Source organism: Cavia porcellus, unplaced genomic scaffold, assembly GCF_034190915.1.
Source record: "Cavia porcellus strain 051 isolate PalLab524CR breed Dunkin Hartley unplaced genomic scaffold, mCavPor4.1 scaffold_26, whole genome shotgun sequence".
NCBI classification, from domain to species: Eukaryota; Metazoa; Chordata; class Mammalia; order Rodentia; family Caviidae; genus Cavia; species Cavia porcellus.
The window spans coordinates 44,166,341-44,308,864 of record NW_026947509.1 but is presented as its reverse complement, the minus strand read 5'-3'; the positions used below and the strand labels follow the sequence as shown (position 1 = coordinate 44,308,864).

The 142,524-nt window shown below is 49.0% G+C and overlaps 1 protein-coding gene and 1 long non-coding RNA gene across 9 annotated transcripts; one reads left to right on the top strand and one right to left on the bottom strand.

The window, feature by feature from the left end:
- Nucleotides 1-26,436: 26,436 nt before the first annotated feature.
- Nucleotides 26,437-134,323, bottom strand: Nrp2 (neuropilin 2). 8 transcript variants are annotated; one of them, XM_013157537.3, is made up of 17 exons: nucleotides 133,470-134,322; nucleotides 119,295-119,472; nucleotides 102,076-102,257; nucleotides 96,243-96,473; nucleotides 95,136-95,291; nucleotides 93,435-93,604; nucleotides 91,504-91,659; nucleotides 80,144-80,288; nucleotides 77,714-78,063; nucleotides 75,932-76,076; nucleotides 71,643-71,771; nucleotides 68,593-68,733; nucleotides 58,138-58,400; nucleotides 56,644-56,740; nucleotides 55,640-55,675; nucleotides 31,804-31,854; nucleotides 26,437-29,665 (listed from the first exon to the last, which is right to left on the bottom strand). In XM_013157537.3, exons 1-17 carry the CDS (start codon nucleotides 133,540-133,542, stop codon nucleotides 29,361-29,363), a joined length of 2,808 nt encoding a protein of 935 aa, XP_013012991.1. In that variant the 5' UTR covers nucleotides 133,543-134,322; the 3' UTR covers nucleotides 26,437-29,360. The 8 variants fall into 8 exon arrangements, with proteins under 8 accessions (XP_013012991.1, XP_005005814.1, XP_005005815.1 ...); XM_005005757.4 differs by having other exon boundaries at nucleotides 55,655-55,675; nucleotides 133,470-134,320; XM_005005758.4 differs by having other exon boundaries at nucleotides 71,655-71,771; nucleotides 133,470-134,320.
- Nucleotides 31,842-38,778, top strand: LOC134473300 (uncharacterized). Its single transcript, XR_010043497.1, has 3 exons — nucleotides 31,842-33,836; nucleotides 35,013-35,158; nucleotides 35,764-38,778. It is a non-coding gene; the product is annotated as an uncharacterized LOC134473300 (long non-coding RNA).
- Nucleotides 134,324-142,524: the final 8,201 nt, after the last annotated feature.

The window sequence follows — 142,524 nt, the reverse complement described above, 5'->3', positions numbered from 1 at the left end:
CTCTGCTCCCTCTTTCACCTGATCATTACTCAGTCTCGATGGCTAATTCCTGTCCCCAAGCCTTTCTCGGATGCAGAGTGAGCCTGAGCCGGCCCGAGTCACAGCTGAGGCTTGGCTTGGGGCACTGTTGGAGCCCTGCATGCATGAAGCAGGTGCCCTGGGGACCATTTACCTGAGGTTAAGAAGTTAGGAGCATTTTCTCCAGAAGTGGACTTCAGTCACCAATCTCTCCCCAGCGCGTTTATTCTGTGATCTGTTTAGAGAACTACACGGGGAGAAAACAAATGCTTTCTCCCTGCTTTTTCATCTGCCTCTTTTTGAATCATCACAGTGTAATCAGCTGCTTTTCTTTTCTGTTCCAGCACTGGTGTTTAGAACAGCACTACTGATTTGTGGTGGGAGAGCCTTGAGGTGAACTATTTATTTTCCCTGTGTAAAGAATTAGCTATTTTTGCTTTTAATAGATTTTTGTTGCAGTGTGTTTATGTATTCTTAGATGGATTGAGAAGTCTTCTGACCTCTAATATCCTATTACACAAGGCTATTTGCGAATCATATTAAATGTCTGAATTGAAATGCAAGATAGCAAAGAACTGAGAAGTTATAATATTGAGTCTGTGACCCAAGAGATTTTTCTTAATTTGTACACTCTCATGCCCCGGAAGGAATGCACATATGCGAGCCCAGCACTGTGGACCGAATGACTGCAGTAAGCTCAGCCAGGCGGGGGCAGCCCTGCGGGCTCAGCCTTCCCAGCAGCCCCAGCAGCAGCAGTAGCAGCAGCATTTTCCTGTGGGGACCGGAAGGGGCCGAGGGGACCAGAAGGAAGGATGTGGTGCTGCAGGCTTGAGTTCAACCTCAGAGCACTGGCAGGTGAGTCCACTCCTCGGGGAGAAGAAGACCAGGTTTTCTTCTTCTTTCCTTGAAACAAAGATGAGTATCTAAATCTGTTTGTCTATCATCTGTCTGTCTGTTGTCTATCATCTATCTATATGTCATCTATCAATCTATGATCTGTTATCTATCTATATATTTGTCTATCCATCTATCATCTGTCATCTGTTATTTATTACCTATCAGTCTATCCAGCTGTCATCTATCTTTTTTTTATCATTTGACCTACCTATTTACCGCTCTTTCCTTTTCTTCCTCTCATCTATTTTGAATAGGTAATTAAGAGTTTTATAGTAAACATTTTCTCTCCAATCCTTCCTGTCTCATCCATCAGTTCTATTCTCTATTCTCTGCCATGGCAATCACTGTTCTTAGGCCCCATTATATTTTTCCAGAGTTTCTTAATGTAAAACACATGAAGGGCTGCCTGCCCCTTAGTATCTTGGAGGGAGGGTAGTTCTAGGGCCTCTGCGATACCAAAACCTATGCTCAAGTATTGCAATGGCAAGCATAAACACCAAAACAACTCCCAGGATTTGGAGGCAGGTTTATTTACATGGATGAACACTGATCAAGATCATTCCCAGAATATCAGACCCTGGTCTCTGGTGGTCTAGGGCTTATATAAGATAAGCAGGAAGGAAGTACACAGGCAGAATGACTTGTCAGTTGGGGATTGATTCTTACAATATGTACCATGGTGACCAATTATGTATCACAGTGACCAGCTGTTTCTAGGATACCAGAACTGCAATAGCAACTGTTACCTGGGCAACTACAAAAACCAAAGTACGCTGACTGGGGAGGCCATTTTCTGTTACATTTCTTCCCTCTTTTAGTTTCCCTGGCAAATCTTTGCTGGGCATATTACATGTGATCTTCTGAGACAAGGCTCAGCTAGAAGCAATAACACTAGGGTTGTCAGTGATCTAGGATGGGCCCCCACCAAGCTCCCCAGGGTTATCTTATTGCAGCTTTTCTCTAAGTTGCTTTTTAGAAAGAAACATACCTTAGGTCTGTCTGTTCTGTAAACTTCTCTGGCAAAGTAAAGAGGGAATTAATCTGATCTAGGAGAATGTCCAGAGTGCTGTGGATGCCCATCAAATCTTGGTCAATCATTTGGTTGATTGTTCTATTCTCTTGGGACAGTCATCAGTAGCGTTTAAGGCAAACAAAACAAAACAAAACAAACACACAGAAGACACAGCTATCAGGGAGCAGGGAAGCATGGCCTGGGAGAAGCAGCCTGAAAAGACACAAAGATCAAGGGGAGTAGTTGTGGGGCGGTCCTGTGAACAATGTCCTCAAAGTTCAGTCTTGCGTGGACTAGTCAGCATCCAGAGTGACCATAACAGGTCTTTGAATGCATTGTCTCTTCAGAGTGAGCCTCAGAGGAGCTGTCCAGGTAAATTTTCCAGTGGATTTAAGGCTGGATTTCTGAAACTTGCAGAGGTAGTAATGTGCACCTGGGTTATATGTGTGTGCAGGAATATCTATGGAGTTAACTGGTCTTTTCACTGGTTACAAGCTGTTTTTGTAGGGCTTTGTTTTTATTTCTGTGTAATCAGTCGGTGTATTTTAAATAGGGAAAGGTCATTATAATGCATGAGGTCATGGCCAGTGAGACAGATGCTTGAGCTTCAGGGGTAGTGGTGCCAGCACTGCAGCTTGAGCTTGCACAACAAATGGTGGGGCCAGGTCTAGCTCTGATCTTCTGGGAGTATCAGGAGAAGTTTTCTAGATGGGGCTGATATTTCAGTCAGTTTCATCTCCAGAGGGGGCTTAGGCCTCTGGACTCGATTATTTTGTATCACTGGGGTTTCCAAATAGCAGTTTGCCATTTGGCCATCCCAACAGAAGTGTTTTGGCCGAAATGACCAAGGTGACCACAGCATGTCTAGCCTGTGGGACTTAATTCCTAACAGAGCTTACCTCCATCTGTAAACACAGTATACACAGAGTTTGTCAGGGGGTCCAATTTTTAGAAGGGTTTAACCCAGTACAATATGTAGCACCTGAATAGTTAAGTCTCAGCTTAAGGTAAGCTTGTCAGCTTTCTTGGTCAGAAGGACAATGGCTGTTACAGTGTGATGGCAAAGTGGAGAGACAGCTCTTAGTGACCAGTTCCAAGTATCTGCACAGATGGGCCCTGGGCACTCCCAGGAGCTGAGAGTCTGTATAAGCATCATTGTTCTTGTGAACTCAAGGACCCAGAATTTAGAGAAGTCAGCAGCTCTAAGAAATTTGTGGAATTCATTTCTTTTAACTAGTTTCTGCTAGAAATTTTAGCAGAGCTTTTGTGTCTTTCCAGCTGGCAGTTTGAGTATCATTAATCAGAAGTGCTTTCAAAAAGAGGAAACAAGGTTTTGAACCTTTGGGAGATTGAGTCCAGGTAAGTTGGCTTTTGAGTTCAGAACTGGGGTTTTTCCATTTAAAGGTAAAGAGGGCCTGGCTTACAGGAGCAAACTGAAAGCAGAAGGAGGTAGTTTTTAGTTCTAGACAGGTGCACCAGCAGGCTGTGGGTGGCGGATGACTGAGGCAATGTATACAGAGGGCATGAGGTGTCATTGGCAGCTCAGAGAACTTGAATTGGCTTTACAGGAGAGGTTTTTTTTTTTTTATATTTCAGCAGCTTGACAATCTATAAACATTTTTGCTGTTTTGAAATCTCTGAATGTGTGGTTGAATTTCTAGCCAAGTCTCTTGTGGCATGGGATGCTGTTTGATGTAGTTGGGTGTTGCCCCAGGATGGAGTTGACAGTGACAGAATTGTGGAGCTGGAAGGGACAGAGAGACAGGCTGTCTCAGAGCAGCCAAATCTGTGTCAGAGCACCCTGCAAGTAGTTTAGAGAGTTCCCAAAACCTTGTGGCAATTGAGTAACAGTTCAAAAAAGGTGCATGTGTTAGGAACCACAGGATGTAAGGTGGTGGCTGTGTTGTTGATGGCACCAAGATCTTGCCCAGATTAACAGTGTGTCAAGCTGATGTGTGGCTAGATGCCTGTTTGTGTTTTTTGTGACATTTGACAGGAACAGGGGTCATGGTGAGAAAGCATGGTTGGTGGCCAGGTCCATGGGTGAGTCATTAGTCTATATCTCTGAGTGGGAAGTTTTCAGAACTTCAGGATTATGGTTATCTGTCTAGGATGCTGTCAGTATCATCTTTTTCTTGGGTAACAGTCAAAGTTAAAAGTGCAGGGTTAAATGAGAGGGAGGCTGACTTGCTTGGTCTGAAGAATATAGTTGCTTTTAACTTGAAGAGGAAGTCTCTTCCCTGAAGTGGTATGAGAACTGGCTTACTAAGGAATTTATGCCTGATGAGATATCCTCCTAGGCCAAGAGGTGTGCCTTGCAGAATGGGTGAGAGGCAAGAATCCCAGTTGTCCTTGTGATGGTAACTTTTTTTTTTTGTCTTTCTGAGATAAGATCTCACTATGCAGTTCAAGCTGAGCTTGAGCTCACTTTGTAAACCACACTGGCCTCAAACTCCCAATGATCCTTCTGCCTTAGCCTTCCAAGTGCTGGGCTTACAGGCATGCACCACCACACCTAGGTGATGTCAACTTTTTGACAGAGGGAACTTTTGAAGGCTGAGAGTTCTGTTCCACTGTCTAACAGGAAGTTCACAGGTCTGCCCCTGACTTTTGCAATGACTGCAAGATCTCAAGGACCTAATTTGATAGACATCAGTCTGTTCTATCTATTCAGGACTGACAAGGTGTAACTCATTTGTCAATGCTGACAGTCCAATGTTTCCTCAGTCAAAATGTGGAACTCAGAAGGAATTGTTGACAGTCCACTTGGGTGGGCATTGGAGAGCCCATCTGACCAAGACAGGCCTGTAAGCAGAAGGCTCTGGGAGGAGGACCTCTCTTGCCAGATGCAGGCAATGGCAAGCTGGAACCTGTTCAGTTGGCTGGAAATAGATGAATTGGGAGTGAAGCTGTAGGTGTTAGCATCAACTGCAGCTGCCAATGAGGGTGCCAGGGCAGAATTCTTAGGAAGAATAGGCCTGTTTATCCTTTTTTAAAAATTTGAGTTGTAGGAAGTGATTTGTTTTCATTTTTAATTCCATAAGAGCCCCTTTCCTCCAGCCACTGGCTGTGGCTTTTAATTAGTTAGTTTCCATTTTATCTCCTTATAATGTACATTGTGTACCATTGAAAGATGGCATAAAGACAGAGTAGGTGTCCCTCAGAGTGAGCCCATTCAGATGCCCACCTGGCTGTGCCCTTCTTGGGAACTTCAGTGCAACTTAGCTAAGGAAGGCAGGAGGCTACTATTATGCCATATGTTAATCACTATGGAACCATATCTGAGAGTCCAGTCAACCACCATAACTAGCGCATCCCAGTTTTGGTGCTCAGATGGGGCAGCATGGAGCTTATGTTGTCTGTTCCACTCACTCAACATTCATTCAGCAGGTACTCAGAAGTTAAACTTTCCAACCTCCCTTCCCTTGAGGGTGGCCTTAACTAACAAGAGTTGATCAAGCTCTTCTACTTGAACTGAGCAGGATTGACAGTATGACTAAGTGGGGTGCCCTCAGGGTTCTTATCAGACTCAGAATCAGGCAGGCAGGTTGACAGACAGACAGACAGATAGAATGCATCCTCCTCCCTTTGAGGTCTGATGTAAGTCACTTGATTGGGGACCCAGGAACAATCTTCCAGAATTTTGAGGGGACTGGAGAAATCTTGATCCTTGCTCTGTCCATAAAGATCATGACCAGTAACCAAAGAGGTCAGCATGGTAGATCTTCCTGGCTAACGCACCAGATATAACAGCAAGCAGAAATACCAACACAACATTTAGGATTTGGAGGTAGATTTATTTATGTTGATGGGCACTGATTGGGATAATTCCTAAAATATCAGGCCCTGATCTCTGATGGCCTAGGATTATATGGGATAAGCAAGCAGGAAGTACAGAGGCAGAATGGCTTGTCAAGTGGGGATTGGTTCTTTCAATATGCATCATAGTGACCAGCTATGCATCACAATGGCCAGCTGTTTCTAGGAGATAGAAGCAACCAGAACTGTAACACTAACTGTTACCTTGGTAACTAAGAAGCTGAAGTGTACTGGTGGTGTACATTTTGTGTTACAGTTTGTTTCTTAGGTAGAACAGTGCAGAATCTTCATATAACCCAGATATATTCTTCATCTTGAAATTATCTCTAGATCACCTATCCTTAACACAATGTAAATACCAGGTAACTAAGTGCTGTACTATATTGCTAGGCAACAAGGTCAAGAAAGAAGCCTTTTTATCTACAATAAAGGTGAATTTATTTCAAATATTTTCCATCCTTGGTTGGTGGCATCCAAGCACATGGAGGGCTCTCTCTCTCTCTCTTTCTCTCTCTCTCTCTCTTTCTCTCTCTCTCTCTCTCTCTCTCTGTCATTTTTTGTGGGAGGATAATACTAGAGGTTGGACCTCAGCTCAAACTTCATACTGAGTTACTTCTCAGCCTGTCTTAGTTACTTTTCTCATTGCTGAAAGAAAATACCTGGCACCCAAAGTTAAAGGAAGAAAGGTTCATTTCAGCTCACAGTTTGTAGAGGGTTCAGCCCATAACTGGCTGGCTCTATGGCAGGGTGGCATGGGAGAGGGGCATCACAGAGGAGAAAGAATCCACGGCAAGCAGGCAGGTGAGGACACAGTAGTTCTCTTTCTCTCCCTTGTATTGTATGCAGGCTCTAGGGCAGGTGTAGCACTCACACCCTTAATCCTAGCCAGAACTAAGCCAAACCAATCAGTGGGCTGATTTAGTAATCACACACCTTGGATCCCAGCACCATACACTGTTTTAGCTGCCTCTGAAAAAGCTCCCTTCTGTGATTACCATGAGGCTTTGGGGGTACATCTAGGCACAAGTCAAAACAAACCCCTTCCTTATTTTTTAAAATTTGAATCAGGGTCTTGTTAAATCACTAAGTTGCCCAGGTGGGGCTGAAACTTGCAGTCTTCCTGCCTCAGCCTCCCAGAGTGCTGGAATCATAGGCATGTGCCATTACACCCAGTTTTTCTCCTCTATCTTACTTCTCCCCCTGACCTTTTGTGTGAAATTTAAGGTGCTTTATACACTGTCCTTCTGTGGCTTCTTTTTTAAACTTAGCAGTATATTTTGGAGGTTTCCTTCATTCAAAATTTGATTTATAGCTGTATAATAGTCCATTCTATGTTGTAGTAAGGTGTGTTTAGCAAGTGCTGTACTGATGGGCACTTTCTTTTCTTTCTTTCTTTTTTTTTTGTCTTTTTTTTCAAGACAGGGTTTCACTGTGCATTTCAGGTTGGCCTTGAATTTATTTTGTATCCCAGGCTGGCCTCAAACTCACAGCAATCCTCCTGCCTCAGCCTCCTGAGTGCTGAGATGACAGGTGTGTACCACCCTACCTGGCCTGCTTGCTTTGTTTCTGTCTTGTTATTTCAGACATGACTCTGATGAGTAACCTTCTACCTAGTACATGTTGTGTGTCTTGGTCACCCTCTTCATCGCTGGCATACAGTGCCTGACACCCAAGACTTAGCAGAGGAGAGTTTATTTTGGCTCACGCTTCAGAAGTGTTAGTCCTGGCGTGTCAGCAGGCTCTAAGGGAGGGCGGCAAGGCAGCAGGGCTGGTGGAGGACAGCGGCTCATTGCAGGGCACACAGGAAGCAGAGAGGGGGTGGAAGTCCAGGGAGAAGGAGAGAAATCCTTGTAGGCCGCTCCCCCAGTGACCTTCCTCTTCAGACTACACCCTGCCTCCTAACCACAGGTCAGCTACAAGTCTACTGGCCTTCTGGAGCCCTGCTGATACACACAGGAGGCTCCTGGCAGGCTCCAGATGCAAACCATAGCCTCATGTGAATGTGAGCTCATCTGCAGGGTAGACTGCCACGTGGCCCGCTGGTTGCAAACCGTATGTGTTGGTGACTTAGATATTTTTCAGTTGCCCCTGGAGGGGCTGTGCTGGCTCCCATCAGTGACACATGAGTGAGGCTGTGCTGTCTTGCTCTGTGTGTGAGCATGTGTGTGTGTGTGTGTGTGTGTGTGTGTGTGTGTGTGTACCATGCGTGAGGTATAGTTTATATTTCTTTGAAAGTTGTGATAGGATTTAAGTAAGAGGGATGGGGTGTGAGAGCAATGTGGGAGAGGCCTTCTGATTCTTGGAATGTAAACAAGAAGCCTCAATGACTACAGATAAGGAAAAGAGCGCCAATGGCTAATACTTACATGGCGCTGAGTACCTGGCTGGAGTCACTCATTAAGAGATTACACATGGTTCATTTTCATTGGATTTTCTTTGGATTCTTAAAAAGCACTGCTGGGTATTTACCATGTTCCAGACATTGCTGGGTGCTGGTTGGTATAAGTTTTATTGACAAAATTCTGCCAAATGTCAACATAAAAGGAATTTGGGGCAAGCTCTTACTCACCCTGACTGAGATTGTGTAGAAAGTAACTGTGGGTTTTTAACTGTGACTTTTGCCCCAGAAGCTGAGTCCTGAAGGGTGTTGGCCTTGGAGGAAGCGCTGTGAGGTGGGGTGCGAGCTGACTCACCGGTGTGTGCAGAAGCGAGAGCAGGTCCTATACATGCAAGTTCACGGGGTACTTTGTTCAATGTCTCTCAGTTTCATAATTATCAGTGGAGGATGGGGGACGTGGGATGAGGGGGGAGAACTTGATTGTCTGCGCGTGTTAATTTACTACTAAATGCTAAGCTAAGAAATAAATCCACTTGGACTCCATGTTGGATTTAGTCCTTATCTGGCAGTTGGACTTAGGGCTCGCAGGGTACCACTGTGGAAGGATATTGAGAGGCCTGGAAAAATCTGAACACATACAATGAAAACCATCTCTTAGACCTGCAGGCAAAAACACTGGTGCTGGGCAGCAAAATCATCAGGGGTCAGAAATGCTTACCATTGAGAGCTGGTTCCTCTCACTCTCCTGTTTTCTGTTTGTTTCTGGCCTCTGGCCTCGGTCATCTCTAAGATTTCTCTAGAGCCTTTTTGTTTACTCCTGTTTTTGGTTTTTAAAACCTATCCCTTTGCTTCATGTTGTCTACTCTCTTGGTCTACCAGGCCCCAACTGCCCTTTTTCAGCTGCCCACTCATTCTTTAGTCCACTGTGATCACACACTGGTGACCGCCTGGTCACCCGTGGGGCCAGGTGAGCAGTTAGAACCCATTTCCTCAGGGTGGACTCTAGTGACAGAGGGGACATCAGGGTGGACCCATGGTGGTTCCAGCATTAGATGTTGGAAATTAGGCCTGGGGACACTAGACATCAGGAGAAGTGCTCCAGGCAGAAGAGCAGTCTTTTCAGGATATCAGGACCATTTAGAAATAGAGGACTTCGATGGGGAAATAATTTAAGGGATTGAAGATTGTGACCCATTAGAAGCTGACAGAGTCTGACCCCAGACATGTGGAGTCAGTGGCCCTTCGGACAGGACATGTGCTCTCCTATGGGCTACATGGAGAGCTGAGTATCTGAGTAGTAGACTGGCTGAGTCTGTGATCTGGGCTGAAGGGGAGTCGGTAGTTTGAGAATTAACACATGCTTCTTGGGTCAGTGTTTCATCATGACATCTATTTATAGCTTTCAGTAGCCCTTAATGAGCGCTTCCTTCACCCTTTGACCTATCTTTCACTTTCCTTAAGAACAAGTCCCAGGTCCTCTCTGGATCTCAGGCCAGGCCCTTCCCCAAGAAATCCCATCAGCACCATGGCCCGAACCATGCAGGGACTCGGTCCCGTCTCCAGCCCGTCTTCTGGTCTGAATCCCAGACCCTGACCATGCAACCACTACAGAGCCCTTGAAAGCAACTTATGGAACCTGTCTGAGCCTAAGCCTCAGCTGAACCTGTAAACTTGGTCCTCTTCTGGGCCTCTCTAGAAGGTGGACACGAGTCTGTAGCCAGTGGCTCAAGTAAGAAACCTCAGTGTCATCTATGACCCTTTGACACCCCTCATTGCTGAGCCCTTTAATTTTATCTCCCATGTTCCGGGTTGATCCTTTCCATTGCATCTGTACCCCTAACTACCTAGTTAAAGATACCCCCACCCTCGCCCTCCCCATTACTAACATTGCCTCCTCCTGGGTCTGCTTGTACCTATTTGGACTTCCGTTTCCTTCTCCACCTGACTCTAGTGTGCTCTTTTCAAAGCACATCTCGTGTTAGCATGGTTCTCTTGGGGATGCTTTCTCTGCCCTTCACATCACTAAGTATGGTGGCAGTTTTACAGTTCTCAGTGTCATTGCTCAATTACTGTCTGATTTGGCTGATCAACTGCAGTGGCCATGTCAGATTTTGTTCATTTTTCTTACAGCTCAAGTTTGTTAGAAACTGGGAGTTCATAAAATCATTGAGAAGGCTGCAGAATGAAGCATGGCAGTGAAACTTCTAGAAACATGTGATTTTATAGCTGTGCTATCAGATGGGTCTAATGGGGAAACCATTGTTGTAACCACCAAGACTTGGACACCCTAATTCGCTCCACTGAGACCCCTGCACCAGTGATGAGAGTTGCCAGGCTGCCAGGCCAGGCACCTGATTGGTGTGTCACATGTCTGTGCTGCAGTCACAGGTGAGCCTGGGAAAGTGAGTTCTGCTCCAAGTGTAGGAAGCAGATCTCAAAGACAGCAGGCAGCCTTCAGCCTGACCCATGTCTCCTGTGAATGGCACCTGTAAGGTCTTCACACATTCCTAGCTCATAATTGTCACTCTGGACATTGGCATGGACACACTGAGTACAGTAATATAGTCAAAATGCCTGACCCTACGTCCTCTAAGTTCTTTTTGTACCTTTGGAGCTGATTTTGCATTTCGCCATTAGATCCTATAGTTTAACCATCTAGAAAGCTATTGTAATGTTAGTTGCCACATGCTGAGAATCAGAGGTAACAGTAATGTGTTTGGAAGTCCTTAGGTGAAAAGCAGTCCAAACAGTCACTGTATCATCATTTAAAGTTGATGATTTCCAATGAAAATGCTGAGTTTGAAGGGCTCAGTAGTTTCTCAGGATGCAAAATGGGCAATGCCTGCTAGATTAGCTTAATTAGCCAGTCCCAGAGATGTTTGCCCGGCTCCTCTGCCAACTCCTCTGTGGGCCTTAGAAGGCAGAAATATATAGGCACGGTAATGGGTGTAATCAGTCCCAACACGTGAGTTTATTATATTGGCTGCTTGCACAGTCGGAGCCTTGTGAAGCTAATCACAGCCTTTTTTACCAAGCTCACAAAGTTGGACTTTCTAAAGCATCCTCAGCCCAGGTAGGTTGAGAAGCAGGGAAACCGAAGCTGAGGGCCCTGAGAGCACCATGCCCCCCTGGCTCACTCAGTGGGACACCATCACACTTGAAAACACAAATCTCTTCTTTTAGTGTGGGATCTGCAGTCTTTGCCTACAGGTAGTACTGGCAAGCAGTAACCTCTTCTTTGAGCTTTCCTTTCTTTTTAGGGGAGGGTGATGGTGTAGGGATCAAATTCAGGGCCTCCTGTACCCCAAGCTAGCGCTCTGCTGCTGAGTCATGCTCCCAGTTTCCTTTAGTTATTTTCTTAAGTGCAATGGACTTAGCTGTCATGCGCCCTAATGCTGCCAGTCTCTAAGGGGACCTCCAAGGACTTGAAAGGTAGGTAGCGGTGCTGTGTCTACGTGTTTCTTCTTTTTCTGCTTTGCAAGTTGATGCAACTTCCTGTTTTGCCTTTATTCTCATCGGCTGGACTAGAGGCACTGCTTTCCCGGTGAGGCCTCGAAGTTCTGAAGGCAAAGAGTGGTTCTCACAGGATGATGCCCAGATGCTGCTTCACATGGAGCATAGCACGATCTCTGCCTGCCAGCAAAATGGGCACATGAAGGTGTCAAACGAGTCAGGTCCCTGCGTCACGTTACACTGGCTGAGCCACACATAGCCTGGAAATAAATTTAGACAGATTCTGCCAACCCCAGGACACTGTGCTTGTTAGGTGGCGAGCTTCACCGGAGGCGAAAAAGCATTGGAAGTTCCTTTGCCAAGCAGTCACTGGAAGCAGGTGCTCCAACAGGTCTTTTAGAGCTGAGCCTGGAGTCTGATCAGCCAGTGATTGACTATGACAAGAGAGAAAGACACAAAGGCTTCTGCATACAGCACCCCAATTACACTGCAGTGGCTTAGACTGAGCGGATGTTGGAGGGCGACTGAGTATTTATTAGAATATCTTTTGTCAGCCAGATTTATTTTCATCTTTCTTCACAAGATGTGATAGTTTTGCATCAGTGCATATCAATGAAATAATTTGCTAAAGGTCAAATGCAATTCCCTCCAGCCAGCTCTCATTTACCTTCTAATTAATAACTAAATGATTACACATACATCAGCCCAGGGCTCATGCATAAAATAATAACCACCATTTATTGAACACCTATTATGTCCCCGGCATTTTGCGTATACTAGCTCAAATTTTCCCAAGCCTGGAAGGTAGGAGTGCCCCTTTAACAGAGCAGGAAACCGATGTCTGGGGAAGCTGTGTGATTTGCACTTGGTCATGCAAATTACTGTCTCCAGCCCAGTGCTCCCTGCTTTTTTAATGTCATACTGCAAGGCAGCTGCTGCCTGCACGGGTGTGATGCTTTCTGCCATCTGCTGCTAGTGATGAGCGGAGAGATGAGAAGTGGGTGAGGAAGTCTGAGACTTCCCAGTCAAACACCAGGAAGCAGAGATGTCAGGGTCTGGCGGAATGTGGTCCGGGGCAGCTCCTTCTTCTGTCAGTTTGTTCCAAAGCCTCTTAAATGAGGAGGGGTTTGCAGTTGAGTTGTAAGCACATTCCAGGAACTAGGTAGGCAGATCTGGACCCGCCCTACCCTGCAGAGTAGGTGAAGGGGGCACAGCACAGGGTGACATCCTGATTAGGCATTGACACATTGGCAGGTTTATTATTGGATCTCATTCGAGAGGGATGCAGGAAGAATTGAAAAGCGGGTGACACGTTTTCAGCTTCCCGTGTGGGTCCCCTTTTTGTGTGCTCTAGACTGAAATTCTGTGCCACCATGCCAGTGCACTTTTTTTCTTTCAGATAACATTGAGTATTCATAAAAGTTATCCACATTTCTTTTAATTATCTTCATGTTTCAAGTGTGAACATGCCACTTTAGCTCTGAAGCATTTTGGGAGTGATTATTTGACATCCCGGTTTAAACACAATCACCATACTGAGTTCTCCCTCCTTTCCATTAAGCCGGTAATTTTGGTAAATTTCCAGTAGATGGAAGCTCTACCCAAACCACAAGGATACAAACTGGAAACTAAACTGTGAGCCACTCACATCAGACTGCCTAGGACCGAGGGCATTTTCCTTGTTAAAACATGTGTTCCCGAACCTCAGTCTACGTTGTCTATGCTCGGAAAACTTGCCTTCTGAGAAGATGTCTTGGTAATCGTGATAGAAGTGATATACTGAGAACCACACATTTTAAGAAAAAAGAAATGCAAATAAAAAGCTTCAATATAACTCTTAAAATAGTAAACACAATATAGAAATTGATATTCGACATAGAACAACATAAGATAAAATGAGGTACAAAAATCAGTGTGAGTTCTTTATTCCATCAGCCTTTGCTTATTATCAACTATTATTTAGTGGTAACTCTGCCTTTCCTTTAAGTAGAGATTCCAGCTTTTCGGTTATTGTGAAGAATATTGAAAAGTCCCTAGACTCTTGGTTTCTCAGTTCCCGGCAGCCTTTCTTATCCTATAGCTTTTCCTGGAAACTTTAATTCTTTGACCCCTTATGATTCCTTATCACTTGGCCAGAGTTCAGCCAGTCGTTTTCCTCGGTAAGCATGGCCTTATACATCTCGTAAAGGTCTCCAAACCATCTTCCTGCTGCCTGAGTTTCATCACTTTGGAAGAAGGGGAGGCAGCAGGTTGCATGGCAAAAATTATGACTTTATGACCACGTTCCTTTATAAACCGAGTCACATCTTGTCTTCTGCAACAGGTTCCTCTAGAAGGCAGAGAATTATTTTTTCTTAGATTAGCGGGTATTCTTCAACTAAATTAGCAGCTACCAAAATCCTAAACTGCATTTTCGTTTCCTTCAACAACACTTGAGCTATTGAATTTGTAAAACTCAGACAAGCGTCTTTTCTTTCTTTAATAGTTTTCATTTGAACAAGCCAAACAAGCTTTAAAGTATTTATGAGTTGTTGCTTGACAACACACAAAAACAGGAATTTCCAGAGCATTATATGGTCAGTCTACCAAGTATTCTTTTATTGCCTTCTAGTTATTTTGTTCTCACATTTCAGAGTTTGATGAGGAAAGGTGACACTGGTTCAGTTTAATCTTTAGATCTCCAGATGGAAGATTTGATAGGCTGGACAATAGAACATATTATTAGAATAGAAATCATTACATTTTTTATTGGTAGGTTTCAGGGAGAAGTGGAGTTGCCATATGAGTTATTACTTACCTATCATGGCCACAAGGATTATGACTGTCTATGCTCTAACAGATGACTCATTCATTCATTCTCTTTCACCATCTCAATAAACATATATTAAGGTCCCATCTTTTGTCTCGCAGTGCCTTAGTTTTTAAGACAGAAAGTTACCCAGTATCTGAAACTGACTTTCCCAGTTCAGCAGAAGATAAATTCAAAACAATGCAGGGCATGAACGTGTGTACAGTTCTCTTACATAGATGCGTATTTCCAGTGTCAGAAGGGGAAAAATCCCCGAGTATATGGGCCCTTGCTACCATCTTTAGATTATGGACCAAGTCCTGGAGTCCTCTCCGTGTTCCAACCATGTCAATGTCTGCCTGTGACCTTGACCTCCTATGACTCTGCATTACTTTTCTGTATGCTTGGAAGTAAGTGCAGTGCCCCTCACGCTCTGTTCCTGTCTCTAGAGAGTTGTCCCCAAGAACTGTCAAGGTGTCAGGAGTTTAGAAATGTTCCTCAGGGAAAGACGATTCAAGGCCACAGGAAACACTGACACGAGTGGCCGTCAGTGGAGAGCCCAGCTTTCACTGGATTTGATGGCAGGAGAGAACGCCGAGCTAGGTCCACCCACGTGAAAACAGCCCCTACTTTCAAATTAGCCCCACTGTGTTTGGAAACTAGAAGATTCCATGGAACAGAACTGCTAGGAAGACATGTCACATTAGTTTGCATCGCAATCGGTGCTTCCCTCCTGTCCTTGGGCTGGCAGGGAGGAGCAGGGGCCTTTGCTAGAGGTTTGTGTCCAGTCTGGCTTCGTCTTTGAACCACTAGGTAATGCTGACCAAGTTTCCTTTCACCGCTGGACTTGTTTTCTTCTCTGTAGAATGACGAAAGTAGCTGAGCTGCTTTGCAGGGAATGATGAGGGGTAAAGGCAGAATTTGGTAACACATCATAGCTGCTTACCACCTTGTCAGTTTGGGCGTTAAGGGCCAGGGACGTGGGGCATGTTCCACTGCCCTTTCGCTGGGTTGCAACATTCTGGAGACACATGAGGGGTCTTGTTAGTTGAAGTCGAACCATCTTATTATTTCTGAGACGCTCATCCAACATGTGCATTTAATGAGATTTGGAGTCACCCGTGTAGCACTTACTAACTTACAGTGCAGCTGTGAAAATAGACACTGGTCCCTAGGACCTGAGCCCGAGAAGTTCCAGAAGTTGAGCGGAATCTAACAGAAATCGCAGAGTGAGAGAACACTTTCTTTTTTATTCGGCTTCCTAGAAGTCTGCATCCATTGGCCAGTAAGTGGCCAGGTATGGGGGAGGCAGTTGTTGCTTTAGTTTTTTTAATGTGAGGCTTCTGTTCTCAACTTCTTCCCACCTGCAGGACCTCCACATGACAATGCGTAGTCATGGATACGCGTGATGGGGAGCCCACAGATTGCTTTGGGTCTATGCGGGGTTTGCTGGAGGCCTGAGGACTTTTTTTTATTGGTTTGATTTTTTGAGTAAATTCCTTCATGTGATTTAATATGAAACAAATATAAAAATAGATGTTTATAGAGGAAATTTGCCACCTTCCTGCCACTGGGGAACCTTACTGCTTAGTACTTGTCTAATGTTCCAGTTTGTGGCTAAGTTGCTAATAAGCAGGGTTGGTTCTGGGGAGCAGGGTGTGGTGTGGCTTGGCTCAATAGTCTGCTGTCCCCATCTTGAAATTCTTACAAACTTTGGAACCCCACATTTTCATTTTGCCCTGGTCCCTGTGAATAATATAGCCTATACTTGGCTTTCTTTTTTTTTTTTTTTGTTTAGTTTTATCTCTTAAAAGATCTTTTTCTATCTATTCAACAAGGACTTTCTTACGTTCTTTACAGATGTCCAGTAGCCTACCCTGGAGAATTCAAAAGGTTATCCATGACTATGTGAGAATTCCTTTAGGGATTCCTGCCCAGATTTCAGAGCTCTTTGATGCTTCCAAATGTGGGAGAAAAGAGGAGTGGAGGAGGGAGAGAGTGAGAGAGGGACAGGGAGAGGGAGAGAGAGAGAGGAACATTTCTTTATCAGCTCTCAGCTAACTGCCTGGTGGAGCCCCTGTACCCTGGGCTCCTTCCCTGCCATCAGACACTGCCTCACCTTTCCACGCTGGGTTCCAGAAAGAATCGTCTGGGCTCCATCAGTGACAGCCGGGTCTTCTGTCTCTGCCTCAATCTAGAGAAAAATACTTTGGGCTGAATGACACGGTGGCCACAGAGACCCATTTTTGAAACCCACTTCCCTTCCTCCTTCACTCCTACTAGTCAACATTTGTGGATTTGCCTGTCATTGCAGCTGGGCAACTGGGCTGCTCTAGAGAAGACAGTGAAGCCCCCTCCTAAGGAACCTCCTGGCTCTCGGAGGGTAGCAGAGTTGTGTTTAGGGGCCAACAGCTCTGGTTCTGTGACTAACCTATGTCCCTGAAGCCTCTCTGCAGTCAGAATGGGGCTTCACCACTCAAGGCACTGTCTCACGAATGGGGAGCTACTCAGAGCCATCATAGTCTCACTATGTTGCTTTGGAAAAGACAGGGCACAAGCCGGGCATAGTGGCTCACACCTGTAATCCCAGCACTTGGGAGGCTGAGGCCAGAGGATCATTTCAAGTTTGAGACCAGCCTGGACTATAAAGTGAGCTCAAAGCCAACCTGAACTGCGTAGTGAGACCCTGTCTCAAACACACACACACACACACACACACACACAAGCATGCACACAGAGCAAATGGACAGAAGATACACAGGATTGATGAGTTGTGTTCCTTACCAGGGGAGATAAACCACAAACCACCCGGTGGCTTACATTTCCTTGTTTCAATCAGGCTGTGCCCTTGGCACCTGAGAAGAAGATTAACTGGATGCTAAAAATGCACTTTTGGAGTCCAATTCCATTGCAGGGAAAGCTTCCAGGTACCCTGAGACTCCGCCGGGAGAAAACAGGCTACAATTCCAATTAAACACCATATTGAGTACTTTGGTCTCAGTATACTCTGTTTGTTTAGTTTATTTGACTGTTTGATAAAAGAAGTGCTGGGGTAGCAAAAAATTAATTAAAATAAGAAAAAACAATCGTACCAGAGGAGGAGGGAAAGGATGCTAAGAAGCCATGGGTAGTTTCTTGCCACACCTGCCAGCAATTAATTAATCACTAATCCGTTTATTATTTCCAACTTAAGAATCTCTGTCCCTTGGACAAAGACATAAGGGTATCATTTTAAAAAATGTCTAATTAACACTCACTGAAAGACAATCTCTAGAATGGGTTTGGCCTGTGCTCCTTACATCTGCATCGTGGTTGGGGATGGCTGAACACAGTCTTGGGGCTTCCTGGAACCGGGGGAATCTTTTCTCATCCAAACGCAGAACCTTTGAGCCCTGTGTGTCTCACAGTTTGCTGTGTGCTGCATCTCTCTCAGGTGTCTGAGGCAGTGCCAGACCTTCAACTCCGAGGGAGGGCGCCCAGCAAGCTGGCGGGGTGGAGCACACATGCATGTAGCAGCCATTCAGAGACAGAACCCCTACACTGTAGGGTTCACCCCAGATGATAGTTCAGCCTTGTGCAATGAGCCCAGGAAAACCCTGACCTCCCCGCGCTGAGAATGGACATCCAGAATTCCGCCAGCGCCTCTGCGGCCCTGCTGGGGCTGGGACCAGGTGTCTTGTCCTCCGTGCAGCTGGCTTCCCTCTTTTTCTATTACCTGCGTGCCCTTCGCCACTGCAGCAGCTGGGAATCTTTACCCAAAGTGATTTACAGCTGCGGTGTGTCGGGACAGGTCTGACACTGATTGAGTCCCTAATCTCCCTCTGTCCCCTCCCCGATGACAGCCATCCTCTCAGGTATCAATCAGTGCATCAGCTCCCTACTCCCGGGCGAACTGGCGCTGTCAGGGACACATTCTGTCATCTTCATCTGAGCTGCCACCTGCCCCCCATGCCTTGGAGGGGCTCCTCAAGGCCAGTAGGGAGAGGAGGTGCGTCTGAGACCCCCACCATGCCTGCTGAGGCTGATGACAAGTCCCCTTGCTTTAGACACTGGCTCGCACTGGCTGTGTGTGCAGCCTGCAGATAGACGGGGTTGGTGGGCCTGGCGTCAGCTCCACCTTGAAGCCCCCACCATGGTCCCGCAGCTAGTGTGATGTCCCTGAGGTGGGGCGGTAGCACAGAGAGCTCCCAGAGGTGAGTGGAGGAGGCACAGCCGAGGGGAGATGTAAAGACACCAGGTGAGCACAGGGGTGGTGGGGCCTGGAGGCTCCACAGGAGAGGAAATCACGGCAGGGGTGGAGGGGCTCACAGGGAAACAGAACTTCTGTCTAAGCCTGACTTTTGAATTGGCCCCCAATGCAGTGACATTTTCTTTTTTTGGCTGCTTTGAGAATAGAGGAGAGAAGAAAATATAGACGGTGACATTAAAGATAGATGGGGCCCAGACAAACTGAACAGCTTTGAAGGTTTCCCTGGTGCCAAGCGGCGGAAGGCAGGTCTCTGCGGCACTTCGGAGAGGCAGGAGCTCCCCTTCCCATGGGAGAAGGACGAGGCTGAGCAGTGAAGTGGCAGCTTCCAGCCTAGCCCCCTGCAGGGAGGCTTCCTGTTTAGCATGTAGTCAGCCAGGGCCAGTGCTAGAGTTGGCTCCTCCAGGTAAGGTGCCAACTGCATGGGGGCTTTGTGGGGCTCCGGGGGTGAAAAGCTGGGCCCAGGACGTGGCTAAGTCCCGAGCTCTCCGATCTCCTTCGGGAGGCCCGGAGAAGAGCATCCCTTCTAGGCGGAGGCCCTCCGTCCTGGGCCTGCTGAGCCCTTGACATTAGTTAGCACTGATGCCTCTGGCTGGCCCCGCCCATGTGAATGGTGCCCTGTGGGAGCAGAGATCTCATCAAGGAACAGCAGCAGACCCCTTCTGTTGGAATTTCCTCTTGACCACCTGCCATTTGTGCCCATGATTCTTTCATGAGGAAGGGGGTACTAAAAAAGAGAGCTTAGACAAAGGAACAAGACCAAAGCTGCATTTGACTCTCAATGGCCAGGCCTTGAAGGCCACTTGATCCTTCTGGCCACCTGGACATGGATGCTGTTACCCCAGGACTTGGTCCAGAGCTGATCAGAGACTAGTGTGTCTTGCTCATTATTGACATCCGGTGATTACCAGCTCAGGTTCCATGCTGGCCCCTGGAGGGTCTGCATCTGCTTCAGGAAAGGTTAAAACACCCAAGAGAACTGGGTGCCAGGAGGGGTGTAGCCAGGCTTGTCTGCAAGGACCCACAGAGAGGGGTTGAGTTATGTAAAGTACTAAAAAATGACCCCTGCCTGCTTGAGTGCTGTCCTAGGTGCCAGGCCACAGTGGTCCTAACTGGTGCCGATGGGCGGAAAGAATTCCCGTAGTGCACAGATGGGACCTGCTTCGATTGGCCTGGCAGTCACTGAGCCCCCTCCTCGATTAGTATAGCTGAGTTAACTTCTCCCACCTTTGGGCTGTGCTCCCATCCTATGACACAAATTGAATAAGGGGAGCACCAGCGACAGTGGGGGCCGTGTCGGGGAGGGGACCTCGGGGACCTTCTGTCTTGTTAATATAACACTTCCTGAGGTGACAGGAGCCGGGAGCAGCCTGTAATGAATTTCTCCTCTGGTAATCATTCACCAGTGCTTTGTGACCCTGGTGTTTTTGCTGTGCCACACATTTCCAGACTTCTGCAGTGACTTGTCAGCACCTAGTAAAGGATTTGGAAACGACCCATCTCTCTGCCACATGCCCTCCCAGCTGCCTCGAGTCTCAGTCAAGAGGAGAGTAGGTGGGACCACCTGGAACGGCAGCCAGGGGAGCCGGGCCTGGGGTGGTTTCAGGCCCATCTCACAGGTGGGTTAGTGCAGGCCGGCGATGCCCGAGGCATTCTCGTTGTGCTGAGCCATGGTCATCAGGCAAAAGGGCTCCAAAAGTGGCCTTGTGCACCTGTTGTTTCTTGCTGCATGATCAGCTGTGCAGGCAGTTTTCTCTGAGAAAACATGGGTGGCTGTGATGGTACAGTTGGGCATCTGGGAACCCCATGGGTTCTTAACAACTCTCGTGTCAAGACCCATTGATGGCGGGGACAAGGCTATCATCTGAGTCATATGCGTGAGCGTCACCATCTGCAACTGTAATTCTAGCCATGAGGTCAATGGTAAGAAGGGGTGCATAATAGGCTTTTACTGCACTTGTGGATTGCGATGATTAAACAACAGATGGAACCCCAACCAAGATCTCTAATCTCTGCCTCTTCACTGACGGCATAAGCGGGGCTGAAGAAGTCACCCTGGAGCCTCTCTCTGTGCTTGAATCTATAATTAGGGCAGGCGCTGTGCCCCTGACTTCCTGCCACTGTTTTTACATTCATTCTTACCAGACAATAAGCACCAAGTTTTGGTATGGAGACTGTGGGCCTTAATCCTGGGAAGAGCCTGGGAAGTCTGGGTGAGGAAAGAACTCCTTAAAGAGGGGTGCAGATAAAATATAGAAGGCCCAGTTAAATCTGAATTTCAGGTAAACAGTGAGCAGAGTTTTAGGTTAAATATGTCTCAAATACAGTATTGTGTGGAACATTTTTAAAGGTAAGATGATTTTAAAACAAATAGTAAAATCTACGTGCCATTAAATTTATCTAAGTATGTACTCACTGTGGTACATACATGGTGGTGAGTCCATTCAAAACGTGCAACCATCATCACCTGCCATTTCCAGAACTTTCTCATTGTCCCAAGCTGTATACTGTTTGAATAATAGCTCTCCATTCTTCTCTCCTCCTAGCTCCTGGTAACTCTTACTCTATTTACTGTCTTTATAAATTTGCTTAATCTATGTCATTTATACAGGTAGAGTCACACATTTGTCCTTTTGTGTCTGCCTTATTTCACTTAGCATAATGTTTGTAAAGTCCACTGATGGTGAAATATGTATTGAAATATTCCTTTTAATACTGAATAATAATCCATTGTGTATATGTATATACTTAGTTTGGTATTATTTCATCTATTCATGGGTATTTGTCTTGTTTTAACCTTTTGGCTCTTGTGAACGATGCTTTTGTGAACATGAATGCACAGATATCTGAGTCCCTGCTTTCAATTATTTTGGGTTTAAATACCTAGAAGTGGAATTGCTGAATCACTTGGCATTTTAGTTACTTTGCATTGCTGGGACAAAATACTCAACACCCAAAGTTGAAGGAAGAAAGGTTTATTTTAGCTCATAGTTTGTTTCAGTCAGCTGGTTTCAAGACAGAGCAACAGGGTGGAGTGGTTTGGTGGAGAAGAAACAGTCCGTGGCAGGGCAGGCAAGAAGGTAGAGAGGAGCAAGGGCCTTCCTTTCCATTTTGTACCATCCAAGATACCAGCCCATTGGATGGTGCCACTCACATTTAGGGTGGGCCTTCCCATTACCCATGCTCAGAACCCCGCTAAAGCAATCAGTGGACAAGTTAGTTATTACATACCTGTAATCTATATTCACACATCCTAGATCAGTGGTGGCAAATCTACAGCATGCCTGCTGAATTAGGCATGCATTTCTGCATCACTGAAAGCTCTAAAAGGTTCACCATCACTGCCTAGATCCAGCCACCTGCAAAAGGCCACACCAATGAGTGTGTGACACTTTGGGAGAACATCTAGGTACAAGGCTAACACATGGTAATTCTATATTTAATATTTTGAGGAAATGCTATACTGTGTTCCATAGTGGCTGAATATTTTTATTTGCTAAATGTGTGAGCCCTCCAACTGTTTCAACAGAATTTTAATCTGAATAATGTATTTGACTTATGTTATCATATTTAAACAGAAATTAATAGCAGCTATCTCTGTGTTGGAATTTGTGGACTTAGTTCCTCAGGTCAGAGTCTCAGAGTTATTTGCATATGTTCTATAGTAGAACACCAGCGGTACTAAGCAGGGGCTAAAATACTTAACATTTTAATCTGTATACACTAGGAAGCTTGATGACTTTCCAAAGGGAAATTTGTGCATTACCATTCCTTCAACAAGCATTTGTTTCAAAACCTTTACTGGGTGCACACAGTGGAGGCCGGGTAGGAGCTGGGCATGTCCTCTTCACTCTCCTCTTTGCCCCCAGCAGCTTCCCCTTAGCCACCGCATCTTTGCACAGCCCAGCTCTTCTGCCTGTCAGCTCCGCCACCTGTGTTTCCTACTCTTGCTATTCACCCTAGGAAGCCCTAGGGCGTCTCTGGGGATGGGACCTGTTCCCCAGCTGTTGCATACTCATTTAGCTCCTCGCACTTCAGTTCCTACCCTTCCTATGACTGCTACTGTAAGTTTGTGTGCTCCTTCAATTTGCTTGTTCAATTCATTTCTCTAGACTTGACACTCCCTGAAGACAGCGCCTTATCATCCAGCATCTCTTAGTCCCTGGTAGAGCGCATCATAGACTTTTAATGTAAAACATTGTTATAAAAGTGGATGTATCATGGACTCCTCCCCAGATACATTCATGGGAGATGAACAAACCCATTGATTTGTGTGTAGATAGATGCTAAGGGCACTGGGGAAAATACCAATTGTGCAGCTGGGAAGCTGGGGTTCAGGGCCAGCTCCAGGGTAGAACTGCACCCAAAGGTGCCATCCCGTGTCTCTGCAGATGGGTCCGAGAGACTGTAGAGAAACGAGCACCCTCAGAGCTTCTTCCTCACGGGGTTGTGTAACACAGACACCAACAGCCAAGCAGAACCACGCCTGGATGTCAGGGCTGCGATCCCAGAGTTCACTTTACTGATGCGAAAGCCAAGATGCCCCACGGCCACCCAGAGTCCCGCAGTCAGAGGCAGCAGTGAGCCTGGTCTCCAGTCTCCTGCAACAGCATTTCTCCACACCCGCACTGTAGCCAAGTATACGGGGGGGATTTGCAAGCCCTGTGGAGTTTTCTTTGAACTCCTAGAAGCATTAAAAATAGTTGGCTGGGAGAAAAAGAGGAATTAAGACATATTCTGTCCATGTACCAACTCTCCCACAAGGAATGTAAACATTATGTACTACAAATATGGACTAATAAAAATTTTTTAAAAGTTAAATCTGCAGACAACAGCAACAAAATAATAGTTGGCTGCAGAGAGAGTGATGAGAGCTCAAGGAGAGGTGAGATGAGGAGGCCAGGCTGGGTGCCACCCCGGTCAAGCCCGACTGGCTTGCTGTATAGACACGCCACCCACAGCAAAGGCCTTGCTTCAGTGCCTGGCTGCAGCAGTCAAGGGCTTTGGAATGAGATTTGTAAACCACGGCCCTAGCTCTGCAGCCAGTTCCCAGCCACGCTGGGGGCTGTGGGTGCCGTGGCCTGAGCCTCAGGGCAGAGCTGCACTATTTCTGGGCAAAGCTGTTTGAGTCTCAGGGCTGAGCAAGAGACCACACTGATCCCAGCTGCCCAGGCCTGTGGGTTTGGGGAAGAACCTAGGACAAGTACCCCACTCCCTCCCATCCCTAACGCCTCGCCTCACATGGGGGCTTTCTTCACATTGCTGGGAGCCTCTGGGGTGCACATGGGCCAGCAGGACTGGAGGCCAGGGCTTACACCTGTGCCACTTGGTATCAGAAGAGTATGAGAAGTGGGACTGCACTGCCTTGGCTAAAGGACCTCTGACTCCATTCAGGGCTTGCAAACCTGGGGTGACAGGAGCGGTACGCACGTGTGCTTTCATGCACACAAACACACCCACCTGTGGGATTTCCTGGCAGGGAAGGGAAAGGAAACAGGTGTGCAATTCTGGACCAGCTGCAGGAACAATGTGCTCAGGGCTGCTGAGGAGGCTCAGTCCTCCTCTGGGGAGAAGCTGGAAGGTGTGTCTTCCGCCACCAGGGGCCTGCCCTCAGCCGCACTGAAGAAACTCAGGAATGAGGAGGATCTGCCCTGGGTGGCTCAGGAATTCAAGGGGAAGGAGTGGGGCAGCCCTGCCTTAGCTCAGCCTTGGGTGGCCATAAGCTCTTAGGGCCTTGTAGGAGCCATTGGCTGATCTGTTGTCCAAGTTTCCAGATGCAGCTCTCAGGACCCACAGCAGGTGGAATTTCCTGCTCTGACCACCATGCCCCAACCTACCTCACACCTCATCCCTCAGAGGAAGACAGCTCAGCCTGGGAGGAGAGGCCAGAGCTGTGAGAACTGAAGAGTCACCTTACTGAAGAGTCCTCCACCCCATCCTCACCACCAAAGTCGTGGCAGGGCAGCGGTGGCCCAGGCAGCAAGATGAGTCCTGTTTTCCTCAAGGATAGGCCAGTTCCAGCTGCATCGCACTGGCCTGCCTGCCTCCCCTGAGGGTCATGTAAACATTTCCGGGAGGATGCAGATAAGAAAAAAGTCTTACGTAAACATTGGATGGCCAGGGACCAGGAGACAGTATTAGTTCCTTAGAGCTTTAAAAATATCCCAGAGCTCAAACAAAGGACAGAAGGACCGTGTTTTCATCATAATTTCTGTTCTTCCTGTGGGGGCCACTGCTCCGCTAGATACAGGCGCCTCCTGAGAGTTGGGGAGCTCACCAGGGAGCAAAGAGGGAGGTGACCTAGTGGCCTATGGCCCTCAGGGAAGGAGTAAGTTAGGACCGCTGAGGGGTGACACAGAGCACAAGCATCTCCTCTCCGTGACCTTGGCTGGGCTCTTGCTCTTCTCTGGGGTGACCTCGAACCCCATAGCTGCTTTGTGTTCCTAGGAACAAACCTCGCCATGGCAGGGTCTTCACGTTTCGTATCCTCAGCTGGTAGTGCGTTCCTGGGCGTTTTGTTCAGCTCAGTCTTTCTCATCCTTGTAGCTTTATTTCTGATCACCCAATCACAGGGTGTGATCCTGGTTTTTTTTTTTTTTTTTTTTTTCTTTCTTTTCTTTAGCTAGATGGCTTACTTTGTTACCCAGGATGGCTTTTAACTCTTGGGCTAAAGCAATTGTCCTGCCTCAGCTTCCCGAGAAGCTATGGGTGTGCCACCATCCCTGATTACTTTTCTGTTAGAGTCACCTGTTAATTGACCCCAAAACCAGTCCTCATTTTACCTGTCAGGCTGTTTCCTTTCCATCCCCTGCCTGGGCTATGAAATCAGGAAGTTCTCGAAGACATTTTTTGAATAAATTATGGATCCAAATCTCCTTCTGATGGGGGTGAACAGAGCCCCAGAATGGGGCAAATTCAGCTCTGGTTCATAGCTTCTGTGGAGCTATGAAGAGGGGGTTCATGATAAAGTTTCTCTTGCCTGGGAACTTAGCACTAGGGAATATGCCTGGCTTCCTTTGGTGCTCACTGGCCAGGGTCTGGTTGTTTTGCGTCTAACAACTAACCTGTAGAAGGTCCTGAGCATAGCGTCTGTGTTTGCCTGTGGCCATACAAAAACACAGCCCTTGGGCCTGGCCTGCTGAGTTTCTACTTGGGTACATTTGTCATGGGGCCCAAGAACATGCATCTTTGACAAGTTCACAAATGATGTTCATGTTTTTGGCCCAGGACCACACTTCCAGAAGCTGTGTCAGAGAAGCTGGAATCACTAGATGCTGATAATCGAGACTTTGGACAGAAAGGAAGCGACTGAGCTTTTAAAATCTCAGGATTTGGCAGTGTCCAGGGAGAATTGTTTGTAGGCATCACAGCTTCTGGTGTCTACTAGGCAAGACTCATGGTAGCCCACTGGCCAGATGGTCCATCACCATCTCCACAATATCTTTATTTTATAAAAAGCCAGCCCCCCCCATTCAGTCCAATGTTGAGAAAGTGTCCCAAGAGAATGGCCCATCACCTTAGTTTGCCTGGGTTGAAGGATGTTTTTTTCCTAGATTTGTGGGTTGAACCCCTGACTTTCATTTCAGTAGCAGTAGGAGGCTGAACCCTTGGGAGGCTGTTAGGACTAGATTAGGATGCAAGGCTAGCACTGACCCCCAGGAAGGGGCTGGTGCCCTAACAGAAATAACAGGACAAATAGATGGCTTACTCTCTCCACAGAGGGGCCAACCTGATTAAGACAAGCTGCTTCCCAGGACATGGGTGAGACTTTCGCAGCTAAGGTCCAGGAAAGCCTGCAGGACCCTGGGATGGTCTGTTCACCTGGTCCCAAGCCTCTTTGTCTCCAATAAAGGCAGCGCAGAATATTTCTGGTATAGTGTTTATTTAAATAGTAATCTTAAAAAGGCTTTATACAAATCATATAAACACAGTTTGACATTGTTATTTCTTTTTTACATTGAAGAATCACAGTAAAAGCTCTCAAGTTCCCGTGATCTGGCTCAGCCAGCAAATGGTCGAACTGCAAACCCTGGAAAAGCTAACTTTCTGGGTGAGTTTAACTTTTTCCCTTGTTTCCTTGTCTGTCATTCATGCTCATTCCTTGGACCCTCATCCCTGGCAACTCCCCAACCCCACCAAAGAGAGACAGCAACCCTGTGGCCCTGTTTGACTGGCTGGTCCCAGAGAGCGTGGAGGTAATGTGTCATCGAGTACAAGGCAAAAAGGAGATCAATACTGTGAGTTGAGTTTCGCAAAGGGAACAATTTAAGGAGATGGGTCAACTTGCCTACCTGCAGAAAAGATAATAAATGCACCACGGTGTCTCCTGGCCAAGTCAGAAATGGACCCAGCCTCCAGCCTCAGTGAGGTATCTACCGACAGTGAGTGCCCTGCCCATAGATCGGAAACAGGGCTCACTCAGGGCCTCAAATCAGCCAGTGGTGAATATGGATGTAGGACTTTTGAAAGGATGCAGGCTGGGCTGTAATAACTTAGGGGTGAATTTCAGGCCTGAGACAGCGATGGTCTTTGGGGAATTATAATAAAATTGTCCACTGGGCCTGAGAGGGTCAGGCCTCCCCCCATGGAGTTTGGAACTTTTGGAAATTTCTGGAGCTTCCCAGCTTTCTGAACACTGAGCTGCATGGGAGGGGAAAGAGGAGGGTGAGCTCATTAAAACTTGCTTCTACTGCGTGCCCCGCTCACAGGGCATCTAACACTAAGCCCTTGGGGCTTGACAGCCTTTACTTTTCACCTCTATCTACCACTGTGCCAATGAATGCTGAGAGCCGAAGCTGCACTCAGCCCCTAGGTCAAAGTCACAATATCACCACTGAATCCCATGTGACCATTCACAGACACAGCAGACACAGAGAACTCAAAGGCGCGCAAAGACACACACATGTGAATAAATAGCTGTCGGCATGAATTCTCCCTCTGCAGACGAAACACTGTGACGTTACCATTTGAACTAGCAGTGTCATAAGTTAACATGTAAAGGAGCTAGCTAGCCAGTGCCGTTCACCTTTCCCCTTCTCCTGGGTGTGAGACAAATGGAATTGCGGGTAACCGTAGCAGCAAAAATGGTCTGACAGTTTGCCATTGATACGCAGCAGGCTGGACATCTTGCTTGGGTTTTCAATGTATTTCCAGCATGCAGGCGGTTCTTAGGCATTAATACAACATCAAGAGTGGGGTCTTGACGTGGACAATCTTAGCCTTCACACAGTTCCGTTCTATTCCCGATGCCTCCCTCTCTAGAGTAGCCGAGAGTCATCTACCCATTGGGTAGCAGGGCGCATTCTGTTAACAGGATCAGTGGTGGCTTGAGGGAGCTGAGAATGGAGCCATTGAAGTGAGGGGAGGAAGGATGCCTTAACTTTTTAAGATATTCATGATTTCTACATAGAGGGAAAGTACATTTTTTTCAAGGCACTTAATAAAAACATAAATTGATGCATGTGTATGTGTGTGTGGTGGGGTTACATACATCCGTGAATAAGAATTTAAGCCTCCTTGGGGCTGAAGCAGTGTGGTAGGCTTCTTTGTCCACGGTATTTACAGAGTTCTAGTGAGAACCAGCTATTGCACATCTGAGTCTTGATTCTCCCCAAAGGCCAGAGCGGTGGGTGGCTGTCACCCAAAGGAGAAATCAACACGTCTCTGTGCATACTGCTTAGGCTTTGCAGCTACGATCATAAAGCCCGGGCATCTCTTGCATGCCCTCCCAGCTGTTCTTTTCACCAGCTAGCGCATCTCACCGATGGGGAAAGCATACCAAGAACTCCTCTTTTGTCATCTGCCTCTGACAATGTGAAACCTCTCTATTTCCTGGTACTTAGAGACCTAAAAATGTGTGTGCGTGAGAGTGTGTGAGCGTGTGCTGCACACCCACATAAGTATGTGTAGACTTTAGAAGAACAAGGACGAGGGAAAAGAAAAGGCAAAACCATCAGCAGAGGTCCTGCAAGGGAACCTCCCCCAGCCACAAGCTCTGGGTCTAGATTTCACAAATGGCTCCTATTCGCAAAGTACTTTAAGGCTTGTCCGCTTCTAACGTGGAGGTGCATTTGTGGGTTTGGAAGTGTGAAGCTCCCTTTCTTGTTTCTCTTAATTCCCTACATAAGAAAGAACTGCTCAAGCTGACCCTAAAATGGCAATTTTCCCCTGGATAAAAAAAGTTAAAGGCAACAACATCCTACTTATAGATGCTAGGATGGGAAATGGCAGCTTGTTGGAGTGGCCGGCAGGGTACACACCACAGCAAATCCCTTAAACCCTAAGACCATCAGAGGGAGGGATAAGCCGATGGCTTTCTTGAAGTTTTATTTCTAAAGATGGAAAGGCTGAAAAGATCCTTTGCTTTTCAAGTGTTGATTAGAAAGAGAAAGCAGAGTATCATTGATCACTGCTCCTCTGAAGTCATTCTTCTGCCTCTTTGAGTTGCTCACAAACCCAAGAAATGAAATATAATTAACAAGAATAACAAATTCACAAACAAAATAGAACTGTGACCATGAAGAGATGGGCTCCTGTTTTTGTCCCAGCAGAGAATCTGGCCCTGTTTTGCAAGGACTCAGCCACCGCGGTCCTAGGTGGGCTATGGTCCCCTCCACGGCTGCATCTCCCTCCCCCCCTGTGACTCGCCTGTCTGTCCTGTCCATCCTTTCGGTACTCTGGATTGGTTTGATCGAGGTTATGGCATTCAGTTTCCAAAGGGGAAAAAATGTAATATTCACCAGCCCCTCCTGCTGGAGTGAGACCTCAGGTGCAATCCAGGTGTGATCCGTCAGGCCTCCGAGCAGCACTTCTGGTGGTTCATCTTGACCTTGTGCTTCAGGCCATCGTAGAGCTCGAAGTTGTAGTTTTCCAGTGTGGTGCAGCTGCGGGAGCTGAGGCCGGAGTAGGAGCAGGTGCAGTAGAGCAGGAGCCCCGCACAGGTGGCTCCCAGGAGGACCCCCAGCGAGCTCATGGCAATGATGGTGATGAGAATGGGGTCCAGGGTGTACAGCCAGCTTTTCTCTTTGTCTGCTGAGGGGTCTCTGGCCTCTGAGGTTGGGGAGGAGGAGTTGCTCCAATCCACCTCGTAATCATCTATGGCAAAACAAAACAAAACAAAAAAAAATCAGAGTTTGCATGCATTGCTTATTTAGAGGGAAATGACGGAGGCGTAGGAACCCAGGGGCCAGCCTGTCAGGGTTCCACGTCCAGCTTGGCTACATCCTAGTGCTGTCATTTTGGGCAAGTTAAGTCTGCCTCTGTTCTCCCATCTTAAAAACAAGGGGAGGGGAACATAAAACTGCCCTTCCTGTGTTGTTCAGGGACTTATGTGGACTATTTCTCAAGTGCTCAGTGGATGGCAGATTGTAAGTGATATTTAGCAGTCAGGTAATGTGGCTTGCATTAGGGTAACCACGGATTGTATGGGTGGAGTTGAGGGTCAAACCCACCACCTGGTGCACACTGGGCAGGCTTGTTACCCATGAAGTCCATCTCATTGGCTAACGATGCTAGGGGGCTGGTAGATGGTAACAGAGCCTTTGGGTACCTGTGGGGCCCGTGTGACCATGGCCTGCATGCCAGCCGTGCTTCTACACTTGCCCCCACTCCTCACTCCCAGCTGCTGCAAGTTAAGTCAGGGTGGCGGCTGGGGCTGTTTTCACGCAGTAGGCTTCCCAAGTCAGCCACACAAAGAGCAGGCTTTTTGAAGCTAGGAGACGTCCTGTGACATACAAGCCTTATTCTTTCAGGTTAAACTGTCCCCTCCCATGCATGTCACCCCCAACACTGTCTCAGAGCATCACTTGACTGTGTGGCAGGGTCTTTACAGAGGAAATCATGTTAAAACAAGGCCATGGGGCAGGCGCTCATCCAGTAGAACTGGTGTCCTCATTAGAAGGTAAAATTTAGACACAGACACGCCTGGAACATGCACATAGCCGTGTGCAGCCCTAGAGAGGCTTCAGAAGGACCCTTTCCTCTTAGCCTTCCGAGGGGACCAATCCATCCACACCTCAAACTTGTATTTTGGCCTCCAGAGTCTTAAGAGTGGACCTCTTGACTTTGTGGGACTGTTATGAGATCCTAGTAATCCAATGTCCTTACATGTCCACAGTGTATGACCAAGTCATGACGGGGCCGAGGGCCCATGTCCTTGGGATCCCTGAGAAGCCCATGAAGAAGGCCAGGTGATGCTATCGTGTTTATAGTGGGTGAGGAAAGGGAGGTGTGAAGAAACGAGGTGCCTCAGTCCTGGCCCAGAGTGAGTAAGCAGTTAAGGTAGGGATGGGAGCAGGCTCTCTAGATGCTGACTCTGCCTCTCTGTCTCATCAAGTGCTGCTGCAGCTCGCTCTGCACAGCCTCCGGTGTAGGTCAGGTGTGCGCATGCCCACAGAAGGTGAGGTGGGCAGGGTTTGGCAGGGAGAGCCTGCAGCCCATTAACAAGGTGTCCCTTGGGTCCATTGCTCTGGTTTCTATGGCTACACTTGAAGGTTTTGATTACGGTCAGGTTAAACAGCGGCTGACCTGTGAACTGCTCCTCTTGGAGATATTGATGTTAGTTTGAAGTTGTGCCCTGAGTGGAAGCCTGCTAGTGAGGCTTGTGGACACCAGCATGGTGCTCAGGGGAGCCTAAAGAGACCTGCACTGGTCTGAGAGGGCAGGAGATTGTGTGTCTGCCCTCCAGTTAAGACAGCTGTGTCAGCCTCTTGAGGTTTGCACACTTAAAGTGCAGGAATAAAGCTTAGAATAAATATGAAAATAGATTGCAGTGTGAAAAAGATGACCATGCCTTTAATAAGCCAGATTTGTAGTGTGGATAGTGTGACCAAGGTGTCCTCCAGGCTGGGGAACCATGTACCACAGCTGGCCTGGGAGAAGGTCCATGTCCACACTCATTCGCTAAGGTCTGTTTTGGGAGGTGGCCACAGGATTCCACCAGGAGCTTGGCTTTCACTTCCAAGGGTTTTTCCACATTTGAAGTCAACTGATTAGCAAGTGACTAAAATAGGAGACCTGTTTCAGACTAGGCAGAGAGGACTCAACCAAATTGCTAAATGTCTACATTTGACCTTGTCAAAACAATGGATGATCTATTCATTCTTTTCTGGATTCTCCATTTCTGTCTCTGATAGAGAGTCCTAAGTTCTGGCCCTGCCAATACCCTGGGCATTCTTTTTGCTTATATCTTTATAACCAAACTTGAATTCCACGGTTAACATAAGAATACTCACCATCAATGTCATCTCCGTAGCCCGCTCTCCCATGTATTTCTGGGATGTTCACTGTACGGAAAACAACAAACCAAGTTGTAACAAGTTCTATCATTATAATGAAAAGGCAAAGTTACAGCCTTTTAAAGAGCGATTTCTCATTAAGATAGGCAGGGAGAGAATCATCTCCACTTCTGGGTCAACTAGTTACGCATTAGTGAATCATTTCTTCTGCACGCTGTCTTTACTTCCAAAACAACAGGAAAAACAAATAATAAGAAAGACTGAGTTTGGTGCACAGTGAACTCTATCACTGTACCTTTAAAATAACTGTCACTCATTACCAGAATAGGTTTGGGTTTACCTGCAGCACCCTCAGTGGCATCTTCTGTGTGTCATCAGTTGCTACTGTGATGACACCCAGTACATGTTATGTGCCCACATCTAAGTGGACATAAAGTACAGAAATCTTCCCTTTCTGGATTTTAAATAAATGCTTGCTAATTTAAGGAAGCCACGTTTCATCATTCTGAGTAGAACCAGACTAGCATCTCAGTGGCCGAGTACTGTCACACACCTGTGACATCTCTCAACTCCCACCCACCACCAGTCTGTTTTTCCTAGTGGCTTTTTCAAACATGGGCCTCCATTCTGATGAGCCCAGACATAATCAGAGCTCAGTTAATTCACTCTGAGTTTCCCCCCAGTCTAATCACTGCTTATCTTTTGCTTCTTCTATGATAATTTTTGAGGGGCGAGTAATACAGGTCTTTCTCTTTACAATATTGTCCATCTTACAGAAATCAGAGCCAATAAATTTGCTGTCAAAAATAGTAAAATGTTGCAAAAGAGAATCAGATTTGTGACGAAGAGCAGGGGTCTTATAATTTCTTCCTATTTCTTAAGATAAGTATGACCTTCTAAGCCGCCCACTCGAGGTAGTCCCAGAGAATATATAGGGCCCTAAAGGGTTCTCTTCCTCCCAAGTCTGATGTCCAGGCTTGAAGATAGCACTCAGCATCTCAACCATCAAAGAAACAGTGAGGGGAAGCAAAGAAGCCTAGATTACCCTGAGCATGTTGTTCCTTAGCACTGTGCTTCCGGAAAGTCCTACTTGGTTATGAACAGAACTAAGGCTCTATCCATCACTATCAGACTTCAAATTCAGTCTTTTTCTGACACTAGTGGTTTAAGTCACAGTACAGGACTTCTTTATTCCTGGTCAAAGTGCTAAAGCGCATTCCCATCAGCCCAGCCTCTGAGAAGGGACACACAGAACCACTTGCCATGGCTCACTTGAAAAGGTCAGTGCCAGGTGGCTCCAGCTGTCTGTAATCCAGCCCCTTCCTGGTGCATTAATAGCACAGAACTGGCACCCACAAAGCATGCCAGCTTTCCTGTCTCTGTGCTCATCTCCTGCACTATCTCTAGGCTCCTCCAAACAGACTGTTTGTTTGGAATGAAGACTTGAATGTTATTCAACAAGAGGCAGGGGGTGCCTGTCACAGGGATCAACTGTGCTTGTCAAAGTTCTTTAACTTAGGAAAGAACAGAACATGGAAGAGAACTGTCACATTTCTGACAATTAGCCACTTTGACGGGATGCTCATATGTCTTCTCGTCTAAACGGTTAAAAGACGGAGAACATTGGCTAAGAATATGTGACTCAGATTCGAACAAGAAGTGCAGGGCTCCTGCCAGTGACTTCTGGGCCAGATCCTGTTCTTCCTTTTAAGGATTTGGTCTCTGCCAAGGATGTGACAAATTGTCGCAGGCTAGAGTACCATTGCACACCCTCCAGGAAGCAGGTTTAGGATACTATTGATCCTGGGATGAGAGAGACAAAGGTGACATTGATCTCGAAGGGAAAAGGATAAATGGATGGTAATGACTTCGAGGACATTTTATCCCAGGAGATCACAGCTTCTTGTCTCTGGAAGCAGAAGATTGGATGAGATGACTTCCAAGAACTGGCCCATTTTTAAGTTTCTGTGGAATCAAGAGCTCAGATGCAGCTGAGGTCTCTGCACCTGGAGAATCAAAGGCCACTTGAGGTGAGGAAGAACACTTTAGCGGCTTGGCTTTTTTGTGTAATCATTGCTCCCAAGAGTTTGGGCGAGGGGCCGAGAATAGGATAAGTTAATCAACATTTTCAAAAGCGCATCTGTTCACCAAATCTTAAAGCAAGAATGGTGCACTGGGGAAAACCCACATAAAGGGAACATTTGTACGAAAAGCAATTTACTTTGATAGCAATTTTCTCCAGACCCCTTGCTCATATTCTTGATATCTGTGTTTGATTAAGAGCTTTCTCTCTCAAGAGCTCTTTGCCTGTTATGGGCCACTTTCCTTTTCTGCTGAGCCCAGTAGGTAAACTGCATGTGTCTTCAGGATGCTGGCAGAAGGACTCTGGATCCTCCACTGGTCCTAGAGTTCTGGCAAAGTGAGGCCAGGGCAGTGGCCGAGGGAATCCAGGCTGTGAAGGGGGAGGTACTGGTCTCTCATGCGACAGAAAGAAGGGTGAACACGGGGCTCAAGGCAGAGTACGAAGCAGCCCCTCCTGCAGCATGGAAAGGGCGGTAGACTCACCGGGCAGGGAGAACGAATATCAGGGTGTTACAGGAGAAAGAAGCAGGGACTTCAAATTTTGTTTAAATAGGGGAAAACACAGAAAGGCCTTCCAAAGCCCTGCTGCGATGGGTGAGTGTGTTTGCGAGGATGAGGTGGGCTAGGCAGAGTGGGGTGAGCCCCACCTTTTCAAGCACCCACATGGGCAGCAACTATGACCACCTAATGACTCCCCCTTAAATCTTTGTGCTCACATGGCCCCACTTTCTTCTGGATACTTCTGTGGGTTTGCTCTCAGGCCAGCCTGACTCTACAGCCTGAATGATGACTTGGACACTATATTAGGGCCAAGTCTGCATTCAGAGTTTAAGGTGGGCAGGACCCGATCACTGTCTGTTCCAGTAATACTCAGGGTCTGCCCCGACTCAGGCCCTAGCTGGCTAAATGTGTGTTCTCTAGGTGTTTGCTTCCATCACCTTGGTGAGAACTCCTGGGGTTTTTGAATGTGAAGATGTAATGATCTCAAATTTGGGGCTTCGGGGGCTGGGGATTTAGCTCAGCGGCATAAGCGCCTACCTTGCAAGCAGGCAGTTGTGAGTTCAATCCCTGGTACCGATCAAAAAGACAAAAAAAAATTGGGGGCTTCACATTTTCCATAATAGGCGTCACCTAGAAAAAGAAGGCTGAACTACAGTCTGTCAAAGAGCAGTCTCCACAACCAATCAGCAAAGAACCCACAGGCTGTGACTCCTGAAGAGAGTTTACTGGGTGCCCAGGGACCACACAAGACTGCAGGAGATGAAGACAGGTGAGGTCAGATGTTGGCCACCAGGGCCCTTCAGAGTGGCTGGGGAGCAAAGACTCAAGGATTTCATGCATCATAAAGAGGACTCTGTGCTGCTGGAATCCAGGGGAAGGACTGGGCAAAAGAGACTGGGCCGATGCTGGCAAGGAACATGTAGGGGGCTGGAGCAGGCCTCCTGCATGAAGGCTGCTGTGAGGTGGCTTGGGGATTCCAGCTCCTTCTCTGCCCGATGGATGGGATGCCTTCCAACATGGTACCCATTTCGGCAGTACAGGGGGTCTCCTGAGTTTTGGTTTATATTCGTTGCCATCAGATTCACCAAGGAATTTAGAGATTGCTTTGCTTGACCACACATCTTGTGTTCTGGTCTCACACACATGCAAGTGGGAGCTCTGCAGACCCCTTTCCTTTGCCAGCGACAGCAGGCCAGCACATTGAGAGGAAGAGATGAACTTGGGAAGATGAGAATGGAGCCGGCAGAATAGCTTTACTTAAAAAGAACCCAACTCAGCAAAACCTTAAACCTTCACACTGAAACATCTTCACACTGAAACAAATTTTGAGTGGAAGAGTTTCCTTGTTCTCCTAGGTATTCCTTCTCTTTGCAGGATAAAGAGATCGAGAGGTACATGGTGAAGAATGACCTAAGGTTCCTCCCATCTCCCATTGTCCTGAATTTTCAGAGGGTGAGACACAGTGGCCAGCTATTAAACATTCACAGACTATTCCAGAGACTTCCGCCCTCGAAGAGTCAAGTATTCTCCAGAGTCCTTTTCAGTAGCTTGCAATGCAGTGGCACACATGGTGAGCAGCCACGCCCCATCGAGGAACCTCTTCTCCAGAACAGCGTTCTTCCTGAGCAGCCTGGAGCCCTGCCTGCTGCTGGGAGGCCACACAGGTTGGGAACACCCATGACACTCCTACCTGAGCGGGGAAGTCCCCACGGAGCACCACTCAGGTTCCAGCAAGAACGTACCCTCAGTCTTTCCGGGAACCTCCCCCAGCACTATTTACCCTTCCTCTCACCCTTATTTTCTTCCTTTTTCTAAATTAGGATCCTTTGGGGTTAGCGTTCCTGCACTAGCTTGTTTTTCTGCAGTTTCTCATGGAAAATTCACAGCCGTCACTTTTCCTCCTGGTTACTGTGGTCTACTGTGAATACGTCGGCCTTGACAGTGCTGTATACTTTCTGCATTATAAAGGAACCTCACGGGACAGCAGGGGACTGAGCCATTGGCTCGAAAGCACTGGCTGCTTTCAGCCCAGTAACTTAAAACAGTCTGTCCCTGGCTCGCTTGCACACAGATCATTTCAGGACACAGACATGCCTTGGTTTTCTGTGAAGAGCCCTTCCATGCCAGCTGAGTAGCCCATTAGGAGGCCAGGTTTGCCATGCTAAACGTGTAGCACAGACTTGCGGGACAGCTCAGTGGGTCACTCTGTCCCTGAAGGGAAGTAGTGGAGGACACAGAGGAGCACTAGATAAGGAGAAGTGTCGACCTCTGGTCTCAGCTATGCCCCAGGATAAGGGCCTCCAAGATCATCGAGTCTCTGAGTCTCAGGGTGCTTCTGAGAAGCATCCAGTGATGTGTTCTATTATCTATGCAGAAGGTCTGGACTATGAGGGGGGCCTCCCTGAGGAAGGCTCAGTGGCTGAGGTGTACAGGGGGCTTCTAACCAGAAGAGCCGTCACCCCCACTGCCCACTCTCCGCCCCAGCTCTGTGCTCTCTTGGAAGTGACCACTCTCTGGTGCACATGGAAAGAGAAGGCTATGGAAGGTCAGCCGCAGGGCTCCTGGGTCTCAAAAGGATCAAAGGGCCTCTCCACAGAGGAAAACATTGCAATCATTCATTTTCACAGGTACTAGGAGTCATTGCTTCTACTTCAAAGGTGAAATTGAGGAAGGAGGCTTGAAAAACCATAAGTTGTTAAAAACATCAGCAGTGAATTTGAGAGTAAACCACAGATTTTCAACACCTTGTTGGGGGCCTGTGATTTATTTGGGATAAGCTTTTGGCTACTTAGAGCCTTTGTTGAATTTGATTCCAAGCTCCTGAGTCCCCTGCGCCAGCTAAATCACTGGACCACTTAGAGGGGAGGAGCCTTCGGAAAATTTAGCCTTTCTGTTTCAATAGCAGCAGGAAACACAACATGGAGATCTCAGTAAACCAGAAATAATGGAGGACTGAGGATATATTTCTTGGCATCTCCAAATGCTTAATTCAGTTTAACATTTAGTACTGGCTCAAGGTCTTCCCACCCTACCACACTTAATTTCCCTAATTCAGTTTGTTCATCCCCAGCTGCCACGAGCAGCCAAGGGTTCAGCTGTTGATCGAAACTTTGCCAAATCTCCTCCATCAGAAAGTTGGGCTACTTGAGAGCTGTTCATCCCTTGCTGAGTTTGGCTTGAGCTTAAAAACTCAGTGCTTCAGAAGAAACCAAAAGATCCCTTATCATGGATTTTTATCTCTTGGGCTACAGTCAAATATATGTAAGGTCATGGAAAAATATATTTTGGAGTTTTTCATAGAGTTGCAGGAGAGAAAAGTAAAGAGCACTTGGTACAAGATTATTGGACCAGTTTGATCTTATTGTTTTCTATTATTTTTAGCTGAATAACTGGGAGGAAGCACTAAAAAGGTTTGGAAATTCTGACTACAAACAAAAAGACTGTAAATGACCTAACAACACATTCAAGGGTGAGGGTGGGTGAGCAGCTGGGGCTCCAGGGTCTCCACAGAGCCCCAAGAATGATATGAAAATAAGAAAAATGTAGACAAAGACGTGGCTCACGGTAGAGAGAGGCTTCACAATGGTGTGGGCTGGAAAAACTCAACACTGCTAAGGGGAGGAATTCATGGAATTTTTTGAACCTCTATGTCTTTGAAAAAACCTGAGCTATTTTCCAAGCCTCTAGCAGATGATGTCAGCAAGAAATAGGTTCTTTGTGCTTCTGATGCTGGTTACTTTTTCTTAGGGTAGAAAAATAGGAAAAATTTTTCCACTGCAAACTTTAGGGAAAAAAGGTTGCCCCCTCTGTCTGCAATATTATTTTTTCCTGAGATATAAGGAGGAAAATTCTGTGTTTCTGTATCAGGGAGTTTTCCCCAGTAGACTGGATATTTTTTCTACAGCACCGCTATCCAAGAGGCCCACAAGCTAGAAACCCAATCCAGGTGGAATGGTGTGGTGCCCCTCCACAAGTGCGAGGGCAGAGGGGAAGATTTAAAGCAACAGCAATTTACATTGTGAAAAATTTCATCTTCTTAAAGCTGGCCCGCTTGTTTTGTAGGTCTTTGGAAAAAGCTCTGTTCACATGCAGATTATGAGGCGACCTGGCTAAACTGCACTTAAAAGCTGGGTTCGTCTACATGCACCAAGGAAGGAGTTTGGGGTCTGAGGCTTTCCTGAGCCTCAAATAGGTGTCTGTCTCTACCCAGTTGGGAGAGGACGGTCCTCTTAGCTTTCTGGTAGTTGAGGGCTGTAGTGAGGCTGAGTGGTACTGTTGGTGTTAGGTTAGTTTTCCTGTACGAACACCTGAACTTGGAGTAAATAACCAATTCAGCATTTACATGATGGAATCCGACCCATGGTTCTCTGGGAGCAGGGTCCGGCAGAATGGGAGTGGGGGGAGGGCAGGAACGGCAGGGTGGGGGGAGCCGACAGGGAGCACTGAGATGGGAGCAGGCTGCAAGAGCAGGGTGGAGGCTGATGACAGGCCATACCTAGTGGGAAGGCACAGGGGTAGAGATAGGGTTCCCTTTGGGGACAGGGGTGGGGACTGGCCTCTCCGGAACTGAGGAGGCAGAAAGTAATGGTGATCCTACGGGCTCAGGGCTTCCTATGCCGCTGTTTCGGGGATCACACTCTTATTAATCTGCAGGCGGTTTAGGAGAGAGCTCTGGGACTCCTCACTCACCAAGAGGCCCCAGTGAGTTTCAAATCCTGTCTTCTCCTCTAAACCAGCAGCTGAACAGCCTGAGAGAAGCGTCAGGGAGGTACACACCAGCCCCTCAAATATTTATGTCCCTTCTCTAAGGCCCTTGTGGGTAGTGAGGAAACCGAAAGGGACACAGAGGTTTTTGTACTAAAACAAAGCTTCAGTAACCAGGCGACCAGCCGAGAGCTGGACCTCGGTTAGGGCCACCTCTGCCTCACAGCTGCCACCGCTGTCCCTTCATTGCCTTCTAACAAGTCCCAGGGAGCGCTAGGCCAGGCCTCCTGCTAATGAGTCCTGGGGCCAGAGTGAGAAATTACTGTTGTTGAAAGCTGAGGTCTAATATAATATTGTTCCAGTTCTGGACCAGAACCTTTTCTTGGGGAATGGAAGTTAATGACATTAAAAGAGCTCAGTTGAGCACCATTATGCAGAGAACAGGAAACAAAGCGTGGTGTACCTGGGCTGACATCTCTAGGGCTCAGGCTCACATTCCTTTCTTCCTGAGTTTGACATGTGAGTCCCATCCAAGAGGCAGCAGCCCTAGATTTTTGGGCAGGCCAGAAAAAGTCTGCGAAGCACATTGATGGCTGTAGCTGCTACCAGAGTCCCAGCACATGATTAAGGTCCTTTGGTCTCCGCACTCAACAGCAATGGGACAGTGCTTACAATAGAAACGGTGTTTGGGGCTACAAGGCCTCTTTGCTGCTTTTCTCCTGCCACTCCTGGCTGGAGTCAGGTGGGGCCAGCGACTTTGCTGACACACATAAACCCCCTACTAGAAAACAACTTTATTGCCTGGCTGCTCAGTGCCTTTCTTTTGGTCCCAGTGGGCCTGAGCCTCCTCGGAAGGAAGCCAGATGCCTCTTTTAGCCCAGGTCTGCTCCTCTCAGGGCCAGCGTGGGCAGTGGGTCCCAAGACCCCAAGGAGTTAAGACTTTCTTCTGGCATCTGTGCCTGCTGCACAGTACTGCGCATTGACCTTAAAGGATGTTTTTGACATGAATTTTTAAAGAGAAAACATAAATAAATAACAGCCAGGCATAGCACAGTCACTGTTTGGAGAAACCAAGTGGAACTCATTAATCATGGAGAACAAGACGGTCCACGGAAGCCAGGGATGGAATTAACCCCTTTTCGGTGGCTTCCACTGACAGCCAGGCCCAGGTTCCCTGTAAGCCGGCAGCTCAAACTCTAAAGGGGAAGCACTTTCGGAGTTTAAAATCCCCTTCCGTGTAGACTGCCAGTCTTCCCTTCCAAGCGCTAGGCCCATTTTAGAGAAAATGATGGCCACAGAGATCCTGTGGCTTGTGTGAGGTGACCAGGGATCTTATAACCCAGCACGTCCAACCAGTCTCTGTTACTCTCCAAAATGGGGACAAGACCTCCATCCCTCATTTGCTGCACCTATTTAAATGAAAACAGGAATGGCGTTTGACCTAGAAATTCCATCTGAAACAGGTCCTAAAAAGACAACTTCAAGGATGCCCATTACAGAATTGTTTATAATGGTAAAACAAATGCACACACAAACGAAACTCAACACAAGCTAAACACTCTCTGGTGGGGGAGAGTTAGTGAACCGTGGCACATCCACAGAGTGCCATGCAATGGCTAAAAAGGACTGGGTAAGTCTCGGTGAGTCCTGAAGTATCTCAAGACATTGTTGTGAAAAGACACAAGCTGTCCAATCAAGTGAACAGACAACATCATACCCTTTAGGTGTAACAAGACAGAATCTCAGCTAAACCAAACTACGTAAGTGACAGGAACATGTATCTTTGTAAATGTATAAAACAAGGCCTGGCCTCAAATCCTATCGGGTATTACCGCTTGGATGAGTGGACTTGGTCAACAAGCAAATGGACTTCTGCTTTTCTTTATCATCCCGTCATTCTGAAGTCTGTATTATTTCTGCAAATGCAGCTATGTATAAGTTGTGAATTGCAAAGAAAGAGAAGTGCAGCTAGTTATTATTCTCAAAGGCCTCTCAACAGCTTTGTTCACAGCAGCAACCACTCCAGTGTGTCTCCAAGAAGAGATGTTTACCCACCCCACAGCCAGCCCTGCCGCCGTGCCTCTGTTGCTGACCCTGCCAGGGGTCCCTCTCACATCTTGGTCCAGTGCCCATGGAAATTTACTTGAGTTTCTTTGTCTACCAGAAGTAAATCTCAGAAAAGCCCAAGAACAATTACTCTACTTCACAGAGAGATGTTTGTTGGTCTCCCACCCACGGGTCTTTGGGCAGGAGTGGTTTCTGCTTGTCCCCCAAGGCTCCTAGGTTCTCCACTGCTCCATCTCATGCTAAAAGGGGTTTGTTTTTTGGTCATTTCTCTAATCTGGTATCTTTTACAGTTAGTTTTGGGGCCAAAGAGAACTCAAACCAGTCAGTACAAACACACTCTGTTTGAGGCTTGTGGTCTGATGACGCCTAAGGATGCGGGATTCTAACTGACCCCCACACACGCTCGGGGGCACCTGTTCTGTGTTAGGCTTAATTAACTCCTACAGTATTCCTGGCTTCCAGCTTATTTATATAAGCTATTCCTCCTCTGCTGATGCAAGATCATCAGCTGGTGTTTCCCTTGCCCCTTCTTTTCCTCTGGTTGGGTTTGTTTTGTGTTTTCTTTGGGCCATCAATGAAGTGGATGAAAGGCAAATTGCAGCTGTGACAGCCCCAGAGCTCTGCACAATTAAAGAGAAGAAACAAGCCCGCACCTACTGATCTGTAGTTTGGCTGAGATGTGCAGCCCACAATGCAGACAAATCACAACTTCAAACTGAAGCTCTTTTCAGCACAGATTACAGAAAGGCCGTAACGTGTGCAAAGCAACTGCCAACGTGGGGAAGAGAGGCTAGGAAAACAAACACACTGGTTTGGCGGGAGTTTGGGTATCTGGGCTAGAAGGGCAGTGGCTGAAGCAAGAGCTCACTTTTAAAGCATCATAAAGGACAAGGTAGGAACACAAACACACCATGCTGGGCCTTGACATCTGGTGTTTATGATCCATGGAAACATGATTTCTGTAATATTTATGCTTGGGCTAAGTTTGAAACACGCTAAGGAATGTTTACCATTAACAGTTCAATGTGTAAGGTTGGAGATATACAGTCTTTGCCCTTTGGGAGGAGAAAGAATATCCCTAAAATAAGTCCCGGGGCTAGAATCAAGATGGCATTGGTCCTAAAAGTGGCTCCAAAAACAGTACCGCTAATGGGTCGTGAATAATGGCTCATTTAATTCAGTCTGGCAACTTTGGTTCTAGTGCAGCTCAGGAAGATGTTGACTGAGCCTGGATCTTTGCTTGAAAGAAACACTTTTGAGATTCTCGCATTTCATCTTTTACTGATGGGAATGAATGGTTGTAAAGAAAGCCAAATGTTTAGACAAAAAGAATAACCGTGCTTGGCATCAAAGGAAGAAATAATGTTCTAAAGTTCTAGCTGTGGCTGTTTGATTCTGTTCTCCCATGGAGGACAGATAATGCCATCGATCCAGAATCACCTGTACTAATAGCTTCCCGCACAATCGGAAAGCTTATCTCCTCTTGGCAGCTCTTGAAAAGGCTTTACAGCTATAAAAAGTAATCCTTACTGGACTAAAGTTTGGATTAGACCTAGAAAAGCAGGACCCTGGCAGAACTAGGGTTTACTGGTCATATGTCTCCCCTTGAAACCTTTCAGGATGGTCCTGTGTCCTCCAAGGAAAGCTCTCGGGTCGATGGAAGATTCTGGATACATGTCATGAATGTGGGTTGTGGAAAACCCTTGAATCATTAGGAGATTGTATTTCCTGAATGTTTTTTTTTTCCAAAGCTCCCTGTGATTAAAATACTTTCTAAAACCATCCCACTGACTATTCCAAGAGGGGTCTAAAGAAAAACACTGATTAAGCAAGATCAGGCTTTTTGACTAAGTTGCCCCAGGCACAAGGTTCTTCTAGAATACTGTATTCCTGTTGTGAAATGTTCCACTCTGATAGGTTCACAAATAATCATACAATTATGTTCATTACCTGTTTAAAAATGAAGTCTAGACTATCTGAGCCCTGAATATCCTACAAGTTTGATTTTTCCCCCCAATGGAAAAATCACTCATAAATTGGAGATCGACATCCCCATGGCAGTAATAATTTGGAAGGGGAGGGTAAGGTGTGCTACTGCTTTGCCAAAGGAAGTGAACTGGCTCAATAGGGCCGAACACGTGATTCAGCAGAGCTGGTCCACTCCTCCTGGGGCCCTTCAAAAGTAGAGTCCAATCTCGGAGGATTTGCCATCAAGAGAAATTTTATGGAATCACATTTAGCAATTTAGCACCTAGCAACTTTCACAAAATCCCACACCAATCGCCAAAGTTGGCTCAGCTGCACAAATTGGATGAAACTCCTAACAAGCAGTAACAAAAATAAAAAGATAGAAGAGCTGGCATTCAGCCTTTGAGGAGAAAACCCATCTACCTCCCACAGAAATGCCCTGTAGCCCAGAAGGCAACGTGTAAACTCTGGAAACATCAATTTGTTCAAAGCTAACACTTTAACTTTGTTCTCACGGGCAAAGAGAAAAAAACCCCAGATGTTTGTATAAAAATATCATCATTTTATTACATTCCACACAATACATTTTCAAATAGTTTCCAACATCCACAAGTTATTTTGACACACAGGCAACAGAGCAATGCAAGGATGTCACAGTTACAGGGAGAGGGGGATAAGAATGGGAAGTGAAAATCTTTAGGTTTTCTTATTTTGCTGTTGTTCTTTGGTAACTTTTGATTTTTTAGGTGTTTGCTTGCCTGCTAGTTTTCACTTTAAGAATAAAGTTTTATTTTTAAAGATGGGTTATCAATCTCAGAAATATTACTGGATTTCCTATTCTGGTTTTGATCCCCAAAACTTGGGAGAAGGGAAAGGGCAATTTTAGCATCCTGTGTTGTCAGTGGCAATGCAATAATTTTTCCGTCTTCTTTTTCTGCCTTGGCCAGCAGGAAGGGCCTTTTCTTTTTAACCCCAAAGCTAAGGGCTCCCCTTCTGGAAGTTCTGTCATGAAACCTCTACTGAGGCATAAGCTTTACTGCTGAGCCAGGCCTTCACCTCATCCATTCACTCATTGGTATTTTAACAGCTGTGGTCACCTCCTTTCTTTGGAGAAGCAACTCTTGACACATGCATGCATGCATTCACCTGTCCAGTCCATTTTTTTTTTTAAAGAGAGTAAGTCTTCTCTCTCTCTCTCTCTGTGAAATATAGTTTTGTTTTGTAAAGCTGCAAGGCATGGCATTTTACAGAAGAGCTGCCCTCCTAGCACAGTACCCGGATAATGCTATGAAAGTTGCCGGCTTTAGGGGGACAGGGGAGTGGAGAGAGAAAGATACCCAGCTGAAGTATGCCACCAAAGACACCAAGATCTGGGCAGCTGCATGCTGTCCGCCTGCCATGGAGTGCACACAGTGGTGAGGAGATGCTGCTGCCCAGGGTAAAGACATGGCAAGATTCCCAAGTTGTTGCCCTCTTCTTTTAAAGATGGAGACTCCCCAAGGGAATACGGCAGCCCAGCCAGCTGCTGCCCTGGCTGGGTTTTCCAGATGTGGTTCCCTGATTCCCCACCAGCATCTGTCACTTGGAGTCAATGTCTGGCCCCAAAGGCTTAAATGGACATGACATGGGCACCTGCGATAAAGCCCTCAGTGGCCACAGTGCCAGCCACCGCAGGGCGTCCTGAGCTGCTACACCGCCCCCCTCTAGTATCAGTTGGGATGGGACACTTCTCGCAATCTCAAGGTGGCCAGGCCTTAGTCTTTCATCTTCCCTTCTCTTGGCAGGGCTGCTGTGGGTGAGGCTGAGTAGCTCTTTGAACAGAATAAGAGTAGCAGAGCACTGTTCTTTCAGGGGAATGAAATAACCGGATGGGGGTGCAGAGAGTGAGTGTGGTGTGCTTTCTCCCAAACAACCAAAAAAAAAATTTTTTTTTTTTTTTTTTAGCATTCTATTCTGGAAGGTACCTGGAGGCTTCCAACACAGGCAACCCATCTTTTGACAGAATTTTACACTTCCCCAGTGGATGCCTAGTGGGAAGGTTAAACAAGCAAATGCCCCCAAGGCTGAACTTGAGTATGCTACACTGAAAAATCTAAAATACACCTCTCCCTATCAGTGAAACTGACTTTACTGTGTAATCCACACTTTGCACAGTGTCGTTAGGCAAATGCCTTCTGACATCCTTTTCTGTGTTGCCTCAAGAAGACAAGCGGCCAGCAGCGACAGAAACCTCTTTATTCTACCTTCTCTCTGAGCAAGCAGCAGCTCCTGGATACACAGCCAGGCCGCCCTCTGAGGGTGAGTTCGCCGGCGCTATGAGTGCTTTGGAGGTAGCACACTTAAATACTCTATTCCTTCTATTTTCTCATAGTGTCTAAGTAGGTGGACTCTTACAGTTGAGTGGTATAGATTCAGGCACACATTAACACCATGGAAGGAAAACAAATGATTCCCCTTTCCCCCACATATTTTACAGATGCTATTACAATGATCAATAGAATACCAAAGAATATGGTTTTTCACCTTCTTACCCCCACCCCACATTGGGCCAAAGACCCCCGGAATGAGGAGACTTTTAAGTCATTTCAGCCCTTCCTTCTCTCCCCTTTTCTCCTCCTCCTGCTCTCAGTTTAAACAGACTAGCGCTTTTCCTACACCAGTCCCAGGTTTGCTATTCTTTATGACTTACTCCATGATTGGACTTAACCGATCAAAGCTAAACATTCATTATGAGCTGCTTTTTTTTTTTTTCTATAAGGCAACATGAGACAGATTTGCTTCAGGGCTGGAAATAGGGATGGTTCCACACACACCTGGTGGTGTTATCTGGGGACTTGAAAAACACCAGGAGATGTGACCAGGGGGTCACATGTGAAGGTGGGGAACCTTCCTCCTGGGTGGGGGACAGGAAGAGATGGGCCACACTGCGTTCCGCGTGGTCCGTTTTACTAGGTACCTGGAGATGACAATGACAGCCAACAGAAACCCAGCCAGAGCTAGATAAGGCAACAAAAAGCTTCAGTCTCTTCTCCAAGTAAACAGAACGTGGACAGGACATTGTTTTCGTGTAACAGGAGGAGTAACATTGGGTTGAAAGGGGCCCTCGTGACACACACTCGGAACCCCCCATGAAGCACTCCATCACACCCAGACATACACAGAGCTGTTCACACGCGAGTGTACACTATGTACAGACACACAGAGCCAGGCTCCCCTCAAGATGCCTGGCGGCCTGCCCACAGGCGCGGGGGTGGGTAAGGCAAGGGGGCCGAGCGGACCAGCTCTGGAGGAGCCCGGCAGCCGTGCGTGCGTGGAGGGCGCTTAGGGGCGTCTCTTCTCATCGTCCGAGATGCAGCATTAGACGTGGGGTGTGTGGGTTCAGAATTGCAGGAAAGAGAGGAGGCAGGAAGCGGGAAAAACAAAGAAGAAAGGAAAAACGAAAAAGAAAAAGTAAAAGAAAAGAAAGAAAAGCAAAGACAGTGACCCGGAGGAGGCGGTGAGCAGGGCACGGGGCGCGGAGGGGCGGGGACGGGCGCGCTCACACCAAGATTAGGTGAGGACCAAAAAGTGCAAAATCGAGGCCACGGATCTGCAGGCTTTCTCGCTCGGGGCGCGTCCTTGCTTCGCCTCAGCAGCGCGCGCCGTGGTCTTGCTCTAGCTTAATGGTTAGGGTGGGCTCCACCGCCAGAGGGGCCCCGTTGGTGTAGTGGGAGGTTTTGTAGGAGATGGAGTGATCGGTCTTCTTGGCCGCATAGCGGAACCGGTGATAGTGCAGCGCCAGGGCCAGAGCGACGGAGACCAGCACCAGCACCGCGCCCCCGGCGGCCACCGCGTAATACCAGTAGGCTGGGACAGGTGGCACGGGCACCGTGTCCACCGTGGGCTCGGTCCCCGGCGGGAGGGTGCCCCCTGGGGGAGAGACACAGAGAGCGTTGCTAGGCGAGAGCACGGGACTCACGGAACATTACTTTCAAAAGAAAAGGAGAGGGATGTAGAGACACACAGGGCGCATGCTCTGGGTTGCGCATCCTGGGGAGCGCTGAGCTCTCTGAACAGCTCGGTGCTGGTGCTTCCTGGGGCCTTGGTGGTGCAGGGACCACTTCCCACCCAATACTGGGCGAATGAGCTGATGGAGGCTCAGAGAGCTCTGATCAGATCAGCCGTGGTTATGCAGCTGGTGGATGCTAATGCGGGTTCCACCACCAGCCGTACAGTTGTGGAGCTGCCCTTTCTGCTTAACCATAATGACTCAGTAACATATAGAAGAATCTCTCTCTCTCTCTCTCTCTCTCTCTCTCACACACACACACACACACACACACACACACACACCTGGGATTAGATTAACAGACTCTCCAAATGGTGGAAATGCCATATTTGGGCTGGCGGGCCGGCATCCTCCAAGAATGGATTAATTAGGCTGGCGAGACTTGAAGGTAAATTCCACTCCGGCTTGCCAGGGCTTCTGTGCCCGCTCAAGTCAGCCTGGTCTTGTCTACACAGGTCAATCATCACTGTCAAGCAATGACTAACGCATTTTCATCTCCTCCTTCTATTTTAATTGGATGGAGGATTTTGAAAGCAGATTGGAAGGGAAGTTACAACAGAAAATGTGGGCCCAGAGCTGTGGAGGGTACAGGAGAGGAGGAATGAGTGAGGAGGAAGGGGAAGGGGAGCTTCCTTAATCATGGGAAAGACAGAGAGCGGAGGAGAAGCCAGCAGGAGATGTGGAAGGCAGACTCCTTCACTGGCCAGCCGCTGGTTGCCATGGCGATGCTGTAGTAGATTTAAGCCCAGGGTAACTGGGGGAAAGACTGGCTGGAGTCCCACTTGATACAAAACAGCGCTACAACTTGATTCTCCCAAAGATTTACATCAGAGGAGAGCCTGGCCCAGAAAGGGACTAAGCGCTTTGGAGCTTGCCAAAACCAGACGTGATCTTTACTTCTGAAAAATGATGTGCACTTAACCTATGAAAAATGTCTCCCTGACTGCCTGCATCAAGTGCTGGTAGCTTGAAAGCTGTGTCCTCTCTTCTCCTACATGCCCCAGGAGGGGAGCTGTGGGAGGTCGTGTGCTCCCTTCCGTCTGTCATCAGGGGTCCTAAACCTGGGTGACTTGGAGCACAGCACAGGGGTCAGTTATATTTTTTGTGCTCTCCCGTACTTGAGCAAGGAAATCACTCTGATCTTGGTTTCTACCAAGGTAGGTGAACTCAAGCAAAAGTCTCTGATTCAGAGGCAGTGTTCCTCAGTTCCTATAGCCTGAGCCCCAGTTTCATGGGGGAACAGCTGAAAGGTGCATCACATTTGCTAATATCTTCTCAAAAGTGTTGGAAAATGAGACCAGTTGTTTTTTTCTTGGAAGATCTTATTTTGAAAGATCACTGCTTCCTCCAGTTTTGGGGCTCTCTCCCACTAATGTCCAGGTTCCCTGGTACCTCGTGGGTCATCAGAAGCCCACATATCTTGAAAGCAACAGCCACCTGCCTGGTGTGCAGAGGACCCCAGAATCCCAGGTCCCCCCAAGGCACTTTCCTTTCCAGACCCATCTTCTCCCACATCACCGAATGTTTTCTTTCTTTCTTCCTTGATCTATCCTGGTGCTCATTCTTTCTCTTGTATTTAGAGTCATATTGGAAATTATGTATAGAAACAGAGAGAAAGGGAAAGCAGGTCTTCATTCTGGCCAGCTGGTGAGCTGCAATGAATGAGTGTCAACTCATGATTCAGGTCACCAAAAGTATCTGCTGCCTGGCAACTGTCCTGCCATTGGATCTTTATCTGAGCTTCCAGAAATATGCAGGCATGACCAAAGTGTGAGGGGACGGGCCTGATTTCCCCCGAGCCATCCCTCTCCCCCTCACAAAGCATCCTAGGCTGTGTCTCCAGTGAGGGCCAGCTTCTAAGGTGGCGGGGGCTCCCCCAGCAGAGGAAGGAAAGTGGCAAATACACAGTGAGGGAGTCCCCCTCCGAAGTGCCTGGCCGGACCACAAAGGCAGGCGCACAAGCAGAACAGCTGTAACTACCAGCTCTCCCTGCACTACCACACAGCTCAGTGCAAAAGCTTGCTTTCCTTTAGTCCAAGTGCTGGTTTCCAACATTAAATACACCACCCAGGCTCCAGGCCCTGGGGAAGGATGGATGACACCTCAGCTCTACTCTTAAAGCACTTCTGATGGTAGACACCTGGGGCCCCGTGGGGGAATTTGCCTTCCTGCCTGAGGAAAGTTAACTCACAATGTGTAGAGGACATATTCAGAACTGCAGAACAGACCCACTGCCTGGAATTGCATGCTGCTTTGGAAGATAGACTCCTCTTTAGTGTAAGGCCATCACCCTCCTGCCAGTGTCTCCTTCCCCAAGTTTATCAACATGGATGTAGAAGACGTTAGTGACAAAAGCCATTTGGGGACATTATACTACCTCCTTAAATGATTTCCTTGGTTAGATACTTGGAGAAATGAGGAGATACACTATGTAAATTTATGCTTTTAATGTTAAGGGGGTAAGAAGATAGGGGATACAACTGACAATGCTTTCCTCATTCCCCAGGGAGTCACCTCTGATTTCTGGGTGACTTGTATTTAGGTCCACAAGTTTCTCAGAACTTGTGGAGTTCTCACAACTTGTGGAGTTCTGAGAACTCCAGTTCTCAGAACTGGAGTTGAGTAGAGACTCAACTCCAAAAGTAGTTGGAAAGAAACCTGGTTTTGTCCCAGATTTGAAGGGCTGTTGGAACCTGGTTCTGACCCAGGCTTGAAGGGCTGTGTGCTGACAAGGCTGTGTTTGTAAGTGACAGAAAAGTGTGGTGGTAAGTCAGTTGGGATTAAGCCCTGTCCAAAGCACCTTTCCAGACAAGAGAGTCATTCAGTGAATGCCAGATGGATGAGTGAATAGATGGACAGATGGATAGATAGATAATTAGAGGAATGCATTTTGGAGGAATATTCAAACTCCTCAGTACTTCACAGAAAATGCTGGAGATTCTGCTCACTCATATAGTACCTGGATGAGATGGAAAAAGGTGTCGGCATCAGGTAGATGCCACCTGCACCAGGTGCCCGGGGTGATGAGTAGCTTGATTTCAGCCCCATTTGCTCTTTGGTGCTATAAGGTATCTGGGCCATTGCTTTACTTAGAAGATGCCTGGGCGGGTTGCTCTGAGCCTGGAGAGGAATGCTGGGCAGACCTTAGCCTTGCCTAGCACCAGTGATATGCTGACACCTCTCTCTGATTGCTCTAACATCTACCACGTACTCGCATACGTTTCTTTTTTCCAGATGGAAACTGTTTTCAATTCCTGAACTATTTTTCATTAATCTCCGCCCCCAATCATCCACAAATTTTTCTCATTGTTTGAGGTAGTGGAAAGCAGGTTATTTAAATCACCCATAACTTCACATGCGTTTGCAAGGTTGAACAGCCTTCCAGCTGTGAAACGTGCTGAGCCTCTGGAGAAAAGCAATGTGGATGCACGGAATTTCAGTTTTGAAAAACAAATTCTGAGAAGCCATGCAAAGGAAAAAAATTGCACGTTAGGTAGTGTTCCTTCCACTGCTATTTATAAATAGGGTCACTGATTAGTGAGCAATTAGGAGACATGGTGGTAACCATAGCTACAATGAGTGGACAATTTCTGGAGGTGAGCGGTTGGTCTATGGGCTGCATATGAATCGTTGTTGATTCTTCCTGACCCTCTGGTAGTAGATATGAGGACTTGAGAGAAAAAGTTATTTTCTCCTGGTTTCACTAGAGAAAAATCGAGGAGGATGGCAGAGAAGCACATCATGAAGCTCAAGAGAGGCCCATACGGTTGTAAGTGGTAGATCCAGGGCTGGAACCAGGTGAGCAAGTCTTAGCCTGTGTTTCACTGGTCAGAGAGCTAACTGCAACTCAGGGGGGCAAGCCCAGCCCACTGCCTGCTTTTATAAATAAAGTTTTATTAGAACATAGCCTTGTGTTTGCCTACTGCCGATGGCTACGTTTGTGCCACAGTGGCAGAGCTGAGTGCTTGCAACAGAGACTGTATGTCCTTCCTGTAACGCCTGAAGTATTTACGATCTGCCTTCTACAGAGAGTAGGGAGAGAACTGGGGGTGGTCCTTTGCCTTGTCACCTCCTAGTCTGAAACTGTCTGAGGACAGAGATGTTCTCACTGCATCCCTGAAATAAAAGGCATCTGCTATGCTATATCCCTGGGACCTGGAGGGGTCTCCCAGGTTCCCCAAAGAGGTATTTTGAAAGACATTGGTAGTGAAATTTCTCTCTTTGCACCTAAAATCCATGCAGGCCTGGCCTTCCCCAGCACTCCTTTCTGTACCTGTTGTAAATGAAGTGCTACTAATGGAATATTCAGGAGAAAGGTTTATTTAATTTGTGAGATTAAACAAACAACAGAAAAAGCTTGGCTCCTCTAGCAAAGTTTATAGAAGATAGTGGAAAAATGTGGTCACACCCTTTAATTTGTTTGGAAAAAGAAGGCTGAAGTCAAAGCATCCCTGAGAAATGACTTTTCCCTTGTTTTATGAGCAGTGGACGGCGGGAGGGTGATCGGAAGTTTTCAGTGAGCTTGCAGAAACCGTGTGGGCCTCCCCATGTGTCCCCACCCTGTGTCTACGGCTTCTAAATTTAAATTTAGATTCCGTGGCTGGCTGAGGTCTCAGACACTTCGCAACCTTCTTTAAACTAAAGCTTTTCCTTCACATTCTTAGAAGGAGAAGTTTCCTCCTGCCCTCACTCAAACTGACCTAGGCCACTGTGTGGATGACTTTAGATCTGCTAACAACTTGTGAGGAGGGGTCAGGAAGGCAGCGTGCACACATGAGAACGCCCCCTTGTTTGTGCCCCCAGCACAGAGGGCAGGCCCGCAGCTATGTGCCTCACACATGCACTCTTCCCCCTGCCTGGCTGCGCGACACTTTGCCTGAACCTGACAGCTGGAAACATGGGGCAGGAGGGGGAGAGAGGAGGATTCACACACTAGGGCAGCCTCTCTGGAGCCTGGGCAGGGTTTCAGGACACTTCTCTGCCTTTTATGGAGAATTACATGCATGAACACTAGTTAGCCCTCTCCTGGTCTCACAAGTGCTTCTAGTACAGGGAGCCCAGTGGAAAAGGAAATCCAACGAGAAAGAAAGGTAATCTGAGGCTGGGTCCCAGGACTGAGTCCTGGGATGCGGGATGTGGCAGCAGCTTCTGGAAAGCAGGCCTCCGGGGACAAAGGCAGGAGGGGAAGAGAAGTAGGAGCAGGAAACACCAGCAATCGGCCAGGAGCACAGAGTAAACAGAGCCTAAAGCTTGAGGCACAGATTGCCACCCAACTCTAGCATCACCCCAAAATGCCTTTGATCTCATTATCCAGATAAAAATTAAGAAGCACAGGGACGGAGAGGCACCTCATGAGACCCAAAAGATGGTGTGCTGTGCTGTCTGATATGGTCAGAGACACACACCCAGGTCCACAGCTGTCTACCCATGTGGCTGTGCCTTGGGCACTGCTGACATGAGCACAGCCTCGCCTGGGTTTCCGAGGCTTGTAGCAGGAGGGTTATCAGGTGCATCTCTGCTCCTGCAGCCTGCGGCCTCCAAGGCCAACAAAACTGGTCTGCACGGGGGCGGGGAGGGGTGCTGCTAAGAACCACCACCTGGTCAACGACCACAGAACTCTGATTACAGGCTTTCTGTATTTTTACTGGCTTCTTTCTTATGCTTTTTTCTTTTATTGAAAAAAGAAAGTATCAGGTAAGAGGAAATAATCCATCACCTTAATTACACACTTTTCAGTCTCCCCCCACCCTTTCCCTTTATTCACAGCTTTTCATTTGTTAAAGCTCAAATCCCACGAAAAGATACATGACGGCACTGTGTTCATAGCCACTGCTTATAAAAAAGAAAAGAAACACGCACTCCTAGGCTGTACCGTTTAAGATGTGACTCATAACAACAAAAGGTCTAAAAAATTGCGTGACAGCACAGTTGGGGCGCCCTCTTCTCCACCTCCCTCTGTGCACAGCCTTCCTCTCTGCAGCCTCGCCTTAGTCCTAACTCACTCCAGCACACAGTCTGTGTACATAGGCAGCATAACACACAGGCGTTTGGAATAAAAACACAACGTGATATGGCAAGAAATCAGCGAGCACCACAAAGTGAGACACTTTAAAATATAAAAGATCAAGAACACCTAATAAGCCAGATCCAAAGGCCGCTTTTATTGCATTTTCCTAAAGATTTACTGAGTACGCATTGATCTCTCCTAATGAGTGAGATTACTTCTGTCACAATGTTAATTTACAATGGGCAAGAAAACCCAGGTCAACTCAAAAAACACAGGACCATGTAAACGCCCATTGTTAATGGTGTTTCAGCATCAGTTTCCATATCTTGCCTCCTTCAATCTGATTTCCATTTCCCCCTTTTTTAGTGAAAAACCTAATTCTAAGCGCTGACCAAGGGAGGGGGTCCTGCTGTTTCGCCCCAGCATGGATTGAATATGTATCACTATGTTAGATGGAACACACACACATACACACATGGTCCTCTTTCCTCTCCCAAGATGAAAAGTTTGCTCACATGAATACACAGAGAAACACATTGAGGCCAAACACCTCTAGGTCTGAAAGATGCGACCCCTCAGTCCTGGGTTCATCCAGCCCCCAACGTGCTTGTCAGCTTTACAACTGCAGCCATGGCCCACCCTAAGCAGACTCCCCAGTACCCCTTGGAGTGTGAGGGAAATGCTAACCCTCAGCCACTAAGCCCTGTGTTTATTTTGGCCAAATGAGCACTGCCACTCGGATGAGACTTAGCTATTTTTCACACATGAACATGACTGGACACTGCAGCCCTGTGACACGCACGGCTCCCGGGAAAGCCTGGCTTGTTTATTCTTGCACGAAGGCAAAGCCCTCCACTATTGATTGCACTTGTCAGTCGTGCCTGACACGGTGCATGCACAGCAGGGTGTCGCTGGCACGGCTGCCAACACGCTGGGCACCCACATTGCTGGGAGGTTCAAGTCTGGACTGCCCAGAGAGTCAGAAGGAACAACTCGAGCAGGTTTCCCTTCTCCACCCTAAGCGTGACCCGGGGTCCTGAGGCTTGGAACTTGAATTCCTCTGTGAGCCAAGTTGCTCAGTTTCAGTGTCAGCTTTTCTGCTAATGCTTTGGATTTGTAGTCATGGAAATCTTAAACCCAGAGAGCACTGATACACGGAGAAGAATAATCTTGACATTTTAAAATGTATAATGGGGAATGGTGGGGTTTGGGGAGAACTGGGACAGTGAGAGAGACAGAAAACTCTGTGTGACTCTGTGCTTTTCCTCTGTGCTGTCACTTTTCCCCTTGCTATCATCTCGGGGTGATGGGTGGCAATCAGGTATGCTGATCTGGCGTCAGGGAGAACACGCAGGTGTCAAACCAGGAATTCACCACCCTCCAGCCAGGAGCAGGACGGGTGAATGAGGGTGAAGGTGGGTTGGGGCATGGGACACAGGAGAGGCTGCCCTGACCCAGAAATGCCATCCCTGGAGGGTGCTGCCCAGCTGCAACCAACGGACTATCCTAGCCCTCAGATCACTCCCACCAGACAGGTCTTGAAAACTCCCTGTCTTTGGGTGATGGTGTCTCCAAGTGTGTGTCGCACTCTGCCAACTGCAGGGAAGCATTTAGAGCAGCTCCTAATCGGTCGGCTTTAGCAGCCTGGATAGAAACTTTGGCGTCCACCAGCTGGATTGCAAGGAGGGCCAAGTGTTGAGTCCACTGCACACACACACACCTGTCACCCGCAGCTGGAGCCCTCCCCTCGCCAGTGGGGCACACGTCCCAGATTAGTCTTTCTTGTTCTGCTGTCTGTTTACACTTTGAGAGAAACTATCCTTTTCTGCATTTTAGGCCTGGATTTAAGCGCTCTTTGGTCATTGAATGTGCCCCCTTATTCCCTTTGGCAGACATCAGCTTCTGACTCGGCCGACTCTCCCTTGTGATTATTACTCTGGTGTCTGTTCCCAACATTCTTCCCTCACAAGACTGCCAGCCTTTTCACCCTCTGGGGTTAATTGAGACCGCCGTGGCCTTGGTTCCCTGAAGCTGCAGGAAAGCCATCTTCAGGCTAAGACAGATCCTCCCCACCTCATTTCACTTTTAATTTACTACTGATTTTTTTTTTTTTGTTCAATCTTCCCAGTCTCTCTTTTCTCGCCACTCCTGAATTTTCAGCCTCATTGCTCCCTGTTGGCCAATGCAAGGCTGCAAGGTTTATCTGTAACCTATTTGTCTCTATTATAGGTTTCTAAACTTTAATTAAACAAGAGACAGCCAGCATCTCAATTCCCGCATCTTCAGGTGTTGTTGGTGCCATCTAGTGGTGGGAAGGTGAGGCATCTATTTTCTTGTGAAGTCTGGTCAAATTTGGAAGTTTACGCCCTCCCCTCCACCACTACCAAATTCACATCACATGGGGAAGGAAAAGGCATGCAAAAAAACAAAAACAAAAACAAAAATTTTTTTTTTACCTTTAAAATTCTCACCTGCAAAAGCTGACATGGGTTCTGGAGAAAGAAAACAAGAAAATTTGAGTTAGATGAAGGAAAGAAATAACTGGATTAATACAGTGATGGTGATGACTTCCATTAGGTTATGCAATTGGAGATACTATTATAGAAAGTGCCCCATCTCTGCATTGTGTCCTTGACTGTGTCCAGCAGTCCTGATGCCCAGGTCCTGAAGGTTGCCCGAGGGGTGGGGCGATCTCAGTGGCATCTTGACATCATTAGGGGTACTGGGACCTGTGGGCCCTGAGGACCTGCCATAGTCCGGGAGCTGACTGAAAGCAGATTCCTGACCTTCTCAGGAGCTGCTCCTTACTCAGGAGTGTCTGCCCCTCTGAGGGACAATGGTCAGGCTTCCCTGGAGGGTGACCTCGCAGCAGTTCATGGCCCTGGATGAAATGAGTACCTCTGAGCAGGTGGCCTGCTGTTTGGTTGAGCATTTCTGACCGAGGTGGCCATGGCTGCATCCTTCCTATGCTGACCACCAGGTATGCAGGGTATGACAATGCCACTCCAGGGTCTGGGGCATTACAGTGAAATGTGCCTTGTTCTCTGAAATTTACTCATGTAAACGAACACCCTGGGTAACTGAGTTGTGACTCTTCTACAGAGTGCACACTCTCCTTGCTCCCCACTGAAGGCTTCTATTAAATCCATCAAACTTCCCGGCATATACTTCTGAGTGGCAGCTGCTCTCATTCTGTAGCATCTGCTTTGCTAAAAACTGGCCTTGGCACCTGGAATCTTCATCTACTTCTAACCAGGAATATGGGTCTCAGCCTTTGCCTTGGCTCCCAGGCTCTCCACCCCGCAGTCAGTCTAAGGTACTGACCCGTACCTCCCTGCCTGCACAGACCAGCCTGCCCACTGGAAGAGTGTGCTTGCCAGTGGCCAGTTTCCTCCTCCTGTATACCCCAGCCCTTGGTGTCTTATTTGAAAGAGCCACAGAGAGATAAGGAGTCACGTACCCATGCAGCTATCCAGCGGGACGTCAGTGCTTATCCGGATATCATCAATGGCGATCTCTCCCGAATGTCCTTTGCCTATCACTCCCTCGAACACAATCTAGAAGCGGGAAAAACAAGAGTCATGGTCAACTAAACTTCTTGGTCCAAATGCAAAGACTTCCAGCTTAACTGTAGCTTAATGTGCTTGAGTGTGTGCGCAGGCACGTGCTTGTTACTGCACCTGGTACACATCTGTTGACCACATGGCTACAGCTCTTGAGATCTTCATTTAAAGACTTGGTGCAAATCAAATGCATACTTGAGAGTATAAGCAAATGTACTAAGGTGGGGCACTGTTGTCCAGTAACTGGAATGTACTGGTTAAAAGGACCATGATCAGGGTGCAGTTGAGACTCCCCTAGCTGTTTCTGAGGATCCTTTCTCCGAAATCTTTCAAATGCCAGGCCTAAAAACTCAGAGGGTGTGAGCAGGTGAGGGTAATGTGAGAAACGTGCCTATGGGTTCAGCTTGCCTTGTGGATAGCATTCCTCAGGGCTCTGGTATTCCAGTGGGAGGGAAATGATTTTCCCTTTCCCAGAGGCTCAGAGCACCTACTGTGTGCTGGGCACAGGACAACCTCCATCCCCCTTTGCTTAGAGAAGCTCGCAGTCTGGTGGGTGTGATAAAAATGTACTTGTAAGACATGGATTGGGTTAGGAGTAGGATCCCCAGGCAGGGCTGGGAGGGGCTCAGGTTGTAACCCTAACAGGGTGGCTAAAAGCAGCTCACAGCAGCCCCGTGCTCTGCGCTCTCCAGCCCTTCCACATCCTCCAGCTCTCTGCACCGCGCACGTCCTCTGGCAAGCAGCTCAGGAGCAGTTGGCTGCCTCTCCAGCCATCTGTTGCTGCTCCTTGTCTGGGGAGGAGCAGGTTAATGCTTTGGCTGCTTTTCAGTCACCTCATCCACTGTGTGTCTGCTTCTCCCTGAGAGGCAGCTATAGCCACGCACGCCCCTCTGTGCCTCAGTCTCCTGCTCTGTGGGGCAGAAATGACAGAACTCAGTTCCTGCAGTGGTCAGGACTCTCTGGAGTCCACTGGCCGAGCAGTGTAAACCACATCTGTGCTCCTGCTCCCATCTCCTCCTGGACTCGGAGGGGTGCCACAGCCCTTCCCCTTGTGTGTGTAGAGGGTTTGTTTGTGTTTATTTCCCTGTGCTTTGTGTGTCTTTGTCAGCCTACCTGATAGCAATCTAAAATAAAATGGAGAGAAGAAACATTTGTTGGAGAAGATTTCAGCAATATAAAAGGCAACAGGAGGAACAAAGAACCAAGTCTGGGTGTAGAGATAGGCACATTCTGAATAACAAATAAGAGTGTCATTTAGTTGCCATGGCGACGGGAGAAGCACAATGAAAACAGCAGGGCTTCACGGCGTCCCTAATGATGAATGGGCATGGCCCTCTCAAATGCTGGATGGGGACCACACGATTACCCAGCCTCTCCCCTCCCCACTCCACCTGGTACTCCATGTCATAGCTGGGCAGGATGATACGTCCGTGCTTCCACTGGCCGCCCTGGTCCTCGCGGATGACCCACAGGAGCTTGCTCTCCTGGCTGGCTTCCCGAACCACCTGCAGCTCCACCCCACGGCCGCCGGTGGCTTGGAACTGGAACTCCAGGCACACAGGGCTCCGCGGCAGGTGCACCGGAGGGCTGATGATCCGCCCGTACTGGCCGGCTTGCCTGCTGTCACTCTGCATCCGCAAGAAATTCCTGTCATCTGGGGAAACAGACCCGAACAGGGATTCCTGGTAAATGCCAGGGAAAGACACTTGTTTGCAGCTGTGGCTCCCACCAGGGAAAGTTGGGATGGCCGCTTGGGTGTTTTTATTTATTCATGTTCTTGTTCTCTAAGTCCTGTCTCTTTCCAGGGCTTCTTGGAGCCCTGATTCCAATGCTGTTCCCTCCCAAATCCCTTTCTAAGTCCCTCTGAGTCACACGGGTCCTTCCTGTTTCTGTGCCAGTCTTGGGTCTTGACTGGTTGAGTATGGGCTTGCCTTCTCTCCTGGGTTCTGGGAGATAGGACTCACGGCTTAGTCATCGTGGGCGTACTACGGGGCCACTGCGGTCTAGAACTGAGTACAAGGAACGGTTTACAGGGCTGCAGTGGCTGTTAGATAGGGGGTGACTCTGGCCAGGTGGTTGGTGATCCAGGCCTTTGTCATCTTGGCTGGTCACTGTCCAAATGGAGGACATTTAAAACCTCCTGTCTCTGCCAGTGCTGCTAGCTGAGCCCTGGACCGCAGTGACTGCAGCTCAGAAGCCAAGGTCAACTTCAAACACAACAGGGAGTGGCTGAGCAGGGTGATTTGGGGGCCTAACATCCCTCCCCATTCCTTGCACACCCCTCAGGGCCCAAACTTGGCCCTTCTCAAGCTGCTGGGCACGCACACAGGTCCAGCAATGAAGATTAGATTACTAGCATTCACAAAGGCTGTGTGTTTGGCACAGAATATACATATTCTATGAAATTATGGCTTCACCAGCCCAAATGTTTGGAGAATGGCCCTTCTGGTGGATTGGTGTCAAATAATCAGACTCTCATGCCTCAGGCTGAGGTCTCGTTACCACTGGCAGACACAGGTGCCAAGGTTGGCACCTTCAACTCTAGCAAGTGTGGGGCTGGGCCATTCATGCAGAGAGCAAGGTGCACCCAAGGAATCTCACTGCCTACTTTCAGCCCAGAAACAGAGGGCATCTCACACTGGACTTCTGCAGGGGCAGAGACAGGCTCTGCAGTTCTGTGCCCGGTGTGGAATGTGGGCACAGTGGACACCTCAGTGTCACGTTAATGCGGTGCTGTATCAGTCTGAGACGTGTGCAGAGCTTTTTCATTCCATCAGGACTGTGAACATCCCGGAGCTGCCAGGGAAGGGTGGGCAAGGACTCCAGTGCCCTGCGTCAATGGCACAGTGATCAGTGGTTTGTCATCACTCCTCCTGAGATCCAGGTGCGTGATGAGACAAACCTTCCCTTAGCAGCGCAGAAAGAGCTCCTTCCCTGCCAACTCCCTGCCGTCCTGCCCACTATCCTGGCTCCCCCGAGGCCCTTCCTGTTGTTACACCCTCTGGGATGACTGCTTTGGGAGTCAGAGGTGCCCTCGAGGACACTCTGTGGGATTGTAGTTTGTACTTTCTCTGCATCCAGCCAGGTCTGTTTATATACCCTACCTTACAGGACCTCTTCAAGGCCAAGCCAGCACAGATAACTAAGAGGCAGCGTTTCCAGGGGAGAATTTTAATGATGGGGTCTGTGAGGGCGGAGACCCCGATATCACAACTAACACTCAGTGATATTCTAAACGTACACTCCCCCATCAGATCTTTGTGCTACTACTCTTAATGATAATAATTACAACTCATATTTGCATAATGCTTTGCAGGTTACAAAGCACACAGGTATGCCTTGTTTCATCTGCTATATGCTATGAGCTAGGGGATTATTAAATTTTGCTCATAATGAAAAAATTGAGGCTCACAAAGATGAAAGCATCTTGCCCAGAGGTTGATTAAATGGAACTTTCTACACTGCGGGTTTTCCCACCTTTCTGCAGTAAACTGTTATTTCAGCCGCCCCTAGGGAGGCAGACAGTTCCCCCCCAGGCTTGCTGTGGCCTCTTCTCCTCTTCCCTTAGTTCTTCACTGCCCAGTTCTCTACCTAGCCCATCTCTTGTGCCAGTTGTTGGCCTAATCATTTTGAAACAAGCAATATTAATATCCTCCTCTTTCAACAACTCTAGCATGTACCGACGACGGTACCACAGATCTTTACCAGCCCTTAAAGATGGGAGGCCGCTTTCTGTGGGTTCCATCAGGTGACTGCCCACACTCCATGGTGCTAAGGGTTGACTGTTTGGTGGGAGCCCTTCTTATCACCTCAGTAAGATTGTAGGGTTCTGGTCTTGTGCATATAAAGGTTAGTACTCCTTTTTCATTCCCCTCTTTCTCTAGGCAGTGTTGTTCCCTTACATACACACATGAATGCATGCATGCACGACACACACAGAGAGAAAAAGTGCTACGAAGCTGGATATTGGAATCCAGGATGCAGGGTCAGTCAGCTAGCCTCTGGCAAGCTCTTGGATTCACAGAATCCCTTCACAATTCCTTCCATTCTTCTGAGCCCACAGCCCCTTTCAAAGGTAAGCTGAGTTAATGACAGGGTAACCTGTGGAGGGACCCAGGGAGCTGAGACACTGGCGGGAACCCCCAAAATATTTCTTTGCTCTCAGTAATTTCCAAGTCCTGTGACTGTTTCCACCTCAGCTTTAAATGAAGTCACACTTCAGAGACTTATTTTTCAGCCTCTTCCTTCACAGTTTCACAAATAAGACCCACTTTCTGCCTAAAAATCTCTTGGCAGAAATATTGTCACTTGTGTGAATTTGCACTCTCACACACAGGCCAAGCAAAGCATAATGGGTTGAACGGGGTAGGTGAAATGTGTCCTGGGTGGTGAAGAAGAGGCCGACTGGGTCCACCCTGCCTGTTACTGCCAAAGATCTCAGGGCCAGCCTCTTCCAGGGCCCTCAGCTGCCCCTCCTCTCACTCTCATGTCTTCTCTTCCCCCTGTCTCTCCGCGGGATGATAATCACTGTGCATGATTTAGAGGCCACTGCTAGAGCAGGGAGTTAATGCCAGTGGCGTGCTAAGCGCGAGCAGCTGAAGGATCATAATTCAGCGCTGACATCTGAGCTAATCCACCAGTTTGCAGAATCTCCAGACAAGCAGGCCTCTGGATTTCACTTAGTTAAATCATTTGTGCCCCACTTGTCTGTTAAGTGCTATGAGCTCCAGGGAAGAAAGATGATATGTAAATTTAAGGAATTAGCAGTCAACATCAGTCAGAGGGATGCTGAGCTGCAAAATGTCCCCGCCTGTCACCGAGAGAGGTCTGATTAGAACCAGGGACACCATGAAGGAATAACTCACACTCAGGAAAGCCCAAGGAAAAGGACAGAAAAGGCAGGGGGAAGAAAATGAACAAACTGTACCTCCTCACGTTGAATACACACTGGGGACTTCACTGAATGTAATCTTGCCTATGGAGATGCGTAGTCAGTATTATTTTCATTTTTATGAAAAGAGAACCGAGCTCAGAAATTGGAAGTAATGTGTCCAGGACCTGTGCTGGACAGCAGTGGTGGCGAATCTATGGCATGGGTGCTGCAGTGTGCTCTTACCACTGGAAACTAAAAGTTTCAGTGTCACTGCTATAGAGTGAGGAAGGTGGGGTTTGACCCCTGATGGAGCTGAGTAAGCTCACCAGGGCGTGGCTGCTTTCCCAGCCCAAGTGTCCCTACCCTTTCAAAGCTCTGGTCCTCCTTTCTATCAAATGGCTATAATAACAGTGTTTGCATGGAGCTGTGTGGAGGAGCAGGTAGGAGGAGCCATCGGGAGTGAAAGCCCAGTAACAAGAACTCCGAAAGAGCTTAATAAAAGTTACTGCTACTGCCACGTACACTGTCTCCTACGCAAAGTTAGAAGGGTAGACAGACCACACACAACCTAGGAAAGCCAGTCTAAGACTCAAAAATAGGGATGGTTTGGCCCAAGAAAGTAGAGATCTTCTGCTGGACAGGCCTGACCACCAGATCTGCCTGTTCCCAAACCAGCCAGCCTGGCATTGTCTACCACCCAGTGTGTACCTACAGTAGATGACATGAAATGCGACGCAACCCTAGAGCGAGGCCACCTCGGGGGACCCCTTGGAAGAAGCTGTGATGAGCCCGGGAATATGGTCCGTACCCCACTTTTCGTGGCCTCCAGAGGCAGTGTCCACAGACCATGCCAGCATCATGCTGCCAAGGTCACAGCCCTCACTGTCAGGAGCTTCTCACATTCGGTTTTAAGTTTTTCCTGCTGCCGTTTAGATATATTTCCTCTTTCTGTGTCTGATGGAACACAGCCAGTTTCTGTCATCTGACTTCGAAACTAACATTTTCACTCAGGAAGACTTAAGACCTTTAGCCTTTGCTTCTGCAAGAAACACAACACTTGTCCTTTTAAATATTTCCTATCCGGGGCTTTGGTTACGGGGTGACAGGGGGCTCGCGTTGGCCCCTCTTGCAAGCTAAATGCTTTGGTTCTGTTAAGTTATGGTGCCCATGCAGAGAGGCTGAGATGGCACGTGAGCTGTAAACGCAGACTGTTCTGCACTATTCTTCCACAGCCTACCAGGATGGAACAAGATCTGCACAGCAGGGAGGAGCCCCTCTACTGAGCTATTTGGCCTGGAGGAAAAGCCCCTTGGACTGTCAAGAGGTTGTCTGAACTTGACACCTGACCTGCTGGAAGTTGCCTGCTTGTTCTCCTGTGGCCGTCATGCCAGCCACAGATAACTTCCAACAAAAAGACAATGGAAAGGAAGTATGTTCTGCTGCTGAAAGAGAACGGAGGAAAAAAATGTCCCAGAGCCACAATCCCCCTCCTCCCGACCTGACGTATTTGGCAGGCCTTTGCTGAGTCCCTGACTTGAAACATCTGTTGTTACCAATGATACAGGGAAAACAATCACACGGGAATGAACAAGAACAACAGGGGTTCAAAAGGGCGGGAGGAAATGCAGGGAACAGGGTCGCTCGGGCCTTGCAACCTGCCGCTGTCACCGGGAAGAACCTCTAGATATTTCACCTGGCAATTTACGGCCCCATCTGGCTGCGGTGGCTTCAGAGTCACGTGAACACGGGACCGTGGCCGGCCCAGCAGCAATGGATTTGGCTGTGTCTCCACCTTCCTGCATCCTGGAATAAATCACCAGCCTGCTCCTCTTGGCTATCACAAAGCCAAAGACGCCATCTGTCCAGTGCACGCATCTCCTGGCTAGCGCCTTGGCCTCCTACTACATTGACCATCTGAAGGAATATTTAGTGCTGCAGGAGGTGTAGCCTCTCCGCACAGGTCATGCTTAAAACACGCGTCAGCCCCTCTGCTGGCCTTCCAAGGTCAGTCTGTCTCTGCGAAGGTCCTCAAATTAACAACCAGTTAAGGGAAACATTGACTTGGGTGAACTCCGCAGGATGTTTTCAAAGTTCACCACGGAGCGTTCTTTCTGTGGACGTGGGAGGCTCAGGCCCGGTCTTTGCAGCAGGCTACCGAGTGCTGCTTTGCCATTTGTTTTTCTAGGGCAGCCTTCACAGAAAGTCCTGCCATCTACACGGTCTTGTCATATTCTACACCTTCACTGTCCACCCACACACTGCAAGGGAGGCCAGCCACTCATGGCTTTCGGGGAAAAGGAGTGACAGCACTTCCTCTCTACTGCTCTCTCTGTCTGCCTGTCCCTTCTTCTTCTTTTTTTTTTTTTTTTTTAACAAAGCCAGACATGTTTTCCTTATCTTCCTTAAAGAAGAGACTATTGTTTCATTATCCCTTGAAAACTGGCTTTTTAAAAGAAAAAGCCAAACCGCTTCTGGTCCTTATCTATTAAGAATAAAGTGCAAGCAGCTTCTGCACTTAACATCGTGGTGGCTGTGCCCCAGCCAAACCACAGCAGCCTCTTTCCGAAGGCAATTCAACCTCACGCAATCCCAGGTCTACACTGCTCGATGCCATCAATCCCACCTGGCCTTTTGAGTTCAGAGAATTGCTTTCTAATTCTGAGTCACTGCTAGCTCACTGGCAAAAACCAAGCCCATGTACGTCAATTCATTCATCAATTCTTTGATTTCTCCACAACCACCCACCCACTGTCCCACCCACACTTCACTAGATCTTCTCCTGTGCACATCCATAGTGAATCACAGCTCTGCTTTCCCACTCTCTTGGGGCTTATTCAACAGCCCAGGCTATGCCATGCCAGCCCCAAGGAGGCGTTATCACATGTACCCACTTACATTTGGAGGGGTGGGCGCCATTTGTAAAATCTGAATAGTAAGAACCTTGACATCTCCACTCCAACTTGATTCTGAGCCCACAGTAAAGGTCTGCGCTCTCCATTCTTACATAACCCAGGCAGAGTTTCTCCTTTTGTAATGTCACACGAGTCCAAGATGGCTCTGCCTGCTTTCTGTACATCACTGTCATGATCCCAGGTTATCGACATGAGGGACCCTGTAATCACACCTCACAAGGTCAGCTGTCTAGAGAAGAGTTACTGAGGAGTTCCACACCCTTGAAGGTTGTGAAGCTGACCTGGAGTGGGACTTTTTATTCCTGTTCTCATCTCATTTTTGACAGTAGTGATAACCACAAGAATACTAGCTATTATTTTATTGGCATTACTTAGCACTTGCTTAGGATGCTCTTTTTCCAGTCCTGGAGGTAAGCGCCAAGCAAAGCACTGTAGTACTGAGCTCTAACTGCAGCCCTAGGGTGCTTGTTTCAACTGACAAAAAATAGTTCCTGCACCACCTCATGCTATGTCATTTGCCTTCTTTATGATTGCTCAGTGAGAAACTCTTAATGTCACACACACAACTGAAGACTTTCAGCAAGAGATCACAGGGAAGACCCCTCCCCAGTTGTTTGCTCCTTAGTTTACATAAAATCAGAGTGAAAAGCAGGCAGAGAGCCCCCTGGTTGTTGTCATATTAATGTCCAAGGGCCCTTGAACAGCGTGTACCGTGTGACACTCTGTTTTCTCCAGCCAGTGAGGTAGCACCCGTGGAACTTGGCTGGAGCAAGAGCAGAGCTGAAGTCTCAGCTGTGTAAACCTTCTTGCCTTTACTGTAAAGAACCTCACTGAGGCCTGTGGCTCCTTTGCTCAGAGCTGCAGCTGTAGCTACCTGGACCTACTCTGCCATCTCAAGGAGTTTTCACTTCCTTCCTGAAGATACGAATCATCCCCCAAAGCCTGTCTCTGATCAGAGCCTCTGAAATGTGCGTAGAGAATCCACAAACTCTTCCAAGGGCTCTGCTGTCATTGTAGCTGCGGAGAAAAGGCCCAGTGGCTTCTCAGAGAAGAGGGGCGGGCTCCTCTGCCACCAGGGGTCACTGAATAGGGGACAGAGTCCCCAGCGGTTGGGGATGAACCCACTCCAGGCAGCTCAATCACAAGCAAAGAGCTAAAAAAAGAAATTCCGAGTGGTTTGAAAGACTTTCTTGAAAAACAAAACCAGTGGAACGAAACCAGTGGGTGTCTTGTCAGCCCCGAGCAACCATGACCACTAGCCAAAAAACAGAACTAATTACTGGCTTAAAAGGAGGGGGATAAAGAAAGAGAGAAAACAGCTAAAGCGGGAAATATCTCAGGAATGCCAGTGGCTTCCAGACTCTTCTGTGCAAGCCGCCTGGGTCTGAGTCTTCGCTCTGGGGCTCCTTCCTCTGCTCCCCAGCCTTTCCTACCCGCAATGCCTGGGTCCTTGACGAAGCCTGATTTTCCTGACATTTAATTCTGTCTGTTTACCTGCTGCAGGAGGGGGTGGAGTGCATGGTTTTCCTTTCTTTAGTAGGACAACGGTCTCCTTCTTGTGGAGTGGCGGCGTGGGTGACACAGTGGCTTTCGGGCTGGCCTCTGCCTCACGAAGGCTCTGAACCATTAGCGGCTGCCCTGCCCCTAACCGAGCCAGCTGCCTCCTCTCTCCCCACTGCCTTCAGGGCTCCTCTTTTTTGGAAGAAAGGACCACCCTGAACAGAAAGGGCATTGTAGCTTCTGCCTCCAGTTTTTTTTTCTTGGTAAGCAGAAGGAAAATGGAAAATACAGAAAACGGATTTTAACATCAGCAGAAGACAGAGCGAAGGGCCCTGAGAACAATATTATGATTCTGTTTCCCAGAAGAAGGTTACAAGTGCTACTTTCTTAAGCTTCAGAGATTTCTCTGGAAGAGGAAAATAATTGTTTTCTTTCTCAGTTATCTAAGGGGAGGAACGACGTTTGGGGTAGCAGCTCCATATGCCCCTAATTTTCCCTGTCCTCATCCATTCGGCCGAAGGCTGGAATTCTGCCTGCACCAGGAGCTCACTGGGACAGGCCCTCCCCAGCAGCCAGGAGGAGGACAGACCCTGGAATTCCCACCCAGTGGCCAAAAACCACCCTGTCAGATGTGGGAGCGGCAGGGGTGAAGGACAAGGGCGGTACGGGCCAGGGGCAGAGGAGATGACAGAAGCTCCTCTAGAAATGCCACTCACTTGCTCACCAGTGGCTTCCCTGGGCTGGCCTCAGACACCTTGAGAAGTAATTCACTTAGAAGAGTGCGAGAGAGGTGACCACAACTATCAGAACCTGAAGGTGGGCCCTGGGTGAGAGCCCAAGAATCTGCCCACACCACAGGGAGCTGGCTCTCACTGCCCTCTGTTCTTGGCGCCCCTGCCCCTGGCACACACTCTTCCCAGAGACCACACCCCCCCAGACGTGATGTGCAATCCCCTGCAACCTTCCATGCATTTGGATAAAAGATGGGGCCTGGGAAAAACCACCAATTAATTGGATGCAGTCTCAAAGGAGAGGAAATGAAATGAAAAATCCAGGCTGAGTTATAAAAATAAGTATTTTTTTTTTTGCCAACGTGCAAGAGCCTCATTATATTAATTAAACATCATTGCAGCGAGTGAGAAGGGGAGGTGAGCAGGACTGGGACGAGGTAAGTGTTCTCTCCGGTGCCCCAGGCTGGGGGCAGCTTGGTTAAGAATCTCTCTGAGCACTCAGATGCTGAAGAGATAAACACTTGAAATATGAAAATGTTTTTCTTCAGAGCAGACCGCTGTGACCCTCCGGAAACTGAGCTTGGGCTGTGTCAGGAGTGGGGTCTCAAGTGCTCTTCTTGTGCCTGTCCCCAGAGACAGGGACAGCACTGGCCCTCGGGGTGAAGCGTGGAAGGGGAGCCTTGCGCCCTGTCTCTTTTCTAGCCTTTGGCCCTACATGCTGGCAACATTTGGTCTATCACATTGCCCTTTTCTTTCAAATGCTTGGGGGACCCAATGTCCAGGGGTCGTGGAAAAATGCAACAAAACAGCGTGGGTGCGGGTGAGTACCAGTTGGCAGGGCCACTTGTCAAATTTTCTGGAATTTTGCAAGCAGTGAAATGTGGTCATTATTAAAACTAAATTATATGGTTACAATATACTATAGGAAAAGCAAAAGGTAACACACACCCCCAACTCCATGCTTTCCCATTTTTTTTGCGTTTTTGCTTGCATCTCTACTTTCCAGGTTATTCATATCTACGTATCTGTACAATGGGAAAACACCCCCTCAGGCCCCATGACCACACCACGCAACCCCACCTCCAGCGCTGTGTTGGGGGCTTAAATGAGCCACGGGAAGAGTATTTACATCCCTGGAAGTGGCAGATGTTACCAAGGTTTACTAGAACACCACGAATACAGCAGGCAACAATCAAGATAGCAAGTAACTCTGGCTTCTCCCTGGTTAGAAGGGCTAACGGCAAACCAGTGCCAGATGCGCTCTAGGGACTTGGCTTTTCTGAAACCCAAAGGCAGGCTTAGCAATAATTCAAGGACTGGCAGCACTCATCCTCCCAAGGCGAAATGCTGCTCTGCTAGATGCAGCCATGGGCGTCGCAGATGCAGGCACGGCAGCATTCAGGCCTGGGACCTGGCTTGCTCCAGGACTGGTGATGCCCTCACAAGTATGCGTCAGATTCCAATGAATTGTTTTAGGCACAATACCCAGCTTAACGTGGTCAAGAGGCTCTGGGACAGTGGCAGAATGGGAACAAGGGGACACTAGTGACCCCATCCATCTCGTAGGTCCTCCCAACTGCTTCTTTCTTCCTTCTTGGCCTTGTTCTCTCCCTCCCAGCTTCCAGGCTGCACTGTAATCATGAAAGTGATGGGAACCACCAATGATGAGTCTGTGTGGTGATGTCTCGGGCAACGATTGAGGTGGTTTGTGGGCACAGAACAAAGAACTGCAGGGCCGTGTGAAGATGTGAAGCTTGCAAAGGAATCCAGGGCTGGGAAAGGAGCAACAGGCGGCTCACACCTGTGTCTCCTGAACTGCAGCTGGCTTACCTGGAAACGTCTGGTCGCTGGGGCTGGAGCTGCTGGTCCAGGTGCTTCGGAGCCACTTGGCATGGTCGTACATCCACCCGCAGGGCTCCTCAGGGAAATCAAAGTTGCAGTTGAATCCTGAAGGGAGCTGCAAATCTTTGTCTAAAGGGGGGAGAAAAATAACCCAGAGTAAAGCAAATGAAACGGGTCCAGAGAACAGCCACAGTGGTGCTATTTAAATGGCTGGCAAGGCCTGAGCAGAGCAGAGAAAGCAGTGGCTCCCTTTGGCTTACTCATTTAACTCATCTTGGCGATCGCTGGCTTTTCAGGTCAGGCTTTGGTCTCATCCTTCCCAGGCGTGAAAGCCAAGCCTGCCAATGGTTCCCATAGTAAGCAATTATAAATGAGGCCACCAAATGGCTTCGGGCTCTAATCAGCCTCTTCTGTCTACCCCAGAGAGCAGACAAATGTGAAAATTGCTGTTCCCTAAATGCCAGAGAAGAATGTCTCCCCAGTGCCTCAGTGGAAGGCTGGCTCCCAAAAATGTACCATCTCATCTCCTGCCAACCTGGCTCTCAGAAGTGATGGTACAGCCCATTAGCATCCAGAGAGGCGCGGAGGCCCGAGAGGTTCTAGCTGGTGAAAAAAAAAGTGACCCCAGAAACAAGGCAGGCTTGTTCGCTACCCTTACCTCTTTATGTTTCTTTATTTTAGGGGATCGGGACAGTAAGACATCTCGCCCCAGGTGGCCAATTCAACATATCAGGAAGAAGACAGAGGAGCCAAAGCAGCAGGCCACCCAGGATAGTGCTCACCAGACTGAGAAATAATTCTATGTGGTGCCGAGTCCCTCTGAGCAGGGACCCAGGGATGGAGGCTGCTCCCCATGGAAATCTAAGAAGTGACCACATACTGGCCCTGGCATGTGCTTTGGAGGTTCACCTGTCTAAGCTCCCAGATGGAAGCATGGGGGTTTCTTCTGGGTTCTTCCCAGCCTTAAAGAGATGCAGCAGGAGGCAGCACTGACCACATGGATAAGTAGAGGTGCAGAGGGAGGAAATGGAAATGCGTATTTGGAGGCTTGCCAGTCGTGGTCGTGCAGACAGTGGAAAAGTGCTGGGCAAAGCTGGCAGCAGCGGGGAACCGGGGGCCTTCTCCCTTCCCTTCCCAAGGCTCCCCAGGAACGTTTCCGAGGGCAGGTGCTAGAATGTGGGTTGGGAAGTCTAAAGGGAAAACAGACTGTCACAGACAACCTGCTCACGGGTGTGTGTGTGTGTGTGTGTGTGTGTGTGTGTGTGTGTGTGTAGGCTCCTCCACAGACAGGGTGCAGGGACTCAGGGGCAGGAGGTAGACTGCCAGCAGGCCTGTCTCCCCCACCACTCCAGGACAGGAGACTTAACGTTTGCCCACCCTTGGCCAAAGTCAGCTTGAGTTGAGAAGCAACACATGGAATCTATTACAGAAGCATCAACCTGTGGCTTGGAAAAGTCAGCCCCTAGCTCTCACATTCCCTTCTCCCTACGATTTCTAAATGTCTATTTTTCTGTTCAAAAATATAAAGTAATTCAATATACCATAATTCTTCCCTAATGTTTACATGCATACCGTTTCTCGGGAACCAAATTCCACAAAAAGATCTTTTGCAAAAAAAAAAAAAAAAAAAAAAAAAGGGGAGAAGGGTGGAACCATCAAAGAAACCTCAAATCAAACAAACCACTATAAACGGTAAAATTATATTAAAAATAAACTTCGGAAATTTTTCAGCAGAACCTTTAAATTTTCCTGGGGATTGTCATTTAGCTGAGATCCCTGGCCCTGGCCCGCCCGCAAGCCGACTCTTCGAATCCAGATCATATATTAACTCCCTAGGCTTCCCAGTTGTGGCTCACAGACTGTCTTAAACATGTCTTAGAAGATCCTCCAAGTTTCCTTCTTCTCTTCATAAAACAAAAGTGAGTTCCTTAAAGCATCCCAGTTCTGCGTTCGCCTAACCCTGACCCACAGCGTCCCTCACCCACACAACACACAAAAGCACATTCCCCGAGAGCACATGCATTAAATTAGCATTTTTCAGGCACACGACTTCAGCATGTAGGTTGGGCTTTCCTCCCAGTCTCCACAGCCATGGCTTAGAGAGCTGGGGAGCCCTTCACACTCTCCACCTCGGGGGGCAGGTTTCACTGACTGCACCGCCCATCTCCGTGTTCACCCCCATCTGCCATCTCTCCACCCACCTCCCCGTATTTCAGTTAATGAACGTTAAGTAACAACCAGTAACTCGGTGTAAATCAAGGCTGTCGACCTTAAATTTCAGCCAAAAATGCCAGGTGTTTTTAAACATACAGGGTGTTAGGAACAGCCTGGTATTGGTGACCTGAACAGTATGGTTTAAGATGTGACTTACTTGGGGGCCCTGCCAATTATTATTTTTATCTAACTTAGAGATGCTTAGAAGATAAAATAAAGGGAAAACAAGTCCCCCTTATGAAGAGATGACCCCAAATCAAGGACCTCTTGAGTCTGGGAGGCGGGCTGAGGATGCCTTGTCTCTGAGCTGCACTCGGTCTTAAAGCATGGTTCCTCCCTGAGCAGTGTTCTTGCAGTGTGTTTTTAAGTCAGTGGCAGCGAAAGATGCAGGGAGTAAGTTGTGGTTAACTGCGACATTAACCTGGCCACCACACTCCTTGAGCTCATTCACCCAAGTGATGGACGGATCTCTCCTAGACTGTATAGTGGAGACTCAGTATAACAGGATAAGATGTCACCAGTGTGAATTGCAAGGCTGGGAATGGCTTTCCCTCAACAAGAGAAGCAAGAAGTGAGGCCTGAGGTGTGAGACTCTTGCAGAAGGTTCTCTCTGGAGTCACCTTGGGGCAGTGGTGACTACTAGTCATACCTGTGAGGGTTTTGGCTGTCATAATATCTGATTGCATCTGTATGGGCTGTAAGAAACCTCTGCCCCAGGCCTCCAAACGTCTGTACCCCTCTGATCCCTTCCCTGAGACCCCTGGACCTCTGGCCCACAGTGCCTGGCCCACATCCAGCCATCCCAGGTGTAGTGTGATACCCACCCCCTTCCTCACCATCTTCAAAGCTGCAGTTCTCGCCACACTCCGTGGCCTCCTCGTCGATGGGATACGGGGTGGTGGTCTCTTCATTCTTTGCAGTGGGTCCCAGCGTCTCCACTGTGGGCTTAGAGTCTGGATTAAGGGAAGGAAGTGAAGAACACATTAGCAGCCTCTGCTGCAACCCACGAGGATGCAGATGCTTAACACTAAGTTTCCTCTCTCAGCATGGGCATCTGAGGATGAAAACAAAAATTCACGTGTGCACAAAACCCAGAGGTCACCCTTGGTGTGGACACAGCCGTGAGAACTACCTGAGTGGAACGCAAATGATCTAGAGCTGTGGAAGTAGCTATGGAAGAGGCAAGAATGCAAATCTGTGCTCTGGACTCCACACACCGAGGCCTTGCAAGGCTGTACCGGATGTCCGTGAGGCTGACCTTGCTCTGGGTATTCTGATAGACATTTTTTTTTTAACTATTGAGAACCAAGCTCAGGACCTTGCAGGTGCTTGTGCTATATCCTTGGCCCACTCTGGGTAATCTGTTTAGGACAGAAATGTGGGCAGCGCACACCAAGGGCTTGAATGATGTGTGTCAGAACTGGTTTGGAAAGTTCAGTGTGTAACGTAGCACGCCCACTGTGTGGAGAGTGGCCCTGTGTGCTCCGGTTCTCAGGCCGCTGGCATACCTTTCCTGCTCACCCCCACCGTCATACCAAGATTTCATTTTGCAGCGTTGTCCCGGTCAGACAGGACTATGTAGAACTCAAGCTAACCCTAAAAGCTGCTCTGACTTTCAGGACCACCAATAATAAGGCAGTCAGGAGGGGGAGCACCAAAGCCGTAAGCAAAATTCAGCACTTTGGGAAGCACGAGCCCAGACTTTGTGCTGTGTTTGCTCAGAAGAGGATGGGTGGGAATACTGGCTGGAGGGACTCCAGGTCTGCGAGGAGATTAATTTGGAGCTGTGCCCTCAGGTTAGGGGCGCGGCAAATTCAAATGCTTCCCAGATCCAAATGGCTACTGCCAGTCTAGGAGGCAGACTGGGCCAGGAGGGGAGGGAGCTGTGGTGGGAATGGGGGCGGCCAGGATCTTGCGTGCCTGGCTGAAAGGAGGCACTGTCTTGGGCTCCAGCAGATGAGGCTTCTCTGTGGAGGAGGTGGCTAGCCAGCATGGTGCAAAGGAGCATGTGTAGAAACGGAGGGAATGACACTCAGCATGGCCAGGTCTTCTGGAAAGTTTTTTCCCCTACCAGAAGTCACCAATCTCATGTCACATCTACAAGCTCATTTGTGTTGCTAGCTTGTCCAAAATGTTACAATACATGTGCAGTAAAACCTGGCAGGGGCAGGCTGGCTATAGGTATTTGGGCTCTAGGTGATTCATTCATGCATTCATTTGCTTATTTGTTCATGCCAGACGGTCATTCAGCAACCATTTGGGAAGTGAATGGAGCTATGAGTCAGGTGCTGGGTGGGGTGCAAAGGATTGTGGAAACCAGTGCTCAGGCCTGCATGTCATGGGGCGGTGTCTCTATTCCACAACTCCCTCAAACAAGATGGCCCGAGGAAGTCCATACACTGATTCTCCCATTTCAATGTGTGATTTTGCACTACTGTATGTGATTAGGCACCTTTGTCAGGGACCATTTAGGATACTATTTAATAGAGCTAGGAGCTGAAGGAAATCGCTAAATACGCTGAATAGCTTTTTCTGGTTGACTTCCCACCCTTTTGCTATTAAATTATTATGCACATAACCTTTCATACTTTCCTTTACCATGTCTGCCTCTTGCTCAAAGTAAATAGCAAATCACCTCAGAGCGACCTAATTTGTAAGTTCAATTTTGTCACTGTGTCACCGAATCTTAAAATCAACTGTAAAGCCAACTATAGGTGGCAGAGGGAGAAGTAATCATTTGAAACCAAACAAACCAACAGGTGGAGAAGCAGCCCTGTTGAACTGTTTAGTTGTAGTGATGCAACCCATCCCCTTATTTTTTCTGTTATCTTTTTTGGGAAGGACTGAAGAAGGGAGCAAAAGATGAGCTGCAGAAATAGGTGGAAGTTGGAAAAACAAAACAACCAACCAACCAACCAACCAAACAAACAAACAAAAAAGCCACTAAACTTAAGGGGAAGAATTTCTGGAAATGTTAGATAGCAAGGCGGGTTAGCTGGTTGGCAGAGATAAAGTTAAACCCAGGGGCTTTGGAGGCTAGCATGATGACGAGAGGGCAAGGTGTGTAAATGCAAGGAGAGAAACAGCAGATGGGCCCTGCGCCCATGGGTTTGTCCTGGGCCCTCTAGAGTAACTGCCCATCAAACGGCAGCCTTCTCTCAAAATGGAAACCAGATGTTAGAGACCTCAGAGAGAAGGAGGCTGGGCCACGGAGTAATGCGCTGTAACTCTCATCTTCCCGGGGCCAGGCAGTGCTTTGAAACAGGAAATCTGCTGCTCCCCATCCCGGGTGCCATCTGGGGCAGGTTAGGGAGGAGAGGAGTCAGGGACAGTGGTCATTAGTAACGTCCAGCTACTGCTAGCGCTGGGCCAGCCCAGAAGATAAAGAATTGGACAAAGGATTGGGAGGGATTAAGAGTTGGTCCCTGCCTAGCCAAGCGACCTCTGGCAAGTGGTTTCTTCCCTCTAGGCTCAGTTTCCCCACCGGTCCTAGAGGATTTGGCCTGGCTGTGTGATTTTTTTTCAGACTATGTGTCGCTCTGGTCAGTAGGCTGTAGAATGGATTTAATAGGTCATGGCGAGTACTTTAAAGATAGGAATTAGATTATGTCAGAGTGCACCAGCAGGTGAAGAGGGCACTGTTCTGGGAGCCTTTTGTTCCTGTGGCCTTTACTTAGAACAGGTTTGCTGGGCTGCGACTGACATACACACTGACGTTGTTATGTAATCCTCACCACAACCCGAGGGGTATCCAGGGCTATTATGCCCACTGCCCTGCTGAGACATGAGTCACTTGTCTGAGCTTAAACAACCGGCAGTGGCCAGGACTTTAGCCATCTGTTTCTGGAGCACCAGCCCTTAAGCAGACACCACATCCATGGCGTGTACATGTGTGTGTTTCCAAGTGAAGAGAGTTGCGGTATTTAAAATTGTGGGTCATAATCAAACATATTTGGAGGCCACTGGCCTGGACTGCATCCTGCCCTATAGGGCTGACTCCTGATTCTGAAGTGGCCACAAATGAAGCCAGTTTTAGGAGGTAGGGTTTAGCGCCGGGAGGCCCTGCCTGTGTGCAGGCTGCTGGGAGCTGGGCCTCACCCTGTAGAATGAGAAACAAGCATCTTCCTGTAGGAAGGCCTTTGGCAGTGGTCTCCGACGCCCCGCTGGGAGGTGCTAACTTGGGCCTGGTTCCTGGGGTGTGTATCTTAACGGGGCCCTGCTTCGACCTCAGAGCCAGCTCGTGGGCAGTGATTTTCAACCTGGGTGCCAAAAGCAGTTCTCAGACATGCTCTCATTAATCAATCAGGCCATCCTGCTTTTTGAGGTGGTGTCAGGTAAGCAGAGGAAGGAAAATGTAGATACCTGGGGCCCTGGTGGGGATGGGCAGGCCAGCTTAGTCTGTTGGTGGCTCCTGCCACACTGGGCTGGGTTCTGAGACCTAGGTGGCTTCAGAAGGTTGGGTGAGGAGCTCTGGGAGAGATCTAGTGCCAGCCCTGCTGTGGCAAGTGGGGAGGTGAGGCCCGACTTGGAAGGCAAGGGTGGGGAGCTCGGCTGGTCACACCCCACGGGGAGAGCTGGAGGTTCTGCTCCAGGCCTCAGCCACCTGGCCTGGTGGGAATGCACGGGGCCCGGCTGCATACTAGGACGAAGTCCTGTTCCCATCAGCTCTCTTGCACCAGGCTCCTTCTGCACAAACAAACGCCTTTTACAGATGTGGCTTCGCAAGGAGGAGGCAGCCTCTGAGCTACCGACATCTGGAGGCCAGATTCAGACGTAAACTGATTACTGTGTTATTGCGAGGGGTTTTTTCTTCCCTAAATCAACAGCCACGGCCCTCTGGCCTGAAGAGTCAGGGTCTAATTGAATTTGGGTGGGTGGCGTGTGGTTATGATTTGTTTTTGAGAGGGCTTGGGTTGGAGAACTGAAGCAATCCTTCAAAAAAGACAAACACATGCTCTGAGGAACCGCCCAGGTCTAGCAGTGCTGGAAAACATGGAGCCATAGCATAGCATTTGCGGTTTCCGACTGGCAGGGTTCCCTCCCACCCCCCGGCCATTGAGGGATGTGGGGCCACAAGACCACACAAGGGACACCTGAAGGGAAGCAGTTGTACCTGTCCAGTCGCAGCCCAGCACCTCCAGCCGCATCCCAATGCCTGCCGGTGACCACCGCTCTGGGTACACACGCACGTACTGGGCAGGGACAGGGTCGAATCTCCGGATGTCGGGGCTGTCGTAGTGCACGTTCCCTTCAAACAGCTGCAGAGAGACAGGTCACTCAGTCTCTATCTGTGTGTGCCACCCTGCCATCATGTCCCTTCTGGAGAGCAGTGGAATCCACGGGACAGTGCACATTCACACCAAGATTCGTAGGTATTTAGAAGGTCACAGGGGCCCAGAAACATGGAAAATACGGAGCAAATAGGTCATAGTATGTCTTTTTATCCTGGGCTGGACAGTAAGCACTCAGGAAAGAATCTGGCTCCATATTTTAAGTTGACCTTGCTAAAAAAGCAAAGAGCAGCTGTAGGCTATCTTGACCATTCTGAATCCTTTGGTTTCCTGAGAAGGAAATGCTTCTGCTTCTAATGCTCGAAAGTCTGACATTTAGTAAGTTCCATTGGTTCACAGTCCCTAGTTCACTGAAAGCCTGAAGGGTCCAGGCTAAGGACCGATTCCTCTGGTCACACCTCTGTTCCACAGAAGTCATTCTATCAGAAGAAACCTCAGTGTAGTCTCAATGGGACTGCCCTGGTTGAAACTGGTGGCTTTTGGATTGCCCTCCAGGAATACAGCAGGACCAGCCAATTTGTAAAATGCCTGGGGTCCCTGATTCCACAAGAGGGACACTGTCTTCAGCAGGACAGGCTCTGCTCCTAGCCAAGGTCACCTCTTCTCTACAGAATCAGCTTTCCCGAGAAAGCCTGTGGCCTAACTTCTGCTCCATTCACCAAAGGTTCTATCTGGTTTCCAAGGCCCAAGCCTTTCTGAGCCTCTGGAACTGTGACTCAGGAGTTTATATCTGCACAACGAAGCTTCCACCTCAGCCCTGGCTTCTGCATTTAGAATGGAAACTTCTGCTTAGCTAAAGTGGCCAACCAGAGACACAGAACACCCCTTTCCTTTTTAGGAGATTTGCTTTTCTGAAGAGGAGAGGTAATTTCAGAATGAGGAGTAGAGAGGCCAGCCAGATTCATCAGCAATGAATCTAAAGTAGCTTGGAGGCCTGAGGTCCTCCCTCGGCTCCTCACGCCCTGGGTGAAGCCTGGCCTTCACTTCTCTGATCTCGAGGGTGGAGCGTGACTGTTTCTCTTGCTTTTTTCCACCTCAATATGAAAAGGCAGGAAAGATCTAAGAAGCCAAGACTAGGAAAGTACAGTGTGGTGCAGCAACAGTAAGAAAAGCTTATTTTTGGAAGTTAACCTCTAGTTTTTACAATTTGGTCTTCAGCAACCATGTCCCCTTGGGATGTCTGAACAACTTCAAAGGAATTTTATCTGAACGAGGGTAAAGAGGGCCTTGAACTTTATAAACAGGCAATGTGCAGCAGTGGTTAGGAGTCTGGGTTCTGGCATGAGATTTATGGTTTCTGAATCATGGCTGGACTCCTGGTAAACCTGTGACCCTGAATATGATCTCAAGTCTTAATTTTATCCTCTCTAGAATTGGAGTGACAAAAGGGTTGACCTTCTAGCAGTGCTTTGGGGGGCTGAAGGTCTAAATAAGGTACTGAGTACAAAGTTTGGCACTAAGCGGTCCCTTAGTGCATAGCTGTTTCACCGTGTCTCAGGAATTCCATGCGGCACAGCAAGATGGGAAATCAGCGCACCCAACTCCCTGAACCCAATTCAACCTCCCTGATGCAGGCAGCACCAGTGCCCTCCAGGCTGGCCTACCTTCGGCTGCTGGGTCCTGGGGTCGGGGATGTAATCCCAGTCATTGCCATTCAGGCTGTAGGAAACTTTGAACTTGCGCACGAATGCCCTGGCTTCCACTGCTGTGCTGCTGTCCCCTCCTCGGGCGCCCTGGATGATGACGCCTTTCACCATCTTGGGTGCACCCAGGTCCACCTGCAGCCACTCTTCGCCTGGCTGCGCCTGAGGGATCCGAGGGAACCAGCCAGAGCGGCTGCTGACCAGGCGAGCGGAGCTGGGGCTCCAGAGGTACTCCCGGGTGGAGGAGGCGGAGATCTGGGAATCGGGAATGAGGCCTGAGAGCATCCCCAGCATGTTGGAGCAGGGGGCATCTGCAGAGAAGGAGGGAAAACACGGGAGGTCGTGGCTGGCTCTATGGCCTGGAGCCCGCTCCTCGGTGGGATGTTGTGGGAAGAACTGGTTTCCTTGCAATATTTTCAGTACCATTTTGTTTGGAGTCTGAACTTGGACAGATTGTTGAATGCTGTGTGCCCCAGTCTCCCCATGTCTGAAGACTGAACTCTTGGGGGTTGTAGTGAGGATTTTGTTGGTTACCGTAGAGTGGCTCTGAGAACCGTGGCTGGCTCATGGGAGTAGCTAAGAGCTGTGAGCTGTTTATATTTATGGTGCTGACCGAGGACCCTGGGAGTGAGTGTGTGTGTGTGTGTGTGTGTGTGTGCCTTTCCCATGCACCAGTCCTCACTGACCCTTTTCAATGACAGTGAGTGCAGAGGAGCTGAGCTCAGCACTGTGATCAGGTAGACAGACAGTCTGCTGTGTCTTTCCTTCCATCTGAATTATCTCATCTCTTGGTTTTCCACAGGCTCCTCCTACTACTCCAAAAGCCCTTCCGCTCCATCATCCCTGGACCAACCTTTAGTCAACCCAAGGTACAAATGTCCTATGCTTAGAAAGGCTGTCCCCAAACTTGCAATTGTAGTACATTAGAGCCTTTCAGCTTGAACTAAATCCTGGCTAACTCGCCTTTGCTGGCCTGAAGGGGCAGGAAACTCCTCCAGGTAGGATGAGGCTGACCTGCTCCCCTGAGAGGGAAGTCAGGTCCCTCTTAAAGGTGCTGAAATAGGCACTGGGTGCTTAGAAAACACAGGAAGGGGTCCTGGCTCTGCCACCTCCTGGCTAGATGCTTTGGGCCAAGGTGTTAGCTCCTGAGCTGCGGTCCCTGCCGCAGTCCCTGCGCACGCTGCATTGCTAGGAAGAGCAGCACGATAACATACAGGAAAGGGGGAGAACACTGCAGACACTGTGGGCCTGGCACACCCTGGAGTCAGAGCCAGAGGACAGAAGGCGGATGGGTAGCGCGATGGGCATGGAAGGCCTTCCTGCAACAAAGCAGCAGAGCCCATGGGATGGGGTGGCTGGGCCACCCACAAAGGGCCAGCACTGGTTCAGGCACCAATGCCTCTGGTGCCAGCCTCCTAAGCCTCCACTCTGCTCTCACCTTCTCCAGGCAATGCTGCTGAATTTCGGCTCACACAGTATTGCCTTCCTGCCACACACATGCCTTGTCCTTGTTGCCTTAGTGCTAGCTGTGGCCACTGCCCAGTGAGTTCCCCTCCTGTCACTGGGTCGCGACTGTCTGCCCCACGCCCCGACTCAGCACCTCCCCAAGGAGTCCTCCTGAGCTCGTAGGCCATGTCAACTCTCTGTGATACACACAGCTTGGTGGCCCTCGGTTCCCGGGCAGTTAGCACAGTTTCGATTTATCAGTGTTTGCCTTCTGTCAAAAGTCTTCCTACCTGGCCCACGTGTCCACACAGTGGACCCTGTGTGTTTGTCATCGCATCCACGGGTCCATGCATAGCTCTTGGACCCCAAGGAGGCAGCAGAGAGAGCTATTTGAGAGCAAATGTTTTGGGCTCAGATCTGGCTCTACCACTTCCTAGCGAGCGGGATGACCCTGCCTTCTAACTCTTAGCTCTCTCATCTGTAAAAAGAGGAGGATAATCATGCTTGTTTCAGAGTCCTCATGAGGATAAAGATGACCCACCTGAGGTGAGATTGGAAGCTGGGATGTAGTTAGCAGATAATAAATTTTAGTTAGTAGAAATAGTAGATGCCTAGTGAAAGCATACTGGATAATCCCGGCTCTCTGGGAGAATGAGGCTGGAGGATCGAAGTTCATTCCCAGCTTGGGTAACTCAGTGACTTAACCAGCCCATCTCAAAGTGAAAAATACAAAAAGGGCTGGAGATGAGTTCAGTGCAAAGGCCCTGGGTTCCATTCCTTGTATTGAAAGGAAACAAAACAATGACAACAATAAACATACAGGACGAATGAAAGGGGAAGCCAGGTGGGACTCCAGTCCTCGAGCAGTCCTCCTGGGAGAACGCGGCTGCAATCCTGCCCTTTCTGGAACAGGAGCAGCTCCTGTCCAGGGGGTGCTCATCTCACCTGTGATCCGGCAGCCGAACAGCTCCAGGCGCAGGGCGATGCCTGCGTGCCAGCTCTGCGGGCGGATCCTGACGAACCTGGTCAGCAGCGGCGTGTGCAGCTTGTTGAAGACCACCTCGGAGGCGTCGCTATTGGCTTGGAACACCTGGAGACACATCAGAGAGTGTTACCGGGGCCTGCCAGGGCCCTCGTGTGTAGGGCAGGGATTCCAGCAGCCTTAGCAGGGACGGGAAAATTCTCTTGGGCTTTACTTCCCACAAGCTTAAAAAAAGAATCAGTGGTTTTGTTATTCTGCACTTTTTCAGAAGCACTGTGAAAAACATGTTAATTTCTCACACTGCTCCAACTTGAAAACAATGAATAGTCCTCCTAAACTGCTGGAGGGAGGGAAATTTTTGCCACTGGCCATTGGGCTGAGGACAAGCAAATGAAGAAGCCTTGGAAAAGAAAACATACCAGAAGCGAAGAAAGAGGGGGAAAAACAGAACACCCATTTAAAAGGACGTGTTATGTTTTAGAGCGCACAGACTGCTCCCCCTGTGTTGGACTTGACATCCCCCATCACTCCGGCAGGCAGAGAGGGCTATTTGCAGGCGTTTTTATAATCATAAAGTGCTTCACAATCACGTTTTGACTTTTATCTCTTTGAGTAAATTCACGTAGGCACTTCCCCCACTCCACGGCTAGCAGCAAGGTGGTGCAGGTACCACTCAGTCCCAGGCGCTGTGTCACGCAGCGCATCCCCAGTTCTCTCTGCCTGTTTTGGGGTCAGGGCTTCCATGGTCTCTCAGAGTCCTTTCCAGCTTCCTCTCTCACTGTCATCCCCACCCTGCAGTGAAATCCATCCCTGTCCCCAGCTGACCGAAATCCCTCTTACGGGAGAAAAAACTCGCTGGAGTAGTTTCTGATCCAGCATGGTAGGCGTGAATCCTAGCTTACCAGATGGTCCAAATCAATAGCTGCCATATGAACCTTATGCTTTGCTTGGTGCCCTCCATTAAAAAAAAATGAGAGCAAGTATACGCGAATTTCTCTTGATATCCATAATAAAGACAAAGGAAAAAACCAGCCATCATTTCTAAATCAAACAACCACCAAAGCATCAAAGACCCCTACGTAAGTCTGCTCACAGCCGACTCTGCCTTTATCCCTTGTTCATCGGAACCAAAGGCTTCTCACGCTGCCCACGCTACGCCTAACGTTTGGGACACTGGCCGGGCAGGGAGGAAAGGGGACACGGATATAGTCAAGTGTCTTTGAACCAGACAGATGTTCTCTACACACTACTCCCCTGACCCCTGAGAGAGAAGCATTGCTATCTCTGCTTTATGGATGAAGAAACTGAGGCTGGACCCTTGGCCTGAAGCTTGTGGTTTCTTTGGTTGACTTTTATCTCTTTTGACACATTTGCAGCATTTATGCGGATGGCTTGGAGGCACGGTGTGGGCAGCATGGAGGTAGATTTGCTGTCCACAGATGCCGTCTCAGGGTGCATTCCCAGTTCTACCACGGAAAGGGTAGAAAGGGTTTGGGCGACAGTGAGGAGCAGCAGAGCTGTGCAACCCTTCCTCCTCTGACTGTAGGTGCCGCACCTGGCAACTCCGATTAGCACAGACTGCAAGTTAGAGTCATTCATAGCACACTGGCTGCGGTGGGGGTAAAAGGCCCTGGGCATCACGTAGTCTGCAATCAAGTAAGGAAAAATGGTGTTCTGTATTCAGATGGTGTGCAAAACACAGGAGACAGGTGTACTCGGGCCCATCACTGTTAAATCACTGCTGTCTGTGCTAAGCCTCCCAAGGCTGGGCTGTGTCCCCCCAGCCCACACTGCTTGCTCCTCCTTGCTCCCTGGGGAGCAGCCTCACCAGATCCAAAGGGTCCCCTCTGCTGCCTTGCCAAGGGCAGACAGCAAAAGGAAAGGGCTCCCTTCCCCGCTTTCTGCTATGGAGGAGGAGTTAGAAGACCAGGTCATCGAGGGACAGAGGGAGGCCAGGGCACAGAGGGCATCAGTGCTGGGGCCGCACACCTGGGAGGAGGCCTAGGGGGAGACACTCAAACCTCCACGGCGCTCGTCCTGGAGAGGGTTGGCTTTGTCACTCCAGTTTCTTGCCTCCTTTGCACTAACAAAGGGCTCCCAGCTTTGAGGAAAGGGACAGAGGAATTGCACCGAAGGAAAAGAGACGAATCAGTCCTCCTGGAATCCAGCACGAGACAGAGGCTTCTGGTTTGTTTTGGCAAGGAAGAGACACATGTCGTGCTTTGCCGACTTTGGATGGGCGGTGAGAGTTGCAGGGGCCACCTCTGGACACTCCCTCCAGACCATGAGGGTGACTGTGAGTGTGGCCTCTGGCAGGCGACACTAAGGAGTTCCTATCGGGGAAAAGCTTTGTTTCCACACGGGTGTGTAATTGGAGAGCTGAGTGAATCTGAACTTGCTTATTACTGCTAATCCAAAGCGTACACGCCACGCTGGTACCATTTAGAAACACAGCACGCCTTAATATCCAATTTTATCTTATCTGACCTCTTCATTTCTCAGCCTTGACAGAACCCTTTCTTTTTCTTTCCCCTTAAGGAACCGACTACACAGCTGGGCCACCCTTGGGAGGGGGCTGGGAGATCCCTGCAGGGAGAGGCTGGTCTGCCCAGACCTGAGGCCTTGGGCTTTGAGCAAAGGTGCTCGGTCTCCGACCACAGGGGTGCCTGTCACGGAAGACCCAATTGCGGCGCCCTCTCCAGGCGTCTGCCCGCAGTTCATGCCGATGTTCCGCTTTGCTCACTCTCCTCCCACCTCGGGATCAATAGAGACCCTTCAAAACTTGGCTTCGAGCTGTTCCTCGTGTTTCTGAGTCTAGCTCCTCGCGGATTTCTAGTTTGCACTTGACCTTGTGTTCAGCCTGCCGTTGGTGCCATGTACTCTCTGCTGAACGGACAAAACCTTTCTCAGAATTTCCATGCGGCTTCGGCTCTGAGTGCAGCAGAGTGGACCAAAGCCAACCCCAGCGCACCCAACCCCCACTGAATCCGCAGCCAGGAGCTGGGCTCTGCTGATCGTTAGCTCATACAGTGGGCAAACACCTCTACCTCCCTCAGTGCCAACCGACCACGTGAACCCATCTGCCCCCTCTGGCTTCCCCAATCTCTTTGCACCAGTGTCCGCGTTATATCATATGCGCTGCTGAAGCGACCGCAAGCTTTTATAAAAGGAAATGTTAGTGACCTGTTGCCCCTCGCGCCCTTAAGTGCTCTTGTCAGCAAGGGCTGCGGATTTGTAATACACTTCAGCTAGAGCCTGCAGTGCGCGGGGAGGCCCATTCACAGAGAACACACCTTGTTACATTGGCTCGATAACAGTTCAAATTATTAATAAGCGGGAGTAATGAATAACATCACCTCAGACCTCACAGATGGTCTTTCACCCAAAGATATCAAACTGCAGTTTATGAAAATCCATTTTAATGAAATATTCAGTGGTTTCTATTTCTCCTGACCCAATCAGTTTACAAGAGCTCTATTTTTCTCCCTGCATTCCCCTATTTATAGATGGTAAATGCGATCATGTATTATACATCTTTATGACTTTCTCGATGCTTCTGTGGTCTTAGAATCACCTTTCATATGTTTTCTGATCAAATTCCCTGAGATGGAATCTTGGCTTCTGGTCTAGGCGATGCAAGGTAAGGGGTTATATGCACGGGAAACCCTGCCAGGAAGTTGGCTTTATTCTCTCTTCTTTGCCAACTCACTGAATGACTACAGGCAAATCAATAAACCTTAGATACTTCGGCTTCTCCTTCAGGAAAATAAAGTTGATAATCAGGTTGCAGAGATACAAGTTTACCAGCTTTCTCTGCTGGCTCCACTACCTATACAAGAGCCAGCTAGAATAGACACCAAGTCATGAGTAACAAATGGGCCTTTAGTCAGGAGAGTTCAGTTCAGAAGCAACAGACTCCAAAGGCCCACCTTGAGCCCAAACACTTTCAGCCTGTATCTCTGCAGTGAGATGTGCACAAAACTCAGAAAACCAGCAGATTACTGACATATATTAAACACGGGGAGGCATACATCAAAAACGATGACTGAATTTTAACACCTGCATTAAAAGCTGGAAATTGGAGAGGATATACCTTTTTATGCATCTTTAAAATGATACTAATATCAATTTACTACCCAAAAGAGAACAAAGAGCAGGTTTGAGCTGATCCCATCTTTCTGGGGATAGTGGTGATCATGTACTTTATCAAAGTGTGTGTGCATATGTATTTCTTTAAAAAGAAGCTATGTCGTACAAAAGATTTCTTCAAATGCATCTCTCTAAACCAAGCTGCAAAAACAATTCAGGGCACACAGTGATTTGGATAATCCATTTGGTCCCTCACTGAATTTTGAACATAATCCAACAATTTCCAATTGATTCTCAAACCTTTGTTTTATTTTTAGGAAGACAGAATCCAAACTCCAGCAGCGTTCCATGGATTTTCTGATTTGCACCTCTGGGGGTGGGGGACACCTGATACCCCAGTTTGGTCATTTTCTATCCCCAGCCCCAAAGGGATCATTGTTGCATTGCCTAAGTCCATGGGTTGACAGGATAGACCATGCAGACTGTGCTAAACGGTGTGAAATAAACATGCAAGATAAGAAATGCCTAGCGAGCCAGCATTGCTGATGTTTCTTGAGGTCATCTTTACCCCTTTGCACCAGGTTTTGTTGCAGCCACCTCTCCTTTGCTGAGCTCTCCTTATGTCTTTGAAGAACACAAGGACTCTGCCCCTGGGTGGGGGAATTTCTGCCTAGCCTCAGCTCCTTTCCTGTCCCCTGTTAATCTTTGCTATCATTATCTAGGTGTCCAAAGCAGCTACATGTCATGTCTCTGCCCTTGGAGCAGACACACTGCACAGCGCCAGCCACACATGGCTGTTTAACCCCCCTAACTGGTGAGGGCCCTTGGGTGGGAACCAGGCCTCACCTCCATGCACTGCCTGATTTCAGCAGGGCTTCCACATTCTGCCTGCCCCTCTACTGCCTGTGATGTGACCCACTGTTTACTTTTGCCTTGCTTTAAATATCTGAACTCCCTAGCTCCAGGGACTGCGAAGAAAGCAGGAAAAATTTTCAAACACAACCCTGTGCCAGAGCCCTGAGGTAGAAATTGTACATGAGATGTTATTCACCTTTTTTTAAAAAAAATATTGCTCTCTACTAATAAATGTTTCATTGCATCCAAACTTCTCCTTTGCAATCCACCTGGCACAGACAGTCGCGGTGGAGGAGGAGGAGGAGAAAGAGGAGGAGGAGGAGGAGAAGGAGGAAGAAGAGAACAAAGCAGGTGAACAGGGAGGGTGGTGGGGACGGTGAGCAGAAACTGGGGAGCCACTGTCACAGTGTGGAAACGCCTCTCAGTGACAACCACCCCGCCTCGTCCTGGTGCAGCACCAACAGCCTGTCCTCCCTCCCACCCCTTCCTACCTGTCCTCTCCAACCAGCCGTGGGGTCTGCACATAAAAATAAATTGTTAATCAATGCATGCCGCCCTGTTTAATTAATTTGTTATGCCACACAGGCAAGGTGGGGGCTGGGGGCTGTTGTACAAGGAGAAAACAATGTTGAGGTAACGGGCTTTTCTCCCTCCCTGCTTGTAAATCATGGTCCTGACACTTCTTGCTTAAAACTGCCCTTTAAAGACTATAAAAATTTTTTTTTAAAGAAAGCTGCTTTCATTCTGTAAATGTGAGAATTTAGCTAGATAGAATGGAAGTGGTGTGTGTGTGTGTGTGTGTGTGTGTGTGTGTGTGTGTGTGTGTAAGGAATGGGGGAAGAGAGAGGCTAAGGGGGGGTAGGGATGGGGTAAGGCAAAGCGCCCCCTAACTAGCCAATGCTGGTCCATGACTCTGCTGACCTCTGCTCTCCTCCATTACTTTAGGGCTGTTTTTGCCATCAGACAGAGGAGCCTGTGGCCCTTCCTGGGAGAGGAGCTGGGTGGGGCGCGCATCCCCATCTGGAGCGCCTGGTGGGCTGCTAGATTTAATGCAGGATTATGTTACCCCGTGGAGACGCGGAGCCCTGGAACACAGCCTACTAACAGGATTAGGGTTTCAGGATTTGAGACAGGAAAGCATCAGGGGAAGAGGGCAGCTCAGGGACCAGGGCTGGAGAGGGGCAGGCTGGGTAGGACGGGGCTTCACAGCAGTGAGCAGGAGGACAGGGACCAGCCACATCCTCCAGAGAAGCTGGAGGAAAAAACAAGGGCCTCCCGCCCACACATCTCCCTAACACTGATGCTTGGAGGTTTTTTTTTAAAAAACACGGTGCTTCTATCTCTCAACTGGGCAGGAGAGAGCCACAAAACAGGCAATAAGGGTCTGCAGTGTTTTTGTTGCCCACATGTGTCATCTGGGTGAAGACTCACCAACGGCAGGGCAGGGACAGGCGGCAGCAGAGAGTGTGACAATCACTACACGAGGCTGTCTCTTGGTTCACTGGGAAATGAGACACCAAGCAGAACCCTAGCCCTGTACTCCAGGTTCTTCTCAGCTACAGCTGAGAGGATGCAGGTAAACTGAGGCACTGGAACTTGGAAAGGCCTGAGCCCTCTTCAGAGCGTACACAACCACAGTTAGACAATGTGATCGCAGCTGAAGGCCGACCCCTCTACCTGCACCTCTGGGCTCAATTTTACACAACAAACAACATGACTGTCACGTAAAGAAGGAGGGCAAGCCAGGCACCGCCAGGAGGTCCGAGAAAAGTTCTTTTGGAAAACCTGAATGATCAATTGGAGGAATAAATGCATCCTTCAAAGAATGAGGCTCGGATGGAGGGCATTTGTCGAAGGCAGCTTGCGTGCAGCCCATGGGAGGTCTGGAAGACTTAGTCCCTGCGTGGCCTCTGGTTTAAGTGAGGCAGGTGAGCGTGCCACAGAGGTCTGCCCATGGAAGAGCTCTGTGGGTGTGATGTCCCGGCTGCCTCTGCAGAGGCTTCCGTCCTCTGATCTCCAGGTACTCTGCGGGGAAGGAATCACCGAGGCCAGGACTGGGAAGGAAAATGTCCCAGAGAATGCTGGGCTCTGAAGGGCTGAAGGAGACGGTGCGTTCTTCTAACCGTGGCCAGCTAAGGCAGAGAGTTGGTTTTCAGACGCGATGCTCTCCTCCCAAGTCTCTGATTTTAAAGTGATTTGTCTTAATTTAGAAAATAAATATAGGACAGCAGCATTTTGAAGTGGGGTGCTTATTTGTTTTGGAGGGTTGTGGCCAAATCAAACAAATAGCATCTTCTTTTAACTCTCTATCCCCAAGACAGCTGTGGTGCCCCACCACTGTGCCAAGCCCAGAGTGTAAAGCCATGCAGGCCCAGCACCAGGCCCTCCGGGCCTCCTCTGGAACCTGGGCCCTCGGGAACATGGTCACCTCTGGGCCTGAGAGCAGCGGCCAAGAAGCCCATTTCCCTCAGGCTGCAAGATGAGAAGCAAGGCCCAGGTGGCCTGCTGAGACGCCTTGATTTCACCGTCCCTGGCAAGCTGCTGGGTCTCTGAGACTTTCTGCTCCACAGCCTGTGAAATTCTGGAGTAGTAAGTCAGCAGGAGAGTGGCCCCGGAGCCCCTTGGAGGGCATCACCCTTAACACGATGAGCTTAAAGCAGAGATGGTGAACCCCTCAGAGCTTTCAGTAACCCCAACTGCCCAGGGTGGCATGCACGTCCTAGGTTAACCTCTACTGGCTCCGAGCGCTCCTGGCACTTAGGATGGCGTGATTCTGAAAGCTCACAGCCACAGGTCTTTTCTCCAGTCTCACCCTTCCATCCACAATCTGTCCAGCAGGGTGCACAGATGCTCCCTTTATCCCTAAATTCTTTCCAAATAGACTCAAGAGCAGCTCAGAACCCCATGACTAAGAGCAAGGTAACCCGAGCTATGGCAGTGAAAGAGCTGCCCACACTGACCAAATAAGGAAGAATTCTGCTTACACTTGTAAGGGGAATAGACTGAATCTCACTACCACGACACTAGTCCCATCCCACTCCTCAGGCAGACTCTCCTGCCCATGCGGCCTCAGGGCACTGGAATCTCAGGGAACAATGTAGGACCTTGACAGGGCCTGGGAGTCTCGGAGTTCTTCCACGCACCCCTCAGGCTGTAGGTGCACAACTGTGCCTAAAATTGCACACGTATACAGGAGCCTTCTACCACTGCACTGACCACAGTATGTCTATGTCTATGTCTGTGTCTGTGTCTGGGGTGTTACTCATGCAGCTGGTAAAAACCCAAGCAGCAGTTTTTGCTGTGGTTTCTGAAGAATTCCATGTGAAGCAGTTTGTATAATGGAAGGGCACACATGGGTTGGAAATGGGTTCCATCAAGGGATGAGTGTTCAGTCTTGTGGTTAAGCCATAAATATGGACAAGGAGGACCCACTCTGTATGAAAATCACAGGTTTCCTATTTGTGCACGTGGAACTACAGAAGGATTCAAGGATGTGCTGTGCATATTTTGCCAGAGGGATGCTTACAATCCCTAACCACGGCTGGGTTGACTTTCCCACAGGCAAACTCACAAGTATCTGGTGGTTGGAAAGCGACTGAGAAGGAAGGAGGCTGGAGAAGAATTTCTTAGTTTTTCCCTACTTCCCGGTAGCAAGAAGAAAGTCATTTCCCCACAGAGTCAGACCTCGCCTTGCCCAGCATGGGTCCAAATTGCAAATAATGTTTGCAAGGATACAGCACAGCCATTCGCCACCACCTTGTGTGCTCATTAATCTTGTTTTTCTCTGATTTCCCCCCCTCCCTTGTCTCTGATGTGCTGCACTGGTGTAGACAGTGACTAGGGAATTGAAATTAAGTTTCCGAATCTCAGCCCCAAATGCCACAATCCTCCCTTCCCTCCCTGTGCGCTGGGAAGAAGTTTGCAAATCTTCGGAGCTGGCTGCCGAGCTGCTGCATGGCTTTCTGCTCTGCTTTTTTTTTTTTTTTTTTTTTTGAGGTCCCGCCATCTGAATTTTGCTTTCAAGCCCACCACTGAGCACCCGTTAGCCTGGCACAGTGCCCAGTGTCCAGAGGCCACAAAGAGAAAGTCAGTGGTAACAGCAGCATGGATGAAGCCTTCTCCCACTGCCCAAGGGCTCCTCTCATCCTGCCTCCCGCTTCGTGGCACCAAATCAAACTGCGGTAGACTTGACAAATCTATTTGGCATGGTTCACTCAACTATTTCAACCCCAGCAGCCTGGAGAACTATGCAGACACACCAAGAACAGTGTGGAGCCTGCACATTAAACACAGATATCTGGGGGAGATCTGCTAATGAATGGGCGGCTAGGAGCACCCTCGCGGGGGAGGATGGGCCAGGCCGCTGGCTGCCCGCGCATGCGCAGTGGGTAAGGGAGTCGAGGAGCGGGGTGATGCCTACCTATTAAGTAGCTGGAGGATGCATTTCTAATGGGGGCTTTGCCTCTGCCTTGCCTCCTTTCTTTGGGGAAGACTAATACACTAAAACCAAAAGGACTACAAGTTACCCAGTTGGTTACTTGGGAAAAGAAATGGAACCAAGAGTGGGAGGAGGAGCAAAGAGAGGGGATGTTTTCAGCAGGAAGAGTGGACAAGGACGACGCTGAATACCAGAGCTAAATTCAGTCCCAGGAACATCTTCCCTGCAGAAGGGATCCAGGGATAAAGCCAGAGAGGACGGCTTTTGCCTAAATGTGCAGTGCTAAGGTATTTCCAAAAGCAGATTTCCTACAAATGGTGTTTTAAATAGCATCCCAGTCCATCTGTGTGCTTTTAAAATCGGCTTATGCTACAGTATCCCTCCGGCCAGGGCTGCTTAGTCATCGAGCCTGGATAGGGAGACGTCAGGTGAGCTTCATGCCTCTCCCCAGGGCCGCTCCGGCTCAGTGGCTGGCACAGGCCCCTTGCTGAGCTTCTGGGTCCTGCTGGTTTCTTATCAGAAAGCTGGGAGTGAAGGTACGAGCAGGGTGGAACGAGGACACTCAGTCCTGGACCCCCCTCCCCATTCTGCCTGCCATTCCCCACCGATGCCTGGCAAACCCTCCTGAAACTGGGACCATGGGAAACCAGACCGGGCCACATGGCAAGGTCGGGGTGTCACTGCTAAGTTCCTACCTCACTTTTCCTATAGAAAATGGGGAGAGAGAGAGAGAGAGAGAGAGAGAGAGAGAGAGCGAGAGAGAGGTGGGGGAGACCTGGTAATTGCTAGAAACCACAATTTTCACATGAATGTTGCCATGTTACTATGGCGATTTTAATTTTTAAGAAAACCCACTCCTTTAAAAACGCACATTTCCTGAGGAAGACTGCCAACATTAAAGTTCAGGATTTTCTGGGTCTAAGGCTTCCAGCTGTACCAGTAGTCGTAGAGCAATCTGCCTTGGGACAGTGACAGAAGCTGAGCAGATTCCCTTCTGTGAACTCTCTTTGACCACATGCGCCTTAGTCTGTTAATTCAGAACTGGGCAGCCAAGGCCTGGTGGAACCGTAGCACTAAGAGGAAGAGACCCTTCTGCTCACCTGCAGTGCCCTTCCCAGGAAGGATGAGCAGCCCCTGGGAAGCCCCCGGACACCACACACCTTCCTAAGCCAAGACTCGGCCACAGTCTACAGGGGCCACCACAGCCCCCAGCCCCACCTAGGTGATGACACACTAGTTGCTTCCCACAAGGCTTCTTTATGCCTGGTGCCTGGTGCACCAGCACACAGGATGAGCTGAGTACCAGTCACTTGTCAATGTATCTATCCACAGACCAGGAGCTGCAGACGCCAAGGGCAAGCAGCCGAGAACTCAACACCTCGCTGCTAGGCATGATTGCTGGTGATTACTGGTTCAGATCCCAGCACTGACGAACTGAAGATTGCCTCATTATTTACTGTGCTCTTTTTTTTCTCTGAGACATTGTGATTCCCTCTCAGGATTTGTGCCCTTTCATTTCCAGACCTCAGTAACTCCTGAACTGCAGCTTCATGTGGTTTTCTGATTGTTAACCCAGCATGGGGAAAGGACTCAGGCCATAAATGCTCAATGAGTCCTGTGTGGGAAGAAGACATGAACAGGGAACACATTTTCCCCTTCACTGATAGTCTGAGAGCTCTCTGCAAGGTCTCTCTTTCTCCCCCCCCACCCCACCCCTCTGCTATGTAACAGCAGTCAGACTGTAAGTGAAATGGTGTTTTCCAATTGCTCCAGCATAACAGAGAAGATTTTCAGGGTCAGCATGTCCCTGGCCTCCTTCGACTATTTGAGCCTCAGTAAACAAGGCCTTCTCCCTTTCCTGTGTGGGACCAACTTGAATCTCCCACTGTCTCACCCCTCTGCCCCTTTCCGGCTTGCCTCGGAGGGTTGAGAATGCTTTACCTTGTGGTTCTTGCCATGGCGGTACACCATCCAGTCTTCACCATTAGTGCTGACCTCTAGCTTGTAAGACTTGACGTAGTAGCCATTCTGAGTTTCCCTGGAAATTGCACCCTGAGTTGCAATGGCCGTGAGCATCGTAAGAAAGTGTAGGTCCACCTGAGAAGAGAGGAGGGGGAAGAGTAAGGGGACTATACTCTCAACAGGGGGCAGCATCTGGCACTTTTCTACAAAGGACACCATTGTCACACTTCGATCACAATCTGGTCTGTGATTCATGAGATGTACTGGTAATTAGTATCGGTCTGCAATTCCACTGCACAATTAAACTCAACTCACTCAACATTAAATTGCACACTTTGAAAATCTAACTTCATTATTTTCCTTTCTTTTTCCTGTTTTACAAATCTGAATGGCCCGTATTCAGTTTCTCCCAACCCTGAGCATCTTGAATTTGATCCTTCCTTATTAAACTATGGCCTGTCTTGGGCTGAGAAGGCAGATGCTGTTCTAAAGCAGCAATGAATAGCTAAATCCACTCTGCTCCAATCCAGTCTAATTCAATCCAATTCACTTGTGATGCCCTGGTGCAAAAGTCACAGCTCATCGCTGCCTCCCATTCCCATGCTCCCTCATGCCATTGTGTCTTTAGTTGCTCAGGTCACCAAAGGGTCAAAGGGCGAGTGGAGTCTGCCCAAGCAATTAGGCTTATGCACCAAGTCCTGACCTTTTGGACTCCAGGGAGGATGACCAAAATTTTGAGGCACCTCCTTTTTCACCGTGCAAACCCATTCAGAAATTGCTGGATGTTTTTTCTTCGCTGGCAGTCTCCATGTGGCCCAACTTTGGCCTTGTGTATGGGGGAAACTCAGTGTGGCAGGCTTGCAGTGTGGCTTGCACTCACACAGCACCACGAGACGTTCAAAGGTGATGTGCAGTGCCCTCTACATGACTGAGAAACAGGTGGGTGGCAATAGGAAGAGCATGTGATTAAGGGCCAAAATTAAAGAGTGTAATTAATGGGCTGTCAATGACAAGGGAGAACTTTCTGGAAGCTTCAAGAGATGAAAGAATTTCTGGAGAGGCAGAGAGGAGAGACAGTGACAGATGGCCTTAGGGGTGTGTTGTTGGGGATTCCCCGGCTCCTGGAGTTCCTGAGTGATCTTTCTCCCTGTCCAACACTCTGCTTCTTAAAGCAGAGGTCACCATGTCACAGCAGAGCTGTGACTGGCTTGTTGGGGGTTTGCATGGCTGTCTGTGTGTCAGGAAAGCAGATATTGCTCTGGTCTGGGGACCAGTAGTTTGTTTTTCCCAGGGGATGAGAAGTGGTCCCGTCTACAGCATGGGAAGATTACTCAACAGGAGCTGCAAGACTTGTTCAGAGGGAAAGCAAACAATAGTCTGAAGAGACGCAGCAGAGCATCTGGGCAACTGCAGTTTCCCTCCCCATGGTGACATTTTCCCATGTGTTCTCCTGATAGCTGTGTGCAAAACCTTCCTGGCAAGGCTCCCTCCAGAAAGCGAAGACCAGGAGAAGCTGCCATGTTCAGCTGCCACCACAAGCCTACCCTCAGGAAAACGCTCCCCCAGGTCTCTGCCGCCCCTCCTGCACTGAGAAGGAGGGGGATCAGCCACCATATAGGAATATTCCTTGGATGCTGATAGGGCAAACAGTATCCTGACACAGGCCCGTTCATTCATCAGCATGACAGCCCATGCCCTGCTCCTTGGTTTACCCTGGCACACAGCACACTGCCCAGCACAGTCTTTTCGTGCCTGGTACACATACTTGTGAGGATGATGAATGATTGAATAGCGTTCTCAAGTGTGCCGTGTTTGTTCTCCTTGTGTGCTTTGTGTGTTCTAGTCAAGGGGCACTCTGCTGGCCCATCAGCACACATGCTCTGCATACCCTCAGCTGTCTGAGGAAGTACCTGGAGATACTCCTTGTTGGAATCCAAGTTGGGGGTCCAGCCATTGTCTTCACCGTGGAGCCGGCTTTGCTGAGGGGTCCACCTCCCATCGGAGTAGGTGGAGGAGGCGCTGATCTGCTCATTGGCAATCCGGCCAGACTCCATTCCCAGGGGGACATTGCACTGAAAGTCTGGGGAGTAGGGAAGGTCAAAGGCAGAGTTAGGGGGTTTGGCCTCAGCCCCGCCCTGCTCTGCTTCCTTCTGGGGACAAGTCCTTGCAGGCACTGCTTTATCTAAAAGACTAATTATTGGCTCACAGTTTAAAAGCAACCTCAGTGACTCAGAGCTTGACAACCCCTCTGGGTCTGAAAGAAACTAAATTGGCCCTAAAAGAAATTAGATGATGGATAAATAAGAATCGTCATACAAATTAAAAATACAATCTAAAACACAGGAACTGGTATCCCTGCAGGCTACGGATGCTCTCATAGACCAGCTGTGCGGTGGCTGCTCCATAGGTAGATGTCTGATAGACCTGTGGCAATCTGGGTGGGCTGCTCAGCCGTGGTGAGATGGTGTTTTACCCATAAACACCCCAAGGCACCTTTCATCTTCCTTTCACCCAACTGTCTCATGAGTTCTGGCACATGACACAGACATTACAAAGCATAAACACTTGACTCCAGGAGACCTCTCGGAAGCATACCCATGTCACTCTCTGTCCCCGGGACCCCCTGCCTGAGCAAATAGACCCAGCAGTGGCTCACTCTGGCCTTAGTGCCAGCTGCTAACCTGCTGTACTTCCCTGGATGCTGCACAGACTGGTCCGTATTTATGTATGCATGGTCTCATACAGACCAGCAGCTTTTCCCCCAGCATCAGATTGGCTCTTTGACTCTGGGGCTAGCCATTTGCAGAGTCTGCTACAAATCTGTCGTACTAATTTTTGATTTTGTTTTAAAATCACACAACTTCCATGAAAACGCAAAAGCTAAACCCAGGGCAGAACTGAGAGTGTTTACTGCAGGTCTGGCTGTGGTATCTATAGTTAAAATCTGCAGTGAGCTGTCCACAGCTGTGGTAGGATTTCCTCAGCTCTCAAGATCCCTAAAGTGCTTCTTTTTTCCTTAAAGGGGTCCCTGGGCTTCTGAACAGAAATGGCAGCACAGGGCCAGGAGCAGCAGATCTGAAGACACAGCTCAGGGCCAGAGGTTCAAGACTTACACTGCAAGCTCCGTGGTGGCGGGGGCCCAGAGCACGTTTTTAATAATGCTTCACACAATGCCTGGTCTTTAGTAGAAGCTCCCAAAGTTCAAGTAGTTGTACCGACTGGTCAAGGCAAGTCAACCCAAAGCCAGAGACATTTAACATCAAAATATGGGGGGTTGGGGGGAGGGGAGGCTTTAAAATGGCTCAGATTTGTGACATTGGCCTCTGAGGCCCGGAGAGGGAGAAAAACAGTCCCAGATTCAAACATCTTAGATCCTAACTATTCCCTTTCACATTCACAGCTGAGGGAACTGAGACTTGGATGGCTGTGAGGCTTTGCTGGGAATAACTCATTCTTGGAATATGTGTATACATACTCTGCCTGTTAAGAGGCTGTGGCTCTCATTCCTTGAGCTCAGATGCCACAGCTACCTCTCGGGGGCTCCATTTGCATCTCCCTAGAGGTCCACTGTTACACCCACGTGGCTCTAATGCCCCCATCTGCTGACTCACTCTCCAGGGGTTCTTGGTGCACCAGGTAGTAACGTGCAGAGAAGCCATCCTTAGCCACTGCCATGTCCGTGTGAAAGGTCAGAGACAGGATCCCGGTCGATGAGCGGAGTTCAGAGGGGGTCTTAGTCCCACAGTACTTGCCAATCAGGGGGCCAACTGGACAGGCAAGACAAAGAGGAAACAGAAACTTGATTTTCAATGCAGTCTCCCCTCCCATCAATGTGCCATCCCATCTCTTTGCACGCATGGACATAACAACCAAAGATGTGCTTTAGGAACAATGCCTAGTGGTTTTCCTGCACATTAAAAAGTACTTTGATGAGCTGGCTTCATTCTGTTCTCACAGCCCTGGGAGAAAGCTATCATTACAATACCCATCCTTCAGAAGAAGAAATTGAATTCCAGAGGGGTTATGATGTGATATTTCCTTGTTCGCACTGCTAGGAAATAGCAGAGTGGGACCCAAACCTTAGCTTCCTGATTAAATTGTATGCTTTTCCCAGGACACGAAATTGTTCTTGCTTAGTTAGCAAGTCTCCCTTCGACTGGAAAATCCTTAGAATAACTACAAAAACGAACAATTTGTTTCCTTTCCAATACTGGCTATACCCAAGAACCGGGATGGTCGTCACCTGTGATTTTCAGGCTTCTTGTGGCTTGGAGTGATACAACTTTTAGCACCTAATACTACGTTAATAAGAATGTTCTAGTAATAACGACGGTGACATGAGCCAGTGAACACAGCTGAGGCAAAGAGAGGTGGCTCGTAGCTTTCCAAGGCTGCACAAGACAGGAGCCCAGCCTGTCTGGCTTGAGAGTCCTTCTAGGGGATTTTACAGTTTGGCCATGGAGTCACTTTCTATCCTGACAACTTGGTGTGAAAAAAGATACCACCCAAAGGACTTTCCCATCTTCTCAGCCTAAAGAGAATATTTCCAAAAAACAAGACCACCTTTCTGTAATTTCTCTCAGGCCAATCCTTGGAGAAAAAAAGAGAAAGTCATTATGCTCCCATGAGGGCTTTCATTCTCCTTTCTTGTAATTACTAAAGCAGCTCACAGACAAAGGCCAAGCAACTAAGTGCTTCGTGACAGTGACGTCACTCACCATGTGGAATGCCATCCCAGATGTCCAGCCAATCATATTTGCAGTCCCCTTCTCCCACCTGCAGAGGGTCATGCTCCAGGTCAAAGGTCAGGAACTGCAGGATGATCTCCATCTTGGGTTTGGCCAGGATGGTAAAGGTACAGTCCAAGTTATGGGGGTACTTTTCAGGAAACCCCGGAGATTCGATGGTCCCATTGGGGCTGGTAAAGTTTTTAGAACAATCTTCAGAGCCTGTGTATCAAACAGAACTGCAATATTAGGAAGGAGAGGGTTTTCTTTGCTGCCCCTGTTGCATGGGTTATTTAAATGTTTAGATCCAAATCCCCCTACTCATGAAGTTTCTGTTTTACCCAAGGGTCCTTGCAGTAAAGTAAATACTCTCCTTAGCTACATTTCAAGGCCTCTGTTTAGGACAGAAGTTAGTGAGGTGGCTGCAGGCTTGCTCTTAGAGTAAGAGCAGCATTAGAAGAGCAGGGGAATAGGAGAGTAGAGAGGAGAGAGAAACGGGAGAGAGGAGAGAGAAGAGAGGAGAGAAAGAGAGAGAGAGGGGAGTGGTCTTGCAAAGAGGAACAGAGTCTTCTTTCTCAATTACTCAGCTGCTCTCTCCAGAAATGTAAATTATTTCAATCCTTAAGGAAGGCTTGCTGGTTGCCAGCAGGGAAACAATGTTACCCCTTATTTATTGCTGACCTCAACACTAGCCCCCATTGTACCACAGCCAGCCAAGTGGCCCTTCTCCCCTCAAGACCCAAGGTGCCTCAGGGGAGGGGCAAAGGGGAGCTCGGGTCTCATTCAAGTCATGACTGTATTAAAACGAGCAGCTCTGTAATCGCCAGACAATTAACAATCGACGTTTTTAGCCGGTGATCACAGTGGGGTGCCGAGGATGTTAAAGGCCGCTGCTCCGGCAGCAAGTTTGGAAAAATGTAGTAGCGCACTGACATTTGGAAGGCTTTGGGTTCCTCTGTGGTGGGGATGGCCTTGTTTCTCTCCTAAGCTCTGTGTCTACTTTCTAGGGACGCGTAGGGGCGTTCTGATTAAATTCGGCCACATTCGCAGCCTGGGGCAAGCTTGGACCACAGCAGGCTCTGCTGCAGGTTAGGAGGATTACAGGCGCGGTGTCTCCCGCTGCCTCTAGGGGGAGCGCTGCCGAAAGAGCCCTGGGCCACTCTGCCACCATTAGTCAGAGCAAGAACCCTGCAAAGTCCCTAGGCATAGAGACCCAGATGGGACCCATAGATATGCACAGAGCAAAAATGCATGCAGGTTAAGGTAGCTGATGTAAAAGCTGCACTTGGTACGTTCAGATGTTAAAATAAGAAAAAGGAGCAGGATTTATGAGGAGGGTAATAGACACTCTAAGCATGAAAAGAAAAAACCCACAGAAATTCTCAATAAACCAGGTGTTTACTGGCAGGAAGTATCCTTTGGGGTTCACGCTGAAATATAACTAGGTGATGTCAATACGCTGATCGTAGCCCGCAGCGATGTCTTTATCTGCAGTTCCAGGAGCAGCCCCTCTGCAAGTCTCTTTCCTGACGACGGCCTTTTGGAAAGCTGCAGATGTCTGACTTGGAAAAGGTGGCATGCAGCTAGGCAGGGAGGGGGCAGGCAGGACAGGAAATTCCAGCATCCCCCACCTATCCATCCATCACTTCCTCTGCTCTCCCACGCTGCACCTCGGCAGCGTGAGAACTGTGGTCCCAGGAGGTAGAAGCAAACCTTCATGGCTGCTTCTGAAGCTCTCGGTGCTGCATCCTGGAGGTGCTGTGCTTCATCACTAGGAGGATGGGCAGCGGCAGGGCAGGCCCAGAACCGTGAGCCTGCAGCCAGGCCCTCAGAGAGGAGAGGGCTGGCCTCCCCCAGGTTCTGTTTACCACTGGGCCTCAAAGTCCTGAGTACCTCCTCAGTGGCCTGGGATGATGCAGTTTGACAAAGCCAAGCCAGCTGGCAGGTCTTCAGGGGGCCAAGAGGAATTCTGAAAAGGTTAGAGTTTGTGGCTGCTAGGCAGCCTTCTCCACATGGGCTGCTCAGGGAGCCTCACATGGGCCTGGCGGAAATTAACTCTATTCACAATTGGCCTGAGAGCTAGCAGAGGCATCCATCCCCACATTCTCCCTTCAAGTTGGCCCTATTTTCACTCCCTCAGAAGGTGAGGGATCTTTACCTCTCCTCTGGGAGGGGGATTCAGGGCAGGCTTTTCCTTGGGTCTCTCTCATTGTTGGGGCCAGACCTCCACAGTGGGTGTCTGCTGAATCTGGGCCAGGTCTGGAGAATGTGAGACTCTCAACCACCCCCATTTGCCAGGGTCCTAGGTCCAGCATTTCTAGGAGGAATTTTTCAGCCATTGGTACAGAAGGGCAAATTGTTGTATTCTTCAGGAAAACTTTTTCCAATTTTATCATTTTTATGCAGAAAAATCAAACTTGTCTATTAAGATCCTATATTTGTCTTTAACAGTAAAAACATCAGAAAGGCAGCTGAATGTCTAATATGGAGAAGAGAGCCTAGGAAAAGACAAAAATCGAGTCTCCCAGAAATCTGTGTACTTAAGGATAAAGTTTAAAAAAGTAACTCAGTCAACAAATATTCAGGTCTATTCAATGGTCTCCACAGAAGCTGGGGAATCTGGGTTGCAATTTCTGATTTCATAGTCAAGAACTCTGACATGGAACAATGACCACCGTGTGTTTTCGTGCTCTAAACTATACAGTAACTTTGCAAGCAGAAGAAGCGTCCACACATGTACAGATATGACAAGGTGATGGACTTATCCAAAGCTGGTTTGGCTGGACTATAGGTGAGCTCAGGTCCTAGATTAGAGTGAGCACAGGGCGTGCTTCAAGCTTCCTCCATCTGTGAAGGATCCTACAAATTGCAGTTTTAGAAATGGTACTGGACACCAGGAAAACAACAACAGACTGATCTGGATTCTATTCAGAGAAACATCAGAAAAAAGAACCCCAAGCACGTTTCCAAGGTTACATAAGAATTCCTTGCTCTACTCTGCTGGGAAGGGGTGTCTTGAGGTCTTTGAGTTTGTGCGTTGCTTGGGGTTAGTGGTGATGGGGGCGGGTGGTAGGGGAATGCACAGGATCTTTTCTGCTTCACGCAGGCAGATGTGAGCCCTCCAGTCTGGCCACACGTCCCCTCTCCTCTCTGCATTGTGGTTTCATCACCCAGTGCAACTCTGCGGCTCAGCCTTGCCAGAGAAAGGCTGCCACGGCTCTGTGTGCACGGCTTGTGTGTCTGTGTTTACAGTTTCCCCGTCTTTCTTTTCATGAATCCGATTAGCAAACATAGCTGTGTTTGTTTGGGTTTCTTCAGCGAGGCCACCCATCCCTTTCATGTGGATGACGTAAACTTGGTATATTTTCTCTCAGGACTGCAACCATGGAAACACAGGTACATGAAAGAAGAGGAACTGGGAAGAAAACCCATCTTCCTAAACGTCTGAGTTTTGGGTTTTGCATCCTTGTGCATGTATGAGTTGTGTATGAGAGAGAGGGAGGGAGGGAGGGGGAGAGAGAGGGAGAGAAAGAGAGAGAGAGAGAGAGAGAGAAAGTATAATAAAGCTTATATGTCAAAAGTATTAGATGTACAATTCAAGCACACGAAGTACATGTATAGTGTTGTACAACTGTTACCATCTCCTCCATCTCAAAATAAACAGGGCTGGGGTGTGGCTCCGTAGCAGAGCGACCTTAGGTCCCATTGTGGATATAGGAGTTTTATACACAGTTGGCTTTCCACGCTGAGAGCTGCCCTTCCCAATGGCACAGTGGCAGGGGTGAGTGTCCCTGAGACAGCTCCCGGGCTCTTGTCTTCTTCCACTCATGTTCTCAGAAGTGCAGCTGCTGGCAGGGCTGTTCCTGCAGCGGTCTCTTCTAAAGACGACCTCAGTTCCCACCGCAGGCTGCCCCACGCTCCCTGCCAAACCACCTCTACCTTCCTTGGCTGGCACCGTCATTTCTCGGCAGTTCACAGACTTGTTGCTTCATTCAGAATTCTACTTCAGTGTGTCATCCAAACACCAGTGCTGAATTATGATATCCTTTTGCGTGTTTTATCTTTTAATATCCTCCTTTCAAGTGTGCATGATGGATAGAGTTACTATTCCCTTATTCGGTGGTGTTCTGCAGAACGTGGCACCTTGCCTTGGGAAACGCTAACTCGGGAGGCACAGAGGCTGGAGGTGAGGTGAGGTGAGGTGAGCCTTCACGGCTGCTCCCTCTGGTTTTGACTACCCTTGGCCAGCTCCCTGGAAGATCTTCCCTGGGTTATTTCCCTTTCATGGTCAGGACAGTGGAGGCAAGTGACAAACTTGGCACTGGGGACCTAGCGAAGTGATAGACTCCAGAGTTCCTTGATTGCTCCTATTTTTGTAACCATCACATGTGAATCATGCCTTCAAGTAGTACTTATTCATTTTTCCTCTCAATTTCTATCTATGTTGATCAAGGAACGTGGACTGTGTGCGTGATGTGGACAGAGAGTTTGCACACTTGCCTTCCTCTCTATAAGAGGGCAAACATGGCTCTATTCCTTCTCTCCCCGCTCTCCACTGCTTCTTCTAGGTGATGTCCCTGCAGTCACTGATCTAGGTCTTGCGTAGGTCTCCAGGTGTGTGGATCCAGATAGTTAGGACCCATCCCAGCCCCAGGCTTCACACACACATCTTCAGTACCCTCTGACTTCACTGTGGCCCAAAGCATGGAAATTCACGGCGGCTGGACCATCTTGGGACCTGTGCCCCGTGACAGCATGGGTTCCCGCACTGGCACGACACAGTTCCGAGGATCCCTCCCCTTCACTTCATTCCATCCGCTCAGGCCAATCCAACAAATATTTGGACAGAGTGGATATAAAAAGTGCTTTCAGCAGCTACTATTTCCTTTCAAGAACTGCTTAATGAAAACGGAAATATAGATGAATAGCTCCCCTCACACTGAACTCAAGGGGCGCCGGCCTCGGGGCCTCTCGATGACAGAGCTGACAGCTTCCCTGTGAACCAGACTCCACCCTGTGAGTCGTAAAACTCAGGCTGCTGCAGAGGGGAAGCCCGGGGAGATGGAGCCAGGGCCTCTGTGGTGGGGAGCAGGCAAGGTGAGAAGAGCTGGAGGCCGTGCCTGCTGTGGGCAACCTTGGAACACTGAGCACCACCGCCAGAGAGAAGCACGAGCTGCTCAGGAGCGTGGTGTGAATGCAAGTTTGCCGTCTTTAGTCGTGGAGACGCATACTGGTCCCCAGGCTCGGGCCTGGAGGAATCTGAGGAGGACGTGCTGGAACTAAGTGGTCAGCTCCTCTGCCAACTTGTCGACTGCATCTCTGGTTCAGAGAACCAAGAGTCCACTGGGCAGAGGAGGTGGGATGGATGGCCAAGGGGAATTTCTAGGAGCCACATTTTAATTGCAAAGCTGCAGGGTGTCCCCGTGTAGGGGACAGTGGTGGGATCTTTAGGGCCTCTATACAGTGACAAAGTTACATCCTCTAGCCCTCTGTGACCCCAAAGAAAATCAACTTTAAACTGTGAAGTTATAGGAAGTTCGACCACATTTTGCTTTTTCCCAAGAAGGATAGTTAGAGTTTTTTTAAAAAAGTACAAAAAATCAGATCCTTTCCCCAAAAGTTCAGATTCCATTTCTTCTGGAGCCCCCTACTCTCTGTTTCCTAGTCTGCTCCCTCATGTTTGCACTATGGCCTGAGGCAGCTCTTGGTCCTGGCCAACTCAGGAGGACCTGGAGCCTCCTTCCTGAGGCCACCAGTCAAGAGGAGGAAGCCCCAGCCCTCTCCACCTGTCACGCCCCTCACGTGGCCACAAGGCCACACAGACCTGTCTTGAAGATCTCGTAGCGCAGGGAGAAGCCCGCCCCCTGTCGGGCGTAGTCGGACGTGAACTTGATGTAGAGCACGGACCCCGAGGAGATGATGGTGGGCGGCGCGATGTTCCCGCAGTGCTTGCCCAGGAGGTCGGCGGACTCGCTGTCCCCATCCCGGATCTCGATGAAGTCATACCTGGATGGGGGTGCAAAAAAGAGCACAGGGAGCAAAGGTCAGCCTGAGCGGAGGAAACAGAAGGACACCTCCTTCTGCATCCCCCATTCCCTTGGATTGGGTCAGGTGTTTCAGCAAAGTCCGCCTCAGGCCACCTGGCTGCTGGCCGTGTCAGAGGCCACAGCCGCAGGAGGTGGCACTGTTAGGTTTAAGTCTCACTGAGTGGCGGGGGGGAGCCTGAATCGCTTGCTTACATTAGAACAGCAGCATTGCTCAAAGATGGTACAACAAACACAGTTTTCCCCTTTCCAGAATATCTCTCTGAGTCTTGGCTTCCCCTCCTCTCTGCATCATGGCAGGTCACCCCTGACCAATGTCCTCATCTGTAGGATGAGAAAAAAATATCCACGCCAGAAGTCTGGGATGGAGATATGATAAAAACTATATGCGGCAGATGTCCCAGAGATATTTACTTTCCTTCCTCCCCATTTGGGCTTTCTCCTGGGCCATTCTGTCTCCTCCTTTATCTTCCATGGAGAGCGACAAAGACTCCCCACACCAGCAGGCCGCTTGGCTCCCTGAGATGACTCTGCAAAGTTTACCTCGGCAGCAGCCAGGCAACAACGCGTTTGGAAAAGGAATCAGCAGTGTAATAGATAAGGAAATAAAAACCATTCTCCAAAGGCAGGGCTGGCTCCCTGGGGGCCCCTGGAGATGCAAACATGACTACCCGCCCCTACCAGGGTGGGTGGGCTGCCCTTCCGAAGCCAAGGCCTGCACTGCTTTCCAATGGGGCAGGCCTGGGAGGTCCTGGCCAGGTTCACCAGCTGCTACTCATGGAGCTCTCTTTATCCTGACAGATAACACATTTCCCAGGGTTCTTGGGGTGTGAGGCGTCTTCCCCACCAGCTCCCTTTGAATTGCTGGCGGCTGTACTGTTATTTGCTAAGACCATCCATCTCCCTCGGCTTCCCTCCCTCTGGGTTGATTCTGCATCAACCTGTTAAAAACACACTTAAGAAATCTCTTCGTCTGGGTGGAGAGGGGCTGAGACCGTGCCCTTTGGGGTGCATCCACCTGCGGCTCATGGGTCTGAGGGAGCTGGCTGTCTGCAGAAGTGGCCGATGTGAGCTGGAGAAGCCCGAGGCCTCACTGCAGCCCCGTGGGAGCCGTATTTCAGATTTCCCAGCCACTTCCAATAAATAGGCGAGTGAAGGAAGCGAAAGGAGCGGACCAGGAATTGTTCCTTCTTGGACCCGGGGGCTGGGCTCCTGTAGCTCCAAGAAGGGCTGAAGCTGATTCTAGTCTGGGGAAGTCCAGTGGGGTCCCGGGATTTTGGAGCAGGTGGAGAAGGCCTAGGTGGGGGAAATCTATCCAGGTCTGGGCTCTTGGGGGCTTCCTTGTTTCCAAAGCAAAAGCGAAAAGATGCTGAGTTTGCTCTCAGGAGAGACTCCTCAGACCTTCTGGAAAAGCCCTCCGTTATTCTCGCCCCAGTAGCCCCTAACCAGGCACCCCCAGCTCACCAGGAGGCTGTGGTGTGCAGGGCTCTGGGCACAAGAGTTCTGTACTGAAAGCAGATAGAGCTGGGTTTGGATCCAGCTTGACCACATTTTAGCTGAGTTCTGTCAGTGGAGTCACTAAACCTTTCTGAGTTACAGAAATGGGGAGAAGAGTGAAATAGGGATATTAGGATTTTTCTCCTCGGGGGCTGGGGATTTAGCTCAGTGGCATAAGCACCTGCCTTGTAAGCAGGCAGTCATGAGTTCGATCCCTGGTACCGATAAAAATGAAAAAGACAAAAAAAAAGAAAAAGGATTTTTCTCCTCGGGTTGTTCTGAGATTTAAGAGACTGCCTCTAGTCTGTGTAGTGTTGCTATTTTGGCGTAAGAAATTTAGCTGTGGTTTGTTGTATTTTCACACCCATTACAGAGGCTGAGCTGTTGGGCAGAAGTGACTTACCCCACAAGAGAGAGCAAATAAGCAGGGATATAAATCTGTTCAAACATTTTGGAAGGCATTTCGGTGAAATGTGATAGAAGTTAATATGTACATAGCCTCTAATCCAATAGTTCTTCTGCTGGAAAGTTTTCCTAGGAAAATAATCAGGCAATTGTGCCAAGATGTATTTGCATCTTCATGCATACATTTAAAAAAAAAAAAAACCATGTGAAAGATGAGGAGAGGCTTTGTTTATAAATAGCTTGATGTCAAAAAGCTCAACCCTAGGGGAGAGTGAATCTGTTTTGGTAAACTGCATGAAACGAAACATTTTGCTGTGATAGTCAGGGGTGCTACAGATCTAGAATTTGTGTTTTTATGGGAAAGGTGTCCATGATGCGCTGTTAACTTAAAAAGGTAGGTTTTTTAAGAAGTGCATTTTATAACATACACATTTATTTCCTGTCTGAAAGACTATATGCTGGAATATTAACAGTGGTGAGACACACGGACGGATGGTGGGGTAATTGCTAAGTTATACTTTCTGTGTTTTCCTCTATTATTTGAATTGCTTACAAAAAGCCTACATTTTTTTTTTTTTTTACAAAGCCAGAAGTATCTATGGTAAAGCTACTTTTCAGAAGTTCCTTTTTTCAAAGGAGAGTTGCCAAAACAAGTTAGCTAAGGCTCATCATATGAGCACGTAGATCACCATCATCACTTACGTTACACACCTGACGTGAGGATCAAAGAAAATGGGACATGTTAGGATACCCAGAAGAGTGTTGAGGACATGGCCACTCTCAATAAATAGTTTTTTTTTTTTATACTGTAACTAGTCTTTGTGTTGACAATTTTTTTAGGAAGGACAAAGAGATGCCCTGCCTCATCTGGCTTGTTCCTCAGACATGGTTGACTAATCACCCATCCAGTCATTTGGGGATTAACAAAACCAGCCAAGAAGCAGGGTTCCCACAAATGCCACTGCTGCAAGCTTGCCTCAGTTTACTCCAAGGTGTATTGTATCCCCCAATCCATGCTTCCAAAGTAGCCCCCAACAAATATATCCTCACAAATCTACAAACGTGTGTAGTGAGGAGATGTCCTTTTGAAAAAAGGTTCCTTTAATTCAACCCTATTATAAACTTTCTGAGCTTGTTAGTTAAAGGACCCTTCTGGTGAAGTCTTTTGTGAAGCAAATAATCAGCCCTTCCTTGAACTTCTTAGAAAAATGGATTTTCCTATCAGGTTTGTTTGCAGGGAAAGCGATTCTGGGAGTCACAATGGTGCTTTGGTGGCTGAATTCCCCTCTCCCTCCAGGGTCCTGCTTCTGCCCTGTGGACAGCCCCACTTAACCACATGGCCTTCTGGCTGGGCTTTTTACACAAAGGGCACACTCCAAATGACATGCTGACCTCATGCAGAATGTCTCATTTACCTCCTGTGTGACTGACTCATTTGGGGAAATTTTTTATTATTACGGATTTGCCACAGCTGGGGTAAATCTCCTTAGAAATTTCAGTGTTGTCAGGATCATTTGTGAAGAGGCTTAGGAAGTTTGTGGCACTGGAATAAATATGGCTTTGCAACCAGCACTGAATCCTTGGTGTTTGGTGAAGGAATCTGGGGTACAGACTCAGTGCTCACCCCGGGGATGGCCACATAGGAAAACCTGAAAAGGTGCTCATCCGCTAACATGGTACTCATTTTCCTGACGGCAACATAAACAAGCGAATGAACATATTAACTACTGTGTTTGCATTTCATTATTCGTAATCTCTCTCAAATGAAAAGTGCCTTTTGAAGCTTTAACACCCCCTCTTATTATTTTGTTTATTTTTTCCTGGGCTGGAGGAGCCATCCCTACGCTCGGTTCTTCTTTTCTTTCTATAATGATTTCCTGAGTATCTTTTTACTCTCACCGCAGAGACTCTGCAGCAGCCTGTGCAGCATTTGTCTAGAGAATGTTTCCTCTTTCTTTCTCAACCTCAAAAAGCTTCATTTCTTCTCCCCCAAACCCACATCTAGGGTGTGGGGATCTTGATGGTGGAATTCATTTGAAGAGTACACAGGATCCACAAGCAATAATTCCATCTCTTGCACACTCGTCACTGGGCAAAACAGGAAAGGAGGCTTCCTGACTCTGTCCGTGCCTGAGGCTCCCCCACAGGGTGGCCTGCTGTGCTGGAAGACCCACCATGCTAAGCCCTTCCTTCCGTGCAGCACGACACCTCGCCCACCGTTATGGGTGGGCGCAAACCGAGTGTGATGGGACTTTGACATCAGGGTACTCGGGTCCTCTGAGCCAGAATGCAGTGCCCGTTCTTCGGGATTTGGGTCTACACATGGCAGTGCTGGTGCCCAAGACCAGAACCTCTGCCAGCCATGAGTCCTTTCATGCTCTCGTCTCCTAGGAGGGTGATGGCATTTTGCAGACAACAAGCTCTTTCCTGCTCCTGGCCTTGGTCCTCCTTGTGCCCTCTGCCTGCAATACTCTTTGCTACCTTGGGGGCTGTTTTTCATCCTTCCGTCCTCCCCATTTCAGATGGTACACCCCATCCTTCTGCCCTGACCACCCCATTTCAGATGGTACACCTCTCTTCTTCATCTCGCTATATTCTTGTTTCTTTTACAGCTATTATAATCTAGAAAGGTCTCGCAAGCATACCATGCAGTGTTTATGACCTGTCTCCTGCACTTAGCAGTCAGCACCACAGGGGTAGTGACCGCGTTTCGCTGCTGGATTTACAATACGTGTGGGAACCCTGCTCTGAGGGGGGCTCACTGCTAGTTGAGTTAGTCACGAATAAGGGCCCTGTGGTGGGCGCGGCAGGCCGGGCACACACTTGCCATTGCCACACTTTCCCCAGGAGCCCAACGTGCTGCTCCGCGCCAGCGCTTCTGCCTTTGGTCCTGACACACTCCTGAGCTATTCTGGTCGCATCTGAAAACCAAAATGTTGCCTCCTGACACAAAAACATGAAATCTAACATTTTGCTGGGAAGAAACATCTCAAATCATGCTGACAGCGTTTTCACTATTAGCGGCAAACACATCAACTATAATTAAAATGCTGTCAAAGTGATTTGAGATTTTTCTCACACTTTCAAAAGTTCCATATTTCATGAGTAGATTATCCAGGCCTGAGAAATTGCCACCTCCTGGAGTGCCTTTCTTCCAGGAAGCTCAAAGACAGCTACCAACGCTGTCTTATTAATCCTTACATTAAAACCTGCAGGGGAACCGGAGGGAGAGCTGGCATTGCTGGGCACTGCTCCCCAGGGAAGACGCCGCCGGGGAGGGGGAAGCTAGGGCTGGGGCTGCACCATATTGAGGTCTCCAGGCCGGAAGCGTGGGCTCAATATGCACACCTCGCCTTTGGGGAGACAGCTGCTTGCTGGCAGGTCACATTTGTTTTAAGAAATACATTTCATTTCCTTGAAGTTCTTCCTTTCCTTGGTACCACTGATTTCCTAAGAAGCTAGTGTACTAATGGAGAGCCATCACATGCTCTGAGCATCTATTTGAACCAGACTCTGGTTTAGATATTATTCCATTTAATCCTCTCTGAATATACACCTGGCCCTGTGACACTTGCTGTTCATTTGAAGATGCAGAAACCGAAACTCAAAGAGGTTAAGTGACCTGCCCAACGTCATAGGGCAACAGAAGGTCAGAGGCGGGCTTTGAACCTTGGCAGCAACCCTGTGGGTACACGGACTTCTCCCCTTAGCATCTCTGTTGAAGGAAGATCTGTCAGTGACAGAAATATCAGAGCACGGTGGCACTGACTGGCAAGTGGGTACCAGGCAAAAAGGAATCTTTTAGTCTCAGTCAGGTGCCCACATGAAGGGCCCCAACTATGAAATAGATTGAATGGAAGCTTGCTCTTTTTTAGTCAGTTCTGTTTAAATAAAGCTTGCAAGATGTGCCAAAATAGACACGTCACCAACCAACGGGAAGAGGGAACAGATTTGAAATCCATGGTTCCGAGATTCACCCAGAAGAAATCTAGTTTGTGAGTATTCAGATGGGATAATGTGAATTTTTGTAAGTGTGAGATTTTTATAAGTGCATGCACGCCTGTGTGTGACCCACAGGCCATTCAATGAGCAAACAGGACCCTGTGTATTTCTAAGTTCTTCAGCCATCATCCATATACTCTGAAGTCCACAGTTTTCCAAGAGGGCACACAGCAGAGGTAGGGAACCCGGAATCATATACTGACATTTTGTGTGTATACTTTTCCCTGGGGATATGGTTGGTGACAAGAGAAACTGAGCAGGACACAAAAACTTGCCCCTTTCTGAGTGCAGGGTGGGCACTGGGCAGCATGGCTGGGGGCTTTATGGACAGACCTGCTGGTCCCTGGTGGCTGTGGACAGCTGCTTACTCGGTCTGTTTCTACATCAACTCGGGCCTCAGCTTTGGGATGGAGGGAAGATTAGAAACGCCCAGCACAGTGTCAGATGCCTGAGACAGCACCGTTCACACAGAATAGGATGGCAGACTTGAGAAAGGGGAGCTACAGACACGTGAAACCCTGCAAACCTGACATGAGGAGACGCAGCAGCTGTGGTTACAGTCTCAGTACGCCTGACTCCAAATCGTTCTGCAAAAAATCCATCTGCAGGGCTTGGGTCACCTACATTTTTGAGATTTTATTTTAACCCTGGGTCCTGAGCCCAGGCTTGGAGCTAGGCTGCCGTGCTGGGTCCCAAACTGTCTCTTCTCCACTTGCTGGGTGGTAAACAGCAAGGCTGGAGCGGGTGCGTCTCAGCAACACTCAGTAAGCACTCAGCGAGCCAGCGTTGTCATCGCTGTTGTTATTTTTATTATTGGTGATCTGACGCCAGGGCCTCGGTTCCCGAATTCCATGTCTGCTTGTGTATCTGCGTTGCTGCCAGCACCTTTTCCACCGTGCCTGCCTGCAGTGGCGTTTTCTTCCCTGATCTCTCTGATTGACTGAGCTTTCTGCTTGCAGTTCCCTTGCAGCCAGGGTCATGATGGCCCTTTAGAAGGGAGGAAGTCTGACCACCCAGCAGAGGAAGTATGCTGAAAGAGTAACTCAAAACAAACTGAAGGAATTATTCTAAAAAACCTTGAAGGCAAGAAAATGGAAACTATACAGAACATCTATTTATAATTGCTGGCTGTTTTTCTGCAGAAGACCCTGGATGATGGAGGGGCCTGCCGGTCTCATTGTTCCTGGTGGAACAGGCTGCCAAGACCGCTCTCAAGGAGAGGAAGGAGACCCTGCAGAAGGGTGTCTGGGAAGCCTCCCTGGAGGGGGGCGCTCAGGGAAGTAAGGGCACACAGCACATCTGCCCGGCCCCCGGGTGATCACAGCTTCCCCCACTGCTCCCCGGGCACAATGCATTCCCGAGCTGCCCAGCTTCACTTGCCTATGGAAGAGATGACTCCCCAGGCAACCGGTGCCAGTGCGAAGCGTACGGTTTGTGCACAGGCTGTTTGCAGCTCTGCTGTTGGATCTTTCTCCTGCCTGCTCTGCATCTATAGACTCCTCATTCTCTACTGTCAACTCGCTAACATTCTGTAACGATGCCAAGTAGAAAGTAGGTAAGAGGAGGCGGCCGCACTTTATGTCTGTTTCTCTCATTCTAGAGGCAGTAGCTGCTGCGGCTGCTGCTCTGATATGAAGGTCAGTCCTCGCAGGGCCGAGGCTTACTCCTTGTTCTGTGCTAGCACAGGTCAATCATGTTGTCCCACCTCAGTGTGCGGGTCTCATAAATGGACACAAGGATCGCACCTCTGTGCCTCTCAGGGCTGACTAGAAGGGGCACAAGGCAACTGGCAGCCACCGAGGGGAAGTACAGCGCGTCATTCAGAGGCCCTGGTGCACTGGCAGCCACCTCCATTTGCCCAGTGCGGGGTTCCCTGGGGATGGGCTGTCACTAACCCTTGCTCCCGGAGGGCCTAATTGTGAGAGTGAAATTATCACCTCCCCATCTGTCCAGAAAACGGGAGCCTGCTGAGAACAGAGGTGTGCTAGGCACCAGGGATCAATCACTGCTTCCAAAGCCCTTTTTCATTCTTGCAGGGATTTAGGCTCCCAATAGGTTTCTGCCCCTCTTTGCTGATATTCAGCCTCTCTAACAAAACTGGGAAGATGCAGAACTTGTCTGAAAAACGCAGAAATCCAAACAGGGGCAGTTGGGAGTAGAAGGTGGCAGATGTGATGTTTCAGAGCTTCAAGTAACTAACAGAGCTCAGAGCTACTCTTGGCTCCAGGGGACAACTTGTCACCACTGTGCAAAAAGCACCAGGGTGTGAGGGGTGTGGGAATGATGGGCCCTCGAGAAGGTCCAGGCAGGAAAGCACTGCCGGATGCCAGGGAGGAGCTTCTGAGTTGGCCCTTGTGGCCAGTCAGCTGGAACCGCTTCTGTCTCTCCAGCGGCCACTCAGTCACCGCACCCTCCACGGATGCTGTGTCCTGGAGCGTGGTGACTGTGTGGGGTGCAAAACCAGCCAAGCTCAGGCCACAAAGGTGACATCCCACGCCACACCCTTTGCAGAAGTGCTTCCTCTACCCAGGAAGGGCTGACCTGGGTTTCCTGAAGGCGGAAGTGGCGAATGTTCTGAAATATTGGGTGCTTTTGGTCTGACACTCATAAACCTTCGATGGGCCGTGTCTAGGCTTCTAAAATGAGGGGAACAAAATTTCAGGAAGTCTGCAAGCAGGATGGGTGCTGGGTGCGTCTGAACTTGCAGGACCTTTGTTTATCCCACAGCCTAAGAGCATGGTTTGTTCTGTGCATGAACCGCTGGCAGCCTGGGCACTCACCATCTTGCCAGCAGCAGGGTCCACACATACCCTGGGGAGGTGTAGGGACCAGGGATGAGCTGTAAGAGCCGTGTGGGTGAGGGTACAGTGGGGAAGCATGCAGCAGCAGCAGAGACCCCCAAAGCAGCTGCCCTGAGACTAGACCAGACCCTGTAGCTGCATGGACCTGGGCTCCCCAGCACAAACAGACCCCAAATAATAACCGTACTCCCTCACCCTCCTCCCGCTCTCAGAGGATGACGCATGGGTAAATGGCTCTGAACTTTCAGATGTGAGGTGCTCTACAAACCTGAGGTCTCATCAGCTGTAATTGTTACTGTAATTATTTTAATGATAATAATGATGATAATGGGAGAAGGGGGGTGGGGAGGGGACGAAACCTCCTACCTTGAGACAAAGAGAAACTCTCCCCTTGGAACCTGCACTGCTCCCAGCCCACAGCCATCCCTCTCCTTCCCTCTGCCAATCCCTGAGCTGAAATATTATTTACTCCTTTCCTTTCCAATAAAACAATTATTTGTTCCGCCGTCCCCCTCTCGCTCACCCTCCGGTGTGTCTAGCGCGGCCCTGACAGCTCAGCCATGGACTGTTTACACGTCCCGCTCACCCTCCCCGAGTTGGGTTCAGCACCACTGACACTAAAGGCAGGCGAATTCTCCCCGTGTGAGGAATCAATTACTTCCGCTGACACTCCATTACTGGCCCTCACATCTTCGGGTTCCAGATGGAGAAGGAAGGTGGTGATGCGGATGGCAGGGAATTCGAAGAGGGTGGTGAAGGGGTGGAGGGGCTGAGGGTGCAGGGGCTGGGAGGGGTCACTTGGAGGCCCCCAGTTCGTGCTGAGAGACACAGACAGGACCCTCTTTCCTAGACTGCCCGGCTGGCATCCGGATGGATCGCGCGGCAGGAAGAGGCAAAGAAAAGGAACAAAAAGAGAGGTTTGTTGAAGCTATCTTAAAGCATCAGGCAGGCTCCAAACCCCTGACCAGCGGATAGCAGGTGACAGCTCCAGGCAGACTGACACCCCACGCTGGTGGGGTGACCTCACAGGGCCTCGGCATGCCCATCTGTTCAGTGGGAATAATACCAGCCCCACAGTTCACTGCGGGAGCGAAATGTGGATGGTACCTGACGTCTGGTGAGAGCGGGAAAACGCTTGCTGCTGTTGCCCCTCTGACAACCTCTCCACACTGACTGCAAACGTACACTTGAGCTCCTGATGGAGCAGAGCAGAAAAATATACAAAGGCTGCCAAGACACTTGGCTACAAAGCTAGGAAAAAGGCATTAAAAAATCATGCGGATATTCTTTTATCACGTAGAGCCCTACGCTGCCCTGCTAAACCTAAGCTGGCTCACGCCTATGTCTTTCTGCTTTGCTCTTTCTTTCTTTCTTTTTCTTCCTTCCTTCCTTCCTTCCTTTCTTTCTTCCTTCCTTTCTTTCTTTCTTTCTTTCTCTCTCTCTCTTTCTTTCTTTCTTTTTTTCTTTTTTTTTCTCCCTTTTCTTAATTTAGTTTTGACCCAGCTAACATTTTTCAGGGATTTTCCTTTTAGGAAAAAATGTGTGATTATGTAAATTAAATACAACCATCTCTACCCTGTAATCAGCTGAGGGGAGTTGTGAGGTATAAGATCTCATGATGAAGGGCGATTATGGAAGCTTTTTTCTAGAAGAAAAGACAAGGGCAGCTAATTTTTATATAAACACACACACACACACACACACACACACATATATTTTTCTGGGATGATTTATCCAGGGAGAAGTAGGGGAATGGAATTAAATTATCTCCTGAGTTTCTCTTCATCCAAAGGTTTAAATCCCCTTACCATACCGACAAACCAAAGAGAACACACTTTTCTGCCAGGCCCCAGGACTGCAGGAAACCCACGCATCCCGTTGCAGGAGGGTCTCCTGTCGCCTGTCGCCTGTCGCCTGTCTCCTGTCTCCTGTCTCCTGTCTCCTCCTTCACTGCGCTTTACCCCATCCCCACCTGGTGCTCAAACTGCATTTCTGAAGACTGCTCTCAGCCGGCGTAATTAGATGGGAGAATTACACAGAGTTACATGGGGCGAAGGGGTGGCCCTCGGGGATTTCCAGGGGCAGGGTAGGTGCCAGGCTGGGAGGCAAAACAAGTGGGGCTGTGCCGGATAAAATCTCAAGTGACTTTCTGCATCAGAAGATAAAACGCACTGTTAGGAGAGACATCCACGGTGAAGCTTGCATTGACAGAGCTGCGATTGCAACATCGCATATTTAAAAAAACAGGCTGCCAAAAATAACCACTGTCCCAACTGCTCTTTAACCTTGGTGAGGAGGAAGAGGGCGATCTGAGTTGTTGTTTCCCGGGTTTCCAGCGAACAAGCAGCTCCCTTCACCGCTGGGCGGAGTCCTCGGTCAAGGTTGGAGAGCAGGGGGTGCCCTACAGGCAAGGCCTCCTGCTCACCTGGGTTGGGAGTGCTTGTGCAGTGGGCAGGGAGTAAATCTGTCATAAAGTCATGCATGTGATTCAGCAGGGTCCCTCCCTGCTCTGGCTCCACTGAGCTCTGCTGTGCCGGCCTTGGAGACCTCTGCAGACCCCAGCTGAGGCCGTACCTCCTGTCCTCCATATCAGGCAGAAGTGGGTAGAGGAGCTTCGCCCCACATGGTCCCTGCACTGTCCCAGGCCAAGCCCACACTCAAACATCAGAATGGGGATCCCCAGGTCTGGGCCTGTGCTGTGGAGACCCCACCATGGGCAGGGGGTGGGGCTGCAGAGTCCTTGTAATCACAGCCTTTCCTGCTTCCTGCCCCCGGCCCCTCTGCCCTGGCCATGGTGGAAGTCGCCTGCCAGGAAGTAAAGTTAAATAGCATTACTCAGGCCTCTCCGCCAGGAAGGAGCTTTGCATCAGCAGCTCACAAGGGCAGCCCTGCTTACTCCACCCGCACCAGCTCACAGGAGGAAAATCAAGCGCTCCAAGTTCGACGTCTGTGCTCCCCGAAGCTCTCTGATCCACCCCCCCCCACTTTCCTGTCTTTAACATGCTGCTCTCTGTCAGAGCCACCAGCCACGCTCACACCTCCTTGTCTACCTCACTTCTCCAGGGAGACCCTTTGGATTTCCCCACCTAACCAGAATTGGGCCCACACAATGAGCCCACATTGTGCCCTGGCCAAAGCAGCCGGTGTGGAGGACACGGCCAGCATGAGAGTAAGAACAGTTTGCCAAATAGGCTATCTGACTTTGGGTCCCTCCAGGGCTGCCTCCCACAGTGGGACCCAAGGCCAGTTGCTTAACTCCTCTGAGCTCAAGCTGCTCGCCCACAGACTGGAGAGAGCCGAAATCACAGGTCACAGGTTTTGTCATGAAGATCAAAGGAGAGAGCTATTGTGAAGGGCTTGGCCAGGCGCCATGCTCACAGATGACGTTCCGGATAAGGACAGCTTTATCTTCAGTAACCACTGCTTCTTACCTTACTTTCTCCTCCCAAACTCTGAGCGCTATTATTTCCCATGGCACACAGTAGGGTTTTAGTAACTGCCTTCTGAGGAATGAACGAATAAATAACCAACCGGCTGTTGGAAAGATACCCAAGTCACAGGGTAATGGCTGAACCCACAGCCTGGCTCTTCCTTATGACTATGTGGCCTCAGAGGGATGAACAGGGAAGGTCACGTCACATCACCCACGCCTGGGGTCTCCATCGTAAAAAGATCACTAAACCAATCACCTGCCAGCACCGGCTTACACCCTCCAGGGCTAGGTGTTGCAAGGCTTTAGAAGCAAAACATGCGATCCACACCCTTAAAGTGCTCAGGACACAAGATGACCACACACAAAGGTGAGCAGGTCATGGGGACATGCCTGCTCTGGGAGGGCAAAGTAGGAGATCCCGGTAGAGAACTGGAGGAAGCGAGGGGCAGAGAGAAAGAAGAGGGGTGCAGGCTACCGGAGGGCAACAGGGCAAGGAGAAGGGGGCCCGAGCCCTGGGCACCCAGGACGCCTTGTGAGGGTGGAAGATTGCAGAAGTACATAGGGTGCAGACTTGGCGCACGCGGTCTGGTTATCCAGGGCCCCAGCCAGGGGCCAAATGTCCAAAACCTGAAAAATCCAGACTGTAGGAATACGCAGAACCAACCAAAGAAAAAGATTTTAAGCATCTGAACTAAGACCATGCACCATTGTCCTGCTTGGTCATTTGGGGTCACTTGTCAGTTCTTGCTCTGCTGTTTATGGTTTTGTGTATGTGTGTATCTTTCTGTGACAGGGCTTCACTATGCAATTCAAGCTGCCTTGAATTCACTTTGTAGCCCAGGCTGGCCTTCAACTTGCAGCAATCCTCCTGCCTCAGTCTCCCGAATGCTGGGATTACAAGTGTGCACCAGCACGCCCGGCAGTTCTTGATTTGCTATAAGCTTCACTAGACCCACCTAGAAGTAGTGGCCTTGGTATTACACTGGTTTAGGGCAGAGCTGAAACTGCAGAATCCAGTCTTCCTAAGAGATAGCCAGACAAAACTGAAGCCAAGTTGTAAAGTAAAAGTACTCTTTTTAAAACAACAAGGTAAAACAAGTCAGAGGCAAGAGACTAGGAGGCAGGCCACTGATAGCAAAAGGGACAAGAAGAGCCCCGAGAGGAAACAGCCCCAAAGTTTCCCAGGACAAAGAATGAGTTGCTAATTTGTTGTGCATCTACATGAAAAAGGCACAGAAAACTGGCACAGTAGTTATGATTTTACAGAAGGGAAGACTGAGGCCTAGAAAGTTTAAGAAGACAATAGAAATTCAAATCTAAATTCGATGGATCCAAGTACGATACTGTGCCAGTGTCACAAAAAGTAACGTTTAGCGAATCAGAAGCCAGAATCAAGCGTCATTTTATTTACAAAGACACACCAAGGCAGCCTGGGACCTAAGATGTGATCCATTACCTTTTAGAGAAGCACTTTTGCTCTTTAAAGGGGTCTTTTTTAATGTCTGCAAATTTCACTTCGGTGAGCATAAAATCCTTTCCCACTGCATGTAACACGTCCGGCCACAGTGGTGTAGACTTCCTGTGAGGTCTTTAGTCTAAGAACTCTTTCAGGCCTTCCTAGTGGTTTTCTCACTTTCTGGAAAATGTTTCCCAGGATACCCACTTGGAAATGGCCATTTCTTCCGAGGGCCCAGCCTCGGGACGTGGGTTTTACTGGGTTGAGAGGGTGCCATGCCTCTCTGAGGACTCATGGACAAGCTGTGGATGACACACTGATGAATGTTTTAGAAAATACAGATATTCCAAATTTTAGCAATGGAAAAAATGCTCAGCTTCGTATGTGTGTTTCTAAAATCATAACACCCAGCCTGCCGGCTGATGACTCAAGGGAAAGGCCTCTGTCTGCCAGAGCAGCAGCCTCCTGGCCTCCTCTGCTCCTTGGGGACCAAGCGGCTTCTTTCTGTTTGCCCACAGAGCCCCAACGCCTGCCCTTCTCCCTGAGTGCAGGACCCTAGCACTGCCACCAAGGCCTCTGGCTTCTGCCTGTAGGGGCAGCCTGTGGGTGCTGAGGCCTGAGGGACACAGGCAGGGCCCACAGGCGTTCACTGGGGATTTGGCCTTGATCACACTGATTCAGGTGAGGCTGGGGGACTCGTGGGTGAAATTTTCTAAGCAGACAGCAGGCTTCAGTGGAACAAGGTGCACAAATGGCGGTTGGGGGAAAGGTCTGTCTGGGGTTTATTCAGCCTCCGCCTTGACCTTTGGGATGTAGATTTCACGGTACAGACGGCTATAGCCACAGACCAGGGTAATCCTTTCATATGGTGGGGCATTCCCACATCAGGGGATATTTTTGCAATGAATCCTGCACAGAGAAAAAGGAAGAGAAAAACAGAAGGGCAGAGCTGGGTGACTCTTCCTTTCCTGGCTCTCTGGCTCACTTCCCCTTTTTGCCAGGGTGTCATCACAGCACGCTACCCTGAGAAGGCCGGGGGCGGGGGCAGTTTCTTTTGGGAAGTGTCACCTTGTGACCTAGACAGCCAAAGCGCAGGTGGAGCTGATTCCCCGCAGCAGGGCTTTGCGAATGAGGAGCTGCCTTGGAACCAACATGAAGAGAAGGAGGGAGGAGGAGTAAAGCCCACTCAGGAGCTCCAGGACTTGAATTAGATGAAGTGATTCTTTCCTTGTGGGGGGAGGAGAGGGAAAGACCTCTCCTGTGTTCTCAGTGCTGATGAGCAGGGAAAAGTTCAAACTATCTCAAAGAGCCAGAAGCTGCGAGACCCAGGCGTGGCTTTCTGAAAGTAAAAATTAATGAAAATGGGGTGGAGCAGAGACCTGAACACAAGGTCCGGTAGATGAAGTTTAACCGCCGGGAGGCTTTCTGACAACCTGGCCTGGGGGAATAGACTCCAGAGAGATGTTTTCCTGACCTTCCTGACCTTTCAGGTAGAAGCCCCAGCATGGGGGTGGGGAGTAGGGAGGAAAACAGGAAACTCCTCAGTGAGGAGGGCCAGCGGGGCCTAGCCTGGAGAAGCCTGCTTCCTCAGCAGCAGCCACAGCCAGGGACAAGGTTGGCACAGGCAGGGAAGGGGCTGCAGCAGCGCGGCGTGGGGCGAGGGCATGATTCTCTCACCTTTTCCTGCTTGCTGGCGGGTCTGCAGCCTCCCTCCCTCACTAACACTCCAGCTTTCCCTTCCAAAACCTGCACCTTTTCCCTCTGCCACGAGGCACTCGGAAAACAGCCTCTTAGCAATTTCCCTGCAAGATCTGCTGGTGTCAGCAGAAGAGAATTTGGCCCTTGGTGGAGAGAGGTGCTTAGATGAATTTCTCAGAGCTCAGCCCCAAGTCCTCTGCCCGGCACACGTCAGTGGGTGCCAACCTGCCACCGCCCGGCCAGAGTCACCAGGGCCCCGCACGCCTGCTGCAGAAGAGCTCCCCTAACCCAAATTCTCAGAACAGTTCACTGCCAGGGAAGTGGAAGACTTGGTGTGCTGAGTCAGTGTGTCCAGGATGTGGGCGGCACGGAGACAAAGAGGAAGCAGTGTCACCCGCTTAGTCAGGAGTGGCCCGGGGATTACAAACTCCATCTAATGACTCTTGGTTCCATGTGGCATCCGTCAGGAAGCCTTCTGGGCTTCAGCAAAGGCTCTGTCTCGTTAGGAGCAGGCCATTGTGGAGGTGCGAAGGAGTCCTCCGAGGGCAATAATGGCATTGATTCACGGAGCCTCGCGGCCAGCTGAGTGCTAGTTAAAGAGGGGCCTTGTTTCCTGCGGGAGGAAGCGCTGGCTGGGGCCCACGCCTGCTCTGAGTGAAGGACAGGACTCTGGCCTGCTCCTCTGTACCTGTCCCACCAGCCAGCCCCTTCATTCATTTTCTAAGCCCCACAGTGCCTTGGGTGCTTAGGGCCCAGCCCGGGCCCTGAACATTTAGCATTGTGCTTGGGGCAGGCAGCACCATGCCTGGCTGCCTTCCGCTTTCACACAGTGAGGACAGAATTTAAGAGAGAGCTCAGGAGACCGCAAGCACACAGCCGCACTCTTGGCATTACAGTGCTGCCTGCTGTCGGGGGAGAGACCTCGGTATTTACATGGCTTTCTGAAGCACTCACAAGTGTCTAAAGCCCACTTAGCATCTCTGATGCCACACGTTTCCCAGGTGGCAGGACTGATGTCATGTCATAAGACAGCCGAGTCATCTTGGGCAACTGACTTACCCTCTGTGCTGCCGTGTTCTCATTTGCACAATGGAAAAGAAATTATGGGGGGCACCACCTTCCCAGCCCGTTTCATTGTGAGACTGAATGGATTAATCTTTGTGGAGCCATTAGAAAAGTGTTAAATAAATCCATAACACCAGATTGGGACTCTCACCTGCGCAGCACAGATATCGAGAATCGGTAAGTCCCAGACCTACCCTGGCAGAGTCAGAGTCTTGAGCTCTCTCTCTATGACAAGGCAAGGCTGGTGCTTCCTAGCCCTCCACAGAGGAGGCAGAGCAGGCTTCACTGGGAGATCAGCTCCTGCTTTGCTGAGGATGCAGTGCGTTCCTCCATGGAGCAGCAGTGGAAATGGGCCATCTCCAAGAGGAGGGTGAATCCCAGCATCAGAGGGATGTGGGGTTCAAAGCCCGCCCCACCCCACCTCTGGAGGCTGGTGCCAGTCTTCACACCTGACTCCATAGGTTCTGTCCTCCCTTCTGAGGGATCAGTGCGCCCTTGTCTCCCTGAAGGAGGATACTGTCTGGAGCTCTCCTCTCGGGGCTGCTGGGTGACAGGGACAGAGGCGCAGGCAGTGGGCTGGGGGCACGCAAGACCCCTCGGGTGGCACAGTTGTGCAACCCAGCGTAACCCATAGGTGCTTACTTGCAGTCGTGCTTCTCGATTTCAAAGTGAGGGTTGAAGTTGAGGACAATCTTCTGGTTGGGCTCAGGGGCGTAAACAATCCACTCACAGTTCTGATGGGAGGGGTAGTCCTGGGGGTACCCCGGAGAGGTGATATAGCCGGCATCTTTGGAATTCAGGCGACCTCCACAGGGCGGGTCTGGAAGAGAAAGCAGGGACCCAAAGGGTTTCACATATGTCACAGCCTCTCCTCCACGCTGCCCCCCTTCCCTTTTCCTGCTCAGTGGCTGATGAGAACTATTTTACGGCTCGTCCATGGCAGGCTGGGAGACTAACCTACTTACTCATTCAGTGGAAGAGATTATTTCAGTTCATCTCTCCCCCTACCAGCAGCCCCCCATGCGAATATTCCAGAAAACAGTCATAAACATCCCCAATCACATGGTCTGAGATTATAGAGATGAGAACGCTGTACACTCCACCTGCCTCCCGCCTCTTCCTACCTCTCCTTCTCAGCCCGTCTTCCTCTCCTTCAACCCCCCATCTCTATCTTCATCTCATCAATCCTCCTTTCTTTTCACTGTCTCCCAACCCGGCCTGGCCCAGGAAGCCGGCGGTCAAGGCTCCAGGAACTGACAATCGTGGTTTTGTGGTGTGACCCATACACGAGCCTGGTAACAATTACACATGGTGCAAGGCAGCGCTTTCAGCATCGGGTCAGGATAGACTCTGGGGGGTGATTTCAGTCTTTTTTTTCTCCCCTCTCCCTCTCTTTTTAAGAAAGAAAAAAGCAAAATCCGCAAACATTTAATTCCATGTATACCTCAAATTTGATCTGTTATTTCATTATACACCCAGTGGAAAAATCTGCATGGGAGAAGCCACCTGATCCAAGCCCATAATCTCACAAAGGTGCTTTGTGGGGAGGGGACGCCGGTGTCTCTCCCACCTGTCACCGCCACCAGAGTGTGCTGCTGCTTTGTGCAGCCACATCAGCTACAGAGAAGGAGGTTGCGGGCAGGAGCCGGCCCCCCTCCCTGCAGAGCCTGGCTGGAGGTAAACAGCCTCCTGTGGGCCAGAAGGGAAGGGGCGACCTTCAAAGGCAGAAAAGGTGGGCGATGACATTTGAAAAATCTCATCTATTTGAGAGTGAAGTTCTGCGATCCCTAGCAGGGGTTCCTGGGAAGTGGGGGCTTTTGCTTAATACCACAGTTAGAACAGAGAGGCACAAGAGACATGGAAATATCCAGAAGCCTCTCGGAGGCCTTCCTGAACTGAGCGCGTCTCTTAGCATCAATCACGATTTAATATCGCCATCTGCATGGAGCAGCATGGGCCCCTGAATTATGTATGGCTGCTCAGCAGCTGCCCTCCAGGACGGGGTCTCTCTCCCGTGTTCCCTCTTTGAGGGAACGGGTCATGCATTTTTAACTCTACAGGTGCACTTTTCCATTCCCTGCGTCTGTTGGCATTACCGTCTTCCAGACCCCTCAGATTTCCCGCCTGACAGGCTTTAAATGCATAAATGATGGGCTCCCTGCACAACACGGTGACCAGGACACAAATCCACACAAGTAGCCTTTCCGGCCTGGAGCCTCCAAGACCTCTAACTGTGCTGTATTGAGCTGCCCAGAAACTAATGGATTCAGATGCAGGTCCATTTCTCACTGGGTGGAGAACAAAAGCAAGCCATTTCCTCAGGCTAACAGACACCACACCTAATGACCTGCACCTTCCCCAGGCCAGGACAGTGGCCCATGCCTCCCACCAGGCACAGCCAAAGCTTTCAGCCCTTCCCAGCGCTCATAGAACCCACCCACATTGGATACCCAGCTTCTCCAAGCTGGTCACATGGTGGACCATTGGCCCCATGTGAAAGGAGGCTGGGAGGGGCCCTCCGGGAACCAGAAATATGGGCACTTAGCAAAACTAGCAAAAGAAGGAATTTGCTACTGGGTCCAGCTGTTTTTCAGAAAACTGCATGCCTGCCACAGCCCCAGCCCAAACCATGCTTTTTGCCTGGGAACTCATCAGACGAAATTTGAGCTGAGCTCCTGGTTAGGAATCCTTATGGTTTCCACATCATCCACACTTTCTCCTTCTTTTCCCCACCCCTTCCCTGCTTCTCTCTCAGATTACTCTTGAAAGAAGAATTTGTCTCTCTCAATTCCCTGAACCCCAGGCTTAAGCTTTTAGTAATTAGACCAGGCATGGATCAGCAATGAAGACAGGAAACTTCCTCAGAGGGAAGAATCGCCTGTCATTTATACCAAAAAATTAAACAGCACAGTATATCCATACCATCAGTGATAGGTGACACTTTCTGTTGCTAAAAATTTACTTAACCAAAGGAAATCAGAGAGGGCTGTTTCTCTTTTTCTTGTTCTTTATCTGAAGAAAATCAGGGCACATTGAAATATTTGCAAACCCTTTAAAACATCTGCTTTGGTTGTGTGTGGTTAACTTTTTCAATACCCAAACATTTATAAACCCACATTCTTGTTTGGATTGGATTCACACTCAGAAACACACACAAACATAGATGTTGAACATACATCAATTACATATACAGATCAGTAATTCACACTGATTCGCACTCTCTCACGAAATATCACACATCATTTGCACAGACACATATCCACGAAGCTAAATATTAGAATTTTTATCCCTATTTTTCTTGGGGAGAACAGAATTCTTGAAAGGCATTGGTAAAAACTGTAAAGAAAACACATTCGATCCTTCAACATTTCCTCCTTGATAACTGATATTTCATGTGCAGTGTTGGGGGTCCTTCACTTCTAGGTCAAAACACACTCCAACAGAAATGTGCTAAAATTTCTCAAGAGCTGCACCATCCAGTGCGTTGGAGGCCTTTATTTTGTTTCAAACCGAGCCTCATTGAATGCTTTGTGTCCATTTCAGGGGAGTCTAGCCAACCCAAAGGAGAGTTGAACTCAAGGGCAAACCCCTTAAGGCCAATCTTCTTATAGAGAGGAAATTGACCCTGTTAAGTGGAGCTACTGAGCCTGTTTGGTGAGTTCACAAGGGACCTCATTCTCCAACGGTTTTGTGAATACCTTTCACCTGGGGCAAATTCAGTTCCCAAAGAGAAGCAGCAAAATGCATAAACACAGCCTCCAATGTCCAGAGCTCTTTCCTTCTTCACCCAGCGATGAACCAGTTCACGAAGGGGACATTGGTTACGTGGAGGCCCAAAGGTGCCAGGGCCCCTTGGAACACCTCTAGGTATAACTTGGAAGAAAGAGGACACTGAGTTCTAAAGTCAGAATGTTTTGATTTCCTTGTAATGACTATTTAGTTTTTATTTGAACTATGAAATATGAAATTATGTTGAAATCTTTAAGTCAGCCCTGCGCCCAGGTGTCCTAACCAACCTCTGATGCGGCCTTTGGGCCTAGAAAGGGAAAGGGACTTTGCGTGTATTCACCTAGAAACTCACCCACTTTAAGATAGATGGCTGGTTCCTTGGTAATACTTGAGCTTTAGGAATTATTAAGAAAAAGTAAAAGAAGAGCTCTTGTATCTGGTCTGCCTTCTAGGAAAATTTAATTGGAGTTGTTTTAAAGAAACTCAGCCTGGCCCGAAATTGACAATATTTGTGAAACTCCAGCCTGTCTGAGGACTTTGAAATAATCAGAGTTACAGTGCTTACTTCACAACAGCTAGAGCTGTGTGAAGAACAATCAGATCCTCTGGATTGGCTGAACTGAAGGCCATGCCAGGAACCCGTAGTGATTGGCTGGATGTGGGGCTAGGTAAGGGCATGGTCAAACACAGGTGTACAGTGGTCAGCAGGATGGATACCAGGAAAGGGAAGCCTGACCAGCCAAGAGAGGGGGACATATGGTTCTTGGCTCAGTGGGTCCTTTTGGGTAAGAGCTTTGCATTCCGTAACTCAACGAGTGAACTGCATTAGGTAACTGGCAAAAAATGTTTTTTCTTAGTTGTCCCTTTTTCCCCTCTTGGTCAAAACTACCCAGAGCTCCAATGTACAAGGCGGATGGAAGCAGACCACCTCCTGATGCCCAAGTCACGCAGTATCTCCTCCCTCCCAGTATCTCCTCCCTTCTCCCTCAGTCTTCTCCGCTAGTGTTTCAGGGCCTCCTGGAACTTGGTTTGAAGCCCACTGAGTTGTTCTGTTTCTTAAAATGCCATGGGGAAAAGAGCTAGCGGAAGGACTGGGAGACACCTCTTTCTTGTATGTTATGATTGCTCTGCTCTGATTTTAGTTAAATGTGGTCAGTCTGCATTGGGCGAGCATCCTCCTCCTGACACATACTCAGGGTGGCAATGGTAGCTGCCCAACGCCTGAGCAATCACTCTCATCACATAGGCACCTCCTCGCTTGACATCATCAGTCTTAGGATGTTTTGAGAATGAGACCCTACTCTCCTAACTTGAGGGAGTGTGACTTAGTGAGGAGTTCAGGGGTACAGTACCCCTGGGGGGCATTTGGTAGAGAAAGGCACTCTCTTGAAGATAATACATTTCATTTATAGTTTATTCTTTGTCTACAGCATATTCCCATCCTGTTCTATTTTCACAATAGTTTTCCCTAATCACCAATAGCAAGGTCAAAAAGGAACTCTTCTCCTTACTGTCATGTGTGTGTACCTAGTACCCACAACGAGTGCATTCAGGATGCCTGACAAACAGGTACGAATGCAGTTAAATTTAAAAAATAAAAGAGAGACACTGGCTGTCATTCATTCCTCCAGGATAGTTGGCTAGAAGTAGCATAGGGTGAGAGTCAAGAAGCCTGGTAATCAAGTCTACAGCTGGAAAGTCTGGTGACCCGGGTAGGTTAGCAAGGGATTTGGAACCTTTTTTTTTTTTTTTTTTTTTTTCTTTTTGGCTCACTTATAAAATAAGAGGGGTGATCTAAAAGGCAAGTTCTAGTTCTGAAATTCAAAGTCTACTAGGTAGGGGAAAAACTCTAATATCCCATAGACAGATCCAAAGCCTCAAAAGTTTCTCTTTCCTCCTGGACAGCAAGACATTTTATCCCATCTTACTTGGTTGCTGAGCCTGACACCAAACTCTAGGATCCTCAGATGAACGTCCGTCTTGCGTAATGAGAGTTTAAATGTCCCTTTTAATCACATTGGCTCTACTGACGTGAGTTGCTTTTCTTAACGGAGCCTGTGGCCTCACTTATAAATATTATGAATACGCAGCTCTGTGTGGGAGTGTGTCAACAAAAGAAAGACCAAAAGGAGTTTCTTCCAATCCCTCCCTCAGATCATCTAAGTCCTTTGCTCAGGATTTTAACCAAACTCTGCTCACCAGCCCAAGATTAGCTGCTTTTGAAGAGTTATTTCTGTGAGCTGAGGCTGGATGTTGTTTTATTCAAAGCAACTTCAGCTTGTCACAAGACAGTCTCATAAAATCCGTATCTTGGCTTAAACTGGGCAGAAATGATCCAATCCATCAGCCAGGAATGTGTCTGTTTGACCACTTCCTAGGGCGACTAGGAAGGGACGCAATCTATTCAGTTTATGGGGCCAGGTGGCAGTGAGTGATGCAGTCCTGAAGGCACAGCAAATGGGAATCCCTATGAACTTTTCCACCGATAAAGTTCAAAATCTGAATAAAAGAACCATTTGGGAGGGGAGAGAGCAGAAGAGGGAGCTGTGCATGTATGTGCGTGGAAAGGTGTAAGGCCTGAAGCACGCTCTCTCCTCTCCCACCCCTCCAACAAATTGGTCAAGCACACAACCGGAAATGGGGTCTGGAAATAAGGCTTTTTGAACATCTCTTTCCCTCAATCTGGATTCTAAAAATGGACCCTCATTTAATTGGTAAAATGTAAGTTTGATGTGATTACCTTCTCTGACCTCGAATCATGCCACCTGTGGTAACCTTGTTATTTGTCATCTTATATCATAAACAAATGCAATTCCAATAGGGCAGCGGATATAATATCATTAGTTGATATTTATGTCCACTCTTTTCCAGCCCTCTTTGCAAATGCAATTTTGATGCCATTGATGAGAGATCTGGGATTACAATTCCTGACCATTTGGACAGACATTTGGGGAAGGAAACAGAAGAAGAATAATTTTGAGGTCTCTCCAAAAGCCAAAGGAGAAAGAAAGGTAACAGAATACATTTTTTCCTCCCATTTATTTTGATTAACTAAAAGCTCATGCTGAAACATCAATGGCTCCCCATTGGTAAGCGCATGAAACCCAAACCCCTTGGCCTCACAATCTGGGCCTTGCACTGGGCTATTACTGCTAAATTTATTTGCGATTATTCCCAACTACACACTCTAAACTGCGGCTTCTGGGTGTTCTCCAAATAACTCAGTGTCTAAGTGCTTGTTCTTCCCTTTCTCTTCCCGGTGTGCTCTTCCTGTGCTCTAGACCCCCCCTCCCACACCCTGCCCTTACTGTACCCTATTTTGGAGGCACTGGAGTACCTGTTCTCTCTGCAGATCTCTAAGGCTGGAGCCCTTCATATGAGTCTTCTGAGGAGCCTGGGCATGCTTAGTGGCCTGTCCACGTGATGACCACCGAGCAGCTCGAGGGCTCAACTCCTCTCTGAGCCATCTTTGGCAAAGCTTAAGGGACTCAAACCCAAAGCCCTTCCCCAAAGTCAGATTCAGTGAGAGATGATGAGTTAATAATCAACTAAGAAGGTCTAAAGTCACACCAAAAACATCACTAGATGTCACAAAATCTGAGTTTATCACAGATTACTCTGCTTCTCTAGCTACGCCCTGCCCTGCTCTCCTCACCCATTGCTGTAATTACATGGAAATGCCTGCTTCGTGGTGAAGTGAGGGTTTAAAGAACTCATCTGGGGTAATAACATGTAGGCATCAGTCAAGGTGGGCTAAGTGTGCATCCTACCCTCAGAATACGTTCAGGGGATGTGCATATTTTAATTCTAGTGATGGTGAAATTAATTGATCTAAGAGGCTTTGCTTTGTTGCTTCTCACTCCCTAAGGGGAGCTCTGTTTGTTGTCAGTGGCATCGGGAGGGCGCAGACTATGACTCCATCCCTGAATCACTCACTGGCACTGCGTTTTCTCCTACGTGGCTTCAGCTCACCTCACTCTGCCCAGTCCTCGCCTCCCCCTATCTCTGGCCCCTCATATGCCTTTGGGGCACATCTGTTTTATTTTCCCCCTTTAGCCGAGCAATTATTATTGTTCAGTCCAGTAATTTGCAATTCCCTTTATCTTCTCCACTGAAAGACTCTCCAGAACCTCACCCTGGTTATCAGAACATCTCTGGAGGCAGGGAACAGGGTGCCCGGGACGCATGCATGCACTGCGCCGGCCAGCAGCTCATCCAAGGCCAACTACCAGGAGAGCTTAGCTTTTGTTATTTCCTCCCCTTCCCTTCTTCCTGGATTAGATCATGACTCTTTTATGAAGACCCAGAGGGAAATGGGATTATTAAGAGTCTTGCTGGGTAAAAGCTATTTTGTCTTTCTGACGGCTTTTTTGAGTTCAGCTGCTGAGGGGCCTTAACTGGAGAGTAGAAGTTATTACAGAGAGGGCCTTAAACACAGCGCTCCCTGCTGAGCACACTTTCAGGGATGAAGGATGGAAGGGGAGGAAAAAGAACAGAAAGAAGAAAGACTAAAAAAAAAAAAAAAAGCAGAGGCGAGAACATGGAAAACAGAACAGGAGGAAAAAACGTAAAGGGGAGACATAAATCTAAGATGTGAACCAGTGGAGATTATTCGCCTGTGAAAAGCAGTGTGGCGAGAGATAATCTGGTACTTAGGAAACACAGGCAAAGGTTTAGTAGGGGGAAGAGCTGGGAATTAATTATTATTTACATATTGGCCCCCCAATCTCATAAAAATAAAATACGCTTCCCACAGTGGTTAGAGTGAGCTCTCTACACTCATCAGATGGTGAACCCTAGGAAAGTTTAAATGACTTCAAGATGAGCCTCATGTGACAAACAGTAGTCTATGTCATCTAATATAGCATGGCGACCCTCAGGGCTAAGTGTGATGGAACACATTTTACAGGTAAGGAAAACTGAGGCACAGATTCTGGATTAGGAGAGCCCCTGGTTTATAGAGCTGGCGAGTGGCTGATGGACCTCAAACCCAGACAGTGCACCCGCCCTCTCCCCCACCATCATTTCTCAGTGACGGGCAAACTTATTTGCTGGCATTTTTTAAAGGAAAGACAAACATTTTTGCCAGTTTGAAAATCCTTTTCCCCTGCCCGTGCCAGTCAGCCGCAGGCTTGAACAATGAGGGATGTGTTCAGGGCTGGGCGGCAGCAGGCTGGAAGCACTTAACACCTTCTGCACTGCCCGCACACCACCGCTCCTTGCCATTCCTGCCCTCTTTCCCCTGTTGGGGGGAACCCCAGGCAAGGGAGGATTGGGGGAGCAAGGATGTGAGAGGAGGGTGCAAAGGGTTTCCTGATCGAAAATCAAGTCTCACATCAGGGGCTCTTTGTTAACACGGTGTCTCCTTTCTTCTCAAGCCCTCTTCCCTCTCCTAAATGCCACACCGTTATTGTTCTACTGGATAGAAACAGCGTTTTCAGAAAGGGGGGATTTATTTTTACAGCACAGCTGGTCTGCCAAAGGTCACATAATTTGGCAATGTTCCCAGTGGTTAAAAATTAATTTCTCCTTATTAATACAACCACAGTCCCATAGGATGGGAGCTCAGTCTTATCTAAACTTGACAGCTTCCTAAACCTTTAGAAGAAGCTTTCTCCTGGAGGGCTGGCCACGATACAAGGCCAGTATGTCCTGGAACACGACCCCACTGAATCCTCTTAGCCAATGAAACCATGAAGGCCTCAGCCACTTCTCACGAAAGCAACTAAAGCTTGGAAAAATGCTGCAGGGGCCCCACAAAAAACTTCTGGGACACCTTTCAGGAATGGGTGAAGCATCTTCATTAAAAAAAAATGAACAGCTAGGTCCTTACCTGTAAAGCCAGTACAGTGGCTACGTCTGAGGATGAGAAGGCACATCAGCCACGCAAGGTGGGTGCCTCGTCTGGCAAACCATGGCCCGATGATGACAAAGTACCTCAAGATGGGAAAGGCCTTCCACTGACTACGGCCCAGACGCCATTTTGTAAATCCTCCCTGCACAGCACCAGAGACTACATGTGCTATGCTTGTCAGCACGCAAAATCACAGCAAACTGAGTTGTTCTAATTAGCTTTTATTTGTGATTCATGGACCAGACAACATAGTATTCTGAAACATTAGAGTGAGATTCCTCTGAGCAGACGAAGTGGGCTAAGAGTACACACAAGAGGGCTGGAGGCGCAGAAAGTGGGTTGGCAGGTTTAAACTTACTTTCCTTTCAGGATTAAGGTGGTGGGGACTTCCTTGGGATACTGGCTTAGGTAAACTGCCCCTTTTCATGGGTTGCTGTGACTGTCCCGGTATTTTTTTTTTTTTTTAAACTGGCCTGTGTTAGAGATGGGTCGGTTCCATGACACCCAGCACCCAGCACCAGATTCCATTCTGGTGTGGCTTGGTTTGCTGAGGCCTAGCACAGAAGGCTGGTCCAACACAATGGCCCAGAAATTTTATGTAGTGTGATTTTTGTTCTTTTTTTTTTTTTTTTTTTTTTTACAAGGGAAACAAAGCTCAAATGGCCCCTAACGTATTTCCAAACTGGTTCTTTGGAATTATGCTTCCTGTAACCTTTGTACCCATGACCCTGGCTTTTGAATTCTGTCATCTCAGAATTGTCCCACAATGGGACCACCTCTGGGTGGATCTAGTCTTTTGATTGCTTTAACTAAGGGCTATCTTCCAGAGTTCTCAGAACCATCCAGTCTAGGTGTCTCCCTCCCTTCTGACCCAGACTTCCAGTGTTTGCATTCCTGCCTCATTGCCTATGAATTGGCATTTGTATTCCTGGCATTTACTCCGCCTCAAAGGTAGGAACCGGTCTCTGGGGAGCCGACTTTGGACAGCACGTTTCACAGCGGGGGAGCCAGGAGCCATTGGATAGACAGCAGGAGTCCTGTCTGGGAGAGCTCTAGCCACAATAGCTTTCCAGTCCTGCGTTTGCCACTTGGGTACTCTGTGGCTCTCTGTGTGAGGCTCTGTGGGTGACAGAAAACTTCAACCCCAGGTCCCCCTGCGGGGCATTCACAATTCAACCAGGGTGTGGGCTTGGACAAGCTGGGGCCTGCCCAGAGCCGTGCGGGGACCTCTCCCCACCCCACTGCTTGAACTGTGTGTTGTGTTGGCAAAGGGCCAAAGAAGTCTTCTCCACCTCCAGTGCCTGCTTCTGGGAGAAAGTTTAGTGGGCACTTACTTAACGTGCACAGGAGACCGGTGCCCAGAGCCCAGGGAAGGCTGTCTGTAAAGAATCTAAGCTTTTACTGTTTTACTTGCACATTATGCCATCCCACATTTTGGGGAGAGATGCTAAATGAAACACTCTGCAAACCCCTATCCTGGCGCCTAGATGGTCCCTGAGTCTCCTTCAGGATTTGTTTGAACCTGGACCAGTCTCCCACAGCCAATTTACACCTCTTATCTGATCAGCCAGTCCCGACGGAAGGCTGAATTGACTGAGTCAGTCCGTGTCCATGGCAATGGTGTTACAGCCCAGCACAGATCAAAGGGAGGAAGGGGGAGACAGTGGCTGGGTCTGGGTTCCTTGGGGCCCGAGCAGTGTGTCCAGGAGGTGGGGACATTAGGGCTGGAGCAGTCGCTGTCTGAAGAACTCATTGTCGAATCCCAGTGATTTCCTGAGCAAACCCCAGCCCCCCGGTGGATCCTGATTATCGGGTAAAGGGGAGTTCGGGCCGGTGGCTGCCGCCGAGTGGCTAGCGCCAGGGGGCTCCCTGCGTCTGAAACCGAAAGCTTAGAGGCGGAGGGCGGGGGCCGGCGGCGTGCACATGCAAGCGCCCGCCCCCTACCTTTGCAGAAGAAACGCAGCCGCAGCCGCAGAAGCTGCAGCACAGATGGGCGGGATCCCCTAAACTTGGGTGCAGAGCTGATTCTCCCCACCACGCCCAGGTTATTCCCAGAGGGGAGACGATCCATTCCATCCCCCTTCCTTCCTCGCCTGGGCTGTAGTTCTCCCGGGCCCCCCACCCAGCCGCCGGACGCCTAGGACCCGGAGGGAAAGACCTGGGTGCAGCCACCCGCGGCGGGGCGGGGGTTTAGTCACCGCACACCTCGCCTCTGCCAACTTGCATTGAGATTCAGAAGAAATCAGCCAGTGAAAATGAAGCACGGGCCGTAAATGCTGTTTCGCTTTCTCTCGCGCGGAAAAGCAAAATGGGAGGGGGGGGGCGGGCTGGGAGGCGGGGGACCTCGCCGCGGACCGCAGAGCTGCAGCCGCGCAGAACTTCCCAGCCTCGGGCGGGGGAGGAAACGCCGCAGGCTTCCTCCCGGGGGTGTCCTCAGCCGGGGGAAGGCGGGGGCAAGCCAACTTGGCGGAGGCTCGAGCCTCGGTTTTGCTTTCGCTGGGAATATTTTTTGCCTAATAGAATGTTTATGGATTGCTCAGCTCTGTTTCTGCTGCGTCGCCCAAACAAATCGATGCGGCGTTAGGGACGGCGCTGGGGGTGGGGTGGGAGCGGGGACTGGGGCCGGGGCCCCGCGTGCCCACCACGTGGAAGCCGCGCCGCGTGCTCTTCACCTGTTCTGCGCGCGCGGGCGCTCGGGGCGCACAGCTTCCCGAGCCCGTGCCAGTAGCGCGCGCCCCGGTGGGCTGCGCAGCCCGGCTCCTGGCCGCCTCTCTCCGGCCTCGGCTTTGAAATCCCACCCGGCTTCCCGCCGCTCAGCTAGGCTGGCCTGGGAGGTTCGGCCGCCGGCCCCAGCCCCTCAGCGCCCGCCCTCTCGGGGCTGCGGCGAGCTTGCGGCGCACAGCGGCGAGCGGGGCAGGAGGGGGCGCTCGGAGCGGGACCTGCAGCCGCCGCGAGTCCCCAAGCCCCGGGACAGGCGGCCGCGCTGCAACCTGGCGAGGTGCCCGGGCGACCAGAGGGGCACCCGGGTGCGCGGCGCCGAAGCGGCCTCCCAGACGCCCGCCATCGCCATCGGTCGCGTGCCGGGACCTCGGATTATTTTCTTAGGTGCTCTCCGGCGCGCATCTTTCTCCCGCTTTTCCCAGATTCCTTTTCTCAGTGGGCCCTCCCGCCTCTGCGGCGGCTGGGCTGACACCCCTCCTAGCTGGTGCACACCGGTGAGTCAGAGGTCTACCGTGGCCTCGCCCTTTGCCACCCATAACCAGATCCCTGGGTGCCAGTTAGTTGCCCTGGCTGAAAGCCTGAACAGCCAATGGCCTGCGATCACCCTGGGGCGGCTGGAAGTATTTACTCTGGCTGGGGAGGCCCCGGCCCCAGGTCCCACCCTGAAGCCGCTCCCGGCCTCCTAGAGAGTGACCTGCCACGCACCGCGCGCTCCGGCTCTTCTGGAAGTGACGCAGCGCGGCCAGGGGGTGCGAGGGGAGGGGGCTCTACAGAGAACGCGGGAGGCAGGTGGCTGAGCGGGAGTGGGTCCGATCGGTGTCGCACACACGCATTCCACGCTGCCCAAAGACAGATGTGTGAACATCTGGGGTAGGAGCTGTCCCCGAGTATTCACAATCTCTCCCGCTCTGTTCAGCATAGGCAACCTGAAGTGCGTCTATGTGGGCATGTGGGTGTGTAGTGTGTGTGCTAGTGTGCGCGCACTCGCGTGCCGGGGCCTACTGGTGTCCGCGCCTGAATACATAATACCGTGGGCATTCTCACGGCGCGCGTGCCCGCGCGCGCACACAGAGCAAATTGCACAAACATACATAATTTATAAAGCATCCAGGTCTGTGAGAGGTAATTTAATTTCTCTTCGGGCCAGGAATTTAGAATTAAGGCCAGAAGGAATGGGAGGCCCAGAAAAATCTCCCCAAGTGGGACCTGGAACCATCCCCTTGGACAGGATTTGCGGCTGTCAGGAGACCAGTTATGGTAGGGAAGGAGAAGCGAAGAGCTGGATCTGGGTGCCCAAGGCAGTCCTCAGTCTTGTGTTTGGAGAGGCTGTGAGCAGCAGCCCACAGGAACAAAACTCCCCCTTTAAGGCTTGAGGCCTTTGGAAGGTGTCCGGGAGGCTGCCCCACCACTGAAGCTGTCATCTTTGAAGTGCCCTGGGCCAAAGGCACTTATTTTCTCTCTACCCTTGTCCTGTTTTCTCCAAATATGGTTTCCCATCCCAAATCACCTGTAGCAGCTACTGAAGAGTTTTGTTGTAAGATTTCAGGCACTGTTGTCAGAGAGGAAAGAGGCTCACCTAGTATCCCAGGAATGAAGGACCAGCCCCCCTGGGTCCCCTGAAACCAGAGCCCCTTTCCCTGGAGCAGACCCCTTGCCACTCCCCACAAACGCTGGCTCCTCACTGGTCTCGGCCTCGCAGTGCTTATCTCCACAATATCCACACACCCTTCTTGGCTGGGGTTACGAACAAATTCCACTCAAAAGTTTCTAACCACTTCACTGGGAACAAGAGACCTTCAAGGGCCCTGCCGTTTGTTTTATTTAATAATAATCTTAAAAGAACACGATCTACTTTCCCAGAAAGCGCAGGGATGCAGGAAGGACAGCAGAGACCACCAACCTCCTTGGTGGCCAGCTGCGCCCAGTGAATGGCCCCTTATCTCAGCTGCAAGCCAACTTTGCTCTGCCAGCCTGAGCACGGTGGGTTCCAGGCACATCCATCCATTCCGAAAAGAATCTACAGCATCTGAAAACCAAAACTACTGGTGCTTTCCAAGCCCTTCAGTTAACATTGCTCAATGTAGTTAAGAGGAGGGAATGCAAATGATTTATATTTCACTGGCTAGGTTGAAGAAACTCAAGGGAGATGTGTTCTGCTTCAAGACAGGGGGGGAAAATCCCCCAAAAACTGTAATGCAAAGGCTTTGTAGTATTTTTAAACCTTTGATTCAGTCCATATGTGACATCCGAACACCGCCAAAGACTGTTACAACACACACACACACACACACACACACACACACACACACACACACACTCACTCCTAGCAGGAGAAAAAAGTTGGGTCTCAGCAGCCCTTGTGTACAGGGAGGCCCGGCTGGGCTCTTGCTTTAAATTATAGAGTATTGAGGGTCCTCCTCCTGAGCCATTCTGCGTGGTCTTCCCGCGTTCGCAGGCGCCTTTAAAGGGGGGATCATGTTAGAATGAACAGGAAAAAACTTTGAGGGGCTTACCTGGTTGGCCTCTCACTTCAGGTCCTGAAAAGCAGAGAGCTAAGAAAACCCAGGTGAGAGGAAACAGATCCATTTTGGAGAGGGAAGCTTTCTCCAGGGCTGGGCTTGTAGGATTCTTGTATAATTATAAGTCTTTGTGTTTTCTGTCTCTCTTATTTTCTTCCTGGCAGTGTCTTCTGCAAAGGTCTCTAACGGTCAGCGTTTCCCTCCAGGGTCCTGGCGACCCTTCTTCACCTTTATTCTTGCTGGAATCCCCACCTCACCCGAGGAGGGCAGTTCTTGAAATCAGCCAAGAGGGTTAGAACGGGGTTTGTCTCAAAAACCAAAATGCATCTACGCTCTCCAGTTCCTCAAAGTGTCATTTCCTTTATCTTACAACATCGCGAGTATTTCCCGAAAGCCAAGCGTAAAATAGTAAGGATAATAAAAATCAAAGCCAAGACTTGCCTCGGGCATCACCCGGGCCCCAGGCAGCCGTGCGATCTCGGAGGCGAAAACTGATCCCCGCGCCCAGGCACCGGGACGGACCCGCGGGCGGAGGCACCGCTGGCCGGACAGCCGGGGTGGGAGGCGGGCGCCGGCTCCCGTCTTCGCCGGGCTCCCCTAGCGGGAGCCTCTCCCAAGACTACACCCGCTCGGCCAGCCTCTCGAGGGGAGTCTGCGGAAGGAAGCTGCGGCGGCGGCGGCTGCGAGCGCTGGCTGCCGGAGCCGCGGCGGTGCCGGGATCGCCCGGGAGAGCGCGCCCCTTTCCGAGCGGGCTGGCGCCCGCCCTCACCTCCACCTCGCCGAGGGGCTGCGCATCTGAGGATGTGCTCTCAGGGCGGGCTGCGGGCCGGTGCCTCGCTCGCCTTCTCTGCCTCCCCGCCGGCTCCCCCCTGCCTTTTCAGGCAGAGCAGCATGTGGATGTCAGAGCCGCGGCAGAGCTATCCGATTACGCGCCGGCTCAGGACCCGCCCCTTCTGTGTTCCCGATTAAAGAGGCAGCCGCGGAGACGCGCGGCGCAGAGCCGTGAGCCGCGGCACCCAGCTCTGCCGGTGAGGGGGCGACTTTGCCGGCCGCCGCCCGAGCTAAGCGGAGGCAGCTCGCGCCCCGCCGCCCCCTTTCCCTGCGCACCTCCGCGCGGGGTCGCCAGGTCGCTGGGGCGTCGCGCCCCCGGGCACCTCCAGGGCGCACTGCCCTTGGCGGCGTCGCCCTCGCTGGAGGGAAACTCAGCGAAACTGAGGGGCAACCCTTGTTCGTCTGCTTTCTGTGACTCCGGTGCCACACACGCTGAACGCAGCACAATACCACGCTCAATGGCGCTGCCGGAGGAGTCGGGTGGCGCACCGCGGCGTTTGCGGCAGGAGTCAGCCGGCAGCTCGGCCATGTGTTCGCGCAGGCAGCAGTGCGTGGCGGCGACACACACTGTCAGCTCGTGCTGAATAGAACCCCAAACACCCCCTGTAATTGCCGCTCAGATCCTTTGTTGTGTCCCAAACAGACTCCCCTGCTCTCTGGCTCAGGACACAGTTAGCCCTGCGCCCTTAACTTGTGGCCATAAGACCGAGGAAGACTTTTCAGTGAAAAATGTCTCCAGGTGATTAGAGTGGACCCCCCTTTTTCCCAAAATTCAGGTGCAGGAAGCTTCTTCTCAGATCCTTACTGTAGCTTTCTGTTTGCATCCCCCCTCCCCCACGTGGTCACATGCAGAGAGAAAGACTACAGCAGTATAGTATACCAATTCCTTTTAAGTGGAGGCGTGAAACTGTTTGCAGGGAGCTGCGAACACTCCCATCTTTCCTTATGAGGATGGCTTGTCGGATTCCAAAGGTCTCCTTCCTGGGCACCTCTTAACTACTCCATCATGAAGACCGAACAGAACCGCCTGAATAACATCCTCCAACTCCCCTTTCTGCCAGTCTGCTGAGGAAGAAAAATAAAGTTTGGGTGGCAGGAAACACACACCTCTGGCTCTGCCATGTTCACTTTGCTTGTACTTGTGGATTCTTCTGGGTGGTTTCCTTCCTTATCTGGACTTGCCATTAGCTTTGTTGATCACTTTTAGTGTTTGAAAAATCTGTAACTCCCACTTGCATGATATTTACACTGAGATAACCAAAACAAAATTGAATCAGAAGTGATTTGCAACTAGTTGAGCCAAGCCATAGAGAGATTTCACAGTGGAAATCCGCAGGCTGATTATCACACTGCTGATCTCAGATGCTGACTACAAAGGACAGGGAGCAGAGGCCTCCACCCCAGCAAGGCTACCTTTCAGTCCCATTTCTCCTTTCTCGCCTTCCTTCTCTACTCCCTCCTTCCCTCCTTTCCTTTCTTGGCTTGAGAGCTCATCCACATTACTAAAAACTTCATATTTACATTTTTCCTAGTTAAAGTTCTATAGTAAAGAATGACTCCTGACCCCAAATATTTGATGAAGTAAAGAGGCAGTTGCTCTTCTGAATGGTAAACAGAGAGTCCTGCTTATGGTCATTACCGAGATGCCAATCAAAGGACAAATAACACTATCTGCAAGAAAGGGTCATTTGGTCACTGAGTGTCACCTCCCCCACCAGCCTCAGGTATGCTCAACCATCCTAGCAAGTGCTTCAGGTGGCAGAATCCTGCCTCGAGAACACTAAAGCCGCAGTTTAGGTGAAGGGCATAGGGAAAAGAGAAAGAGGAAAAGGAAACTGAAACCATGAGGACCCTGGACTTCTGGCTTTAGGGCCCTCAGCGTTGAGGGTCTTCATTAGGCTACTCCCAGGATCCTTGGTCCAGGCAGGACGAAGTCAGGGAAGGTCAGTTTCAGTGCTGTGTCCCTGGGCCCAGCTTCCAGCACTGAGCATTCATTCATTTTCAGAGAGGCTGTCTCACTAACTTACTTCCTGGAAGGTTCTGCAGTACTGCTGCAGGACCTCTCCGCAGTCCACTTGCATGGAGGCCTCACTTTCCACAGCTGGGTGAGGGAGGACAGCCTTAGGTAAGGAGCCCTGAGGGTTCCAAGCAGCCAGAGCATTTTCCAGTCCTCTAGGGGGCAGCACTAAATAAATAATGCCAACTCGACTTGTGGTCATCTTGGTGGTGCTTTTTCCTTTCCAGAGCTCAAAGTGCTCCATCAGACCAAGGAAACTGGCGAGCTTTCCCCAGCCGGCTCTGAACATGAGTCCATGGGTCCAGGGAGGGCTAAGAACTGCTTCAATCCAGGACTTCCAAGAACTCTTGGGAATGCTGCAGAAATCCCGCGTGTGCCTCATGGAAAATGAATCCTTAGGGAAATTCTCCAGACTGGGACTGGCTCAGACCTGCCAGCCTTGTTTTGTCTGGACTAGAATCTCAGGGGTTTGGCTGTATACAACCAAATTTGCTCCACCAGAGGCGCAGTGGTGAGGAGCCAGGCTCCACACTTTTCTGTAGGGTGGAAGGCCTTATCCTTGATCTTAGTTAGGGAAGCCTGCCTACCACCAGGCTAGTCTCAGCCTTGGAAATAGCAGGCCTACAGACTGAAACACAGACCTGGTTAGAAAAGAGCTAACCAGTGAAGCTGGTATTCCTGACCACACCACTCACCTAGGACACTCCTGAAATGTGGATAATAATAGATAATCCCGTACCACATTCCAAACCAATGTGGTATGGAATTATCTATTATTATTCACAATTAAGGAGTAGGAGTAGGCTTCCCTCACTGTATACAGCCAAACCCCTAAAGATTCATTTAGGGGTAGGAAGTGGTTCCCAGCTTTATCTTGGGACCTTCGGCAGCCTTCACAGCCCAGATCTTGTTTGAAAACTCTGGAAAGAGCCAAGGATGTAGCTTAGTGGAACAGCTCCTGCCTGGCAAGCACAAGATCCTGAGTTCCATTTTTGTTAGAAATAAAACAAAACAATCGCCGTGGGGGACAGAAGGTTTGAGGGAAAGTATTCAAAAGACCAGTGGATGGCGTGGATGGGGCTGCATCTGGCTGAGGCCCCACCATCACGGTCAGCCTCTGAAACTTGATTCAGGTACAGCTTGGCTTTCTCTCTCTGTTCATTACATTGTACCTATCAGATGCTCACAGATGCATGACGATGCAGAAAGTACGGAAGCAAGTCAGACACAGAGGCCTTGCCTCCTGGGAACACAGAATCTAAAGGCTCCAGAAGTTTCACGCTTCTGCAGCAGACACTGGCTGTCACATGGTGCTTCCCTTCCTCGAGGCCTCACATCAACAAGCTCTCACCCCTGAAAGCAGCAGATACGAGGCATCATCGCATTTTAATCTATAATTTACCACCCTGCCCTTGTTACTGTTTAGCTACATCTGTCTCAGAAGCAAAGAGTCAGTTAACATGTAATGGTCCTCGTGTTTTACTCGCTCTTTTGTCTGACACTGAAGTCCAGGTTTTCCAGTCAATCACTTTGATGAAAATAGCCAATGTTTGTTTTCAACATTCTTGGACACTATCTAGCAGCTTCTATTTGGTATCATTCTTGGTGGATTCCCAGAATCCTTGAAGATGTCCATAAAGTACTGAAATCTTCACTCCAAACCTTGTGTGTATTACATCTCATCCTGAGATGTGGACATCAGGTCTGGCAGGAGCCAGAAAGAAACAAAATGAATGAAAACAAAAGAAACAGAATAAACAGCAGCAAAAACGCAGCAGCAACACATGCAGATGCAAACATCCCTAGAGTCCTTGGCAAAGAGAACTAAAAAAGCATCATTTCCTCCACCTTGATTGGCTTTAGCAAGAGCTACATCTCCCTCTGCTACATGGATGGATTTTTTTTGGTGCTTTAGTGCATCAAAAAAGACCCAGGCAGCCCCTTGCCTTGAGCACTGCTCCCTGGAACTCTCCAGCACTCTTCCTGCAAGGACAAAAGGGCCTGTGCCTTTAAAGGTGACTACTTGATGTTTAAAATGTGGCTCGTGTGATTGGTTTAGTTTTCATTACATTTCATTAATTTAAATTGAAGTTGTGATTACCAGCCACCATGTTGGACAGAGCAGCTTTTGAGACCAGCGTTGGATACTTCCAGTGGAGGCCTGTGGAGACCCACACCGTTAGGAAGCTGAAGACACCTGTGGAAGCTCCAACTGCCCCGGCGTCTTTACAGTAGCTGATCCCTGTCTATTGTGCTGTATCCTTTCCTCTGCTCTCCTGTGTGGCTTTTACAGACATTCACAGGGAATCAAAGCTTTCTGGTGCCCTGCAGGGTCCTGGCCTCAGGTCCAGGGAGTAGCAGTGACCACAGAAAAGCCAGAAACCCTGAGGTCAGGGCGGATGGCTGTGATTTCCACTTTGGTATCAAGTCTGTTAGCCAGTTTGAAACAGTCCCCTCACCTGTAGAATGAGGGATCTCATTGAATGTCTTTCACCCCTTGATGGTTTTGGAGTTTGGCTAGAGTTCTCTCCTAATCCCATCCTCATTCCTGAATTTAAAAGTGGTTTTAGCCTGAATCCCACGGGCCACCTTCATCTTGACATTTTAATAATCAGTTATCCTTAAGATATTAATGCATGATTGGGGCTTAATTAGCTATTCTATCATCATGGGCTTGCACCGAGCACCTTTTCTCCAAGTGATAGTGAGGATGTCAGGTGTTTTGACAGCAATTGCAGGGGAGATATTTTTGGACGAAACCTTTTTTAGCTCCTCAAAAATAATTGAATAAATGAAAGATTCCAGGAAATCACAAGCAAAACTCAAGAATTTATTTGTAATATCATAGCATTTTATAGGAAATTTTAGGGTCATGATCCAAAACTTTTATCATTCAAAAAATTCTTATTTTGGGAAACTAAGACAATTCCTATTCACTTACTGAATTCAAAGGCCAATTTTCTTCTACCCCAAATTTTCATCTCTTTTCCTTCATTTGAATGCGTGTGAACCCTATCAATTTCCCACAGATTTGTAAGGGAGTTTTTTTCTTATTTGTTTGTTCGTTTGTACTGTTTTCAGATTTGTAACCTGTGACTTACAGTACTTTAATTAGGCATCTATATGTCAGGTGATTGTTACATTAGGATGGCAAGAGCTGCTAATTTGAGCATGAAAGTCGTGATGGAAAGGCAGGAGTCAGGGAGCTGACCTTTTGCTATTGAGGATCCTCCAGGGCGGGTTAATTCACACCCACCAAAGTCATTAGTTCTCACTCTCTTCCTTCATATTTACTCCTACACAGTTTGCTGAGCTGCCAATCACACAGCGGCTTCCAGGGAGCACACAGATGCAGACGTGGACGCAGAGGGGCCTGCATGGTGCTTCTGTCTGCAAGGACTGAGACATCCGTAGAGATGCAATGTCCTCTTCTGTCTCCAGACTTACTCATTTTCCAAATTTGAGAGCGATGAGCGAACATCTTAAAGAGAATTCCAACAGCACACGAAGATCCTGAATGAGGAGTTCACACTCGCTGCCCAATGCTGCAGGTCACCTTCTCTTTGATGCAGGTTTTGGGAATCTTTCCAGAGACACTGAAATCATACCCAAGTTAAAAGCAGAGACGCAGTTCTTGTTTTTCTTCTGCAGCTTTCTTCCTTCAGCTCTTTTCTCTGCCGCTTCCTCTCTTTTAGCCCAAAGCAGTAATGATATTGAAAACCATTAGGGGGCAGCTGTGACCGAAAAAGGAAACCACAAGCGAAAATGAATTGAAACCTTAGAGGAAGCAATGCAAAAGGAAATGAAAGGAACACTAAGGAGGCAGAGCAGCCAAAGAGAAAAAATGAAAAGCAAAAGGAAGTAAATAATTCCAAAGCATTACAAAATAAAAGGAAGTGGCGAGTGAGCTAATGGTATTAAAAGCTAAAGGCAGTGTGTGTGTTAGTGAGTGGTAATTTTCAAAGGCCAGGGAGTCATGTGAGGAAGTGTGTGTGTGTGTGTGTGTGTGTGCGTGCGTGCGTGCGTGCGTGCGTGTGTGTGTGTGTGTGTGTGTAAAGCAAATGTGTAGATTGTATTGGTTCATCCTTAGTGGAAAGTAGGGGGTTATCTTTCTGTGAACCGGAAGACACTTGTCACACGGCACTTTACCTTCCCAGGACCTGTTTGAAACTGATGTGTTCTGGGCCTTCTGTTCCTCTGGGCTTTGTCATGTAAAGGGTAGGTGGGGGAGGAGCAGCTGGTTCCGCTGCATCTTCTGCATGTTTAAGAATGCTTTCAGCCCTCAGCAAGGCAGGGAAATGAGCCTGGATATAAAAGTGTAATTCTATTTCTCTCAGCAGCAGACCTCAGGAAACAGGTTTGTTTCGACGAGGATCCCTAATCAAAGTGCTTTCAGGTGTACTTCGGGCAAACCTCCCCTGGTTTCAGCAGGTTAACTTCATTAAAGCTCCTCGCAGCCGCTTTAATGTTTCCTAGCCCCCTCCCCCAGGGTACATTAAGCAGAAACAGCCTCTCGGGGGATTTCTGTATCCTGATGTTTTGCATTGTGAGTGGGACGCAGGGGCTTCATTTGCGCGGGAACAACATTAAATGGAAAAGTGCTTCTAGAACACAATACATGTGTTCAATTTGAGTTAATGTCTTCTTGTCTTTCTAATCCAAACTTCCACTCCCCAACTTCAAAAGAAATGGCAAAAACTTAGGGAAACCTGATCCACAGCCACCATATCCCACTTAGGAAAAGGGGGATCAACTGCTGCTGATTTGCTAAATCTGATTCAGAAGACAGGTGCTTTCCCAGTGCCATTCTTCAGAATCTTGTGGAGACTGCATTTCAGAGCTCAAGGCACTGGTGCTCAAACACCTTTCACAGTGAACTGGATCTACTGAAGATCCGGGATGGACAGGGGCCACTTTGCACATGCTAAGATTATTAAAGGAAAAACCTGGGAGTCACTTACTCAGGAAACCCCCAGAACTGGCGAAGCTAGGACTTTCTCAAGTGAGAAATTTTTATGAATCGGTAAATTTCAATGTGAGCTATTTAAAATGGGTCATTTTTGCAAAATTTGGAGTTTCCCCAGAACCTAAAGTGAGAAGTGAGAAGCTTTATTTAATCTAATCTGCCTTTAATTCCCTGTTTCTGTGCCATGGATTCTTAAAAGTTTAGTTTCGAGAAGTTTTAAAATCCATGATGGAAACTTGACTGAACCAAAACCTCTCTGATCAAAAGGCTTTTTAAAAAGTACCCCAAGTATAATCTCAAATTTACTTGACTTTGCATCACTTTGGCAAGAATATAGAAAATGAAAATATCATGCATTTGACTTCCCATTTTGTTTGCTCATAGTTTAGAAGAAATAAATATAATTTTGAGCTTGTGACACAACTGACAGTATATTTTCTTCTTGCTGTATCTGATAGTATTATCACAAATACCGTGACTTCACCAATACTGAGTTCTCCAAGCCCTCAGAAAATGGAAAAGTTATGCTTTCTAGGACAAGGTATATTTGAAGGCAAGACAGTACGATCACATTAATAATTAGTTTAACAACTCAGAACCCTGAACACCCAGTTTCTGCTTTTGCTTTTTGTGTTGACACTACATTCCTTGCATCAAATCCTTTATTATTGCTGTGATTCTCTTGCCTTGCTAATAAAAGGTGTCTTGTTATTCTGTAGGAATGGTCTTATGGAACCATTCAGGTGAATCTACACTTGATATAAATCTCCACTTGGTATTTACTTATTATAAAGCAGGGCCTTCAATAATGTAAAAGGTATTACTGAGGATGTACTATTTGCCAAACTCTGCATGGGTTGAATGAAAGTCGGTTGTTATGGCTTGTATCTAGGTGTCCCTCTAAAGCCTCATGTGGTTCCAGGTGGTGCTTTGGGGAGGTGGCTAGACCATAGGTGTTTGGTACTGGATTAGTCCACCGAAGGACTTATAGCTTGGGATGATACTGAGAAATAAAACCTGGTGAGAAGAAGTGGGTCACAGTGGATGTGGCCCGAAGGGGTACACATCCTTTCTCACCCAGTAATTCTTCCACTGTTTCTTGCCTACCCTGCCTTGGACTGTTTCTCCTCTGCCATGCTGCTCTGGAGCCAACTGAGTATGGATTTATAACTGTGAGCTGAAATAAACCTTTCCTCCTTTAACTTGTGGGTGTCAGGTGCTGTACCCAAGCAACA

Coding starts and splice junctions, on each gene's coding strand:
- Nrp2 (XM_013157537.3), bottom strand. CDS start 133,542: ATGGATCTGTTTCCTCTCACCTGGGTTTTCTTAGCTCTCTGCTTTTCA. Junction 119,473..133,469: donor TGAAGTGAGAGGCCAACCAG/GTAAGCCCCTCA, acceptor TTTCTCTTCCAG/ACCCGCCCTGTGGAGGTCGC. Junction 80,289..91,503: donor GCCATGGCAAGAACCACAAG/GTAAAGCATTCT, acceptor ATGTGTCTCCAG/GTGTTCCAAGCCAATAGCGA.